Source organism: Mus caroli, unplaced genomic scaffold (assembly GCF_978045245.1).
Source record: "Mus caroli unplaced genomic scaffold, Mus_caroli_1 scaffold_3, whole genome shotgun sequence".
NCBI classification, from domain to species: Eukaryota; Metazoa; Chordata; class Mammalia; order Rodentia; family Muridae; genus Mus; species Mus caroli.
Genome location: NW_028227258.1, coordinates 104,496,501 through 104,632,356, shown reverse-complemented (window position 1 = coordinate 104,632,356; position 135,856 = coordinate 104,496,501). Strand labels below are relative to the sequence as shown.

General features: G+C 39.0%; 1 protein-coding gene and 1 pseudogene across 2 annotated transcripts; one reads left to right on the top strand and one right to left on the bottom strand.

Annotated features, from left to right (window-relative positions):
• Positions 1–39,821: 39,821 nt before the first annotated feature.
• On the top strand, positions 39,822–134,266 carry Rnf13 (ring finger protein 13). Of its 2 annotated transcripts, XM_029473720.2 has the most exons (11): positions 39,822–39,962; positions 50,643–50,786; positions 63,786–63,915; positions 64,956–65,036; positions 79,265–79,390; positions 97,011–97,098; positions 103,286–103,376; positions 106,970–107,075; positions 119,815–119,908; positions 132,397–132,477; positions 132,920–134,266. In XM_029473720.2, exons 3-11 carry the CDS (start codon positions 63,802–63,804, stop codon positions 133,282–133,284), a joined length of 1,146 nt encoding a protein of 381 aa, XP_029329580.1. In that variant the 5' UTR covers positions 39,822–39,962; positions 50,643–50,786; positions 63,786–63,801; the 3' UTR covers positions 133,285–134,266. The 2 variants fall into 2 exon arrangements, with proteins under 2 accessions (XP_029329580.1, XP_021009812.1); XM_021154153.3 differs by lacking the exon at positions 50,643–50,786.
• LOC147005637 (large ribosomal subunit protein uL16-like) lies at positions 109,609–110,232 on the bottom strand (annotated as a pseudogene).
• Positions 134,267–135,856: the final 1,590 nt, after the last annotated feature.

The following is a 135,856-nucleotide window of genomic DNA, read 5'->3' as shown; positions in this document are numbered from 1 at the left end:
TACACAATAGGTGCTTGGTACACGTTTATCTAGTGGTGGCTCATGCTTGTAACCTCAGCACTCAGAAGGCTGAAGAAGGAGGCTTGCCATGACTTGGAGTCCAGTCGGAGGTATAGAATGAGAACAACAACAACACAAATGAAAACAAACTCCCACACACTTATGTGGGAATTTATGAGTTCCAGCTGTAAGAAATTTGAGAGAGTAGGAAGTATAAATGGGGGGGGGGTGTTGAGTGCAAGACTCTCTCTCTCTCTCTCTCGTCACATGATTTTCAAATGTGTTTTGACACAGTGATAACCTTGCTTTCACTATTTTGATAGAGAGCATAATAATGCAGAATGCAGCTAATGCTTTGGTTCTCTGAATATGCCCCTCAGCAACAGTATTTGCTAACTGCTAAAAGTGACAAAAAGAAACCATCATCAGTTGTTGGGTGGCGCTTTCCAGAAGTTAGGCACTCTTTCAATGGCTGACTGCTATAAGACCATCAAGCTCACCCTGTTATCTTAAGGGTAAGTATGATTACATCTGGAATGAACTACAATCCAGAAATGGAGGGTATACCTACGATCCAGATCTTGAGTCTGGAAGATACAGGCTTCTGACCCAGATCTTGACGTGGAGATCTTGAGACCTAGAAGCCAAGAAAAGCTTAGGCCCAGACAAGGTAGTACACACCTTTAGTCTCAGGAGACTGAAGCAAGCAGATCTTTGAGTTCAAGGCCAACCTGGGACAAAGCAAGTTCAGGATTCAGGCATGGTGGTACTCACTGGATCACATTTCAGCTGGAGGCCTACATAAGGACATTGGAAGAAGAAGGAAGATCACTCTTCTTCAACTGCTTGCATTTACTTGACAGCACATCTGTTGGAACCTACTTCTTCAGGATTCCAGCTTATACAGAAGACAAGCTGAAACAGTGAGCCTCTTAGGACGGAGATACTGTTAGATTTTTGGACTTCCCGTCCATAGCTGCCCATTGTTGGGTTAGCGGAACTACAGAGACCTTCTCTAAGTTCTGTGACTCTAGAGAGCCCTGACTAATACAGTAGGTGACTGTGCAGAGGATCCTGGTGTACCAGGTTCTGGAGGGACTTTCCATTTACAGCCATGTTCAGCCCTTTCTTCTGTTTATTTCTCACCAGTTTTAGTTGTTTCTTAAGAGGACTACATCTGAAAGTGGCATGCATTTGTCCCTGGACGTTTAGGAGAGTCCTACCAGAGTCTCTATGTTACTAAGGAATCAGGGTCCCCACGGAAGATTGTAGTTTCATTAGTAATAGGACATAAGACCAGCCTATCAAAAGGAAGCTTGAGGACAATTTTATTAGAATTTAAGAGAAAAACCCGGAGGCAGGAGATTTGTCAGTCTTGGCAGCTGCCTAGGGGAGGGAGACAGAATCAGACAGAAAGACATGCCTTTTTGAGTTAGACAAGTTTAGCAAGTAGCCATAGCAGATAAGTCTCTACCTACTAAAAGGGGCAGAGAGGACTTTAGAGAAGGAGTGAGGGGAAATGTGTGGGAAACAGAAAGAAGAAAAGGAGAAGTGAGCTGTTTCTGAGTAATTCAGAAAAGCAGGCCAATGTAGGAAGCTGCCTGGCTTCAGCTCTGTAAGCAACTGCTGGAGGCGGGGGCTCCGGCAGAGAGAAATACTTTGTCCAGGGTGAAGGTGTAACTGTTTCTCCCATCACTTCATTGGTCTTAGGTGAATTCACCCTCCTGAGGGTTGGTCCCTTACTTAGCCAGGCAATTGACCTTTCCGCTTGGATCAGTTCCTAAGGAAGGAGACCACGGCAAGCCTCTACCCAAGAGGCAGAGCCGTTCTTCTGGGTGTGAAGTGCTAGCTTTTTCTTAATGGGCTCCCAGAGCTACTAGAACACGCTGAAATCCCCTTCTCAGGTTCTGTTTCCAGAGGATTCCGGTTAAGTTAGAGATCCTCAGGAAACTTACATGCTTCAACACAAAGCCCAACCCGAGCAATCTGTACCTTCCTGAATGGTGTGTTTATTTCACCAGAAAGCGTTTGTCACGCTGTTGTTGACTTGCCTTTTGGAAGCATGAGCAAGTCACATAAAGTTAAGGTAGCTGTTCCCTAGCCCACACAGCCTGCTTGTACTGTGAACTTTATTTCAACATCATTTGGTTGAACTATAACGAATCAGTGAGAATCCTTGCTTTCTGCACCGAAGGTAAATACCAGTTAGTGGTTGAAGCTGTAGCGTTCAGATTAGGAACTATGATCGAACTATCATCTTACTCCAATAGATAGCCACGTTCAAGGGAAGTTAGCTGTTGTGGCAAATACTATTTTTTTCTTTAAACCTATTTAGACCATATAGCTCCCAAATGAAAGACACAAAAACCTTTATACTTATAATGATCATAAAAACAGTAGAGCTGGGCAGATTTCAACCCTCTGTGCCATTTTGTCTACTTCCCTGTCAATAACTCTGAGATATCACTTCCTATGTTCCTCCTGGGCTGCTCCTACTCCACATGCCGGTCCTCATGACCATGAGCTCAGGATCCACCTATCTCACAGTGACTTCCTCCTCCTTCTTCCTCCCTTCTTTCCCTCATGGTCCCTACCTGAAAGCCCAATCCCAGGACCCAAAGTCCGGCATCTCTTTCTTGTCCACCTATAGGTTGTAGTCATCTTTATTAACCAATAATGGATAACTTGTGGGGCAAAGCTTCCACAACAAAGGCTGGTATATGTGAGGATTCGCTTGTCTTGGAGCAACCACATCTTAGAGTATAGAATTTATCATTTGAATACAAGCAGCACCAGACCAATTCCCTACAACTAGCGGGGGGGGGGGGGGGGGAGACACATACATATGAAAAAGGGAAAAGTAAGAGAGGGAGAGAGAAGAATCCTTTGGTTTCCACTACTTTGAATTTTTTGAGACTCTATATTTATGAGATAAACTGACCTCATTCTTTCTAAGCATGTACAAGTTAGTCATTGTGACTTAAAACCAACAGTCCATCTGTCAAGATTCAGTGTCTGGTGGAACAGGGATACCCATGATTTTAAGCCTGGTAACTGTGTTATTCTTAGAACGCTAGGCAAAATTTCCCAAAGAGATAGATAAATATTGGAAAACAGTAACGAAAATTATCCCTATTATAGAAGAATTGATTATAAAATTTAAAATCACAGCCAATCTTATGATGGTAAATTATTCATTTGATGATTGCATAGAAGTGAATAGTTTTTAGGATTCAGATGTAAGGACATAATAGAAGAAAATACTTCACTGGTAAAGAGAAAGAGCATATTAGAGATTGAGTTTAGGAGAAACATGTTAGGTCTATAGATAATAAAGATTGAAACAGAACTTGGAGGGTGGACTGGAATAACATGACTTAGACACAATGCCCAACTCATGAAACGAGCTAATTCTTTCTGAGTTAATCTACAAGTTAACATTAACTTAATAAAACTACCCACATGGTTTGTTTCTCTCTTTTTTTTTATAATCTGGGGAAGATTGTCTTAAAATTTACATAGAAAAATAAACAGAGGCTGGCAAGATTGCTCAGTGGGTAAAGGTATCTATCTCTTCCTAATCCTGTCAATCTGAGTTTGGTCCTTGAGACCCATAGAGTGGAGATAACAGTTTCTTAAAGGTTGTCATGGGCGGTGGCATGTGATCATCCCCCCTCTCTCCCCTCCCTCGGCCCAATACACACACACACACACACACACACACACACACACACACACACACACACTCACACACACACAATGTAAGTGCAATTGTTTAACAAAGAAAGATAGTCAAAGAAGGAGAAACAGAAAAATAGTGAACGGCACTCACCTATAAGACATTAGGCTATAACGCAAGGCTAATAAGTAAAACAATGTAGAATATGACTCAGAAAAAAATTCACTGCAAGAGTGAGAGAAATAGAATCTATTCTACTTTTAAAAAGAGAGTTAGTTTATATACAGGAAAAACAGGCAAAATGGAAGATGGCAGAAAGGGAGAAGGAAAAGAAGAAAAACATCATTAAGAAAGTCTGAGTGAGAATAAACAGATGTGCTAAACCAGTGAATTGTGTTTTTTTTTTATTTTTGAAGATTTATTTATTATTATATGTAAGTTGTGTTTAACATCCCTATGTATACAGGTGTGGTGGTATGAGTAAGAATGGCCCCCATAGACTCATATATTTGAATGTTTGGTCATCTTGAAGTGGTACTATTTGAGAGGGATTAGGAGATTTGGCTTGATAGAGAGCATGCGGCATTGTTGAAGGAAGTGTGGCACTGGGGGTGGGCTTTGGGATTTCAAATGCTCAAGAAAGTTTCAGTGTCTCTCTCTTCCTGCTGCCTGCAGATCTGTGTAAAATTCTCATTACTTCTCTAATACATGCTCGTCTGCATGCCACTATGATTCTTGCCATGATGACAACAGATTAGACTTCTGAAACTATAAACCAGCCCCAATTAAACACTTTCCTTTGTAAGAGTTGCAAGATCATGGTGTCTCTTTAAAGCAACTAAGAATATATATAATATCTGGTATATGGTATATAGTATACAGTATATAATATATGATATATGGCATGTAATACATGACATATGACATATGATGTAAATATATATTATATAACATATATGCAAACACATATATTCATACATGTGTATATATATCTCCAACCTTCTAACTTTTATAAGTGTGTATTTATGTGGGAGTGAGTATTAAAGCCAGAAAATACAAAGGAGCCCAAGAAAGGTGGATAATTGTATCCCTACAACATGACGTTGGAGGTGGAATCCTGGGAGTGGAAAGTTTTAACTGGAGATAAGGGGCAGGAAATATATGAAAGGGAAGCTAATAAAAAGTAAGATAAAAGGTGGGGGCTGCTGAGATGGCTCTGTGACTAAAGGTGCTTGTCTCACAAATCTGAGTTTAACCTGAGAACACACATAACAGTAGGAGGAGAGGCCTGACTCCACAGAGCTGTCTCTGGCTGCCACATGCTTGTTGAGGCATGTGCACTTACCCCTGCACATCATGTACATGTACATGTACACACAGGATAGTAATATAAACAAAGAAAGGAAACTAATAAATTAAAATAAAAACAAGGGTCTCGAGAGTGGCTCAGCAGGTAAAGTCACGTGCTGCCAAGCCTGATGGCCTGAGTTCCAGTCCTAGAACCCACTTGGTGGAAGGAGAGAAATCTCTCTTTCAAGTTGTCCCTGACTGCCAGATGTATTTGTCTGTCTGTCTGTCTGTCTGTCTATCTGTCTCTCTCTCTCTCTCTCTCTCTCTCACACACACACACACACACACACACACACACACACACACACACCATAAAAGTGCCTTGAAATGTAGTTACGCCTTATGGGTGAATAACTCTGCTCCCAGAAGCCATTAGGCTACTAGGCAAAAATTTCAGTGTTAGATGTGGGCAACTTGAGTTGTCAAAAAGGGGGGGCCTGTCACAAGAGTAGAAAGTCTGCTCTGAGGGTAACTGATCAGCTTTTGACAGAACTCTAGGCCTTTGCCACAGGACAGAATTGAAGACATCAGCCTGAGTCCTAGGCATTGGTATGGAAACTGTAGCTGTTGTTTTGCTAAATGGACAGACATTGTATGTCTGCCTTCTAACTATCTGTAGCATGCCCAAAGATTGGAGATGCTGTGACCTTTGGTTGGGGAAGCTTCTTTTTGTAGTTGATTACTGACCTTATTGGTCAGAGTAACAGGAATAAGTGAGTGTTGAACACTCAGCCCTGAAGCTCAGAACACTCAGTCTCTGTCAGCATCCCCCAAAGCAGTGATAAGAGGGAAAAGGGAATGGAAAGAATGTAAGCCTTGTAGGAAGGGCTGGGGGTTGTAAAATGCTGTGTTCTGGGCAGAATGTGGACACGATACTGGGGAATTCTTAGTCCCTGGCTTAACCTGCAAAAAAAATGGACTCTATCAGCTCACGAGAACGTGGCCCTTCTTGGGAATATGGACAGTTGACAATAGCAAGCAGATAGAACTTAGGAGGAGGAGCCATCCCTCCCAGAATCTCTATAGACAGTTAAATCTTTATTGGGGCGGGGGGGGGGGGAGGGGGGGGGAGGGGCGGGAGACAGTTTCTCCAGTGATGTAGCTGTTGGTAAGTTGCCCATGCTCATGGAAGTTGAAGGGGAACTTTTGGGAAGTGGAAGGGGATCAGGAAGAGTAAGAGGGGGTAATAGAGCATAATGGGGGTGACTATGATCAAATACATTATATATGTACAAAAAATAAGTGTCATGGCAAAATCAATGATTATGCATAAGTAGTATATGGTAATTAAAACTTTAAAATGGAAGATGAATGTTCATCATCTTCCGTTTGGTGTAAGTACGTGAGATGGCCATTTACTTTCTGTAGTTTGTTGTTGTGGTGGTTTCTTAAATCTTTTATTATAGTCATTTTATTAACTCCTCCCAGACCCACACTTACCTCCTCACCCCCTGCCAATTTCATGTAGTCTTTTTATTTATTTTTTAATAACTCATGGAGACCAGTTTGTGCTGTCCTGATGCTCATAGGTGTTGGCCATTCACTGAAACATAGTTGGCCACCAGAGGCCAGGCTCTGAAACAACAACAACAACAACAACAACAACAACCCCTTGCTCATCTTCCTTCAGAAACATCAACTGTCAACAGCTCCTCAACTAGACTTGGGGTTCTTGAACCTTTCCCTCCCTCCATGCTAGAATGTTGATTGTCATAAACTTGTGAAAGTTTTTCAAAATGTTTTTCAGATATCTCTTTTTATTTTTAATTATATATATGTACACACAAATTTGTGTGTGTGTGTGTGTGCATGGTACATGTATGTGCAAGTGCCTTTAGAGAATAGTAAAAGGCATGAGGTCCCCTAGATCTGAAAATATAGGTAATTGTTAAGTTGCTTACATGGGTGCCAGAAACTGAACTTGGATCTTCTATAAGGACTGAGGAACCATCTCTATCCCTTTAAATTTTTCTTAAATCTAGTATGTATTGTGTTTTATTCATACAGTAGAGGTATTTGGGGAGTTAAAAAATAGTTGACTGATTGGCAGTTCTTTACAATAACATTTACCTCACTAATATCTGCCTTGTTATTAAAAATGTCAGTGGTGAGATGTTGAGATGGATGGTGGCTCTGTTTTAATACGTAATTATGCTCAAACACTTTTATCATATGTTAATTGTTCAGTGCAATGTGTTTCATTATATTTTTCATGCATGCATATAATGTGCTTTGATCATATTCACCTCCTCTGTGCCCCTTTTGTGTCCTTTCTCCCTTGTGTCTTCCCCGCTCTGACTCATGAGGAGTCCTCCTTTTACCTTCATGTCCTTTCTTCCTAATAAATTCACCATAGGAGAGAAAATATGTGGTACTTGCTTTAATGAGTTTTGCTTTTTATATTAAACATGTTGATCACCTGCGCCATCATTTACTTACAGGTGATATAGTTTTGTCTTCCTTCCTTCCTTCCTTCCTTCCTTCCTTCCTTCCTTCCTTCCTTCCTTCCTTCCTTCCTTCTCCCTTCTCCCTTCTCTTCCTCCTTCTCCTCCTTCCTCTTTTAGAGACTGGGTTTCTCTGTGTAGTCCTGGCTCTCCTGGAACTCACTCTGTAGACCAGGTTTGCCTTAAACTCAAAGATTTCCCTGCCTCTGCTTCCCAAGTGCTGGTATTAAAGGTGTGCACCACCGTGTTTGGTAACTTTGTTTTTCTTTATATCTGAATTAAACTCCATTATGAATGTATGCATACCACAATTTCTTTGCCCACTTAGCACCTGATGGGCACCTAGGCTGGTTTCATGACTGAGCTATTGTGAACAGTCATAGTATTCAAGTTTCCTTAGCTAATATGGTCATCAGAAGTGGTCTATCAGGAGCATATCTAGGTTCTAGGGGCTGGAGAGATGGCTAAGATAAGCACACTTGCTCTTCTAGAGAATCTCACCTTCATTTCCCGCTCATGTCAGGTTCCCCACAACCATCTGTAACTCCAGCTTCAGGATCTGGTACTGCTGGCCTCTGCTGGTATCCATGCTTATATTTACATACCCACATGCAAGCACACACCTACACATATTTAAAAAAAAATAAAAATAAATCTTTATAAAAATAAAGAAAAAAATTTTGATACAGCTCCCGCTCAGCCCAACAGAGAGAAGAATAGTACTTTGTAATTTTCCACTAAGCATGTTTTCACAAAACGGTGATTTCAATTTTACTTCCCTTAACTTGCCTGTCAATGATAAAAGTAAAATATCAGCAATGTATTGGGACACACCTAATTGACATCAATAAAATTAGTTTTAAATTAATAAAATAAAACCAAGTTCCCTCAGTTTAAAATTCATGAGATTTATAGTTACACTTACCTATTAAAATATTTCTGTTAGCAAGTAAGAAGGCAAGCTTGTTTAGAGCACAAGTCTGTTCACTTGAGTTAGAAGCCATTGGTTCCCAGCATTCTGTGAATATGAATAGGTGGCATCCTTTTGTGTTGACTTTCATTTCTCAGTAGGCCTTGCTACATGGAAAAGCCTTCCCTATAAAATAATTGTCTGAAGGGACAGGTGGAACCTTAGGCCTGCGTTGCAGGGGTGTGTCTGCATGTGGGTGAATGGGTGTACATAGGCATGCAGAGGCCAGAAGTAAACATCAGGTGCATCTTCAGTTGCTCTCCCTCCCCCACAACCCCCGAACCTGGAGCTTATCAGTTCAGACTGGCTGATTTGCCCAGGACTAGGCTTACAGGCACACGCTGACCCACCCAGCTTTTCATATGGATTCAGTAATTGAACTCAGGTCCTTATGCTTGTGAAATAAAAACTTTAATGACTGGGCCATCTCTCCATTCTCTACCAATATTTATTTGAGTATTTATTAAAAATTTTATGTGTATGGGTGTCTTGTCTGCAGCTATGTCTGTGCCCCACATGCCTGCTGCTCTCAAAGTCTAGAAGAGGTCATAAAATCCCCTGAGATTGGAATTACAGACAGTTGCAAGCTGCCATGTGGATGCTAGAAATTGAACCTAGTTCCTTTGGCAGAGCAACCAGTACTTTTAAGTACTGGGACATCTCCCCAGCACCCTTATCCTGCTTTTTAAAATATGAAAGGGGATATAACTTCTTGTTAGTATTCTTTGTGTCTTCATATTATCTTTGATTCTTTATGGGTTAGTTTCTTTTATTTTTATTTTTTATTTTTGGATGGCAGAGGCACGTAGATCTCTGAGTTTGAGGTCTGTCTGTTCTACATAGTAAGTTCCAGAGTAGCCAGGGCTATGTATAGAGACCCTGTCTCAAAACAAGACAAAACAAAACAAAACAAATAAACAAAGAACCAACCAACCAACAAACAACCAAAACCAGAAACTTACTGTTATTTTAAGTGGAAAAACAGCCATGTGGGTATGGGAATTAACATTGTTCTAAATAGCTGGGCATGGTGGTGCATGCCTTTAATCCCAGCACTCGGAAGGCAGAGGCAGGCGGATTTCTGATTTCGAGGCCAGCCTGGTCTACAAAGTGAGCTCCAGGACAGCCAGGGCTATACAGAGAAACCCTGTCTCGAAAAACAAACAAACAAACAAACCAACAAACAAACAGAAAACCATTGTTCTAAATATAGTAAGCCTTTGCAAAAGGCATGCAATACACGATGGGATTTTTTTTTTCTCAAATTAAGAGCAAAGTGAAAAAAAAATCAAAATACAATTTCTTGAATTTGCTACTGGTCAAGGAGAGAATCAGGAGAGAGCCAATACATGAACACTTCCAGCCACAAAAGGAATGGATGTCTAAGAATAATTTCTTTGTGTCATATCTTTCTTTTCTTTTCTTTTTTCAAAGACAAAGAACATTTTTGAAAGGTTTACCATTGTTTCTGAATGACAATACCCACTGAGACATTGAAGTCCCATGCCCCTCTCCCCCCCCCCCCCCCCCCCGCTTCTTTGTTAACAGGACTGCTTGGTTAGCAGTTCTAGAAACCATTAATCAAATGCCATAAAGAAGATATACACTACAGGAGCCCAGGTGCAAAAAACAGGAGAGAAGATATGACTGGATTTGTCTAAACAAAACTTCACGGACAGCTTAGTTACAGGTAAACTTCCGTTGACCCTTTCAGGTTGTAACAAATGATAAAAGTTAACTCAGATAATTACTCCTAGCGTATATCCGTGTAGACATTCTCTGTTATAACCTCTTATTCAATCTATGATCTGTATGTGCAAACTTGTAGTGAGCTTTTTATCATGTGACCACTGGCTCAGAGAGTCTTACCAGTACTGAGAACAAAGGGCAGAGATAAGTCCCCCTCTCGTTTTATCCTAGAGAAGCACAGTTCCCTGCCATGGCTTTACCAAGTTTGCATCTCTTCTCACCACAAGGTGATACACCTGAAGATGCAACCTAAAGCCACCGAGCAGCTCAGACGGGCAGATCAGCCACAGAAACAGAGTAACCCAGGATAGCTAGCATGGCATAATTTCTTTTCTTTTCTTTTTATTGGATATTTTATGTATTTACATTTCTTCTTTTTTTTTTTTTTTTAGATATTTTCTTTATTTACATTTCAAATGCTATCCCGAAAGTAACCTATACCCTCCCCACACCCTGCTCCCCTACTCACCCACTCCCACTTCTTGGCCCTGGCATTCCCCTGTACCGAGGCATATAAAGTTTGCAATACCAAGGGGCCTCTCTTCCCAGTGATGGCTGACTAGGCCATCTTCTGATACATATGCAGCTAGAGACACGAGCTCTGGGGGGGTACTGGTTAGTTCATATTGTTGTTCAACCTATAGGGTTGCAGACCCCTTCAGCTTCTTGGGTACTTTCTCTAGCTCCTTCATTGGGGGGCCTGTGTTCCATCCTATAGATGACTGTGAGCATCCATCCTTAATCATCAGGGAAATGCAAATCAAAACAACCTTGAGATTCCACCTCACACCAGTCAGAATGGCTAAGATCAAAAATTCAGGTGACAGCAGAAGCTGGCGAGGATATGGAGAAAGAGGAGCACTCCTTCACTGCTGGTGGGATTGCAAGCTTGCACAACTGATAGAACCTAGTGGGGAAACCTCCACTCAATTCCTGATTCAGCAGGCACTCAACGAATCATGAAAAGGCCTTGATGTAATTACATGAGGTAGTTTAATGACGAGCTCCGGACCAAGATGCATCCCACACAGGAGATAACGGATGTCGGCCATGAGGCGCAAAAGCTAGGGGTTTTTATGGGGTAAGGGGCTTAGGGGTGTGGAATTCAGCATAGGGACACACTATTGGCTTATTCAAACATCAGCAGAAAAATTACATGTAGAGTGTCAGAGTTCTGTGAGTTGTTGACTCAGTTCAGATAGCCCTGTTATGTCTTCACGTTCTTCTTTATCTTTAAGGTCAAGATGTTCCCAGGAATGTTTTAACTACGGGGCATACCCGGGTTTGTTTTTCTTTTTTCTCAGCCCCAGGCAGCCTCTAGGCTCACAAACAACCAGCAATTTCTGAGTACTTTATATGACTTACAGGTCTTGAAATTTCATCTTTCTTTCATAACCACTCTGGAAGTCAGTCTGGAGGTTCCTCAGAAAATTGGACGTAATACTACTGGAAGATCCAGCAATACCTCTCCTGGGCATATACCCAGAAGATGCTCCAACTGGTACTAAGAACACATGCTCCACTATGTTCATAGCAGCCTTATTTATAATAGCCAGAAGCTGGAAAGAACCCAGATGTCCCTCAACAGAGGAATGGATATAGAAAATGTGCTACATTTACACAATGGAGTACTACTACACAGCTATTAAAAACAATGTATTTACATTTCACATGTTATCTCCTTTCCTGGTTTCCCCTTTGGAACCACCATATCCCATTCCCCCCACCCCTGCTTCTATGTGGGTGTTTCCCTTCCCACCCACCCACTCCCACCTCATAGCCCTGGCATTCCTGTACACTGGGGCATTGAGCCTTCACAGGACCAAGGGCCTCTCCTCCCATTAATAAGGCCATCCTCTGCTACATAGGCAGCTGGAGCCATGGGTCCCTCCATGTAAACACTTTGATTGATGGTGTAGTCTCTGGGAGCCCTGTGGGGGGTGTGGAGGGGTCTGGTTGATATAGTTGTTCTTCTTATGGGGTTGCAAACCCCTTCAGTTCTTTCAGTCCTTTCTCTAACTCCTCCATTGGGGTTTCTGTGCGCAGTCCAATGGTTGGCTGTGAGCATAGGCATCTGGATTTGTCAGGCTCTGTCATAGCCTCCCAGGAGGCAGCCATATCAGGCTCCTGTCAGCAAGCACAGGAGCTTGCTGACAGGAGCCTGATATTGTCATCTGCAATAGTGTCTGGGTTTGGTTTCTGTATATGGGATGGATCCCCAGGTTGGGCAGTCTCTTGATGACCTTTCCAAAGAAATACGGAAACAAAGTGTAGAACTGTGCCACAGCTTTCTTACCCAAAAAGTAAACAGAGCAACTGACCGAGGCTGTAAGTAGAACTAGTGAAAAAGCCCAGAAGATTATTATTGATGTTACGTTGGTTACTGAAGGCCATAGAAGCATTGAAAAACATGGAACAACTTCAGGGGCACTAGCCTCACACAAATAGATATAGAAGAAAGACAGTTTTGAAAATAAACATGGAAAAGACTTAAAGTAGACTTTGCCCACCTAAAATGTTTACTTGGCACTGAATGCAAACAGAGCAAATAAACACAAAGGGATACCATATGCAGAGTAGCAGCTAGAGAGGCAAGTTGGAGGTAAAAAGACAAAGTCAGGTGGAAGAGGTTAGAAGCAGCAATGATCAGCCAGTGGATGTGGATTTTCTATTCGTTCATCCTGGTCTCCATTTCTAACATACCTTGCAGCTTTAACTTGCTCGTTTAAACATGTGGTAAATGTAACCGAACCATTCCCTCTTTGTTTTTAGAAATAAATGAACCAGAGGCAGATTCATTAAATAAAAATTGCTAAGATTGGTAAGACTTTGCTATAATGCCTGGAGAGGTCACTCAGTGGTTAAGAGCACTGGGTGCTCCTGCAGAGGCCCCAGGCTTGGTTCTCAGAACCCAAATGAAGGTTCACACTGTCTGTAACTCCAGTTCAGGGGGTCTGACACCCTCTTCTGTCCTCCATGGGTACCAGGCACGCATATGGGGTTTTCCCATGTGAAGACAAAACACTCATACACATACAATAAAAGCAAGTAAATTGTTTTAAAATGTAGGAGATGATTAAGACAATAGAACATGACAGCAGAAGGGAAGAGATCACTTAAAGATGTTTAATTTTACTGAATAGGACAATGGTAAAAGATAGGATTTAATTTCCCAATTCTTTATTGATATGAAACATTCCAACTAATGCTATGATGCTGTGTACCCCAATTAGCCTACTGTTTGTTTTGTTTTGGCTGCCAATGAGCTGTATTTTATAACTGCTATTTTCTTCAATACTGCTTGTTTCCCTAATTGTATATTTCCTTTCTCTCCACTTCTTGTTATTTCCTGCATTAAGCAGAAACATATCTCAACTCTCAACTGCACAAATTGACTTCCTTGAAAGAGTGTGCATCTGGTGGTGAGCTCCATAGTCTGGAACTTCTCCCAGCTTCCACCCTGATTATAGTGGAGTCTTTTATTTCATGTTACATGGTACATCAGTGGACATCTCCCTCACTACACTTTGAGCCAGGAGCAGAATGAGAAAAAAGCCTGGATGGTACTGCCAGGTAAAAACATTGATTAGGTACAGCAATTGGAGCTCCGGATCTTTATAGGACTAGATTTCAAGCACTCGAAAATTCTGTTTAAACTTTATTTTATGTATATGAATGTTTCTGCCTGCATGCATGAATGTGCACCATGAGGAGGTGCTGAGGGAACTCAGAAGAGAGTTCTGACCCTGTGTAGTCAGGATAGTCTTGAGCCACTACCTCAGTGCTGGAAATCAATCCCAGGTCCTCTGCAGGAGCAACAAATACTGTCAACTGCTGAGCCATCTTACTAGCCCCAGCGTTCTTTTAACCCTGAGTAGTCCATGTCTTTCAAACAGATTTCCTTGTTATGCTGAAATTTATTAGCATTGGCTTCTATGGCTGACAACCTAAAACAAATGACTGAAAAAACTCAATTTTCCAAATCTTGGCTTCTGTCAATTGTCACAGGGCTTTCTGTGATGGTCTTATATACCACTGGGCTCGTCCCTAAAAATCAAATGCTTTTCTTCATCTATTGAAACAATTTTACAGCTTTCTAACTTAATACCCTTTATATTGTTATCTTATAATATTGGAATAAACTGATCATTTTTTTCTTTTAAAGTTTTGGTGTTTATTTTGATATTATTATTGATTTTTTTTCTTTTTCAGTCTTTACTTGGTGTGTATGTGTGTTCATTCAAAATGAAGCTGGTCATTAATTTTTCTTACTAGCATGTTATGTTTTGATATAAAATTATATTTTCCTCCAAATACCTCTCACTATAGCATATGCATTAAAGCCGCCAATTCTCAGATACTACATCCTGTTTGCTTTATGATGTAATATGCTGGATATTGGGGGAAATTTCACTTATACTCAAAAGGAATATCTTCAAATGTCTCTATGTGCTTCTCATATTGCCAAAGAGTCTATGCTTTTATTAATATTTTGGCTGTTATATTAACTGAAATTGATAAAATTTTGTAATCATTGCTGCTCTGCCAACTTTTTTGTAGCCAGAATCTAGCCAATCCTAGAGAATGTTTCATGTGCATTTTAGAAAAATGTATGTTCAGGTGATTGTTGTGTGACATGCTTCATATAGATTTGTTAGGTCTATTTGGTCTCAAGAGCTGTGTTCAGCCTGTGGCCCATGAATAATTGAACATGGTCTAATACAACATTATAAGCTTAATTAAAAGTTATTTCTTTTTTACAGAACTAGTCATTAATAATAAATAATTAGTTATTAACCATATATAATATAATCATATACAATATGATGATAATTAATAATGAATAAATTTAATTACTTTACATCACAACCACAGGTTCCCCTCCCTCCTCTCCTCCTGGTTCTCCGCTCTCTCCCCAGCCAACTCTTCCTCCCTTTTCAGAAAAGGGGAGGCCTACCATGGGTATCAGCCAGCCTTGGCATATCAAGTTGCAATAAGACCAGGTGCATCTTCTTCTATTGAGGCTAGACAGGCAGCCCAGTAGGGGAAAGGATCCAAAGGCAGGCAACAGAGTCAGAGACAGGCTCTGTTTCTGCTGTTAGGGGTCCCACAAAAAGACTAAGCTGGACATCCGTTACGTATGTGCAGAGGTCCTAGGTCATTTCCATGCATGATCCGGGCTGATGGTTTACTCTCTGTGGGCCCCTATGGCCCAGGTTAGTTGATTCTATAGGGTTTCTTGTGATGCCATTGACTCCTTCAATCCTTCCTCCCCCTCTTTCGAAGGATTTCTCAACCTCTACCTAATGTGAGTCTCTGCATCTGTTTACATCAGTTGGTGGATGAAGCCTCTCTGATGATGGTAATGCTGGGTCCTCTCTGCAAGTAGAGCAGAATATCATTAGCAGTGTCGGGGTGGGCTTCCTCTCATGGCATGGGTCTCAAGCTGGACCAGTCATTGGTTGGTCACTCCTACAATTTCTGGTCCATCATTACCCCTGCACATGTTGTAGGCAGGACAAATTGAAGGTGACAGGTTCTGTGGCTGGGTTGGTGTCAGCTAGGGTCACCCTCATAGATTTCTGAGAGTTTCTATTTCCCTAGATTTCTAGCTCATCTCATAGCCCCACTTCCCAATTCCAGTTGTCTCTCCCAGTGCTCTCCCTTCATCCTTCCCCCAACCTGATCCCTCCTGTCCCCCTGCCCACCTCTATCACACCCCATCCACAATGTCTATTCTATTTCCCCTTCTCAGTGAGATTTACCATTCCCTTGAGCCTTCCTTTATACTTAGCTTCTTTGGGTCTGTGGATTATATTGTGGTTATTATTATTTTATGGCTAATACCCAGTTAAAAGTGAGTACATACCATGTTTGTCTTTTTGGTTCTGGGTTATCTCACTCAGGGTGATCTTTTATAATTCCATCCATTTGCCTGCAAATTTCATGATGTCATTGATTTTAATAGCTGAGTTAAACTCCATTGTGTAAACTTACCACATTTTCATTCATTACTCATTCTTTGGTTGAGGAACATTTAGGTTGTTTCCAATTTTTTGCTATTAAGAATAAAGCTGCTATGAACATAGTTGAGCAATTGTTCTTGTGGTATGATGGAACATACTTTGGGTATATGCCCAGGAGTTATATAGCTCCATTTCTCAAGCCTTAGCTTCTGTCAGTTGTCAGAGGAGTTTCTGTGATGGTCTTATATATCCACCAAGAGTGATATAGCTGGGTCTTGAAGTAGATCCACTCCTAATTTTCTGAGAAACCACCAAAATGATTTCCAAAGTGGTTGTAGAAGTTTACAATCCCACTAGCAATGGAGGAGTGTTTCCCAGGCTCCACATCCTCACTAGCACGAACTGTTGTTTGAGATTTTGATCTTAGCCATTCTGATGGGTATAATATAGAATCTCAGAGTTATTTTGATTTACATTTCTCTAATGACTCTGGATGTTGAACATTTCTTTAAGTACTTTTCAGCCATAATAGATTCCTAAGTTGAGAATTCTCTGTTTAAATCTGTAGCCCACTTTTAAATTTGGCTATTTGGATCTTTGGGGCCTAGTTTCTTGAGTTTTTAAAATATTTGGATATCAGCCCCCTGTTGGATATAGGCTTGGTGAAGCTTTTTCCCATTCTGTAGGCTCCCATTGTCCTTTTGATGGTGTAAGGCCCTTTGCCTTACAGAAGCTTTTCAGTTATATGAGGTCCCATTTATTAATTGTTGATCTTAGTGCCTGAGCTATTGGTGTTTTTTGTTGTTGTTTTGGGTTTTTTTTTCCCCAGGAATTTTTCTTTTCTGTCAATTCGCTCAAGTCTCTATCCCATTTTTTTCTTCTATCAGGTTTAGTGTATCTGGTTTTATGTTGTGGTCTTTATGCCACTTTGACTTGAGTTTTGTACAGGGCAGTAGATATGGATCTAATTACATTCTTCTACATGTAGAAATCCAGTTAGGCCAGCACCATTTGTTGAAGATGCTTTCTTTTTTTTTTTTTCACTATATAATTTTGGCTTCTTTTTTAGAAATCAGGTGTCCATACATGTGTGGATTTAGTTCTGGGTCTTTAGTTCTATTCCATTGATCAACATGTATGCTTTTACAACAATTCCATGTGGTTTTTATTTTTATTGCTCTGTACTACAGCTTGAGATCAGGGATGGTGATACCTCCAGAAGTTCTTTTATTGTACAGGATTGTTTTATATGTGCTGGGTTTATTGTGTTTTCATATGAAATTGAGTATTGTTCTCAAGGTCTGTAAGAATTATGTTGGATTTTGATGGGAATTGCACTGAATCTGTAGATTGCTTTTGGTAAGATGACCACGTTTACTATGTTAATCCTATAAATCCATGAGCATGGGGCATCTGTCTATCTTCAGATATCTTCTACAATTTTTTTCAGAGACTTCAAGTTTTTGTCATACAAGTCTTTCACTTTATTGGTTAGTGTTGTCTCGAGGTATTTTACATTGTTTGCAGCTATTGTGAAGGGTGTTGCTTCCCTGATTTTTTTCCCCTCAGTCAATTTATCATTTGTATATTGGAGGGCTACTGATATTTTTGAGGTAATCTTGTATCCAGCCACTTCACTGAATGTGCTTATAAACTGTAGGAGTTCCCTGGTAGGAAAATTTACTTATTTATTCTACAATATCATCTGCTAATAGTGATACTTTGACTCTTTCCTTTCCAATTTGTAACCCTTTGCTCTCCTTTAGTTGTCTTATTGCTAAAGCTAAAACTATATATTCAAGTACTGAATAGATAGAGACAGGATGGGCAGCCTTGCCTTGTTCCTGATTTTAATGGAATTTCTTTAAGTTTCTCTCCGTTTAATTTGATGTTGGCTATAGGCTTGCTATATGTTGCTTTTATTATGTTTAGGTATGTGCCTTGTATCCCTGATATCTCCAGAACTTTTATCATGAAAAGGTGTTGGATTCTGTCAAAGGTCTTTTCAATATCTAATGAGATGATCATGTGGTTTCTCTTCTTTCAATTTTTTAAAGACTTATTTATTATTATATATAAGTACATTGTAGCAGTCTTCAGAGCCACCAGAAGAGGGTATCAGATCTTGTTATGGATAGTTATGAGCCACCATGTGGTTGCTGGGATTTGAACTCAGGACCTTTGGAAGAATAGTCAGTGCTCTTACCTGCTGAGCCATATCACCAGTCCTCAATTTTTTTTTTTAATATAGTGGTTTATGTTGATAGATTTTGTATGTTGATCCATCCCTGTATCTTTGGGATGAAGCCTGTTTGATAATGGTGGATGATTTTTTGATATGTTCTTGGTTTGAGAACATTTTTGTCCATGATGTGAGCATCAATGGAAAATTGATCTGAAATTCTCCTTCTTTGTGGAGTCTTGTGTGGTTTAGGTATCAGGGTGACTGTGGCCTCATAAAATGAAGTAGACAATGTTCCTTCTGTTTCCTATTTGTGGAATAATTTGAGGAGTGTTGGATAGCTCTTCTTTGACAGTCTGCTATAATTCTTTGTTAAAACCATCTTGCCCTGTGATCCCTTTGATTGGGAGACTTTTAATGACTGCTTCTATTTTGTTAGGGGTTAAAGGTCTATTTAAATTGTTTATATGATCCTGATTTAACTTTGGTAAGTGGTATTTATCAAGTGAATTGTCCATGTCTTTTAGATTTTCCAATTTTGTGGAGTACAGGGGTTTGAAGTAAGATCTAATAATTTTTTGGATTTCCTTGGTGTCTGTTTTTATGTACCCCTTCCCATTTCTGATTCTGGATACTGTCTCTCTGTCTGGTTAGAGGTTTGTCTATGTTATTGAATTTCTCAAAGAACCAACTCTTTGTTTCATTGATTCTTTCTGTTTCTATTTAACTGATTTCAGCCCTGAGTTTGATTTTTATTCCAAGGTCTAATCATGTTGGGTGTGTTTGCTTCTTTTTGTTCTAGAGTATTCATGTGTGCTGCTAAGTCACTAGTAAGAGATCTCATTAATGTGTTTATGAAGGTACCTGGTGCTATGAACTTTACTCTTAACACTGCTTTCATTGTCTCATAAGTTTGAGCATGTTGTGCATTCATTTTCATTGAATTCTAGAAAGTCTTTAATTGCTTTCTTTATTTCTTCTTTGACCCAGTGGTCATTCAGTAGAGAGTTGTTCAGTTTCCACGAGTTTGTAGGTTTTCTGTTATTGAAGTCCAGATTTAATTCATGATGGCTTGATGAGATAGAGGGGGTGTATTTAAATCTATTGATATTGCTTTGTGACTGAGTATGTGGTCAATTTTTGAGAATGTTTTGTGAAGTTCTGAGAAGGTATATACTTTTTTTTCTTGGTTTTCTTTCTTTTTCTATATATTTTTTATTAGATAATTTATTTATTTACATTTCAAATGTTATCCCCTTTCCTGGTTTCCCCTCCAAAAATCTGCTATTCCCCACTCCCCTTGCTCCCAAATCCAGCCACACCCATTCCTGGCCCTGGCATTCCCCTATACTGGGGCATAGAACCTTCATAGGACCTAGGGCCTCTTCTCCCATTGATGACCAACTAGGCCATCCTCTGCTACATATGCAGCTAGAGCCACAAGTCCCACCATGTGTTTTCTTTGATTGGTGGTTTATTCCCAAGGAGCTCTTGGGGTACTGGTTAGTTTAAATTGTTCTTTAAATTTTAAATAGTTCTTTTTCCTATGGGGCTGCAGACCCCTTCAGCTCCTGGATACTTTATCTAGCTCCTTCATTAGGGACACTGCTCCATCCAATGGATGAATGTGAGCATCCACTTCTGTATGTGCCAGGCACTGGCAGAGCCTCTCAAGAGACAAGTATAGCAGGCACCTGTTAGCATCTGCCATAGTGTCTGAGCTTGGTGGTTGTTTATGAGATGGATCCCCAAGTGGGGAAGTCTCTGGATGGTTGATCCTTCAGTCTCTGCTCTGAACTTTGTCTTTGTAACTCCTTTCATGGGTATTTTGTTCCCCCTTCTAAAAAGGATTCTGAGCTTCTGGGCTAATATCCACTTATCAGTGAGTGCATATCATGTGTGTTCTTTTGTGATTGGGTTACCTCACTTAGAATGATATCCTACAGATCCATCCATTTGTCTAAGAATTTCATAAATTAATTGTTTTTAATAGCCGTGTAGTCCTCCATTGTGTAAATGAGCCATATTTTCTGTGTCAATTCCTCTGTTGAGGGACATCTGGGTTGTTTCCTCCTTCTGGCTATTATAAATAAGGCTGCTATGAACATAGTGGAGCATGTGTCCTTATTACAAGTTGGAGCATCTTCTGGGTTTATGCCCAGGAGTGGTATTGCTGGATCTTCCGGTAGTACTATGTCCAATTTTCTGAGGAACCACCAAACTGATTTTCAGAGTGGTTGTACCAGCTGGCAGTACCAGGAGCAATGGAGAATTGTTTCTCTTTCTCCACATCCTCACCAGCATCTGCTGTCATCTGAATTTTTTATCATAGCCATTCTGACTGATGAAATCTCAAGGTTGTTTTGATTTGCACTTCTCTGATGATTAAGGTTGTTGAACATTTTTTTCAGGTGCTCCTCAGCCTTTTGCTATACTTCAGTTGAGAATTCATTGTTTAGCTCTCTACCCCATTTTTAATAGGGTTATATGGTTTTCTGGAGTCCAACTTCTTGAGTTCTTTATATATATTGGATGTTACCCCCCTATCAGATTTAGGATTGGTAAAGATCATTCCCAATCGGTTGGTTGCTGTTTTGTCTTATTGACACTGTCCTTTGCCTTATAGAAGCTTTGCAATTTCATGAGGTCCCATTTGTTGATTCTTGATCTTAGAGCACAAGCCATTGCTTTTCGGTTCAGGAATCTTTCCCCTGTGCCCATATCTTCAAGGCTCTTCCCCACTTCCTCCTCTATAAATTTCAGTGTCTCTGGTTTTGTGTGAGTTCTTTGATCCACTCAGACCTGAGCTTTGTATGAGGAGATAAGAATGGATCAATTTGCATTTTTCTACATGATAACTGCCACTTGAGCCAGCACCATTTGTTGAAAATGCTGTCTTTTTTTTTTTTCTACTGGATGGTTTTAGCACCTTTGTCAAAGATCAAGTGACCATAGGTGTGTGGATTCATTTCTGGGTCTTCAATTCTATTCCATTGATCTACCTGCCTGTCACTGTACCAATACCATGCAGTGTTTATACAATTGCTCTTTACTACACCTTGAAGTCTGGGATGGTGATTCCACCAGAGGTTCTTTTATTGTTGAGAATAGTTTTTGCTATTCTAGGTTTTTTGTTATTCCAGATGAATTTGCAAATTGCCCTTTCTAACTCTGTGAAGAATTGAGTTGTAATTTTGATGAGGATTGCATTGAATCTGTAGATTGCTTTTGGCAAGTTAGCCATTTTTGACTATATTAATCCTGCTAATCCATGAGCATGGGAGATCTTTCCATCTTCTGAGATCTTCTTCAATTTCTTTCTTCAGAGACTTGAAGTTCTTATCATACAGATCTTTCACTTCCTTAGGTAGAGTCACACCAAAGAATTTTATATTATTTGTGACTATTGTGAAGGGTGTTGTTTCCCTAATTTCTTTCTCAGCTTGTTTATCCTCTGTGTGGAGAAACGCCACTGATTTGTTTGAGTTAATTTTATATCCAGCTACTTCACTAAAGGTTTTTCTTTTCTTTTTTTTTTCAGGTTTAGGGGTTCTTTGGTGGAATTTTTGGTGTCACTTCATATCATCTGCAAATAGTGATATTTTGAGTTCTTCCTTTCCAATTTGCAGGTCTTTGATCTCCTTTTTTTGTCTAATTGCTCTGGCTAGGACTTCAAGTACTATATTGAATAGGTAGGGACAGAGTGGGCAGCCTTGTCTAGTCTCTGATTTTAGTGGGATTGTTTCAAGTTTCTCTCCATTTACTTTGATGTTGGCTACTGGTTTGTTGTAGATTGCTTTTATTATGTTTAGGTATGGGCCTTAAATTCCTGATCTTTCCAAGACTTTTATCATGATTTGCTTTTGGATTTTGTTGAATGCTTTCTCAGCATCTAATGAGATAATCTTGTGGTTTTTGTCTTTGAATTTGTTTATATAGTAGATTACGTTGATGGATTTCCATATATTGAAAGATCCTTGCATCTCTGGGATGAAGCCTACTTGATCGTGATGGATGATCATTTTGATGTGTTCTTGGATTCAGTTTTCGAGAATTTTGAGTTTTTTTTTTTTTTTGCATCGATATTCATAATGGAAATTGGTCTGAAGTTCTCTTTCTTTGTTGGGGGTTTGTGTGGTTTAGGTATCAGAGTAATTGGGCTTCGTTGAATGAATTGGGTACAGTACCTTCTGTTTCTATTTTGTGGAATAGCTTGAGGTGTATTAGAATTAGGACTTCTTTTAAGGTCTGATAGAACTCTGCACTAAACCCATCAGGTCCTGGGCTTTTTTTAGTTAGAAGACTATTAATGACTGTTTCTATTTCTTTAGGGGATATGGGACTGTTTAGATCATTAATCTGATTCTGATTTAATTTTGCTACCTGGTATCTGTCTAGAATATTGTCCATTTCATCCAGGTTTTCCAGTTTTGTTGAGTATAGGCTTTTGTAGTAGGATCTGATGGTCTTTTGGATTTCCTCAGATTCTGTTTTTATATCTCCCTTTCCATTTCTAATTTTGATAATTAGGATACAATTCCTGTGCCCTCTAGTGAGTCTGGCTAAGGGTTTATCTATCTTGTTGATTTTCTCAAAGAACCAGCTCCTGTTTTGGTTGATTCTTTGTATAGTTCTTCAGCCCTGGGTTTGATTATTTGTTGCTTTCTACTCCTCTTGGGTCTATTTGCTTCATTTTGTTCTAGACCTTTCAGGTGTTCTGTCAAGCTGCTAGTGTGTGCTCTCTCCAGCTTCTTTTTGGAGGCACTCAGAGCTATGAGTTTTCCTCTTAGAAATGTTTTCATTGTGTCCCATAAGGTTGGGTATGTTGTGGCTCCATTTTCAATAAACTCTAAAAAGTCTTTAATTTCTTTCTTTATTCCTTCCTTGACCAAGTTATCATGAGTAGAGTATTGTTCAGTCTCCATGTGAATTTTGACTTTCTATTATTTATGTTGTTATTGAAGATCAGCCTTAGTCTGTGGTGATCTGATAGGATTCATGGGATTATTTCAATATTTTTGTATCTGTTGAGGCTTGTTTTGTGACTGATTATATGGTCAATTTTGGAGAAGGTACCATGAGGTGCTGAGAAGAAGGTATATCCTTTTGTTTTAGGATAAAATGTTCTGTAGATATCTGTTAAATCCATTTGTTTCATAACTTTTGTTAGTTTCAATGTGTCTCTGTTTAGTTTCCGTTTCTAGGATCTGTCCATTTATGAGAGTGGGGTGTTGAAGTCTCCTGCTATTATTGTGTGAGATGCAATGTGTGCTTTGAGTTTTAGCAAAGTTTCTTTAATGAATGGCCCTTGTATTTCAAGCATAGATGTTCAGAATTGAGAGTTCATCTTGGTAAATTTTACCTTTGATGAGTAAGAAGTGTTCCCCCATATCGTTTTGGATAACTTTAGGTTGGAAGTCGATTTTATTCAATATTAGAATGGCTATTCCAGCTTGTTTCTTGGAACTATTTGCTTGGAAAATTTTTTCCAGCCTTTTACTCTAAGGTCTTTCTTTGTCCCTGAGGTGGGTTTCCTGTATGCAGCAAAATGTTGGGTCCTAGCCGGGAAGTGGTGGCACATGTCTTTAATCCCAGCCCTTGGGAGGCAGAGGCAGGCAGATTTCTGAGTTCAAGGCCAGCTTGATCTACAAAAGGAGTTACATGACAGCCAGGGCTATACAGAGAAACCCTTTCTCAAAAAAAAAAAAAAAAAAAAGTTGGGTCCTGTTTATGTAACCAGTCTGTTAGTCTATGTCTTTTTATTGGGAGAATTGAGTCCATTGATATTAAGAGATAGTAAGGAAAAGTTATTGTTGCTCCCTGTTATTTTTATTGTTAGAGATGGAATTCTGTTCATGTGGCTATCTTCTTTAGGTGTGTTGAAAGATTACTTTTTTGCTTTTTCTAGAGCGTAGTTTTCCTGTTCATGTTGGAGTTTTCCCTTTATTATCCTTTGAAGAGATGGATTCATGGAAAGATATTGTATAAATTTGGTTTTGTCATGTAATACCTTGGTTTCTCCATCTATGGTAATTGAGATTTTTTTGCTGGGTATAGTAGCCTGGGCTGGCATTGTGTTGTCTTAGGGTTTGTATGACATCTGCCCAGAATCTTCTGGCTTTCATAGTCTCTGGGGAGAAGTCTGGTATAATTCTGATAGGTCTGACTTTATATGTTACTTCACCTTTTTCCATTACTGCTTTTAATATACTTTCTTTGTTTTGTGCATTTGGTGTTTTGATTATTATGTGACTAGACAAATTTCTTTTCTGGTCCAAACTATTTGGAGTTCTGTAGGCTTCTTGTATGTTCATGGGCATCTCTTTCTTTAGATTAGGGAAGTTTTCTTCTATAATTTTGTTGAAGATATTTACTGGCCTTTTAATTTGGGAATCTTCCCTCTCTTCTATACCTATTATCTTTAGTCTTGGTCTTCTCATTGTGTCCTGGATTTCCTGGATGTTTTGGGTTAGGAGCTTTTTGCTTTTTGCATTTTCTTTGACTGCTGTGTAAATGTTTTCTAAGGAATCTTCTGCACCTGAGATTCTCTCTTATATCTCCTGTATTCTGTTGGTGGTGCTTGCATCTATGACTCCTGTTCTCTTTTTGTCTAACTCCACGGTTGTCTAACTCCATGGTTTTCTAACTCCACAGTTGTCTCGTTTTGTGATTTCTTTATTTTTTTTCTCTTTCTAATTTTACATCTTGGATAATTTTGTTCATTTCCTTTAAGTATTTGATTGTAATTTCCTGTAACTCTTTAAGGGATTTTTGTGTTTTCTCTTTAAGGGCTTCTACCCGTTTACCTGTGTTCTTCTGTATTTCTTTAAGGGAGTTATTTATGTCCTCCTTAATAGTCCTCCATCATCATCATGAGAAGTGACTTTGGATCCATATCTTGCTTTTCTTGTGTGATGGTGTATTCAGGACTTGCTATGGTGGGAGAGTTGGGTTCTGATGATGCCAAGTATCCTTGATTTCTGTGGCTTCTGTTTTGTTTTTTTTTTTTTTCCTCCCCCTCCCACTTCTTGGCCCTGGTGTTCCCCTATACTGAGGCATATAAAGTTTGCACGACCAATGGGCCTCTCTTTCCTCTGATGGCCGACTAAGCCATCTTCTGATACATATGCAGCTAAAGAGATGAGCTCTGGGGGGTATTGGTTAGTTCATATTGTTGTTCCACCTATAGGGTTGCAGGCCACTTTAGCTCCTTGGGTACTTTTTCTAGCTCCTGCATTGGGGGCTCTGTGATCCATCCAATAGCTAACTGTGAGCATTCACTTCTGTGTTTGGTAGGCCCCGGCATAGTCTTACAAGAGACAGCTATATCAGGGTCCTTTCAGCAAAATCTTGCTAGTGTATGCAATGGTGTCAGTGTTTGGAGGCTGATTAGGGGGTGGATTCCCGGATATGGCAATCTCTAGATGGTCCCTCCTTTAATTTCAGCTCCAAACTTTGTGTCTGTAACTCCTTCCATGGGTGTTTTGTTCCCAATTCTAAGAAGGGCAAAGTGTCCACACTTTGGTCTTCATTCTTCTTGAGTTTCATGAGTTTCACAAATTGTATCTTATATCTTGGGTATTCTAAGTATTTGGGCTAATATCCACTTATCAGTGAGTACATATCATGTGAGTTCTTTTGTGATTGGGTTACCTCACTCAGGATGATGCCCTCCACGTCCATCCATTTGCCTAGGAATTTCATAAATTCATCCTTTTTAATAGCTGAGTAGAACTCCATTGTGTAAATGTACCATATTTTCTGTATCCATTCCTCTGTTGAGGGGCATCTGGGTTCTTTCCAGCTACTGGCTACTATAAATAAGGCTGCTATGAACATAGTGGAGCATGTGTCCTTCTTACCAGTTGGAACATCTTCGGGATATATGCCCAGGAGAGGTATTGCTGGACCCTCCGGTAGTACTATGTCCAATTTTCTGAGGAACCGCCAGACTGATTTCCAGAGTGGTTGTACAAGCTTGCAATCCCACCAACAATGGAGGAGTGTTCCTCTTTCTCCACATCCTCGCCAGCATCTGCTGTCACCTGAACTTTGGATCTTAGCCATTCTGACTGGTGTGAGGTGGAATCTCAGGGTTGTTTTGATTTGCATTTCTCTGATGATTAAGGATGTTGAACATTTTTTCAGGTGCTTCTCAGCCATTCGGTATTCCTCAGGTGAGAATTCTTTGTTTAGCTCTGAGCCCCAGTTTTAATGGGTTCTTTGATTTTCTGGATTCCACATTCTTGAGTTCTTTATATATATTGGATATTAGTCCCCTATCTGAATTAGGATAGGTAAAGATCCTTTCCCAATCTGTTGGTGGTCTTTTTGTCTGATTGACAGTGTCTTTTGCCTTATAGAAGATTTGCAATTTCATGAGGTCCCATTTGTTGATTTTCGATCTTACAGCACAAGCCATTGCAGTTCTATTCAGGAATTTTTCCCCTGTGCCCATATCTTCGAGGCTTTCCCCCACCTTCTCCTCTATAAGTTTCACTGTCTCTGGTTTTATGTGGAGTTCCTTGATCCACTTAGATTTGACCTTAGTACAAGGAGATAGGAACGGATCAATTCGCAATCTTCTACATGATAACCACCAGTTGTGCCAGCACCATTTGTTGAAAATGCTGTCTTTTTTCCACTGGATAGTTTTAGCTCCCTTGTCAAAGATCAAGTGACCATAGGTGTGTGGGTTCATTTCTGGGTCTTCAATTCTATTCCATTGGTCTACTTGTCTGTCGCTATACTAGTACCATGCAGTTTTTATCACAATTGCTCTGTAGTATAGCTTTAGGTCAGGCATGGTGATTCCACCAGAGGTTCTTTTATCCTTGAGAAGAGTTTTTGCTATCCTAGGTTTTTTGTTATTCCAGATGAATTTGCAGATTGCCCTTTCTAATTCGTTGAAGAATTGGGTTGGAATTTTGATGGGGATTGCATTGAATCTGTAGATTGCTTTTGGCCAGATAACCATTTTTACTATATTGATCCTGCCAATCCATTAGCATGGGAGATCTTTCCATCTTCTGAGATCTTCTTTAATTTCTCTCTTCAGAGACTTGAAGTTCTTATCGTACAGATCTTTCACTTCCTTAGTTAGAGTCATGCTAACTAAGGTATTTTATATATTTGTGACTATTGAGCAGGGTATTGTTTCCCTAATTTCTTTCTCAGCCTGTTTATTCTTTGTGTAGAGAAAGGCCATTGACTTTTTTGAGTTAATTTTATATCCAGCTACTTCACTGAAGCTGTTTATCAGGTTTAGGAGTTCTCTGGTGGAATTTTTAGGGTCACTTATATATACTATCATATCATCTGCAAAAAGTGATATTTTGACTTCTTCCTTTCCAATTTGTATCTCCTTGATCTCCTTTTGTTGTGGAATTGCTCTGGCTAGGACTTCAAGTACAATGTTGAATAGGTAGGGAGAAAGTGGGCAGCCTTTTCTAGTCCCTGATTTTAGTGGGAATGCTTCCAGCTTCTCTCCTTTTACTTTGATGTTGGCTACTGGTTTGCTGCAGATTGCTTTTATCATGTTTAGGTATGGACCTTGGATTCCTGATCTTTCTAAGACTTTTATCATGAATGGGTGTTGGATTTCGTCAAATGCTTTCTCTGCATCTAACGAGATGATCATGAGGTTTTTGTCTTTGAGTTTGTTTATATAGTGGATTACATTGATGGATTTCTGTATATTAAACCATCCATGCATCCCTGGAATGAAGCCTACTTGGTCAGGATGGATGATTGTTTTGATGTGTTCTTGGATTCGGTTAGCAAGAACTTTATTGAGGATTTTTGCATCAATATTCATAAGGGATATTGGTCTAAAGTTCTCTATCCTTGTTGGGTCTTTCTGTGGTTTAGGTATCAGAGTAACTATGGCTTCATAGAATGAATTGGGTAGAGTACCTTCTGCTTCTATTTTGTGGAATAGTTTGTGCAGAACTGGAATTAGATCTTCTTTGAAGGTCTGATAGAACTGTGCACTAAACCCATCTGGTCCTGGGCTTTTTTTGGCTGGGAGACTATTAATGACTGCTTCTATTTCTTTAGGGGATATAGGACTGTTTAGATCATTAACGTGATCCCGATTTAACTTTAATACCTGGTATCTGTCTAGAAATTTGTCCATTTCATCCAGGTTTTCCAGTTTTGTTGAGTATAGCCTTTTTGAAGGATCTGATGGTGTTTTGTATTTCTTCAGGATCTGTTGTTATGTCTCCCTTTTCATTTCTGATTTTGTTAATTAGGATGCTTTCCCTGTGCCCTCTAGTGAGTCTGGCTAAGGGTTTATCTATTTCGTTGATTTTCTCAAAGAATCAGCTCCTCGATTGGTTGATTCTTTGAATTGTTCTTCTTTTTTCCACTTGGTTGATTTCGCCCCTGAGTTTGATTATTTCTTGCCGTCTACTCCTCTTGGGTGAATTTGCTTCCTTTTGTTCTAGAGCTTTTAGATGTGTTGTCAAGCTGCTTGGTGTGCTCTCTCTAGTTTCTTTTTGGAGGCACTCAGAGCTATGAGTTTTCCTCTTAGAAATGCTTTCATTGTGTCCCATAAAGTTGGGTATGTTGTGGCTTCATTTTCATTAAACTCTAAAATGTCTTTAATTTCTTTCTTTATTCCTTTCTTGACCAAGGTATCATTGAGAAGAGTGTTGTTCAGTTTCCATGTGAATGTTGGATTCTACTTTCTATTATTTATGTTGTTTTTGAAGATCAGCCTTACTCCATGGTGATCTGATAGGATGCATGGGACAATTTCAATATTTTTGTATCTGTTGAGGCCTATTTTGTGACCAAGTATATGGTCAATTTTGGAGTAGGTACCATGAGGTGCTTTGAAGAAAGTATATCCTTTTGTTTTAGGATAAAATGTCCGGTAGATATCTGTTAAATCCATTTTTTTTCATAACTTCTGTTAGTTTCACTGTGTCCCTGTTTAGTTTCTGTTTCCATGATCTGTCCATTGATGGAAGTGGTGTGTTGAAGTCTCCCACTATTACTGTGTGAGGTGGTGCAATGTGTGCTTTGAGCTTTACTAAAGTTTCTTTAATGAATGCGGCTGCCCTTGCTTTTGGAGCATAGATATTCAGAATTGAGAGTTCCTCTTGGAGGATTTTACCTTTGATGAGTATGAAGTGTCCCTCCTTGGGTTTTTTTTTTTTTTTTTTTTTTTTTGATAACTTTGGGTTTGAAGTCGATTTTATTCGATATTAGAATGGCTACTCCAGCTTGTTTCTTCAGATCATTTGCTTGCAAAATTGTTTTCCAGCCTTTCATTCTGAGGTAGTGTCTTTCTTTTATCCCTGAGATGGGTTTCCTGTAAGCAGCAAAATGTTGGGTCCTGTTTGTGTAGCCAGTCTGTTAGTCTATGTCTTTTTATTGGGGAACTGAGTCCATTGATATTAAGAGATACTAAGGAAATGTAATTGTGGCTTCCTATTATTTTTGTTGTTAGAGTTGGCATTCTCTTCTTGTGGCTGTCTTCTTTTAGTTTTGTTGAAGGATTACCTTCTTGCTTTTTCTAGGACATGGTTTCTGTCCTTGTATTTGTTTTTTTTCTGTTATTATCCTTTGAAGGGCTGGATTTGTGGAAAGATAATGTGTGAATTTGGTTTTGTCGTGGAATACTTTGGTTTCTCCATCTATAGTATTTGAGAGTTTGGCTGGGTATAGTAGCCTGGGCTGGCATTTGTGTTCTCTTAGTGTCTGTATAACATCTGTCCAGGATCTTCTGGCCTTCATAGTCTCTGGTGAAAAGTTTGGTGTAATTCTGATAGGCCTGTCTTTATATGTTACTTGACCCTTTTCCCTTACTGCTTTTAATATTCTATCTTTATTTAGTGCATTTGCTGTTCTGATTATTATGTATCAGGAGGAATTTCTTTTCTGTCCAGTCTATTTGGAGTTCTGTAGACTTCTTGTATGTTCATGGGCATCTCTTTCTTTAGGTTTGGGAAGTTTTCTTCTATAATTTTGTTGAAGATATTTGCTGGCCCTTTAAGTTGAAAATCTTCCTTCTCATCTACTCCTATTATCCGTAGTTTTGGTCTTCTCATTGTGTCCTGGATTTCCTGGATATTTTGAGTTAGGATCTTTTTGCATTTTGTATTTTCTTTGATTGTTGTGCCGATGTTCTCTATGGAATCTTCTGCACCTGAGATTCTCTCTTCCATCTCTTGTATTCTGTTGCTGATGCTCGCATCTATGGTCCCAGATATCTTTCCTAGGGTTTCTATCTCCAGCATTGCCTCACTTTGGGTTTTCTTTATTGTGTCTCCTCCCTTTTTAGGTCTAGTATTGTTTTGTTCATTTTCATCACCTGTTTGGATGTGTTTTCCTGTTTTTCTTTAAGGACTTGTAACTCTTTAGCAGTGTTCTCCTGTATTTCTTTAAGTGTGTTATTAAAGTCCTTCTTGATGTTCTCTACCATCATCATGAGATAGGCTTTTAAATCCGGGTCTAGCTTTTTGGGTGTGTTTGGGTGCCTGGGAGTGGGGGAGGAGGGAGTGCTGCATTCTGATGATGGTGAGTGGTCTTGGTTTCTGTTAGTAAGATTCTTACATTTGCCTTTTGCCATCTGGTAATCTCTGGAGTTAGTTGTTATAGTTGTCTATGGTTAGAGATTGTTCCTCTTGTGACTCTGTTAGCCTGTATCAGCAGACCTGGGAGACTAGCTCTCTCCTCTGAGTTTCAGTGGTCAGAGCACTCTCTGCAGGCAAGCTCTCCTCTTACAGGGAAGGTGCACAGATATCTGGCGTTCGGACCTCCCTCCTGGCAGAAGATGAAGGCCTGAAACAAGACCTGTCCCAGAAGCTGTGTTGCTTCAGCCTGTCACAGAAGCTGTTAGCTTCTGTAGTCTGCACTCTCACCTACACAGACTAGTCTGGGAGGGATTCTGGAACCAAGTTGTCTCCCCCAGGTGTATCAGCAAAGCCCTCCCGGCAGAGCAGACACCTCTCCTCTGGCAGGGAAGGTGCCCAGATATCTGGAGCCCAAAACGGGGTCTGTCTCAGAAGCTGTCCTCTAGGGACCTTGGGTGTGTCCGCTGACTCTGCAGCCAGGTGACCAAGTGCTTGCGCTGATCAGAAGGTACTCGTGACCCTGGTCAGGCCGGGTTTCCTGCTTCCCTAATGCTGTCTCAGGTCCTGAGCGATTGGATTGGAACAGAAGTTGTGTTCCACTCACTGGTGGTCCTAAGATCGCGTGGAGAGTCCTCTAGGGGACCTTGGGGGTGTCTGCCAACTCTGTGCCCAAGGTGACCCGGTGTTGGCCATGGCTTCTGTTTTTATTGCCTCCTGCCATCTGATTATCTCAAGTGCTCCCTGCCCTCAATATATTTGATTGGAGCCTGTCCTTCTTACATTCCCGGTTGAGTCAGAATTCCTGAGAGTCCAGCTTTCTCTGTTATCCTGTGATTCTAGGATCTTCTGATCCTGAGATTCTGGGTGTGTCAGAGTTCTTAACTGTCAAGCTTCCTCTGAGACCCTGAGATCCTGGTGTAACCAAGCTCCTGGTATTCTGGGAACCTGGGATCCTAAGATCCTGGGCGTGTTAGAGCACCTGGAAGTGGTACCTCCTCTGGGGACTGTGGTGCTGTCCACTGAGTTAGAAACCAAGGTCGACCAGTGCCAACTGGAAGCAACTCAAGCTACTGGTCGGGCGGGACTCCTGTGTCCCTGCTCCTGCTGACCCCAGGCACTCCCAGTTGTATTGGATCAGATGTTTGTTCCACTCACCAGTGATCCTAAGATCCTGGGCTGCTAGGGCGCCTGGGGGATGGAGAGTCCTCTGGCGACTGTGGGATGACTTACTGAGTTTGTGCCCAAGGTGGCCTGGAGCTGGCATTGACCACAAGTCTTTTTTGGTTTTTAAGACAGGGTTTCTCTGTTTAGCTCTGGCTGTCCTGGAACTCACTCTGTAGACCAGGCTGGCCTAGAACTCAAAAATCTGCCTGCCTCTGGCTCCCAAGTGCTGGAATTAAAGGCATACACCACCACTGCCCGGCGAAGGTATATTCTTTTGTGTTTGGGTGAAATATTCTGTAGATATCTGTTAGGTCCACTTGAGTCATACAATCTGTTAGCTCCATTATTTCTTAGATTAGTTTCTGTCTGAATGGCCTATCCAATGGTGAGAGTGTGGTGCTGAAGTTTCCCACTATTAATATATGGGGTTTGATGTGTGATTTAAACTTTACTATTGTTTCTTTTACAAATGTGGGTGCCCTTACACATGGGGCTTAGATATTCAGAATTGATATGTAATGTTGGTGGATTTTTTTCTTTTGGTAAATATGAAGTATCTTTCCCCACCTCTTTTGATTAATTTTGGTAGAAAGTCTTATTTTTTTAGATATTATAATAGCTATATCAGGTTGCCTCTTGGATGGATCCATTTGCTTGGAAATTTTTTTTACTCTGAGATAATGTCTATCATTGGTGTTGATGTTTGTTTCTTGTATGCAGTAGGATGGATCCTGTTTTTGCATTCATTCTCTTAGCCTGTGTCTTTCTATTGGGGCATTGAATCCACTGATGTTGAAAGATATTAGTGAACAATGATTTTTAATTCCTGTTATTTTGATAGTAGTGGTCAAAGTGTGTGTGTGTGTGTGTGTGTGTGTGTGTGTGTGTGTGTGTTTATTTCCTATGTTTTCTTAGGTGGAGTTAACCTCCTTGGGTTGGAATTTTTCCTTCTTTTATTTTGGGTAGGCCTGGATTTGAGGATACATTTTGTTTAAATTTGGTTTTGTTGTGTAGTATCTTGTTTTCTCCATCTATGGTGACTGAAAGTTTTCCTGGGTATAGTAGTCTCGGCTGATGTCTATGTTTTCTTAAAGTCTGTAAGACATCTCCCTAGCCCCTTCTAAAAGCTTTAGATTCTCTGTTGAAATGTTTGCAGCAATTCTAATAAGTCTGCCTTTATATGTCCCTTGGCCATTTTTTCTTGCAGCTTTTATTATTCTTTCTTTTGTACATTTAGTGTTTTGGTTATTATATGGTGGGGAAGGGATTTTCTTTTCTAGTCCAATATTTGGTGTTCTAGAAGCTTCTTGTATGTTTATGATGTAATATCCTTCTTTATGCTAGGAAAACTTTCTTCTATGATTTTGTTGAAAATATTTTCTGGGCCCTGAAGGTGGGAATCTTCTCCTTCTTATATTCATATCATTCTTAGGTTTGGTATTTTCATAGTGTCATGTTTTCTGGATATTTTGTGTCAGGCACTTTATAGATTTGACATTTTCTTTGGCTAATATATCAATTTCTTCTATGTTATCTTCTATGACTGAGATACTTTCTTCTATCTCTTGTATCTTGTGGTGATGCTTACACCTGTAGTTCCTGTTCTCTTTTCTAGGTTTTCCATCTTCAAGATTCCCTCAGATTGTGTTTTCTTTACTGCTTCTATTTCTATTTTCAGGTCTTGAACTGTTTTATTCATTTTCTTTACCTCTTTGATTGTATTTTCATGTATTTATTTATGAAATTTATGAATTTTCTTTTTAAAGGCCTCTATTATCTTCATAAGCTTGGATTTAAGGTCATTTTCTTGTACTTAAGCTGTGTTGGAATATGTAGGGTTTGCTGTATTAGGATTGCCAGACTCTGGTAGTACCATTTGCCATAGCTGTTGTTGATTTTGTTTTTATGCTGGCCTCTAGCTATCTGAGTTTATCTTTGTTAAATGGGTGTTTACATCCTCCCTCTTTGTTTTCTGTTTCTTCTCTGATCTTCTGGCCTGAGTGGCCTGGGATTATGGTGACTAGTGAGTCTTCATGTCCAGTATGCTGTCTCCACTGGGAATTTTGTAGCCTGTGTGATCTCTGGGGTTTGTGGTGCCAATGTTGCCTCTTGGGTACCTAGAACTGGCATAGCCTCCAGGAAAGCAAAGGTTTGTGGGCCATAATATGGAACCTAGGATAGGGTTCTGTTTATAGCTGTTGTGTGTACTTTAAGGGGAGTTGGTAGGCATAAGGTATAGAGAGTGGTCTTACCTGGTGTTCCTGGTGCTATGTGACCTCTGGGAAATAAGGTCAAGTAGCGGGCAAGAAAATGGAGCCCAGGGTCTGGGGTGCAGTTTATAGCTATTGGTTGTGCTTTAAGGACAGTTGGCATGCATAGGGCAGAAAGCAGGATCTTACCTGGGGTCCAGGGTGCTGGGGTGGGCTTCGTGCTAAAATCTATTTCTTTGTTTTTTTTGTGTGTGTGTGATTTCATTGTGTGATTCTCAAGTGTGAACCACAAGTTGTAGAAGACAATAATGGTGTCACAGTGTCAAAATGCTAGACACCCATGAAAGTGAAATTCAAATCTACTCTCTCCTCCCAATCTGTTGTTGAAAATGGGAATTGAAGTCTACCATTGCATCACTATTTTTTTTACCTGCAGGTAAATTAATTATTTCTTTGACATGTTTCTAGTTTAATGTTGGGTGCATAAATTTAGAGTTGTTATTTCACATTAATTAACTTTTTGCCTTTTAAATAAATGATATGTCTATTGTGCGTTCTTCTGTTTCTACTTGCATGCACTGTCTTTTTGTTTCTTAGCATGCAGCATCTAAAGAGTTAACCAGAGCCTGATATAATCTGGGCTGAGTTTTACCTCATGATGCAGCCACATTTTCTTCCTTTCTTTCTTTTTTTCCCAATTTTTATTAGGTATTTTCTTCATTTACATTTCAAATGCTATCCCGAAAGTCCCCTATACCTTCCCCCCCTTGCTCCCCTACCCACCCACTCCCACTTCTTGGCCCTGGTGTTCCCCTTTACTGGGGCTGCCAAATTTTCTTGTGGGAGATGGCCCTTCTTAGCCAGATTAGTTTATAGAGGCTTTGCATAGGGCTGCTTTGGCTAAAAGATTTGTTGCAGCCTTGGTATTGGGGATCACAGCCTTAATAGGTGTGATTTCTAGTTTTGCCGTATCCACTACATCCTTAGTTAAAGAAATTCAGACAGCACATCATGTGGGTCAGTTATCCAAAAAATGCATCAGTGGCATTCATGATTCAGGAGAATGGTAACAGGGGACTTCAGGATAGGCTTAATGCTTTAGAGGAAGCATCCCTATTTATGGGAAATCAAATTCAAAATATTAAGATCAGGCTCTCAGTGCAATGCCATTCATTGGTCCATTAGATTTGTGTAACCCCCTTGGAATATAATACCTCTGAACATAGCTGGGCTAAAATTCAGTCTCGTTTAAAGGGGCTTTGGAGCAAATCTATTTTGGCCTTGGATATGGATTCCTTACATCATAAGATCATAGATATTAATACTTCTAGCATGGGATCCACTTCTATTGAGGAAGTGTCTTCAGCCTTTGCCTCTGCTGTGCATGAGTTCACTTCTTCCTCTTCCTAGATGACTGTGCTGATAGATGGCAGAATTACAGTAGGTGTATTTTGCCTGGTTTTGTTTTTCCTTCCAGGCTGCATCAAGCAAGTAACCACTTAGTAATCACATTCACCATAGATGTTCTCACCCTTAAGTTAAAACAGAAAGGGGAGATGCTGAACCTTGGCGGGGACAGAGTAACATGGTTCCTGCCCTGGGACAGCCCCACCCCTCACCTTGCCATGTGAGCCTCCACACATGTTGATGGCTGCTGTGGGCTTGTCTTGTTTGTATAATAATGTACATATTTCACATTCCTCTGAGAAATGTCCTCACTGTTAACATTAATGACTCCATGAAAGCTTCAGGCCAGCCCTTAAGGCTATGGAAAAGATGTCTAGATTGAGTTCAAAATATACAATTTCTCAACTATCCAAAACATTCACATAATTCATAATACAAATTATGAGGGGTTTCATGAATCTAAAGGAACAAAGGAATACCATGAGCCAGCTTGTCAGGATACAAAGGCAGGCAGAGTCAGAGTTCAAGGTCAGCCTAGAACATTGAATGCTTAAGTCCACGTGTGGTAGAAAGGGTAATTTCAGGGCAGGGTCCCACCCAACTAGTTTATCTATCTTCTGTGTTTAACAAAGGCAGACAGATCCCTGAATTCTTTTGCAATGTTAAGGAAAAAAACGTATGATGTATGCTTGATGCCCCTTAAGAATCGAAGGGCTGGGGCCACAGATGGCAATTCATAAGATAATCAAAAGGAATCCTAGAATAAATAACTGACTTGATATGTAAATTAAAAAACTGGGATTTTGGTCTGCATGAGATGAATTAGCAAAAAGTGATAGAAGTTCTTTAGAATTTTTTTTCTCTATCGAGAGCTGAGCAGTCTGGAGATCTCTGGAGAGCAACAGAGCTCTTCAGAAATTTTTCTTAACAGGATTCCTGACTCGGTTGGAAGATCCAATAATTTTTATAGCAGCTTTTCTGAATTTGGTTAAAAAAACCCATGAGCTAACCAGATAGCATTTAGAATTTTTACAAGCAGAGAGAGCTGTCTCAACCAGAGAGTTTTTAGGAATGCAAGAAAAAGCTGTCCAGACACACATACACACACACACACATACACACACACACACACACAGTGGGGGGGGGGAGTCAGAGACACAGACACAGACATAGACACAGACACAGAGGGAGACAGAGAGACACAGACACAGACACACATACAGACACACACACACACACACACAGATTGAGAGAGAGAGATTGAGAGAGGGAGCAAGAGAAAGAGAGAGAGACACACACACACACACACACACACAGAGAGAGAGAGAGAGAGAGAGAGAGAGAGAGAGAGAGAGAGAGATACAGACACAGACACACATACAGACACACACACACACACAGATTGAGAGAGAGAGATTGAGAGAGGGAGCAAGAGAAAGAGAGAGAGAGACACACACACACACACACAGAGACACAGAGAGAGAGAGAGAGAGAGAGAGAGAGAGAGAGAGAGATACAGAGAGAAACAGAGAGACAAAGAGAGATTGAGATAGAGAGAAATCTGGAAATCCAGCCAGCTTGGATTCTTTACATTGCTCCCAGGCACCCTTCTCTCAGAATTCCTCGCCATGCCAGGCTGGTCTTTGGCATCTCTCTCTTCATATATATATATATATATATATATATATATATATATATATATACATATGAATGAAAATCAGAGGGTTATTGGATGGCTATATTTGGTTCTCAGCTTGACCACATATGGAGTTAACTAATTAGAACCCCAAATGGAGGGCACACTTGTGAAGAGCTTTGGCTTAATTTGAAGTCCCAAGATCCATTTCTAATCCAGAACTTTGAGGTAGGAAGACACGCCTTTAATCAAGATCTTTATAGTTGGGAAAATACATCTCTAATCCAGATCTTTTGAGGTGGGAAGACCCTCCTCTTACCTGGGCCACACCTTCTGCTGGAAGCCTAGGAAGGATAGGGGAGAAGGAAGCTTTTGCCCTTTGCTTGCTTGCTCTCACCTTGCTTGTGAGTCCATTCCTACACTGGCATTAGAGCCTACTTAGGGATCCCAGTGTGTACAGTTGAGCCTATTGGATTCTTGGACTTTCTATTCATAGGCAGCCGTTATTGGTTTAGCTAGACAGCAGCCTTTACATCATTCTAATAAATCCCACATATATTGATATATTCATATATATTCATTCTATAAGTTCTGTCACTTTAGAGAACCCTGGCTAATAAACCCTTGAAACCAAAGGCCCAACTAAACATTCTCTTTTATAAGTTGCCTTGGTTATGACATACTGTCACAGTAAATAAGACAGTCTTATGTTTCCTAGGCTGGCTTTGAAGTTGCTATAAAGCTAAAGAGGCCCTGTAACTTCAGATCCTCCGGAGTGCTGGAATTTTAGGCCTATCCCATCACATCCAGATGATTGGATTTTAGGAGGGAATAATTGGTGTTTTTTTCCTTATCACCATATACTCTATTAAATTTTCATACTCTCGAAAAAAACATAATTGAAAATATTATTTTCCACTCTATCTTCTAATTTGCCTTCATTTAATACAAGGTATATATATATATATATATATATATATATATATATATATCATTAGTCTACCCAAGTGCAACACAAATACATTACCTTGCTTATTTCTGAGAGAACTATATATTTACCATGGTTTACAGAGCAGACTGAATACAGAAGCAAAATGTTCTCTTTTTAAGAGTCTCTATTTAAGGAATTAGCAACTGGTTTTATTTTTTGTCCTTAAAAAAAGCTTTTATATCATGGAAGAAATCTGATTTAATATAGAAAACCATTTTGAGAGAATTTAATTAAAAATGCGTCAAGAGATATAGCACCTCTCTGTATAGTAGTTACTCTAGCCTTCATAACAATCTCGACCTTCATGACTTTGTCAAAGCATAGTTATGTAGTTGTGAATGTCTTCTTCCCAATACATGAAAAATACATTAACTATACAATTGTGGGCTATGCAGCTGAAAATGTTTTTGATGGTCTTTATTTTTCTAATTTGATTCTTTGTTGTTCCCTCTCTTTTCTGTAACCCAGAGTCTAGTGCTAACTGTGAACTCAATCTTCAATCCCTTACATTTGTTTTCTTAAATTGCTTGAGTGGTATTTAGAGTAGATTCTAGTTTAAAAGGCACAAGAAAAAAGAATAGGAAATCTTTCTATTTTTGTTCCCCACCTACTTAGGGCTCCTGAAGCAAACGAGGCTATAAATAACTCACATTCCTGTAATAACTCCCCCCACAACCAAAATCCAAACATGTTAATTAAATATTTGATGCCAGTATGGGCCTCAAAGATGCCTTATTAGGACCAGTTCGATTAGGACATGTCAGAATCTTTGCATCAAACGGGATTAAAACCAAAAGGCAGTAGTTTAGGAGCTGTTAATGTTGATGGCCCAATGGGTCATTTCAATCCAAGAACTCTGCTTTTTCAGACTAGGGGGTGAAAAAGTATGAGGAGAACTCAAGGGATGAGATTTTCGTTCCTCAAAAGGTGACATGGTTTTTGAAAGACTGTTTTGAGGACTGAATCGCGTGGTTGGACTTTGGCTAGTCAAGCAGTGAGCTGATCAGCCCGGCTCCCTGCCAGGCCTCGTGGTTCGTGCCTAGACCTCGGGCGGCTAGCTCTAACCCGACCTGGATTCCAGCGCAAGGCGTCACCCGGCGTTCCCCGCCCTCATAGGCCCTCTCCCGGGAGGGTGCAAGACACTTCGCGGCTCTTCGGCCTCGGATCGCTGCGGGCCACTCAGACACACAGCCTCCGCTAGGGCCTCGCTCTGCAAGCCAATCATCTGCGGACCAGGCTGGGGCAGTCCAGGGTGGCTTCTCCACCACACCCAGGGCTTCCAAAAGCCGTCCCTCCCTCATCTTCCCGGTTCCTAATAGGGATGATGGATCACGCGGTTCAGAACGACACTCAAAAACTGGGCAGTTCTCCCAACCCAGCAGAGGCAGGCTGGGCGACTCCGCGAAAGGGGCGGGGCCGTGACGGACAACATCACAGCCCAATAATATATCTTTACCTCTGAGTGTGGGCCAATGAGGCGTGGGAGGCGGGACTTCCGCTTGCCCGCTGTTGTGGTCCCTTCTCCGACTTGCTTGGGTAGGGGCTCAGTGCGGATACTCAGTCATGAAGTCCGGGTAGCGACTTCTCTTGGGTGGCCGTGAGCCTAGGTTCCGGGGCCGGACTTCAGGTAAGAACCAGCGTGCCTCCGCAGCGGTAGGCGGGGGTTGTCCGGCCTGGCCGGGAGAACACACCCACTCCGGCCTGGGTGCGGTAGCCGGCTGTGGGGACCGTCGGGCTCCTCTGCTACGTGCAGTGACAGCACAGGCCCGTGCGGGAGATGATTCCTTAGCATCCCATCTTGCGGGCTGGTAGATCTGAAGTTGTCGGGCTATGGATTTTGCTTCCCACGGTCCCTTCCAGAGGTCCCCGTGGCCTGGAAAGATACTTGGAAGACTTCTCTGGTCCAGGACTTGCCTCTTAAGTCCTCGGCGAAAATACTCTCGGGCTGTTTTGTCTTTAAAAAGAAGAAGAAGAAAATGTCATCGCTCGCTTCCTTCCTTTTCTCACCCACTCCCCTTTCCTTCCGTAAAAGCTCAGCCTACAGGCTTGGACGTGACCTTGCTAGGGCCACATACTGCCTTTTTTTTTTTTTTCCCTACCCAATGCTGGAAGTCCGAACTTTTTTGCAAGGACGCTTATTGAATTGATCTGTCCCTGGGAGGGAAACAACTTTGGTAGCCTCTGCTGCATGTTCTCTGTTTGCTTACGGTCAATTGCCCTATTTTCTTCTAATCTGGCAGTAGTTAATTTCCATAACTCCCATTTTAATCCTCAATTTCAGCACCGTGGGCAGCTGCTATAGGCTGATGTCTGCCCCAAACCTGCCTGGATGATACTCTTTTTCTACCAGTGATGCAGCAGTTCCAGTGGAAACTGCATTCCTTTCAGCAGTGCTGAGAAGAAAGCTGCACTTTCTGATACAATACAGTAAAGTGACCGTGCCTCCCAAGAGCCAGTAGAGACAGGCTATTTAAAGATTTAGGGAAGAACTTTTGAGAGTTTAATTGGCCACAGGGTCATTATTTATTTATTTGAGACATGGTCCTTACATGTAGCCCAGACTGATCTCAAACTTCCATTCTTTTGCCTCGGCTTACTCAGTACTGGAATTACTAGCCATCAAGCCTTGTTTAAAGACAGTTTTTAATGGGTCAAAAAGAATTCATTTCAGAGGACTGTGGTCGTTAAATAGGAGTTGAGTGTGGAGGACCGCAGGGGTTCATTAATAGACTTTTTTCTTCTTTTTATAATCTATGGCCATAGAGTTAATTTCAGGTACAGGTTTTTTTTTTTTTTTAATGCTGGTCAAGAGGAAGATATAAAGTGTATTATTGTAGATTCAGGCAAAAAGCAAAGCAAAGCAAAACAAAAAACTGTTTCCAAAGAGTTTCAAATTTGGGAATCAGACTAGACTTACCCTCCAGTGTTGGGTGACATCAGTAAATATGGAAAGGGCTAGTGAGATGTTTGGTGAGTAGTAGAGCTGGCCCTGCAGTTCTAATGGTCTGGATTAGATTTCCAGAACCCACATAGAGGAAGAAGGGGAGAACTGACTCCACAAAGCTGTCCTCGGCTCTCCATATGAACCTTGTGGTATATGTCTTACCTCCCGAGTCATACACATACAATAAGTGAGAAAGTTAAAAAAAAATGAAAAAAAGGGTGACGTTGTGAAGATTAAATGAAATAAAATATGTCTGTATCATAGTTATGCTTCCTTGAATTGATTATATAGACTACAGTCTTTGTATAGGGAATGTTAGTTGTCTTAGTCATATGTGTATGTTTTCCTCTGCCTTACCTGAAGTCAAAATGGTGTCTTGATGTGCAGTGGAAGTAATGTGTATAAAGTCCGTGCTTAGGGAAGTGGGATATGGGAAGGTTTGGGGCTAACTACTCATTTATCCTTGTTATTTCTGTAAGGATTTTAGAGGAGCCTAGCTTCTTGCTAGCTTGCAGCTTACTTCCTTTGATGTTTCTGCATCTGAGGCTAACAGAGTTTATATCAGCTTTCGAGCACTAAGTTCAGCAAAGTGAGGGTAGAGTAGGTGTTTGCCTCTTGGGATAGGTTTATAGAGTTGAGCAAGATACTTTATGTTTTGTATTTTTTATTAAGACTGTGTATTAACTAGCTTGATAAAATCATATGATATACTTATGTCATGTTAGCATTAACTAAAAGTAGTTGGCTTTTAAAATAAAACATGACTTTGGACATTTTGAAATTAGGAACTAATAATGTATAGCTGAAAGTAAAATGTGTAAGTCAAAGTAGTGATTTCCACTGTTTGACTTGTTATTACTGTGTCGCGCTGCATACTGTGGTTTCCTGTGGCGTAAAAAAGGGAAGGCAGTTAGAAACCACTGTTAGGTTTCTCAGAAGAAACAGGGTTAATAGACATGTGAATTCACTTTAATAAAACACGTTGGCGAATAATGGTTCTAAAATCATATATTCTGTAGATAATTATTGAACACATAAAACAGAGAACTAAGATTTTTATGAAGATGTTGCACTGTACAAAAATTGATTAGAGAAGAATGAAAGTATGTGATTGCTTTTGTCAAAATGGGTCAGTAGGTTTCTGATTACTTTGTATGATCAAATTCAATTCTCAAATTCATTAATATGGCAGATAATAGTACAATTATGACTTAAAATTTATTTTTTTGTATGTATATACACATATACTCACAGTGCATATGTTGAGGACAGCTTGTGGGAGTTGCTTCTCTCCTATGATGTGGGATCCAGGGATCAAACTTAAGTCTTCATGTTTGGTAGTGAATGTCTTTACCCTCTGAGCCATCTTACTGGCCAGATAGATTTTTAACAAAAAATTATTATTATTATTATTATTATTATTATTATTATTATATTAGGTGGGGGAACTCTCATTATGTAGACATGGCTTGCCATTTGATTAGCAACAAACCAGAGTAAGAGACTCTGTCTCAAGGAAATAAAATAAAGTGTCGACTTGTAGACTAATAAAGGGTACCCTATATCTCTCTTTGGCCTTTTCAAGTCTATGCACGTGTCTAGTCTACATACATATATTACACATATCATAAGACCTCCCTCTGCCCCATAAAATACTATCGGGTATTTTGAGTTTTTATTGGCTGTTGACTTTGGGAAGTTTGCTTATTTCTTTACATTGAGGATGTGGCTATTTGCATGATTGTTAGTAAATGGAGGAGGTTGGGAGACAACAGTCCCTACCAGGACGTGATCAGAGCAAAAGTCTAGAGGAAGGGAAGTCAGAGAACATTTGCCAAGGTTGTATGTTTAAGGAACAGGCTGATGAAGATAAATGGTACTGACTGTGGAGGTCCTTAAATGCCAGGTTAAGAATTTTGCATGTGATTTTCAGTTGAGACAAATCCCTCATTTATGAACATTAGTTTGGGATCAGAGGTCCAGTAGAGAAGTAGAAGCCTGGAGGTGGGAGTTCCATAGAATGGAGACAAATGTCAAGATTTTAATGAAGGGTAGGCTTGAAACAGCTAAAATAGCATTGGTAATTCACATGGCCGGGGGCATGTCAGTTCTGGTGAGGGGTATTGATGCTATTAATGTAAATAAGGGATATTGCTATGAACAAATTTTAGTGTACTGATATTTAGGAAGAAACTAAATGGTGGAACTTGAGAAGGTATTCAGTGTGTATAAAGCTAAAATGGATACGGTTAGCTTTATCTTCCATGAACAGAGGAGTGACACGATGCTCACACCATGGGTAATTGGTTGGAACTGCCATTCCCATTTGGGTCACTGCACTGACTCAACTCCTGATTTCCTCAGGACTGAGCATTCCCCATGTAGTGAGAATGCACTGATTGTTTTCCCTGTATCCTATTTTGTGTTTGGGGGTGGGGGGTGGGGGGTGGGGCAACAGGAGGGAAAAGAGTGGGAAGGAAAAGTTGTGTAAACATACAAGGCTCCTCCCATTTCTTAAGAACAGTAAATTGGAGACTAGAGATTCTCACATCAAGAATGCTGAAAGATGTATTGACTTTTGTTTTCTGAAAAGCGGTTAAACACGTAGGTGTTCAGTGACATTTCTACATTAAATATTATATCTTTGTTAACTTGAATTGATTATGGCAAAACCTTTGTTCAGAGATGGGATGAGACTTTGGGGGATGTCAAAGAGGGTGCACAGCTGGAAAGAGTGTACTGTTTCTACCCAAGATTGCACGGAAAGAACTTCAAAGGGTAAGAAGGCTACCTGGGATAGTGGGCAGAATGAAGATCTGATGACATCCTATTGCTCTCCATTTTCTGGCTTCAGTTTTCCCTTTCTGTGAAATGATGATGGCAACAGTATTGATTTGGAGTTGTTTTGAAAATTAGTTAATGTATGAAAACTGGTAGTCAGTTAGAGAGATGTTTGTGCTATCATTATAACCTTAGCTAATGGCACTTGTGGAAGACAGAAGCATCAATCTCTAAAAGCCTTCTTTACCATCAAAAAGATCTCGGACTAAGTTATAGGTGGATCTATAGATTTCTTTCTTTAACAGATTTTCTAGGGCTTATGTGCAATTGCTTGATTTTCAGTTATGCAGTGAAGTTTGCCACTGAATTATATTTAGTTTTCTGCTGTCCTGTTAGGCCTGAGTAACTGGCCAGTCAAACAAAAATGTGCTTATTGGTGAGCATGGTGAGAGAGCAGAAGGTTTCCATGTATGCTATCTCAGTAAAAGACAGTACTTGAATTCTGATGCTTGCATTTCTTTTCTTCTTTATTTCCCTCCAGAATTTTTCACTTAACAAATATTTACTCAGTACCTGCTTTGTCCTGTAATGCTCTAGGCACTAAGTGATCATCACTTAACTGAAGGGACAGAAACGCTGGTCCTTCCAAAGCTGATTTTTTTTGTGGGAGAAATGGGTACCTTTTTAATAATGGTAATTAGATAGTTTTGTACTGCATGTTCAAATTATACTGCATAGATAATAACAATGCCAGGCCCCAGTTGGTTGAGTAGAACACTTGAAGGAGGGATCCTTATGTCTCTTTCCTCCTCCCTCCCTGTACAGTGGCTTACCCTTTGAACAGTGCCAAATGTAATGCATGTGTTGAATGTTAAGTTGTCCTGCCTCCAAATTTACTTTTTTAAAAATCTCCTTTTAGACAAAACACTTAAAGTCAGAAAGCTCTTAATGTACAGCAAATGTAGGTGTGCATTAAAAGCTTACAGTAGGCAGGAAGAGGCTGTGCCAAGGCGGGGACCAGGTTTGGAAGGAAATTTGTACTGCAGTAAGAATTAAGGACCATGTGTTCACTAGATGAACAGAGAGAGGGGGCTGTGAATAGTATTTCTTGCTGATGCAGGAGACCAGTGGAAATAAGGTTATTGGAGACAAAAACATCAACATTAAGGGAATTTGGGTCTTATTGTTCACTAACAATAACAATTTCTTATCTCTCAAGTTAATTTTCTCATTGGTGATGCAATTGGAATTTTTCAGTGTAAAGATCAGCTTTTGAGATGTCTTACAAAAATGTTGCATTAATATTTGCTTTAGTAGCATAGATAAAATAGAGCTGATTATAAACTTTTATTAAGTACAAAACAAGCTAGATAACTACTTTTGGTTAACAAAATAGTTTGAAGACTAGATTTCTACAAAATCAATATCATGCTTTGATGCTATTTACTAATGTACCTTTTAAAAACACAGTAAAATGTAGTTACTATATAATTGCCAGCTCTTTCATACAGAGGAAGATGAGCTGTAGTACTTTAGTACTAGGTCATAGTAATTATTCACCCTTTTATGTTTTATGTTTATTCAATGGTCACTTGCGTCATTTCCTCATATGAGATGCTAGACATGTAGAATCAGAACATGTCAGTCCGTAATTTGAAGAAGTGTAAAGAAAAGGGGTCCTTAGCATAATGAGGTTCGTTTGGCTAGCTCGTGGTGGTACACACAAAGAGCAGCATGAAAGGCTGGGGTGGACAGAGTTCCTGGATGGAGAGGAGAGGTGAACATGGGGACAGCAAGGGGCTGTCCTCCTTAACGGGAGGACAAGTGGATGTGGCGCTCCTGTGCTGAATCCCAAGCTAGTTAATTGGGATTGACTGTCTTTTGACGTCCGTGTGATCTGCTAAGGAATTTTACACAGAAAGTAAAATGATCAGGCACTTTGCTTTCCCCCCAGGATATATTAATTATATATAATAGTAGTTTCACTATGATATTTCATTCCGGTTTATTAAGTGTTTCTAGCATATTCATTTTCTAATATTCTCTTGCTCCCCTCCCACTCTTACTTGTTGAGATAGTTTTATATGTAATTTTGCCATCTTCTTACAATGTGAGACTAGAAAAAGACATTAATGCTGTTTCAATGATGATCACAGAACTTTAAGAAATCAGTCTTTTAACTGCAAAGTCTAAGAAACATGGTTAATGTCATGTATATTTTATTTATTTATTTATTTTTTAGGGTGCTGATAATCATGAAACATTACATATTTAATATTTAATTTACATATTAAAATATGTAAATATGTACCCATATTTGTGTTATCAAAAGAAAAGGAAATTTTGGGATAATTTTGTTCACTAATATATGAGGACTTTTGACTGGGTAAAAGAATTTGATCTAGGAAAATTTCTAGGGAAGTTAGAAATGTGTTGATGTTTTGTTACTTAAATGTTGTTTAAGTTCAGTGTATATTTACTTCAAGTTTGTAGAAGGAGTGAATTCTACCGGGAAAGAATTTTGTTGAGGTAATGAGAGATGAATATTTCTTAGTGAAGCACTAAGAGAAAGCAAGTATTGAACCTCAGCTTTTCTTACATAACACACCTCATTAATGTTAAAGATTATCTGGTTACTGTTCTTGTAATTTCCATGTTTGGCCTTTAGAAAGAAAGCACTATATACTAATAAATTATAAATGCTAATTGATTTTTTTGAAAAATGATATTCACCTAGCAAAATTAACCTTGTAGGAATTGGGAAGGTGGCTTAGTGAGTAAGAGCACTTGCCCTGGAACATTTGGACCTGAGTCCAAATTTGTAGCATCCATGTAGAGAGCTGAGCAAGGCTGTGAATACCTAGTGGAGACTGCGAGCTTGCTGGCTGGCCATTCTAGTTGAAGAGGCAAACTCTTAGTTCAGTGAGAGAGTCATAGGGTGATAGATGAACACATTCCATATCCTCAGCTGGCATCCACAAATGTGTGCCCATGTTACATACTAGCACTAAAATGCATGTACCACACAGGTACAACATGTCCCCCGCCCCCCACGCCGTATACCGAAAAGATCTAACCATTTAAAGCATAGCCATCCAGTGGCATTTTGTATATTTTTAATGTTGCACATCAACACATTTGTTTAGTTTTGAAACATTTTTACCACTTCAAAATAAAAATCGTAAACCATTAGCAGTTCTGTCTCCTGATTTCCTAATATCCTTAGCTATACTGACCTCTAATTGTTTTCTTTCTATGTATTTACTTATTCTGGGTAATTTATATGGAATCAAATGTTATATGATTGATTATGCCTGGCTTCCTTTACTTAGTGACTTTGTAATCACATGTACCAGCACTTTCTACTGCTGTATAATTTTCCTTTACAAACAAAACCAATTTATTTAGTCTTTGGTGAATATTTGGATTGTTTCAACTCGTTACCTGCTGTGTTTAGTGCTTCTGTTGAATGAGGGTTTGTTTGAGTACTAGTTTTCCTTTCTTTAGGTTTATCCCAAGAGTGACATTGCTTATGGTAAGCCCGTGTCTAGGTGTTTGAGCACTTACTTTGCTCTTTTCCGTATTGTCTAAAACATTCTTATATTTACTTTGGCAATGTGTGTTGCTAATTTCTTCATATTCTTGTAGCATTTCGCTCCATGTCTCAGCACTGGGTGCTAGTTGTGTACCACCATGACCAACCTTCTAAGTGTTGGCTATCTGAACTTAGAGCCTCATATTTGTGTGGCAAGTGCTTTATCTACTGATCTTTCTTCAGTGTCCTGTTTTCTATCAATCAGTCAATCAGTCAATCAATCAGTCACTCAGTCAGTCTGTCTGTCTATCTATCTATAGTTACCTTTATGAGTATGCAGTAGTAACTACTTGCATTTTGTTTTGCTTTTTGAAACAAGGGCTCATTAGGCCCAGAACTAGTTGTGTAGACCAGGTTGGCCTTGAACTAGTAGAGAGCTGTCAGCTACCCAAGGGTTGGAATTAAAGGTATGTGCCACTGTGCCCACCCTTCTCCTGTTTTGTGTTGATCTGACATGAATGAACTAGAACATCCTTTCATACACTTGCTTGCCATGTGCAATTTTCTTGAAGTATTATGTTAATTCTTTGTCTTTTACAATTTGTCCTTTTGATATTGAGTTTTCTAAAAAAGTGGTTTATAGGGCTGAACAGTGGTGGCATACATCTGTCATCCTAGTACATTGGAGGCAGAGGCAGGTGGATCTCTGAGATCAAGACCAGCTTGGTCTACAAAGTGAGTTCCAGGTCATCCAGGGCTACACAGAAACCCTGTCTCAAAAAACCAAACCAAACCAAACCAAGCCAAACCAAGCTAAACCAACCCAACCCATAAGCTCAAACAAACAAACAAACAAACAAACAAACAGAAAATCCAAAATGATTTATTTTGTTTCTATTTTTGTGTATCTGTATGTACACGTTGCTTGTGTGGGTGCCCTTGGAGGCTAGATGAGGGTGTTAGATCCTTTTGAACTGGAGTTACAGGTTGTGTTGAGCAGTCTGAGCTGGATGCTCTAAACCTGGAACTGAACTCGTCTTCTGAAAGAGCAACAAATAGTCTTAATGATTGAGCTATCTGTCCAGCTCCTTTCTGTACTTTGGATATGAGATCTTTATCACATATATGATGTACAAATTTTCTTTTGTCCATTTGTGTGGGGCCTCTATTTTAATATTGTTCTTCGACACATAAAAGTTTTCGATTCTGAGGAAATCCAATCTATATCTTTTTACTCTTGCTTTTGGTGCTGTTTCTAAGAAGTTGTTACTAACATGGAAACTTCTTATGTCTCTCTATCTCTCTTTGTCTCTGTCTCTCTGTCTCTCTCCCTTCATCACCCCCCCCCCGCCCCGCCCCCCAGAGACTCAGCATATAGTCCTAGTTGGCCTGGAGCTTGCTGTGTAGACCAGACTGACCTAGAACTCAAGAGAGTTCACCTGCCTCTGCCTCCTAACTTCTGAGACTATAGTTGTCCCATGGTACCTGGCCTTTTTTTTTTTTTTCCTTTTGAAATCAAACTTAAATACGCAGCATAAGCTATATGAATTTGGGATGTTTTCTACATCCTCCTGAGTGCTGAAATTTACCGGTGTGCACGGCCATAGAACCTGCACTTCCCGAGTTTTCTCTTATGTTCTGTTGTTGTTTTGGTGTGGTGTCAGTTTAGGTCAGAGGTTCACTGTCTTGTATGTGGAGATCCTTTTGTGCCAGTCCTCCTAGCTGAAGATGGTGTTCTCTGGGCTCTGCATCTTTTAAACAGGCTGTTTGCCTCTCTGTAGGTCCATGGGCATAGATGCAGATGTGAGGCTCTGCTGCTTTACTCTGTGTACCCGCTTGCAGAAGCACCATTCAGTTGTGATGATTGTAGCTCTGTGCAAAGGACATCTTGAAATCCAGAAAACAGCAGGGCTAGAAAAAAAGATACTATCCCAAGGCACACTTTTCTAACCTGCTTCTCACCAAGCTCCTCCTCCTCCAATTTCCATCACCTCTCAATATGGCAGCACCAGCTGTGACCAACCTTTCACAAGGCAGAGTACCCATCATGTCATCACAGGGAGCTGCCAAGCTAGCTGCACACCTTCCACACATGAGCCTGCAAGGGACATTTCTTACTCAAATTCACATTTTGTACCTGGCTCCCCCACATGCACATGTCCATCTCATAGTACAAACTGCATTTAGTCAGCACCAGGAGTCTCTATACTGTTGTATAGTCTGCCTCATCCTCTGAGCCTCAAGCCAGACTCTTAGTTGTGAACCCCACGGTAGTACAATAGAACTCTCTCCCTCAAGCAAGGCTTTCAAACGAATTCCTTTTACTTGATGATCCTGTGATAGATGGCAGTATAGCCAAACCTGAGTTGCCTTCATGTTAGATTATTGTTCTGCTATCTCTGTTCAGCTTCTTGATGCTTGGGATCACACTTTGTTGACCTCACTGTTACAGGTACTTCATTACACCATTATCTTTATCTTGATTTATTTTTAAAAGACAAAGTCTATTTATTACATAGCCCTGGCTATCTTGGAACTCCCTATGTAGACCAGGGTGGCCTTGAACTCACAGAGATCAACCTGCCTCTGTCTTCTGAGTGCTGGGATTAAAGACAGCACCATCATGCTGGGCCATAAATCTTTATTATTTAATTGCACAATTTACTTCACAAGAAATAATTTAATCCCCTCCGAATACTGAGTAGACTAGTGAACTACAAGCTTTGTTGCTTGCTCATTTAAAATGTTTTCTATATTGTATGAAGATACTATACAAATAGAACCCTTAAATAGGTGGTTGGGGCAGGCTAATTAGAGTTTGTATGTAGTTTAGTCTCTAGAATATGCCATATAAATTAATATGCTTTAGAAATTTTTTACTTTGAACTATGGAAATAGGTATGAAGAATAAACCAAAAATGATATAAGGACCCACCACCCAGAGTTAAGATGTATTTGCAGATTATTTTATTGTTTCATAATATTTAAGAATTATTTTATATGCATGTGTGTGTGACAGAGTGTACATGTGTACCACATGTGTGCAGGTGCCTTCAGAGGACAGAAGAGGGAAGCTGAAGAGGGTTGTGAGCCACTTGACAAGGATGCTGGGGTCCAAACCTGGATCCTCTGCACAATCAACAACTGCTTTTAACTGCTGAGCCATCTCTTCAGCCCCCATAGTATCCACTGTATGTATACTTATGGATATTTTTAATATATGCACAGACATTTTTTACTTAAAAATATTTTTGAGACAATACTGTTGCCTATGTTGGTCTTGAATTCCATTGAGTAGCTGGGACTACTGTTCAAAACACCACACCTGCCTCTAATGGAAACATAAAAGCAGGATTTGTTTTTGGTGGTGCCGGGGATTCAGTGCTTCTTTGAGGCAGGTAGGCAGGTGCTTTCCTACTACGCCTGGAATAAGACAGCTTTAATGTAAACGTCTTAAAACCTTACAAAAAGCAGTTAACCGGTAGTAGCATATAGAGGTTTCATTAAATTAGCATAAAGAGAAGTGGGATGTGCATTTGTTTTTGCAAATGTTAAGCACCTAATGTTTGTTAGGCACTGTTTACATATTTGTAAAATAAATATGACCTTGAGAAGTACATATTCTTTCAGCAAATAAGGGCACTAAACAATAAAAATAAGAATTAAAAATTATGATTGGAAGCAATGAGTATTTAAGAAGCAGGAGATTAAAGGGGTCCATCACGGTAGATATGTAAAGTGACTGTAAAGACTTGCCAGGGTGAGGCTAGCATCCAAAAACAAGGTCAAGAGCATAGCTGGGGGAACACTGTAAAGCAGCAGGTTTTAGGGCTGGGGCAGGGGCCAGCCACTTAGAACACTCTTAGTGGCTCACTAAGTGGGTTCTCAGCACCCACATCCTGTGGCTGGTACCTCCCTGTAACTCTAGCTGCATGGGAATCTGATGCCTTTGGCCTCTGGACACCTGCACTCATGTGCACCTCTCCCCACATACATGTAATTAAAGTTCATTTTAAAGAAGAAACAGGTTGTAACAGTGACAATGATATAACTTGATCAGGAGTGTGGCAGTCTGCCATCATTAACACAGTATGAAAGAGTTCGTGTGATATTGTTGTTTCCCATCTAAGGACTGCACAAACAGTAAAGAATGAGGCATGAAGGTGGGGTTACAAGTGAGCTCATTAGTCCATTTTTCAGTCAGTTGATATTAGTGCTTATAGGGAAGTAGTGCCCTAAAATAGGGAAGCTGAGTGAGAGTACAATCTACTTTCTCCTATGTTCTATTTTAAAGGTTGCATAGAGGGAAAACCTTCATGTCAGATCCTTAATACAGAACTTAGCATAAAATTAAGTTTTCTTTCAATGTCATAGTGGTAGCATTGACATTTGGGTGAAAAGTCATAAAAATAAAACATTCTGAATTAGGAGATGGATACTTTGAAGTACACTGTGTATATTTTGATAACCCAGAAAACCAGAATTTTCTACTATGTTTCCCTAGTGCTCAAGATTTCAGTGTCCATGAAAACGTTTCATTGTCAATTGTTCCTTTCGAGTTTTCTGTGTGGCTCATTGCTGGGATTGACAACCTGCGATACAGCTGACAATAGTGGCATTGAGAGAACTATGAAGTCTGTTTTTGTTAGCATCTCTGCCCCTACATTTTTGTCTTGTCGACTTTGACCTATACATTGTCTTTTGATTTGTAAGAAAGTTATGAACAATCACATGGAATACACTTTTAAATCTGGATCAAGAAAGTGTTTTCCAAATATGTGTTGGACTCATAACTTATATTGTTATTTAATATAAAAAATTTTAAAAAGTGTTCAAGGACTAAACATAGAAGTAATATAAGAAAGAAATCAGGGAAAAGGTTTGCATTACTGGATTTCTTACATAGGACACTGAAAGCACAGATAAGAAAATAAAACGTAGGTGCATTGGAGTCCATGAAAATTAAAAGTGCTTGTACATTAAATGACTTTTCTACTTTCTTTCTTTCTTTCTGGTTTTATTTTTTTCTTAAATTTTTTATTATTTAAATGCATTTTATAATCAAACATTAATAACACTGAGTATTTTAAGAATCAAATAATACATAAAAATTGTTCAACTTTTATATTCATTTCCTTTCATACCCTAAAAATATCATTAATGAATATTTAACTATCTATAACTGAGGATCCTATATCTAATGTTGAATACTAAATTGTTTCAAAACATACAAAATATTCTTTGGGAGTTAAGCATAGTAAAACAGCATCAAATATTAAAAATGAATCATTAAGAAATATATTCAAAAGCCATTATATGATACCACCTGACATAGTGAGAGAGTATTTAAAACACATTATATATCTGTGTACATCGTGTAACAATCAGTTTGCTTAAAAAAGATTATCAGTGTTTCTAGGAGAGAAATTATTTTATCAGTAAGTATATTTTTAAATTTTCAAAATAGCAAAAACTCTTTGAAAATAAACATTAAGAAAATGCTAATTTCAAGCACAGTGAGAAAAATCAGTAATATTTTCATGATGTTTGTAGAACATGATTTTAATATTTTCAACTGTTAATATTCAACAAACAGAATAATTATTTTGTTATATTTTGTTGTTCTGTCACCCTTTTCATTTCTGATTTTATTAATTTGGATACTGTCTCTGGGTCCTCTGGTTGGTGTGGCTAAAGGTTTATCTATCTTGTTGATTTTTCTCAAAGAACCAGCTCCTGGTTTTGCTGATTCTTTGTATAGTTAATTTTGTTTCTATTTGGTTGATTTCAGACCTGGTTTGATTACTTCCTGCTTTCTACTCCTTTTGGGTGTATTTGCTGCTTTTTGTTTTAGAGCTTTCAGGTGTGCCGTCAAACTGCTAGTGTAAGCTCTCTTCAGTTTCCTTTTGGAGGCGCTTGGAGCTATGAGTTTTCCTCTTACCACTGCTTTCATTGTGTCCCATAAGTTTTGGTATGATGTGTCTTCATTTTCATTAAATTCTAAAAAGCCTTTAATTTTTTTCTTTATTTCTTCCTTGATCACATTATCATTGAGCAGAGCATTGTTCAGTTTCCATTTGTGTGTGTATTTTCTGTTGTTTTTGTTGGTATTTAAGACCACCCTTAGTCTGTGGTGGTCTGATAAGGTGCATGGAATTATTTCAAACTTCTTGTATCTGTTAAGGCCTGTTTTGTGGCCAATTATATGGTCAATTTTGGAGAAGATACCGTGAGGTGCTGAGAAGAAGGTATATACTTTTGCTTTAGGATGAAATGTTCTATAAATATCTGTTAGATCCACTTGGTTCATAACTTCTGTTAGTTTCACTGTTTAGTTTCTCTGTTTCATTCCTGTTTCCATGATCTGTCCATTGCTGTGAGTAGGGTGCTGAAGTCTCCTACTATTATTGTGTAGGGTGCGATGTGTGCTTTGAGCTTTAGTAAAGTTTCTTTTATAAATGTGGGTGCACTTGCATTTGGAGCACAGATGTTCAGAATTGAGAGTTCATCTTGGTAGATTTTCCTTTTGACCAGTATGAAGTGTCCTTCCTTATCTTTTTGATAACTTTTTGTTGTAAATTGATTTTATTCGATATTAGAATGGCTACTCCAGCTTGTTTCTTGGGACTATTTGCTTGGAAAATTGTTTTCCAACCTTTTATTCTGAGGTAGTGTCTGCCTTTGTCCCTGAGGTGTGTTTCCTGTATACAGCAAAATGCTGGGTCCTGTTTATGTAACCAGTCTGTTAGTCTGTGTCTTTTGGGGGGAATTGAGTCCATTGATGTTAAGGGAAATTAAGGAAAAGTGACTCTTGCTTCTTGTTATTTTTGTTGTTAGAGGTGGAATCATGTTTGTGTGGCTATCTTCTTTAGGTTTGTTGAAAGATTACTTTCTTGCTTTTTCTAGGGTGTAGTTTCCCTCCATGTATTGGTGTTTTCCATTTGTTATCCTTTCTAGGGCTGGATTTATGGAAAGATATTGTGTAAATTTGGTTTTGTCATGGAATATCTTGGTTTCTCCATCTATGGCCATTGAGAGTTTTGCTGGGTATAGTAGCCTGGGCTGGCATTTGTGTTCTCTTAGGGTCTGTATGAGACTTGCCCAGTATCTTCTAGCTTTCATAGTCTCTGGTGAGAAGTCTGGTGTAATTCTGATAGGCTTGCCTTTATATGTTACTTGACCTTTTTCCCTTGCTGCTTTTAATATTCTTTCTTTGTTTAATGCATTTGGTGTTTTGAGTATTATGTGACAGGAGGAATTTCTTTTCTGGTCCAGCCTATTTGTATGCTTCTTGTATGTTCATGGGCATCTCTTTCTTTAGGTTAGGGAAGTTTTCTTCTAATAGTTTTGTTGAAGATATTTACTGGCCCTTTAAGTGGGGAATCTTCCCTCTCTTCTATACCTATTATCCTTAGGTTTGGTCTTCTCATTGTGTGCTGGATTTCCTGGATGTTTGGGGTTAGGAGGTTTTGTCTTTTTTTCTTTTCTTTTCTTTTTTTTTCTTTTCTTTTTTTTCTTTTTTTTTCCTTTTTTTAGATATTTTCTTCGTTTACATTTCAAATGCTATCCCAAAGGTCCCCTATACCCTCCCCCGCCCTGCACCCCTACCCACTCACTCCCACTTCTTGGCTCTGGTGTTCCCCTGTACTGGGGCATATAAAGTTTGCTAGACCAAGGGGCCTCTTTTCCTAATGATGGCCGACTAGGCCATCTTCTGCTACATATGCAGCTAGAGGCACGAGCTCTGGGGGTACTGGTTAGTTCATATTGTTGTTCCTCCTATAGGGTTGCAGACCCCTTCAGCTCTTGGGTACTTTCTCTAGCTCCTACATTGGGGGGCTCTGTGTTCTATCTTATAGATGACTGTGAGCATCCACTTCTGTATTTGCCAGGCATTGGCAAAGCCTCAGAGGAGACAGCTATATCAGGGTCCTTTCAGCAAAATCTTGCTGGCGTATGCAGTAGTGTCTGTGTTTGGTGGCTGATTATGGGATGGACCCCCGGGTGCAGTCTCTGGATGGTCCATCCTTTCATCTTAGCTCCAAACTTTGTCTCTGCAACTCCTTCCATTGATATTTTATTCCCTATTCTAGGGAACTTTTTGCATTTTTTTTTGACTGCTGTGTCAATGTTTCCTATGGTATCTTCTGCACCTGAGATTCTCTCTTTTATTTCCTGTATTCTGTTGGTGATGCTTGCATCTATGACTCCTGATCTCTTTCCTAGGTTTTCTAACTCCACAGTTGTCTCCTTTTGTGATTTCTTTATTGTTTCTATTTCCAATTTTAGATCTTGGATGATTTTGTTCATTTCCTTCACCTCTTTGATTGTGTTTTCCTGAAATTCTTTAAGGGAGTTTTGTGTTTCCTCTTTAAGGGCTTCTAGTTGTTTACCTGTGTTCTCCTGTATTTCTTTAAGGGAGTTGTTTATGATCTTCTTAAAGTCCTCTATCAGCATCATGAGAAGTGATTTTAGATCCAAATTTTGCTTTTCCAGTGTGATGGTCTATCCAGGACTTGCTATGGTGGGAGAATTGGGTTCTGATGATGCCACATAACCATGGTTTCTGTTGCTTATGTTCTTGTGCTTGCCTCCTGCCATCTGATTATCTCTAGTGCTACCTACCCTTGATATATCTGACTGGGGCCTGTCCTTCCTGTGATCCTGGTTGTGTCAGAACCCCTCAGAGTTCAGCTGCCTCTATGATCCTGTGATACTGAGATCCTGGGAGTGTCAAAGCTTCTCAGAGTCAAGCTGATTCTGGGACCCTGAGATCCTGGTGTGACCAAGCCCTTGGGATCCTGGGAACCTCGGATCCTGTGGGTCCTGGGCATGTTAGAGCACCTGGGAGTGGATCTTCCTCTGGGTGTTGTGGGACTGGCTGCAGAGTTTGCACCCACGGTCTGCTCAGGGCACCGGCTCAGACCAGAAGGAACCTGTGCCACTGGTTGTGGGAAGTTCCTGGGTACCTGGGTCCCATTGATCCCAGTTACTCCTGGTGTTGGGGCAGATGTTGTATCCTCTTCACCTCTGATCCCATGATCCTGGGAGTGTTAGAGTGCTTGGGAGTGGAGCTTCCTCTGGGTGTTGTGGGACTGGCTCTGATCAACTTTTCTACTTCTTATGTAGTGAAAACAAAATGCACCACATGGGAGGAAACATATTTTTCAGTCATATCCAAGGCAAGGTTTAATATTCAAAGTGTGTCTGCACCCCTATAGCTCAACAACAACAAAACAGTTTGATTAAAAGTGAGATGAGTGGATATTTTTCCAGAGAAGATGATCAGATAGATACGAAGTACAAGAAGTGGTGTCATTATTTCTAATTAGTAGAGAATACAAATTAGAACCCAAGTTCTGTGCTCTTTGTGGTGGCTGTGTTAAAAGTAGCAAGTAACAGGTATTGATAATAATGGGGGAGACATAGGAACCCTTGTGCATTACTGGTGGGACTCATGTGTTTCAGTGTGTGAGAAAAAATGGTTCAATACTCAAAAAAATCAGAGGTAACTTCTGATCCTGAAGTTCTACTGCTGACATGTCCCCAGTAGAGTCGAGAGACTGAACGCAGAAAGAAAACACTGTGACCTCAGCACATGATTGCATTGCTTTAGTAGCATGCACAGCAAAGGGCAGCCTCCCTCCCATGGGAGTGGAGGGGTCTGCAGAGAGAAACAGCTGGCTGGGACCCTTTGCAGGGGCGGGGAGGGACTTTGAAATGAGGGGCCCGATGCAGCTGTGGGAGCTCTGTGCTACTCTGTGGTCTGTCCTTTCTGGAATTGTTTGCTTCAGGAAGGACAGACGATGATGGGAGACATGCTGTCTCAGCAAACATTCTGTCTGGGCTGACCAGTAACTGTCGAACAAAGCCAGCTGTAATCTTCATAGGAATTCTTATTTTATAACCAAGGGAGTCTATCATACCCCACCTCCCAAAAAACTGGAAGAAGGAGCACAAATGAATGTTTTTTGACAAGTCAAGAAGTGGAAGCAATTTAATATTTATTGATGGATGAGTACGTAAATACATGTAGCTTGTATAAGCCACAGGATACCATTCAGGCAGACAAGCAAGCAGATTTGAGGCTTCTACAGCACAGAGCAATGTTTAGGGCATGCTAGTGAACTGAGCCGCTCACAAAAGACATGCTGAACAATTCCACTTATGTGCTACCCTAAACTAAGACAAGAAGTAGAATAAAGTGTAGCTAAGGGCTGCAGGTTTCATTTTGTTAGGATAAAAAGGTTCTAGAAAGCATAGTGGTGATTGCTGCTTGACAGTAAAAATATAGTTAGTTACTAAAGTCTGTTTAAGATGATAAGTTTAATATATTGCATACCACATCAAAATGAGACTTGATGGCCTTCTGGGAGATCTCTGTATCACCCACCAGTGAGTTCACTATAGATGTTCTTTCACTGAGACTCTTCACTTTTTTGTTTTGTCAAGTAGACAGTTAAAGCTAACCATCATAGCTACACTGTCCTTGATGCCTCTGAACTGTCTTTTTATTGTTGGTTTGATGAAAATGTGTTGTAGTCAGTATTTCTCATTATTTTTAAATATTTTATTCTCTTTATTTAAAATTAAAGTTTTTTTCGAGATGACATCTTGATATATATATATATATATATATATATACATATATGTGTGTGTATCTATCTATCTATCTATCTATATATCATCCTTGAGATATATCTTGATCTTGTAGCAATCTTCCTGCCTTTGACTCCTTAGTGCTGGATTATAGCCATGAGCATTATGCTCGGATGATTTCTTTATTTTTAACAATCTTGTGCTGCTTCCTCATTCTGTCACCTTGTACTGCATTTGTTTAATTTTCTACTAAATTTTATAGAAATTACAGCTTTTAAAGAAGACATGTACCTTGTCATGTCTTCTAACACAACTATCTATCTATCTCTCACATTTCATCTAATTCCCATAAGGTTTTGAAGCCTGGCAAACACAGAAGTAGATGCTCACAGTCAGCTATTGGATGGAACACAGGGCCCCCAATGGAGAAGCTAGAGAAAGACCCAAGGAGCTGAAGGGGTCTGAACCCCTATAGGTGGAACAACAATTTGAACTAACTAGTACCCCCTGGAGCTCGTGTCTCTAGCTGCGTATGTAGCAGAAGATGGCCTAGTTGGCCATCATTGGGAAGAGAGGCCCCTTGGTCTTGCAAACTTTATATGCCTCAGTACAGGGGAATGCCAGGGCCAAGAAGTGGGAGTGGGTGGGTAGGGGAGTGGGGGTGGGGGAGGGTATAGGGGACCTTTGGGATAGCATTTGAAATGTAAATGAAGTAAATACCTAATAAAAATTTGGAGGAAAAAAAAAAAGAAAGAAGACTGTAGATTAGAATCAAGATTTTTTTGCAAGGATATTTCCTAGGTAAGATATAGTATAAACTGGACAGAAATTATGAGAATTGGAAAACTGTATTGTACCAGGAAGCCGATTTCAGATAAAATCACTATTAATGTTTATTAGAATTCTTTCAAAGAAGGGTGAAGGTTAGTTTGTGATTACAAATGATACTGAGGACTCAAAAGCTGGCTCAGTGTTTCCGAGCCCTGCATGTGCTTCCAGAGGGGTTTTTGTCCCTATGCCTGTTTATGTGCTGAATTATAGCTACGGATTTGCATATGTTGAACAAACCTTTATGGCATATATCATTTTAACGTGCCCTTGAATTTGATTTGTTAGATTTTTCCATGTATGGGTGTATGTGTTGTGTGTATGGTTTGTTATGTGTATGGGTGTGTTTGTGAGTTTCCGTGTATGGGTGTATATGCTATGTGTATGGGTGTATGTGTTGTGTGTATGGGTTGTTGTCGCGTCCGCTGTTGACCAGCAAGAACAACACGACCACCAGTCCTTCTAACAGCAGTTTATTCAGTCCTGTTTCTTCTTGTTTATATCCCCCCCCCCCCACATACCTGCGCAGCTCTCAAGATGTTTGTGGTTTATATGAGGAAGTCAGGTACAAGTCATAGGACTTAGCTGCAGTCCCTGGCGCCTTTGGGACTGCCGCCACACCCGCTCCCCACAGGTTGTTATGTGTATGGGTGTAGTGTTGTTTGTGAGTTTCCTGTGGAGTCTAGAGATTGACATTTACGTCTTCTTCTATTGCTGGCTGCCTTACTTATTTGCTTTTGTGCGGCAGGTGTTCATTGATTGGCTAGTCAGGCTGACAAGTGAGCCCTAGAATCTGCCTGTCTCCCCTTCCCTCACTGTTGGAGTTTCAGATATGTACTACCGCATGGGCATTATGTCGGTGGCATTATACTCCACTCTATAGGAGTGTACATACTGGAAGCACAGTATACCAATGTAAGCATATATGGTTATGGAGAACTCTCCTATGATCCAGATGGTGAAGCTTTCATCCTCAGCACAGACTAGACTTGGATTAGAACCAGCCAGGTCCGATGTGGAAAATCTTGGTGTTTGAAAGGAACAGTTTCCATTAACAGTCCCTGATTAGTCTCCAGGTTTCCTTGAAGATCATGATCAGTCTTAAGAAATATATAGCACAGGCGAGCAAACACTTTTTTTTTTTTAATGTCAAGTTATTTTATTTTTTCTTCCTATAAGACTGGGGTAGGGACTGTGGGTGTAAGGTGGGTGTTGAGGTTCAGGCTGGTCTCCAATTCTTAGCTTAAACCATCCTTTCACATGAGCTTTCTAAGAAGCTGGGGCTACAGACTTGTATCATTGTACCTTGCTTATAAAAGGTTTTTATAGCAAATGTAGAGTCATTTCACATAAACGCTTTTCTCCAGTGAAGAATTGTATTTACCTGGATGTTGCTTAGTAACATGATTGGTAATTTGCATTTATCTTTACACAGTAGGTTAAGTGCTAGGAAGAGCCATCAAAGAATTTAAGCCTGTTAATGGTTCCTTTTAGAAGGCTTCCTGGTTAAGCAAAGCTAATTTAAACTAAAATGTAAAAACGTTTGTGCTTTCTCAAGAATGTGTTAATCATGAAAGTCTTGGTGTTACCACGATGAAACACCATGACCCAAAACAACTTGGGAAGGATAGGTTTTTTGTTTTTGTTTTTTGGCTTATACTTACACATCACCATTCATCATTAGAGGAAGTCATGGTGGGAACTCAAACAGGGCAGGATCCTGGAGTCAGGAGCTGCTGCAGAGGCCATGGAGGGAGCTGCATCCTGGCCTGCTTTCTTATAGACCCCAGGACCGCAGCCCAGGAATGGCATTACCCATGATGTGCTGAGCCCTCTCACATTAATCACTAATTTAAAAAATTGCCTAGAGGCTTGCCCACTGCCCAATCTCGTGATCTTAGGGAGGCATTATCTCAGTTGAGGTTCCCTCTTCTTAGACGACATTACCTGTGCCAAAGTGCTAAAACTAGGAAGGACAATGAACCTTCTTTATGTGCTTACACATACACAAAGTTAAAACTTGCATCAGATTCATAGATTTTTCTCCAAATTCTTTTTTTTCAATGAAACAACCTCTCAGCACTTATTGTCACCTGGTAATAACATAAGAGTCATCAAAATAAGGTGAAGGCAATTACTGTTTCAGAACTACCCTCTCGGTATTGCCTTCTTAGCTCATTGGTCATTTCTACTTTGAAACACTATCCCTGTTCAGCTTGGTTCAAGCTAGTTGTCATGGCTTTGTTTTAGGAGTCCCTTCTGCATCATCTAACTTGAGGTTCATGTGCTCATCAGTGGCAGCAGTCTGCCCGCATACTCCCTTGTTCGCACAGCCACAGCTGTGTCTGAGATGTGGTTTGCAAACGTCTCAAGAGGAGGCTGATAGGCTGTACCCTTCCCTTCTGGACCCTTGGCCCTGGACATTGCACACCATGGTGGAACTCAGGCCATAGGAATGTGCATGCCACCTCAGAAAACAACTTGTGGAGATCCAAGTTCTTTTTTAGAAGGTAGAATATTTCTTAATGCCTGAATAACACACCAGATATTTTACCTTAAAACCTAATTTCAGCCAAGTTATACATTTACATTTTTATTGTAGCAAAATCAGTCTAAAGCTTACTTCAAACATACAGTAAAGTGATTTTAATATATTTATAAAATTATGCAACTAACGTCAAAATGTAGTTTAGAACATTCTCTTATCTTTCCTTTTCCTGTGAGCAGTCACTCTATGTCCTCACCTGTCCCTCTTTTGTTCACTGACCCTTCATGTCAGCTACCAGTCAACTTTAACACGTTGTCATTGCTGATACTAACAGCTTTGTAAAATGGTGTTTCAAAAACTATTTACAGGTGTTTTGCTTTCAGTGTGTGAGTTAGATTGAGACTTTCAGTCTGTATCATTCTCCACCAAGAACACTCACTACCATACCCTCAATATCATTAAAGGCGATTCTTTATAACTTGGTGGTATTTAATCAAACAGTTCATTATAAAATCTCTTGTCTTTGTAAACTTTATTCTCATTTATTCATGAAAATGTATACTATACAATTGATTGAGTCTTGCCAACAAAAATCTTACTGTGTAATGATAGATTGGATAGTAACTTAGAGATCTGAGTGATTTGGGAGAATCAGATACTCAGCTGTGTTTTTTTCTTATTTTTACAATGAAGGAGATGGCTTATGAAGGGAAAGATAACAGAGGACTGGGGGTTTGCCTTAACTTCACTTGGGTCCAAGAGTGCAAGGGACAGAAGGGATTATTTCTAGATATAGGTAGGGAAAATAAAGTTATAAAATAAAATTAATATAAAATTATAGGAGATAAAGGCAAAAATTAAGTGTCCCTTACCAAAAGAACTTGGGATAGGAAGTGTTTCAATGCTTTTAAAGTATTTCTGTACACGGTTGCATGTTCGTAATCCAAAAAAAAAATCACAAATCTGAAATGCTACAAAACCTGAATTTTTTTTTTTTTATTTCTAGATCAGAGACAGTCAACAAGATTTGTTTTTTTATTTCTTTAATTAAGTATAACATACAAAAGTGTCTTCCACTATTAACCCCACCACTTGGGAGGCAGAGGTACAAGGATCACTGTGCATTCAAGGCCAGCCTGATCTACAAACTAAGTTGTATAGGTCAGTTATTGTTGTGAGACCCTGCCTCAAAAAAGGGTGGAAAAAAGGGAAGAAAAGCACATATGTGGGCATGGGGGCACACAGACAGGTAGTCTTTATGAGTTCAAAGGCAGCCTGGCTGCCGGGTCTACATAGGAAATCTAGGCTAGCCAGGGCCACACAATGAGGCCTCCCTCAAATTACATGAATTTATATTTAACAAACATATGTGAACTTTTTTTTAAAAAGATTTATTTATTTATTTATTTATTATATGTAAGTACACTGTCGTTGTCTTCAGACACTCCAGAAGAGGGTGTCAGATCATTATGGATAGTTGTGAGCCACCATGTGGTTGCTGGGATTTGAACTCCAGACCTTCGGAAGAGCTAAGAGCTGTCGGGTGCTCTTACCCACTGAGCCATCTCACCAGCCCCATATGTGAACTTTTATATGGAACTAAAGATGAGATTTCTAGAAGTGTGAGAAAAAAAATCAATTTTAAAAAAGCAAGGTTTTCTGTTTTCTTAGAATTTACCATATTTTGATTGTAATTTTGTTTCTTCAAAAATTGAATTGATAAACAAGTTGTGATGTAACCATGCACTGTGAGAAAACATTTGTTCTGTGCTTAAAATGAGGAACATAGAACCGCTGTGAATGTGCTAAAAACTAACCTTTATCCCCTGCACTGTCAGAGTGAACATACTTGTGTGCTTGCTTGCCAGGCAGAGGCTCTCCCTCTGAACTGCATCTCTAGTCCTGTGTGGACTCAGTGTCCTAGTCTCTGAAAGGTCTGCTGATTTGAAATACCTTTTTTGTTTTGTTTTACAATTTTTTTTTTTTTTTTGAGACAAGGTCTCTCTTTCTCTCTGTGTAACTCTTGTCTTATAGCTCACTATGTAGACCTTAGCTGGTTTTGAAGTCACAGGGATTAGCTTGTCTCTGTCTCCTGAGTACTAGGATTAAAGGCATGCACTACAATGCCTGGCTTTCAAATATGTCTTAATTTTAGTATTAGCACATCTGTCATTTTAAAAGGTTATTTTTGTATGTTACGAATCAATGTGAGAAATGACTTATTCTTGGAGAGAAAGCCCCCAACCTTTACAATTCTTTTTTCCTCGTCTCCTAGGTGATTCCTTTACAAGATGCTGCTCTCCATTGGGATGCTCATGCTGTCCGCCACACAGGTCTACACCATCTTGACTGTGCAGCTCTTTGCATTCCTAAACCTGCTGCCTGTAGAAGCAGACATTTTAGCAGTGAGTACAGTGTAATGTATTCAGGTCTGAAAACATCCCCTAAAGCTGTAAAGAAAAAAAAGCCACGAATGTGTGTTCTTATTATTTTAATAATTAAATACTTTATTTATTTACATCCCAAATGTTTCCCTCTCTACTGGTCCTCCCTTGCAGGGTTCTTCCTCTCATTCCTCTTTCTCTTCACCTCTGAGATGGTGCCTCCCCTCTCCCCGCAAGCTCCCATAACCTCTCATCCTGGGGCATCAAGTCTCTACATGATGTCATCTTATAATGTATTTATAACCATGCCAAACCACACAGTTTTACTTGAAAATTGGGTATGTCTTATTCTCTTTTGATTGCTTAATATCAGTATATACTTCATGTGCATTAAATATCTGATAATGGCGGATTTTTGAGAAATCCTGCAAATTTCATTTTTTTAAATCAGACCCTTAAAACTTGGAGAAAATAAAATGGAACTTTTTTTTTTTTAAATAATGCATCGGAGTTTTTTTTTTTTTAATTAGTTATTCTATTTATTTACATTTCAAATGTTTTCCCCCTTCTAGGTTTCCCCTCTGCAAACCCCTTAAACCATCCCCTTCCCCCCTGCTTCTATGAATTGAGGCATTGAGCCTCTACAGGACCAAAGGCCTCCCATCCCACTGATGCCAGATGAGGCAGCCCTCTGATACATATGCAGTTGGAGCCATGGGACCCTCCATGTGTGCTCTTTGGTTGGTGGTTTAGTAATGGAACTCTTTTGCTGGAAACTATACATCTGGAAAGTTCCTTGCTAGGGAGTTATCTGTACCTGGAGAACAGTAGATGTGTAATGTTTATTTGTGTTTGATAATACATGAAGTTAGAATCAAATTTAAATGGTTTATATAAATTATATTTATTCTTACTATTTTAACTGACGCTCCTTTTCTATTTTGTGATAAGCTGCAGTAGTAAATATGAATTATAGAAATGATAATTTATATGACATAGTAAACTCTTAAATGTAATATATAAGTTGATTTTAACTCAATTCTTTTAAATTTTATGTTTAGTATAATTTTGAAAATGCATCTCAGACATTTGAGGACCTTCCAGCAAGATTTGGTTATAGACTACCAGCTGAAGGCTTAAAGGTGAGGAGATTTAATAAGGTGTTTTTAATGGTCATTTAGTAAATGAAAACATTTCTTAGTACTTATTCTCATAAAACCTGAAGTGTAGTCATTTGAGAAGGTGAAGTTACTCACTGTGGGCATGGTGATGCATTCCTGTAATCTTAGCACTCAGGAGGATAGCAGCAAGACTGTGCATTTGTGGCAGGCTTGAGATTAGACTGGGCTTGGGTGAGACCCTAGCTTTAAAAAGTAGGAAGAAAGGTGGGCGTGGTGGTGCACGCCTTTAATCCCAGCACTCGGGAGGCAGAGGCAGGCGAATTTCTGAGTTCGAGGCCAGCCTGGTCTACAAAGTGAGTTCCAGGACAGCCAGGGCTATACAGAGAAACCCTGTCTCAAAAAACCAAAAAAAAAAAAAAAAAGCTAAGTAGGAAATGCAGCTATTGGGTCCCCAAACCACATCAGAATACTCTTGAAGTTTTAGCTCAGAATATTCCTTTTTTAAAATTAGATATTTATTTATTTACATTTCAATTGTTATCCCCTTCCTCATTTCCCCCCTGCAAACCTCCTATCCCATCCTTCCTCTCCAGCTCAGAATATTCTGCTGCTGCAGCTACTTAAGGGATATTATTCATTAAACTGCACATGTGGTCATTTCCAAGTATAGTACCTGGTTTTTTGTTGACTGACAGCCTGTAGGCCATATAAATATTTTTTAGTGGATATTTTCTTTATTTACATTTCAAATGTTATCCCCTTTCCCGGTTTCCCTCCCTCTCAGAAACACCCTATCACATCCTCCCTGCTTCTATGAGGGTGCTCCTCCACCCACCCACCCACTTCCACCTCCCCGCCATATAAATATTAACCACATATTTTGGTGAAATTCTTACCAGGTAGGAAAGGTAGAGAATATTGTATAATATTTTTGTTGCTACTTTTTATCTGCTTTGAGAAGTTGATACTTATCATGGAGGGAGAGGTTTCAGAACATTTGTGGTGCCGGGAATGGCAGACACCTACCACACTAATTACCATGCAGTTTGATTTTCCTACTTCCCCAATGTCTTATAGAAATTTCCACAGCAGCACCTATAAAACTAGTTTGTCTCTTGAGTGCTACATAATATTTTATGTTATAAGTGATCATAGCTATTTCCTATTATAAGGTATTCTGGTTTCTTTTCCTCTTTTTCTTTAGTTATTACAGTGACATGTCTATATAAATGGCTAAATATATAAATATAACCTGCTGAATCTGTTCAGTGTCACCTGTATGTGTATGATTTCAGGGCTGACACGTGGTATTGCATAACCAATTCCTGGGACAACTCTTTCTCCTGTTCTATTATCCTGTAGTTCTTTGCCTAGTGTGAGGCCTGTTGAGACAGACATGCCCACTTCTATGCTAGCATGACTATGGTGTTGTACTTCAGGTTTTGATTAGGTAGCCATATTGTTGAGGTATCATGGTTGAAGCATCTCTCTCATTTCTAGTAGGCACAATCTCACAGCAGGTTTCTTGGCCCTCAGTACTACAATCCTTCTGCCTGGGTTTCTATTGTTTGAAGCAGAACGGTGAACCAGATCCTGCTACACTGTCAGGTTGGGAAGTAGATGTTAACTTAGCAATAATATATGCTAATTATCAAATCCTTTAACGATAAATTACCCCAAATTTCACACTTGAAGGAATTACAATGAGTGTCTTTGGAACTATGTGTTAACATTGTATAAACTGTTCTTTCCTTTTTTTTTTCATATCACAGTGAACTTAAAGTATATTGGTTTAGAAACTTTTATTAATAAGATTTTATGTTCTTAAAATATTATAAAACAAATTCATTTCTAATTCTTTTAAATTTTTTCATAAATGTTTTTTATTATTTTTTGCTTATTTTATGTGTATAGGAATTTTGCCTGCATGTATGTCTGTGCCACTCTGTGTGCCTTGGTGTCCAAGGAGATCAGAAGAGGGAATGAAATTCACTGTAATTGGAATTAGAGTTGTGAGCTGCCATCTAAGTGCTGGGAACTAAACATAGGTCCTCTGGAAGAGCAGTCAGTGCTCTTGACCTCCCATCTATGTCCCTAGCCCCAGAAATAGCATTTTAATAATATAAAGTTGGCTAACTTATAGTGATTAGTTTTAGCATCTCAATGTATTCTTTGAAAAATTTTAGATCATTGATAGACTTTAAAGATATCTTACCAATTTTTATTAAAATATAATGAGTTAGTAAGCTCTATAATCAAAATAAGTTGCTGGGGAGAATTGTGGTAGAGAGTACTAGGGTAGATGTAAACTTGAGACACTACAACTATAGTAATGAGTTTTTGGGAGATTCTTTTAATCTTTTGATCCAGTAAGATTTAATCGTTAATTACTATATACCCTCTGATGTTTAGAAAGTATGAATGTCAGGCTTATAGGTAGGCCTATGGTTTGGAATATTTAGTATATTTTACCCTTTGTTCTAAGAGAAGAGAACATTGTTTAGTAGCAACATTTGTCTCAAATGTATTGAAACAATTGTGATGGGTTTGCTGGAGACTTAATTCAATTTTCTAATGATGGGTTAATGTTTAGAACAGTATAAAAGGTGGTAGTTTTTGTCTGTTCTATTTTGTCATAGCATTCAGATCAGTTGACCCTAGTCTGGTTTTTGTCTGCTAACAGTGACCATATCATACAGTATTTGTTTTCTGTAACTACCTTCACTGTTAGAATTACTGCATTCTACTGGTTGTGCCATTGTTTGGACTTCATTGTATTTGCATTTGTTTATTATTTTAAAATATTTACTTTTGTTTTATGTTTATCAGTGTTGTTTTTGCATGGATGTATATACACTCATGACCTGAGCTTGGTCTCTCAGATCCATAGAGTGGAAGGACAGAACCAACTCTCAGAAGCTGTCATTTGACCTCCAAACATGTGCCAAATTATGTATGTTCATGTGACATTGACTTCTTCATCCTTCCACCTACACCTCTCAAATGCTGGGATTGCAGATGTTTACTCAGCTGCATGCTCAGCTTATGCTCAGCTTCCCTGCCGCCTCCTTCCTTCCTCCTCCTCTCTTTGTGTTACTCTGTCTCTGTGTCTCTGTGTCTGTCTGTCTACCTGTCTGTCTCTCTCTGGGCAAGGGTCTCCTTGTTTAGCCTAGGCTGGCCTCCAGTGTTGTATGTACTCCAGGCTTGCCTCAGACTCATATGGATCCTCTTGCCTCAGCCTCTCAAGTGTGGGAATTGATTACAGACTTGTAATACCATGCATAGCTTAATATGATATTTATGTTCAGGTTTTTTGACTCTTTCAGTTAAAAACTGGTAGCTTAAGCTATGTTAGAAATGTCTGGTTAGTTTTTAGTAATGTATACTACCCTGTGACCCAACTTTTGAGAGTCTGTGACTCTACTTCTATAAATATATTTTTTATATATACATACATGTGATCATTGAAAAACTTGACTATGTTTATCTTATTTTATTTTTTGCCTTTTGGATTTTAAACTCTTCTTTTATTAAATTTACTTTTCACTTACATAATACATCTTGACTGCAGTCTCTCCCCCACCCCAATTTACTCCTCCTAGACACTGCCCTCAAGCTCCCCTCTCTCCCACATCCACTCCTTCACAGTTTTCCTTCAGAAAAGAGTAGGCCTCCCAGGGATACCAAGAAAACATGGCATAACAAGTTACAATAAAACTAGACACAAACCATATCAAGGCTGGGCAAGGTGACTCAGTAGGAGAAAAAAGGTCCTAAGAGCAGAGACAAGAAAGAGTCAGGGACAGCCCCACTCCCACTGTTAGGAATCCTACAGAAATATCAAGCTAACAACCATAACCCATATGCAGAGGACCTAGTGCAGATCTGTGCAAGCACAGTGCTTCCCAGGTCAGTCTGTGAGCCCCAATGGGCCCCGCTTAGTTGATTCTGTAGGCTATGTTCTCATGATGTCCAAGACCACTCTGGCCCCTACAGTTCTTCCTCCCACTCTTTCGTGGGGTTCTCTGAGCTTAGCTAAAAGTACGCAAATATTCACCAATAATGGAATAAGTTGTGATATATGTCACATTTGAATACTAACTAGAAATAACAATATATATGTTTAGCAGTAGGGTGAATCTCAAAAGTATTGTTCAGAAAATAGTCTACAAAAGCATTTCTATTCTGTATGCTTTTGTTTGTGTCAAACATAAAATTAGGTAAAAACAAATATAAGCTGTTGGAAGTCTATAGGGTGTCATTCCCTAATAGGAACACTGACTTGTAGGGAGCATCTGAAGTGCTGTTAATGTTTAATTTTCTGATACAGTATGGGTAATTCAACACGCTGAAAGACATTTATACATTTTGTTTTATGAATATCATAATCCTAAAAGCTTTTATCACTGTGAATGTACCGTAACTGTGTTGTATTATGCATTTAATTGTATGTTTGATGGTCTTGAGACTTCAGTTATCACGCACTCTTGTTTTCCGCACCCTCATTTACTCATCAGAAGATTAAAATAACAAAGAGAAAATGGGCATCGGGTCCCTCAGTTTTGTAGTTCCTTGGGCTTCCTTCATGTTAAGGTGCTTTGTAAAGCACTCCTTTTAGAAGCCAGTTGTGAGAAGATCCTCAGAGCAGAGGAAGCAGTTATTTTAGTGAGGAGAGATTGGACTGGAGAGTGATACCAAGCATGGGTTCTGGCTGAAGGTAACATCTTCTGGGCCACTCTTATTTCAGGGGCCAGAGAGTTCTGCCAAGTTGGAAGATGACTCTGCTTTCTGATAGGCTTTGTTCATGAAACAGGCTAGTGTGCACTTAATTTTAAGTGACTCATATTTGAGGCTAGTAATAGAAAGCTATTTTAGCAAGTTATGCTCTTTAGTATATTCCATAGGAATGATAATAATTTAGGACACGTCAATCAACTTAAGCAAAAAGATTATTTTAAGGACTTTTAGTGTACATGCTTTTTTTTTTTTTTTTTTTTTTTTCGTATAAAGGAAAACATTTAATTGGGGCTATCTTACAGTTTCACCAGTTTAGTCCGTTATCATCATGGGAGGAAGCATGGAGGTGTGTAGACAGACATGGGGCTGGAGAAAGAGCTGAGAGGTCTACATCTTGTTCTGAAGGCAACAGGAAAAGACAGTGAGCCACTAGGCCTGGCTTGATCATCCTCACAACCCAGCTCAGTGATATACTTCCTCCAACAAGGCCACACCCACTCTAAATACTGCCACTCCCTATGAGCCTATGGGGACTACTTTTATTCAAAGCTCCCTTGCTCCGCTCTCAGCTTTTCAAAGATGGGAGCAGACAATGTCCAGGTAGATGCTCTGCCTAACCGTGTGTGCTTCTACCGGAGGCTGAGGGCAGTGAAGGTGTGTCTGTTACCATGCTAAGTACACTCCAGCAGCTAAAGGAAGCTCCTTCCACCACCACCCACCATAGTTTTCAAATACATAATAATGCTTTGGGTCTCTGGCTGTGCATGAACTATGCTCAGCTCTCCAGGACTTAGTCCCATCACTCTTTACTTAATAGTAGTGTTTGTAGAGGTAATTATCCCTAAACAAAACAATAAATACACTAGAGATTTCAGTGTAAGCCCTCGGAGTCCCTGTACAAATACAAGGAAGCTTCAGGTCTTTGCCAGTCATGGTTGGTACAGTCTTGACCCACAGGAGGCAGAAACAGGAATTGCACAAGGTCAAAGGCTGCCTGAACTGTACAGTGAGAGCCAGCATCACACAAAACCAAACGACGTAAAACCCTCCAGTGAGGGATTTCAATTGTGTGTCGCCTGCTTGAGGTGACTTTTTAAACAAATGACAGACATTTGCAGATGAAGAGGAGAACTTAAACAGGGAAACTTTTCATGAAACTTATCGATATTCTCTTTTGCTATAGAAAGTTCAAGACAAGAGACTAGGCGATATGCCACCCAGGCTTCCATGGCATGTTCCAGATGCAAGATTGCCTTATTGCTTGGGCTCAGCTTTGCACATAGGACTTCTCCTAAGATTTTCACTTTGTCCTTTTTGTAGTCTACAGTTTCTGACACTTGGCATGACCTTTCTCTCTTCCTTTCTTTTTTTTCTTTTTTTTTTGATTTTTAATATTTTTATTACATATTTTCCTCAATTACATTTCCAATGCTATCCCAAAAGTCCCCCATAGCACCCCCCCACTTCCCTACCCACCCATTCCCATTCTTTTGGCCCTGGCATTCCCCTATATTGGGGCATATAAAGTTTGCAAGTCCAATGGGCCTCTCTTTCCATTGATGGCCGACTAGGCCATCTTTCGATACATATGCAGCTAGAGACAAGAGCTCCGGGGTTCTGGTTAGTACATCATGTTGTTCCAACAATAGGGTTGCAGATCCCTTTAGCTCCTTGGGTACTTTCTCTAGCTTCTCCATTGGGAGCCCTGTGATACATCCAATAGCTGACTGTGAACATCCACTCCTGTGTTTGCTAGGCCCCGGCATCATCTCACAAGAGACAGCTATATTTGGGTCCTTTCAGCAAAATCTTGCTAGTGTATGCAATGGTGTCAGCGTTTAGAAGCTGATTATGGGATGGATCCCTGGATACGGCAGTCTCTAGATGGTCCATCCTTTCATCACAGCTCCAAACTTTGTCTCTGTAACTCCTTCCATGGGTGTTTTGTTCCCAATTCTAAGAAGGGGCACAGTGTCCACACTTTGGTCTTCATTCGTCTTGAGTTTCATTCGTTTAGCAAATTGTATCTTATATCTTGGGTATCCTAAGTTTTGGGCTAATATCCACTAATCAGTGAATACATATTGTGTGAGTTCCTTTGTGATTGTGTTACCTCACTCAAGATGATGCCCTCCAGGTCCATCCATTTGGCTAGGAATTTCATAAATTCATTCTTCTTAATAGCTGAGTAGTACTCCATTGTGTAAATGTACCATAATTTCTGTATCCATTCCTCTGTTGAGGGACATCTGGGTTCTTTCCAGCTTCTGGCTATTATAAATAGGGCTGCTATGAACATAGTGGAGCATGTGTCCTTTTTACCGGTTGGGACATCTTCTGGATATATGCCCAGGAGAGGTATTGCTGGATCCTCCGGTAGTACTATGTCCAATTTTCTGAGGAACCGCCAGACTGATTTCCAGAGTGGTTGTACAAGCTTGCAATCCCACCAACAATGGAGGAGTGTTCCTCTTTCTCCACATCCTCGCCAGCATCTGCTGTCACCTGAATTTTTGATCTTAGCCATTCTGACTGGTGTGAGGTGGAATCTCAGGGTTGTTTTGATTTGCATTTCCCTGATGATTAAGGATGTTGAACATTTTTTTAGGTGTTTCTCTGCCATTCGGTATTCCTCAGGTGAGAATTCTTTGTTCAGTTCTGAGCCCCATTTTTTAATGGGGTTATTTGACTTTCTGGAGTCCACCTTCTTGAGTTCTTTATATATATTGGATATTAGTCCCTTATCTGATTTAGGATAGGTGAGGATCCTTTCCCAATCTGTTGGTGGTTTTTTTGTCTTATTGATGGTGTCTTTAGCCTTGCAGAAGCTTTGTAGTTTCATGAGGTCCCACTTATCAATTCTCGATCTTACAGCACAAGCCATTACTGTTCTATTCAGGAATTTTTCCCCTGTGCCCATATCTTCAAGGCTTTTCCCCACTTTCTCCTCAATAAGTTTCAGTGTCTCTGGTTTTATGTGAAGTTCCTTGATCCACTTAGACTTGACCTTAGTACAAGGAGATAGGAATGGATCGATTCGCATTCTTCTACATGTTAACAACCAGTTGTGCCAGCACCATTTGTTGAAAATGCTGTCTTTCTTCCACTGGATGTTTTTAGCTCCCTTGTCGAAGATCAAGTGACCGTAGGTGTGTGGGTTCATTTCTGGGTCTTCAATTCTATTCCATTGGTCTATTTGTCTGTCACTATACCAGTACCATGCAGTTTTTATCACAATTGCTCTGTAGTAGAGCTTTAGGTCCGGCATGGTGATTCCACCAGAGGTTCTTTTATCCTTGAGAAGAGTTTTTGCTATCCTAGGTTTTTTGTTATCCAGATGAATTTGCAGATTGCACTTTCTAATTCGTTGAAGAATAGATTTGGAATTTTGATGGGGATTGCATTGAATCTGTAGATTGCTTTTGGCAAGATAGCCATTTTTACAATGTTGATCCTGCCAATCCATGAGCATGGGAGATCTTTCCATCTTCTGAGATCTTCTATAATTTCTTTCTTCAGAGACTTGAAGTTTTTATTATACAGATCTTTCACTTCCTTAGTTAGAGTCACGCCAAGATATTTTATATTATTTGTGACTATTGAGAAGGGTGTTGTTTCCCTAATTTCTTTCTCAGCCTGTTTATTCTTTGTGTAGAGAAAGGCCATTGATTTGTTTGAGTTAATTTTATATCCAGCTACTTCACCGAAGCTGTTTATCAGGCTTAGGAGTTCTCTGGTGGAATTTTTAGGGTCACTTATATATACTATCATATCATCTGCAAAAAGTGATATTTTGACTTCATCTTTTCCAATTTGTATCCCTTTGATCTCCTTTTGTTGTCGAATTGCTCTGGCTAGGACTTCCAGTACAATGTTGAATAGGTATGGAGAAAGTGGACAGCCTTGTCTAGTCCCTGATTTTAGAGGGATTGCTTCAAGCTTCTCACCATTTACTTTGATGTTGGCTACTGGTTTGCTGTAGATTGCTTTTATCATGTTTAGGTATGGGCCTTGAATTCCTGATCTTTCCAAGACTTTTATCATGAATGGGTGTTGGATCTTGTCAAATGCTTTTTCCGCATCTAAGGAGATGACCATGTGGTTTTTGTCTTTGAGTTTGTTTATATACTGGATTACGTTGATGGATTTCCGTATATTGAACCATCCCTGCATCCCTGGGATGAAACCTCCTACTTGGTCAGGATGGATGATTGTTTTGATGTGTTCTTGGATTCGGTTAGCAAGAACTTTATTGAGGATTTTTGCATCAATATTCATAAGGGATATTGGTCTGAAGTTCTCTATCTTTGTTGGGTCTTTTTGTGGTTTAGGTATCAGAGTAATTGTGGCTTCATAGAATGAGTTGGGTAGAGTGCCTTCTGTTTCTATTTTGTGGAATAGTTTGTGAAGAACTGGGATTAGATCTTCTTTGAAGGTCTGATAGAACTCTGCACTAAACCCATCTGGTCCTGGGCTTTTTTTAGTTGGGAGACTATTAATGACTGCTTCTATTTCTTTGGGGGATATAGGGCTGTTTAGATCATTGACCTGATCTTGATTCAACTTTGGTACCTGGTATCTGTCTAGGAACTTCTCCATTTCATCCAGGTTCTCCAGTTTTGTTGAGTATAGCCTTTGGTAGAAGGATCTGATGGTGTTTTGGATGTCTTCAGGATCTGTTGTTATGTCTCCTTTTTCATTTCTGATTTTGTTAATTAGGATGCTTTCCCTGTGCCCTCTAGTGAGTCTGGCTAAGGGTTTATCTATCTTGTTGATTTTCTCAAAGAACCAGCTCCTTGATTGGTTGATTCTTTGAATAGTTCTTCTTGTTTCCACTTGGTTGATTTCGCCCCTGAGTTTGATTATTTCCTGCCGTCTACTCCTCTTGGGTGAATTTGCTTCCTTTTGTTCTAGTGCTTTTAGGTGTGTTGTCAAGCTGCTAATGTGTGCTCTCTCTAGTTTCCTTTTGGAGGCACTCAGAGCTATGAGTTTTCCTCTTAGAAATGCTTTCATTGCGTCCCATAAGTTTGGGTATGTTGTGCCTTCATTTTCATTGAACTCTAAAAAGTCCTTAATTTCTTTCTTTATTCCTTCTTTGACCAAGGTATCATTGAGAAGAGTGTTGTTCAGTTTCCACGTGAAGGTTGGTTTTCTATTATTTATTTTGTTATTGAAGATCAGCCTTAATCCATGGTGATCTGATAGGATGCATGGGACAATTTCAATATTTTTGTATCTGTTGAGGCCTGTTTTGTGACCAATTATGTGGTCAATTTTGGAGAAGGTACCATGAGGTGCTGAGAAGAAGGTATATCCTTTTGTTTTAGGATAGAATGTTCTGTAGATATCTGCCAGATCCATTTGATTCATAATTTCTCTTAGTTTCTCTGTGTCCCTGCTTAGTTTCTGTTTCCATGATCTGTCCATTGGTGAAAGTGGTGTGTTGAAGTCTCCCACTATTATTGTATGAGGTGCAATGTGTGCTTTGAGCTTTACTAAAGTTTCTTTAATGAATGTGGCTGCCTTTGTATTTGGAGCATAGATATTCAGGATTGATAGTTCCTCTTGGAGGATTTTACCTTTGATGAGTATGAAGTGTCCCTCCCTGTCTTTTTTAATGACTTTGGGTTGGAAGTCAATCTTATCAGATATTAGAATGGCTACTCCAGCTTGTTTCTTCATGCCATTTGCTTGGAAAATTGTTTTCCAGCCTTTCATTCTGAGGTAGTGTCTATCCTTTTCTCTGAGATGAGTTTCCTGTAAGCAGCAAAATGTTGGGTCTTGTTTGTGTAGCCAGTTTGTTAGTCTATGTCTTTTTATCGGGGAGTTGAGTCCATTGATATTAAGAGATATTAAGGAAAAGTAATTGTTGTTTCCTGTTATTTTTGTTGTTAAAGTTGGCATTTTGTTCTTGTGGCTGTCTTCTTTTAGGTTTGTTGAGGGATTACCTTCTTGTTGTTTCTAGGGCGTGGTTCCTGTCCTTGTATTGTTTTTTTTCTTTTATTATCCTTTGAAGGGCTGGATTCGTGGAGAGATAATGTGTGAATTTGGTTTTGTCGTGGAATACTTTGGTTTCTCCATCTATGTTAATTGAGAGTTTGGCTGGGTGTACTAGCCTGGGCTGGAGTTTGTGTTCTTTTAGTGTCTGTATAACATCCGTCCAGGATCTTCTGGCTTTCATAGTCTCTGGTGAAAAATCTGGTGTAATTCTGATAGGCTTGCCTTTATATGTTACTTGGCCTTTTTCTCTTACTGCTTTTAGTATTCTATCTTTATTTAGAGCATTTGTTGTTCTGATTATTATGTGTCGGGTGGTATTTCTTTTCTGGTCCAGTCTATTTGGAGTTCTGTAGGCTTCTTGTATGTTCATGGGCATCTCTTTCTTTAGATTTGGGAAGTTTTCTTCGATAATTTTGTTGAAGATGTTTGCTGGTCCTTTGAGTTGAAAATCTTCATTCTCATCCACTCCTATTATCCGTGGTTTGGTCTTCTCATTGTGTCCTGTATTTCTTGGATGTTTTGAGTTAGGATCTTTTTGCATTTTACATTTTCCTTGATTGTTGTGCCGATGTTCTCTATGGAATCTTCTGCACCTGAGATTCTCTCTTCCATCTCTTGTATTCTGTTGCTGATGCTGGTATCTATGGTTCCAGATTTCTTTCCTAGGGTTTCTATCTCCAGTGTTGCCTCATTTTGGGTTTTCTTTATTGTGTCTACTTCCCTTTTTAGGTCTAGTATGGTTTTGTTCATTTCCATCATCTGTTTGGATGTGTTTTCCTGTTTTTCTGTAAGGACTTCTCCCTGTTTGATTATGTTATCCTGTTTTTCTTTAAGGATTTGTAACTCTGTAGCAGTGTTCTCCTGCAATTCTTTAAGGGATTTTTGTGCTTCCTCTTTAATGTCTTCTACCTGTTTAGCAGTGTTCTCCTGTATTTCTTTAAGTGTGTTATTAAAGTCCTTCTTGAAGTCCTCTACCATCATCAGGAGATATGCTTTTAGATCGGTGTCTAGCTTTTCCGGTGTGTTGGGGTGCCCTGGACTGGGCGAAGTGGGGGTGCTGGGTTCTGATGATGGTGAGTGGTCTTGGTTTCTGTTAGTAAGATTATTACGTTTACCTTTCGCCATCTGGTAATCTCTGGGGTTAGTTGTTATTGTTGTCACTGTTTAAAGATTGGAGCAGAAGCTGTGTTCCACTCACCAGCAGTCTCAAAATCCTGCGCAGGGGTCGTGGGTAGCTGGCAGGTGTCAGGCAACCCTGTGCTCCAGCAACCCCGGCGCTGATCCGGCCGGAAGTGGCCTGTGGCCCTACTCAGGCCGGTTTCTGCTTCCCTAACTAATGCAGTCTCAGGTCCCGCGCGCAATTGGATTGGAGCAGAAGCTGTGCTCCACTCACCAGAAGTCTTAAGATCCTGTGGCGGGTGTTGTGGGTAGCTGGCGAGTGTCAGCGGACCCTGCGCCCCAGCTGCCCCGGTGCTTTTCTCTGTACATGCTTTTAAGATTTATATATTTCTTGTGTTAAAAATAGTGCATGATTCATATGTATAAAAGGTGTATAAGCAAAAATTCTCCTCTATTTCCACTCCCCTATTTTGCTGGTACTGTTCAACCTCCTGCGTAGCTGGGATCCAAGCGTGTGCTAGAGCTCCTGGTTCCATCGTCTTCTCTTGAGTTCTACGCCTTCTTCGTATGTGCTGAGTTTAACTGTTGTTATGAGTTAAAAAGGATTTACAGCACCATGATTTGGCATTACAGTGTTTGCAGAGAGGCATGCAAAAGATTTGGGGATTCAGATGGAGGGTCTAAGCATATATGAAGCATATAGCCACTCTGAAAATGGCCACAGTATTGTTTCTGGGACGTTCAAATCCAGTGTTCTTTGGAGTCAAGAGAGAAATTCTATGGGTAAATGAAGAACTAGTACTTATACTTTTCATTACTGAAGCAGGTGCAAGCACTGTTTTTTACCATAAGCCAAGCAAAGCTTTTTTTAAAAAAGAAATCCTTAAATCCTATGAGTTGCTTCAAGGGGCTAGTTCTAACACCATGCAGAACTTTGAAGATATTATGCCATAGCTCTCTTTGCTTATTTCTTTCTAAAAAGTTTCATAATTTTAGGTGTTTATTGGTTCACTATGTCAAGATCACTTGGTTTTTGTATTTCAGCCTGTTAATATGACTTTTTAAATTAATACATTTTCTGATATTAGACCATTGTACATTTTTGGGAAAGCAATTTGCAGCTTTAAGATTTTTTTAAAATTTATTTTGCTAAAACCTTTGCAATTTTATATGTAAGTACACTATAGCTGTCTTCAGACACCAGAAGAGGGTTTCGGATCCCATTACAGATGGTTGTGAGCCTCGGTGTGGTTTTTGGGATTTGAACTCAGGACCTCCAGAAGAGCAGTCAGTGCTCTTAACCTCTGAGCCAGCTCTCCAGCCCCGCAATTTTAATTTAAAATTTTTTAATTTAAGAAATTAAAAATTTTTTATTTAAGTTAATATGTAAGTTGATGGATTTCATGTTGACATTTTCATACATCTGTGGTATTATAGTCTGTTCTTCTTGGTCTCCATCTCTACTGCTTTCTTCTTGCCTGTCATCTTCCTATCTCCCAAGTAGTCCTTCCTTCTACTAGGGCTGTGTCGTACATATTGCATTACTCTCTCTTCCCCCTATTCCCCATCCCATTAAATATTTTCTCTACTCCTCATGGTTCCCTTAAACGTGTGTGTGTGTGTGTGTGTGTGTGTGCGCGCGCGCGCGCACACACACACACACACACACACACAGAGTATCTTTCTCTCTCTCTCCCTTCTTTTCCTCCCTCCTAGATTCCACATATGAGAAAAAGCATAGACTATTTCTGAGTCTGGCTTATTTTGCTTAATATAATGTACCTGAAAATGTCAGGATTTTACTTTCCTTTATAGCTGAAGACATTCCATTGCTATCACTTCATTTTTAACTAATGCATTACTTTTCTTTCTCTCATCTGTATAGTGTGATTTTAAAAATATTCACCTCATTTATGAGCTTGATTTCTGTTTTTTAACTATTAAAGCCAACGTAAAAATTAATATATTTGTACATGTCTATATACTCAGAAGAGTACTAACATAGAAAAATATACAGCATATTTCATTTATAATGTCATGTGTGCCCTTTCGTGTTTGACAATGTAAAAAGTAAAGGCTAACTTAAAATTTTTTCTTGGTTTAGAAATGTTGTTAGGAAACAGCACCAACATACTAGGAGTGGCTATCTTTGGTGTAACTGACTTATGTGTAATCCTAAAAACATTCTGAAAGGCTGAACCTTTTTAAAACAAAACCCATGAAATGGTTAAATAGGCAAATCCTACTTTAAAAGTCCTGGGGTTGTAACAACGGTACCTACAGAAAGACACTAGAATAGCGTAAGCATTGAAACTAATGCCAGCCATCTGAAGAGGTAAGTTAACTGACTTATCGAGTGAAACAGAAATAACTTGTTACTAATTCCTTTTCAGGGTTTTCTGATTAACTCAAAACCAGAGAATGCGTGTGAACCCATAGTGCCTCCACCACTGAAAGACAATTCTTCCGGCACGTTCATCGTGCTGATTAGAAGACTGGATTGTAATTTTGATATAAAGGTAACTTTTTTGATATTATTAATGTGTTTAGTAATTTAAATTCTCCATCTATCAAGAAAGATATGTCAGTGCATTAAATTATTCAGATTAAAATAAGAATGAGGCCAGCTCAAGGAAATAGAAGAGAAGGGTGGGAAAAAATTTTACTTGAATTTCATTTGTTTCAAAATGAACTTTAAGTATTTAGTGGCTAGTCGGAAATGAGAAAAGGAAGTTATCATAAGTTTTGGGAGGCTTAGTTTTAGCAAGACTGAATACAGATTGCTACTATTGGTGCTAAGAATTCAGGTTGGTTGGTTTTGGTTTGTTTTTTCTTTCTTGTTTTTTTTTTTTTTTTCTTTTTGTTTTTCCATCTAGAGCTGTGATTTAATATAAGAATGGTGACTTCACTTCATCCTTCAATTATATACCTAAGCTTTTATGTTATGGATAAAATGATTAACTCTTTCCTTTATCAACTCGGACATGAAGATTTCTTTTGTAAAACACTTATTCTGTCGCTGTACTGGGCTTTGTCTCCCTACAGCTGGGGGAGGCTGACATTTTAGATAGTAAAGATAGAACTCACCTTGCTTTTGCATTATTACCATTTAAAAACAATAACAACAACCACAACATAGACTCTTTCTGTAGCTTCGACTGTCCTGAAACTCTCTGTAGACCAGGTAGGCTTAAGAGGGATTCATCTGCCTCTGCCTCTCCAATGCTGGTCTTAAAGTCATGGACCAGTAAGGCTGGCTGTCACTATTATTAAAAGGAAGATTTTTTTTTTTTAGGCCAGTTATGTCAGCTAAAGTTAATTTGAACAAAGCAAGACACAAATGATTTGTGAGTCAAAGACTTTCTAGAATCACAATCGATTGTGAGAATTCTACTCAGCACCACAATCAGTCAGCAGTGATAAAGAAATAGAAGTAATGCATAGAATGTGACTTAATTGGCTACAGTTGGTCAATCAACTGGTCATTTGAGGATAGCTTAGTTAGCCTCTGTGGATTCTGCCATCCTCAAAGCTCAGTCCTGTGACAGAATTCTGCATGGTTTTGTCTACTGGATCCAGTTGGGAGCTTAGAGCAAACACTGACCATTAATTTCATGTAAGGCCCTGTTACCAGTGAGGCTCTGAGGTGTGGTCTCTGTTGTGGGGTAACTGGCAGAAGAACCATGTGAGTCTATGTGACATGAAATCTCAGTGTTATTTACTAGATACATTCAAAGTTCCCTGACTTACAGAGTAGAAACAATGTATTGTTTTCACACATTTTACATACTTTGATCATACTTGGTCTGTTCAATAAGAAAAGCCATTCTAAACTTCCACTCTCAACTTTCATGACATGGAAGAAATAAGACTTCTATAAATCCTCATTAAAAGGATAAAATAATAATTGTAAAGGGACCTGAAAGTGTAGAGAATTTTGTATAGCATAAATATCATTGCTAAAGTATATTAGTTCCAAATTTAAACTCTCAGTCCCCTAAATAAGAATAACTTAGTGTGCAAGTCAGTTGGGGTTGCTATCCTCAGGCTCATCTATGAAGCTTTAACTTAAGCCACTTCAATGTTTGACCCAGAACTAAACTTGGTACAAATTGTCCCAGCTAAAATAAAATACAACAGAATATTTTTTCCTATAAAAAAGTAAAACTAAACCAATGATATTGACTCAAGTTTATTAATTTGTAACTGTAATTTCTGACTTAGCATAGTCTTCAGTAAAAAAGAAGCTAGGATGTTTTGTTGTTTTATATAACTTTTCTTATTAGATGGAGATTGGAGACAGTTAACTTAGAAATTGAGGGAACTACTGTCATTGCCTATTCATTTCTAAGGATGGTTTGGGCAGGCAGGCATATTAGCTTACTATTTATTTCCTATACTGTATCATGTCCTCACCATGAGTGTGAGTGTGTGTAACAGATACCCTGCCTTCCACCTCCCATCTTTAACTCTGTGCTGCAGCCATGCTCCATGTGGGTATGTTGACAGCATTCTTGTGTCTTCCGTCATTTCCCCAGTCCAGCATGAGCACTATCATCCATTTACCCGGTTATTTATATCTTACTAAAGGTGCCACTTCCTCCGGAAGCTTCACTCTTCTTTATCCTCCCCAGCTTGCTAGTAGAGGCTCATTAGATCAAGCCATGCCGCAATGTGCATAATACATCCGTGAAGGAGAGATGCAAGAGAGGTGGCTTTGTAGTCAGAGAGTGTATGGCTCTTGTAGAGAACTGAGTTTAATTCACAGCACCCACATTAGGAAACTTCTAAATGCCTGTAACTCTTGCTTCTAGGAATCTCATGCATGTAGCCTCTGAGGGGACCAGCACTGATGTACACATATGCCAACACACACACACACATAGTTAATAAAATTAAATCTAAAAGTATACTTGTGGAAAACTTGTAGAAATGTTTAAATTAAGCCATTTTCATTTTAGGAGGGAAGATGTTAACATCATTTTTCCCCGTTAGATTTCACCATATAAACGGATAAAATTTTTAGTTGGCTGTACATGTTTTTTAACTATTATTTTTTCTTCAAAGATATGCTCAGTGACTCCGGTGGGTTCGTTGACTTTTACCTTCTTCATACTTCTGTTAGATACGGAGGCATCAGTTTAGGGGAACGTGGTTCTAATCAAGGACTGAAAATACATTTCATACATTTGAACCCCAAATGCCTAGCCAGACCTTGAATGTAGGATCCAGTCATCAGGTGTCAGCTGTTGGTATTACATATTTTTTCCCATTTTAGATATAACAATAAAAAGATAGCAAAAATGATCGTTTAAAGAAATTTATTGGTAAATGACATTTATTTAGTGACTCAGTATCAGTTGTAAAATTCTGCTATGGATTAAAAAGGTCAGTTTAGTTACATTCGTATGTGATGTAGAAAACGCAGGCGATTCCCAATAGTAATACTTATTGACCACCTAGCAAGGAAATTTAAGGAAGGGTATATAATTTTACCTCAAAGAGAATTTCTGATAAATAAGTATCAGCGTTTGATTAGAAATCACTGTTTTCCATCTTCCAGATGGATTATTACATACAGCTTTATGTTACATATAGAATCTGATTATTTATAATGTAGATACAGAATCTTCTTTTCAATTTTACATAATATCTTTCTAGTAGTCAGTAGTGGTCCATTTATGTCTATTTGTAATTTTGTATGAATGCCCTGGCTTAAGCAAATGGTAGAAAACTAACTTACTTGTATAGTCTCCAAACACAGGACACTCAGATGCTCTGCTCTGCCATAATGAATAATGTTTAGACAAGAGAAAGACAACTGATGCCACCAAATTATCAATATCTTGTAAAAGCAACTTATAGGAATGGGTCCAAGATTCCTTGGGGGACAGCTTGTAGGAGTCAGCTCTCATCTGCCACCACGGAGTTCCAGGTTTACCTCAGGCATGGCAGCAAGCATCTCCTTGCTGAATCTTTTGTTTTAAAGATAAGGTCTTAATATGTAGCCATGCTGACATGACATTTGCCATGTAGTTCAGGTTGGTCTTGAACTTGCAGTGATCCTCCCGCCTTCATCTTTTATCTTGTGCTTGAAAATCTTGAGAAAGGAAACATTGTTTCTTCAGGCCAGGGAAAACCACAGAAAAGCATTTTCTACTTCTTTTTTGAGACAGAGTCTCATTATGTCTGCCTGCCTCTGCCTTTTGAGTGCTGGTCCTGTGTACCACCATGGCTGGCACATTTGTACTTCTTTTTGTGAAGAAAGAATATTCTTCTTGTCCAGTAACAACACTTTCCTCCTCTTGCTTGATGCTAGTTTATGGTTTGTTTTTGTTTTTAAAATTTGGCTCTTTAGCATTATAGCTAATATTTTATGTAGTTTTGGGTATTACATTTTAAATGTAGGGCCTAGGACAGCAGAACAGTGAGTGGCCATTGAAGGACACTTGTACTGGCGATGGATCACTGGGTGGCACTGAGGATCAACATTCTGACTGTAACTGCTCTGTCACTGTTGTTTGTCAAGGACAATGTGAATCCTTGTCACTCCCGACAGTCTTAGTGGGCAGATAGCAAACACAGATTTCTTTTGGTCATGTTAACGAACTTCTGTGTTCAGCGATAAGCTTGCTGCAACGCCACCTCTGCTGTCTCAGCCTGAGAAATATTGAGATTGGTTGGACTAGGAATCCTGTCACCACACAAAAAGTACTATAAGTATAAATTTACATAGATACTTAATTTTAGTATGCATTTAATATACATAAGAACCAAGAATGCCATTTGTACACTTGGAATCCTAGCATTGGATGCTTAGGCAGCCTTTTCAATAGTCATTAATTTGAGCTGCTAAGAAATTACTGAATTCTAAATGTCAGGTTGTGAAAGGGCTCTCTCTCTCTCTCTCTCTCTCTCTCTCTCTGTGTATGTGTCTCACTAAAAGATACTGATTTAGGGTAGCTTTTTCTTTGAATCAATGAAAGAGGCCTGCGCACTTGCAAATTTAAAAATGTTTTTCATTTTTCATTTTAGTGTCAATTTTATCTCCCAATATTTAAAACTTCCTTGACCTTTGTGTCACATTCTGACTTTAAAGTATGGTTGGGACAGCATAAGATTTTCACTTTTTAAACTTCTAAGTATCCCAGCTTCTCTTTTGGCTTTCTCACAATGAATAAATAACTTTAAATACAACAAAGAAGCTTCCACAGTCCAAAATATGTCCTAAAGAAACAAATCTCCTTCAGTGCTAAGCCTGCAAAAGCATGCAGAGCGGGGATCTATGACTTAGCTGAAGGTCAAGTCTGAAAGCCTGACCTCAAGTCAGGGTCTGTGCTCCTGTGCCTTCACTGTAAGGGTCTCAACACCCTAGCACTAAAATATATGCTTCTGACAGCCTGCCTTGGGATTTCTGGGCATTTTTATTTTGTTTTATTTTAAAAGAGAGTAGCTTTTCTTAGGTTTAGTTCTTCCTTTCTCTACTACAGAAAAGAATATGAGGGCAGAAAGACAGTACTGAGCAGTTTGCCAGTGTGAGGACTGAGGCAAGGGGGCGCTAACATTTGACACTTACTGAAGAGAGAAGGCCTGCTTGTTCGTCATACTCGTGACTAACTGGAGAAGTTCTAGTCATGTTCAGTGCCCTTTACTTGGCAACACTTGGAAACTTCAATATTACATGAGGGACAGTTTTGTCTACAATGACTGAAGAAAACTTCTATGGCTCTGGGAGAATAAAGCCACAGATAAAAGTAAAGTTTATTTTCCTGATATGTGTCTTGTAGGGTAAGAGTTGAATAAATAGATATCTTTGTTACAATTTAAGCAGCTCTATTATAGATGTTCTCCTAGAATTGAAATATATACAAATAATCAGGATTATTCATTTTTCATGAAATGTAAAGTCTCACATTCATAATATTCCAAGCCAGGGGAACAATTCAAAGCTTTTAGGCTAGGCATTTATTCATATATAATTCAGTCTCAAGCTTTTTATTTCTAGTAACTTGGGCATGGGTGGCAAGCAAAACCTGAGGTTACAGCAGACCAGGTGCAGACTTAGAGATGTGCCTGCCTCTGCCTCCTGAGTGCTGGGATTAAAGGTGTGTGACACTGTACTTGACCTTTGTCTGGACATTTTAGATTTAATGTTTACTTTGATCAAGCCATCCATTTCTTCTACTTATCTTTAAGACCTGAAATTCTCTTTTACATGTCTTTTAATTTCAGTTAGTGAGTTTTATCTCTGAGCCTTTTGCTTGGTGAGTTACAAATGAATGGAGATAGAGTAGGAGGAATGGTTGAAGAGGGTGAGGAAGAACTAGGGGGACCCTGGGTCTGCTCTGTGACCCTGAGTCCTAAGGGAATCTGTTTTTAAGTATTTGCTTGCTAATTATATCCATGTCACTTGAGTTTGTTTCCACTGGCTAACTTTTCTCCAGGCTCTGTTTTCTACCTCTTTGTGTCAAGTGATTTTGTTACGTTTTATGTAAAGGTTTTGCTGCCTTAAAAAACAACCTGTAATTTGTTTTGATTGGTTATTTGTAGGTGAGCTTGCTCCTTTTAGAATTTAAATGTATTAATCAGTGGTAACCTTTATCTTTAATTACCTTTAATTCCTGTTTTCTGTTGATAAAGGTTTGTTCTTCCTAGTGTGTCCTTTGAGTGTTATTTTCAAAGAAGGTTTTTCTTTCTGGTCAGAACTTGAACTTTTCCTGACTACCTCGAGTTCTGGAAGTTGGTCAGTTTATATTTTTTCCCTGGGTACATCTGGGATGGATTATGTATATGGGCTCATGGAGTTTTGTTTTAAGCATGTATATTTTATGTTCAGCTAAAGATATAAGGGAATGCCATGCATATTTCTGAAGTCGTTTCTTTGCATTCTGCTGTGTACTATGTAAACTATATACTCTAGTTTATAAATTCAAACTTAAGCCAACACAGCCTCTATTAATTCACATCTTTGTATTCATAACTTAGAATCTACTATGCTCTATATTGCTTTGATCCAACAGACTGATACAACAGAAAGGCAGGGCATATAAAAGTAATATTGCCCTATAATTAACTATGTTAAAATAGCAGTGATCTAAACTTAAGGCTTAAATCTATGTGACCCTGGATAGGCCTTCTTTCCATTCCCTGGACATTTCCTTAGAGTTTCAAACTGTTAACTTTGTTTACCATAAAGGCCTTTTACCTTCCTGCATTTCTGTGGTCTAAAATCTTACTTATCAATTGTAATGTTTTCAGGTGCTGCTCAGGAACCAATCTGATCTCATTTAGAGTCCTTAGCCATTTTTTGAAGATAGAGACTTCAAAGCCACTAAAATTAATAATAATAATAATAATAATAATAATAATACTCACCCCCCCAATCCCACAATGTTAAAACAAATCACTAACCCCCAGTGGAGCTGCAGCTATTCCTAGGAGCCCCTGCAGTCCGGTTTTTGGTCTTACTTACTTCTGATTTTCTGTTTTCCTTAATTCCAACTTTCCTTTATACTGGTTGGCCCTATAATTCTTTTTTGCATGGAGGCTCCCAATCCTGATTTGACTTGAGTCAGGGACCCTATGAGGAAATCCTCACACTGCTGAGGGTGGCAGCGTTGGTCTTTGCTCCACCTGCCTGTCCCTGATCTTTACAGTGCTAGTTGTTAAGCCTGTCTGCCTGTCTGAGGTAGTCTCCTGTTTTTGATATTTTTCGCCCCATCATTTGTTAAAATATAAGAAATTATTCTTTATGTAACATATGTCAGTGTCTTGGTTTGTGTTTTACTGCTGTGAACACAAACCATTACCAAGGCAACTCTTATAAGGGTGACATTTAATTGGAGCTGGCTTACAGCTCAGAGGTTCAGTTCACTATCATCAAGGCAGGAGCATGGCAGTGTCCAGGCAGATGATGGGCCTGGAGGAACTGAGAGTTCTACATCTTGTTCCAAAGGCATCGAGTAGAAGACTGGCTTGGCTTCTAGGCAGCTAGGATGAGTGTATTAAAGCCCATGCTCACAGTGACACACCTACTCCAACAAGGCCACACCGCCTAGTAGTGCCACTCCCTGGACCAAGAATATACAAACCATCACAGAGAACAGTTTTTAAATTTGAAGTGTTGGCTTGAATTCAAATAAAAAATTTACAAATTTGTTCAGTTTAATACAGTAATTGTTCTCCTTTTAAAATATTTTTCTACCTCTGTTATGCTTTACTTATTTTTGCAGGTTTATGATGTAGATGTGTATACATATTTGCTTATTTATCTCATGTCAGAGTAACCACAAACTATATTTAACTATTGCATAGACATCAGAGGATATTGGAAACGATAGGAAATATAAAAATGTGGTTATGTGTTCTTTGAAGTTTGTTTTGAAAAATATATCCAGTTTTATTCAAAATACTGAGTTAATAAATGAATTTATTTACTGGAAATGTTTAAATGTTTGCCTCTAGTTTTTTTTTCTCCTTTTATTTTTTAAAATTTTTAATTAGATATTTTCTTTATTTACATTTCAAATCCCCTTTCCTAGTTTTCCCTCTGAAAATCCCCTATCCCCTCCCCCCCCCTCCCCCTCCCCCTGCTCCCTAACCCACCCACTCCTATTCCTGGTCCTGGCATTCCCATATACTGGGGCATAGAACCTTCACAGGACCAAGGGCCTCTTCTCCCATTGATGACCAACTAGGCCATCCTCTGCTTCATATATAGCTAGAGCCACAAGTTCTACCATGTGTTTTCTTTGATTGGTGGTATAGTTTCAAGGAGCTCTGGGGGGTACTGGTTAGTTCATATTGATGTTTCCCCTATGGGACTTCAGTCCCCTTTAGCTCCCTGGGTACTTTCTCTGGCTCCTTCATTGGGGACCTTGTGTTCTGTCTAATGGATGACTGTGAGCATCCACTTCCGTATTTGCCGGGCACTGGCAGAGCCTCGCAGGAGATAGCTATATCAGGCTCCTGTCAGCAGGCTCTTGTTGGCATCTGCCTAGTGACTGGGTTTGGTGGTTGTTTATGGGGTGGATCCCTGAGTGGGGCAGTCTCTGGATGGTTCTTCCATCCGTCTCAGCTCCAAACTTTGTCTCTGTAACTCCCTACATGGGTATTTTGTTCCCCATTCTAAGGAGGAACGATCCACACTTTTGGTCTTCCTTCTTCTTGAGTTTCATGAGTTTTGCAAATTGTATCTTGGGTATTCTAAGTTTCTGGGCTACTATCCACTTATCAGTGAGTACATATCATGTGAGTTCTTTTGAGATTGGGTTACCTCACTCAGGATGATATCCTCCAGATCTATCCATTTGCCTAAGAATTTCATAAATTTATTATTTTTAATAGCTGAGTAGTACTCCATTGTGTAAATGTACCACATTTTCTGTATCCATTCCTCTGTTGAGGGACATCTGGGTTCTTTCCAGCTTCTGGCTATTATGAATAAGGCTGCTATGAATATAGTGGCACATATGTCGTTATTACAAGTTGGAACATCTTCTGGGTATCTGCCCAGGAGAGGAATTGCTGGATCCTTTGGTAGTACTATGTCCAATTTTCTGAGGAACCACCAAACTGATTTCCAGAGTGGTTGTACCAGCTTGTTTGCTTCTAGTTTGATTGGTGTGATCTCTTTACCCAGTAAACCTTGCTACCTCTCAAGCTTGCTGTTCTGAATGGTCTTCAAGCAGGTCTTCAACCTGCTTCTCCTTTCTTTTCTCTCCTTACCCTCTGACTCTCAGCAGTAATAAAAACTAATTGCCATAAGAACACATTTCCTATGTGCCAGGGCTGGGTAGGTACTGTTTTAAGAGTTTTGCATATATTAACTTGTTAATTCTTCAGAACAACATTCTCAGATAGGCATTAATTTTATGGAAGTTACTTACCTAAATAGCTATATCTTGTCTAAGAGCAGCACTCAAGGCCGAGTCATCTAGTTTTGAGATTCTGCTGCTCCAGTTTTCTGCCTTCCAGGGACACCCTTCTCTTCAACTCTTTCTGTTTATAATTTGCTTTTGATTATGTCTTTTAGTATGCTGTTGGCTTCTTGTTGCTCTCTTTTCTGCAAGAAAAAATCTCTTCTATGTCTTTCTATGATTAAATCAAAATTTCCCTATTGTAGACATTTAATTCAAGTTCCATAAAATGTGCTGCATGAATATTTCATGCTGTAACATTTTCTTCTTTTAAGTTTCTACTTTACCGCAGTATTTTAACACATTTCTTCTAGGCACGTGCTGTTTATTTAATAAAGTTTTTTTTTCCTATAGGTTCCTAATATTAATGTACCCAAGTCAGTTTCAGTTTGCTTTCCAGCCTTGGTAAGATGCTAAGTGCTGGTAGTGATCCTGGCTTAGTCCTGATCCATCAGCACATCCCACTGTGCTGCTTAGCTTTCCTATAGTGTTACCTTAAGGAACCTCTCTGAGATAAGCAGTCTGTGAAGAGAAAATGCACCTTTTAGTCGTAGTTTCCAAGGATTCTATCTATGATTCCTTGGCTCTGTTGCTTCTGGGTGGGAGCATGTGGCAGAAAATGTGCTTGCTAAACGGGATGGAAAAGAGCCCAAGGGATAGACTAGTATTCGACAATCCTCCCAAAGGCAAGCCCCCACTAACCTAAAAGATCCTGTTAAGATCTTCCTCTTAAAGTTTCCATCACCTTTTAATAGTGCCAAGCTTAGGACTGAGAATTTAAGAATATGAGTCTTTAGGATATTCTAGATCCAAACCACAGCCTTAAACTTCTCTCTAACCTAGTAAAATACTGTTCCTTGTCAGCTCTGCCCATATGTGACAGCCTGTAGGGCCGATCTTGCCTTGCTTCTAAAATGTAGAAAAGAATGTCCAATTGTAGGGCCTTTGGAGATAATAATACAAATGTCTAGCAAGGAGAGCTTCCTTTGTTCTTACCACTTTTGTTCTGGAACGTAGCTATCTACGTCATATCAATAGCTTCCCAAGTCCTACAGCCCATGAGTCCTTCATTCATGGTCATTTTTAGAACACAATCACTTCTTTCTTCTTATAAGGTGTTTATATTATTTTAGTGTTGCTATTACCAATTTATTCAAACTGAAAAAGATAAACTGTTGTTTTGTTTCCAGGATTTCTTTTGTAACTTGTCTCATCGATGACATTATCATTAGAGTGTGCTATCTTCTGATACTGCTTATTTATAATAATAGTTCCTTATTTCCTTGAAACTCTTTGTTAGATGCCACCTGGTCTACATAATACAGTTGCATCAAATTTGTTGACTAGATTTAAAATATTCAGTATATTCACTGCAATTTGAACTAATAGCTCTGACCAGTCCTTTAAAAGGTAGCTTGGTAATATAGTTCATTAGGCTTTGCAATCATTTGTTATTTGTGATGGCTGTTTTGGATTTCGGTTTTTATTCACTGTGATTTTTATTCATGAATCTTTTCATTCTCTGCTTCCATCTGACACCATATGTTTGAGGCTGCATTTTATGACTGTAAAACCATGCACATAATTACTAAATGATTTAGGTTTTATTTCGTTTCATGTGTTCTTAAAGACACCAGCTGCTGCTTAGTTGAGGATGTAATGTAATTTGACTGACACTTGAGATTTGTAGTTTCTAAATGTGAATGTATTTTCCTTGTTTGTTTTCAAAGGCACTTTGGTACATATGTTAATGTGTTGCTTGATTTCTCTTCACTTCTTCAATTTAAAAATCAATAAAAAATTGTTTGGGAGGGGAGATTGTTAAAAAACATTTTTTAATCTATCTATCTACATTTTTTATTTTAGCTTTTATTTTGTTAGCTGAAGCAGCTTTTGATAGTCATATACTTTTGCATCTTATTTGTGAACACAGTTGCCTGCTAGATATGTGAAATAAATATTTATCTTCAGTTGTTTAGTAAGGTCTTAAAAACTTGGTGGCTGCTTTAGTTACCTATATACCTAACATGCTGCGGTTAATCCATCCATACATGTTGATGTGCTAATAACCCGAGAGTGAGAGTTTGGAGAGATGCACTGAAAAATAAGTTAAAAGTTTTCGTTTTCCAGCCCCGGCTCCCAGAATGATGTCTCTGAGACTAATTATTATTAAATGACTAGGCATTGGCTCATTCCCTGACTAGCTGGTAACTTATTTAACACATTCAAATGATTGTCTCTCTACTACTTGGTTGTTACCTCTCCTTCAGTCCTGGCCCGCTTCTTCCTTTGCATCTCCTCAGCATCTAGCTCTATTCTTGCTCTAATCTCTCTCTGCCCCTCCTTTTAGTCTGTCACTATTTCCCAAAATCCTCTTTTTTTCCTGCCAGTATCCCACCTCCTATTTCCTGCTCATTGGCCATCAGCTTTTTTATTAACAGATGATGCTTATAAGATGTTCTCTCTACAGAGATAGCTCAGCAGGTAATATTACTTGCTGTGTAAGCCTGGCAACCTGAGTTCAATCCCCTAAGCCATGTAAAGGTGGAAGAGAACTAATCCTGAAAGTTGTCCTCTGACCCTGACACTCACACGGTGGTGCACTGTGCACTCATGTTCCCATACACAGCCCTAGCACCACCAGGAACAAGAACAATAACAACGAGTACAGTCCAAAATAATTTTGGAGTGAAAAAGCATCTTAAAAACAAACAATGCTTTGACTTTTCTCACCAGAAAATGTTATAGGTAGAGATCTAAAGATGTAAAGAGCCTTGGATAAACTGCTTTGTAATTGGGATGGTACATGTATGCAAAAGTTTAACATGTGGCATGGTTTAAAATTAGTATAATATTAGTACTTATGTAAATAGAGTGATGAAAGTACTTGAAGCAGGGAATGGCTGGTGTGGGAAGAGATGATGTATAGAAAACATGAGGCGTCCAGAAGATAGAGCCAGCTGGAGATAGCATAAGAAGCAAGATAGCACTTAGCCTCATTGTCTGTTTAGGAAGACTGAGGCGCTGGTAAGGACAACAGTGCATCTTTGATCTCTATTGTGCATGGCATACAGTGCCTTATTTGCTCTTTATTGTGGTTTCCATGGTGACTTTGTCAGCCCTAACATGCTATGTCTTTGCTCTCAGAGAAGTAAAGTTAGCTTTAAAAAACTCTTTATATCAGCAGGAATTGGCTTTTGATATTGACTCAAAGTTTATTTCTCTTAAATTGTGTCTATGGTAAAAGGTGCTTTTTTGACTGAAAAGCAGTGCTTCTTGGTTACTTGGCTAGCTTTTGGAAGAAGAATTAAATTGGCTATTGAAGTGTCAGAAAAGCTAACAATAACACCAACAAAGCTATTGAATAAAAGTTTTTAAGTAGTAACTAGTGGTGTTTGAAGAAAGTCTCCTGTAGTGGTAACAGAGTGAGTGAGTGACTACTCAATGCACGTGAGGGCTGCAAGCGTGCAGCATTCTTCTCTAGGTGTCCACGCTTGCACATGGTGCTTTCTCAGATTCAGTTAGTAATAAGCTTACATGTTAATAAAATCCACCTTAAAATAATAAATGTAAGATTTTAATTATTGACATCTTCTTTGCATGAGTACAGAATATGCTAGTTTGTTACCCAGTAGGTTTCTTGTCATTGTTCCTAACGCTAAGTAGTTAGAGTTCTTCACGCTAAGGGTGCTGTGTCAGTGAACTGTTTCTTTTAACTAGTTCTTCAGAAAATTGTTCTTGTCCAGTTTTGCCAAGCATGTGACCCTGTAATCTAAACAAATACTTTATTTGCTTAATTCATTCAGTGACATTTGATTAGCGATGTTCTACTCTGTCAGGCTATTTTATAGACGATGGGGGCATGAATGTGGACAAAATATTCCTGTCTTAAGACACTCATATCTCATAGACTCAATTTTTAAAAAATAGGATCATTAAAATTATTGGATTTATTTTGATTTCCTTTGGTGGTAGTTTTAGAGAAATCACAGGTAATGTAAAGAGAATTTGCTGTGTGAAGCTGATTTGCCATGAATCCATAGCCTCATTCTCTTTAGCTCTTTTGTTAGGTTTAGAGAATGGATAATTAAACATTGCTTTTATTCTTGAGGATGCAACCCTAGGCTTTCCTTGACTCTTTGGAACTTGGTGTAGGTATTATTTCTAACATTTTGGCAAGTTTCACTTCAGTACTGCTAACCAAAATAAAACCAATATTAGATCTAGGAATTCTTTTTGAAAATTAATTAGTGTGCTTATAAAAAGTATCATTATAAAGTAATACATTTCATGAGTTTCTTGACATTAAATATTTAGTATATAATAATGTTTATAGTTTTAAAATATAATTTGTTTTAAAACATTCAAAATTTAGAAAATATATGTAAAGATATTTATGCTTTATTTATTTACTTAATAGCATGGTTGGTCACTTTTCAACTCTTTTGTGTTGGAAACTTGCAACACAACTAGCTACGACCTCATGATCCTCAGTTACTATTTTAGAATCTTTCAAAACAATTAAATAGCTCTCTGCAATTAGAGGAAAGAAATTCTGCCTGTAGACTATTTCTAATTTTTATGAAAGGAATTTAATGTAACATTGTTGAGCCAGTTAATCTAAGTTTTATACACACACACACACACACATATAATTATTATTATACATTACATCTGATCTCTCCCTTCACTCCTATGTGAGTTTTTTTCTTTGTTTCTTTATATAGTGGATTTCATTGACTGATTTTTATATGTTGTTCTATTCCTGCATCTCTGAGATAAAGTCTATTTGACGATGGTGGGTGATGTTTTTGAAGTGTTCTTGGATTTGGTTTGCAAGTATTTTGTTGAGTATTTTTGTGTCAATGTTCATAAGGGAAATTGGTCTGTAATCTCTTTCTTTGCTGAATCTTTGTGTGGTTTAAGTATCGGAGTGACAATGGCCACATAAAATTAATTTGGCAATGTTCCTTGTGGTTCTCTTTTGTGGAATAATTTCAGGAGTATGGGCATTAGCTTTTCTTTGAAGTCTGGTAGAATTCTTAGCTAAAACTGTATGGGGCTTGGCTTTCTGTTGTTGTTCTTAAGAGAACTTTAATGACTGCTTCTATTTTCTTAGGGGCTATACTATTTAAGTTGTTTATCTGATCTTGGTTTAACTTGGTAAAAGATATTTATTGAGAAAATTCTTCTTTTTTTTTAATTTTTCCAATTTTGTGGAGTACACGTTTTAAAAATATGACCTGATGATTCTTTGGCTTCCTTGATGTCTATTGTTATGTTTCCCTTTTCATTTCTGATTTTCTTAATTTAGATATTCTTTCTTTGTGTTTTAGTTGGTTTGGATAAGGGTTTGTCTGTCTTGTTGATTTTCTCTAACAACCAACTCTGTGTTTCAATGACTTTTTTCGTGTGTTCTCTTTGTTTTTAATTTATTGATTTCAGCCCTCTGTTCCCTTATTTCCTGCCATATACCCCTCTTGGACGTGCTTGCTTCATTTAGTTCTAGAGCTTTCAGGTTTGCTGATATGTTGCTAGTATGAGATCCCTCCAATTTCTTTATGAAGGCACTTGGTGCTATGAACTTTCCTCTTAGCACTGTTTTCATTGTGCCATAAGTTTGGGTATTTTGTGCATTCATTTTCATTGAATTATAGGAAGTCTTTAATTTCTTTATTTCTACCTTGACCCAGTGGTCATTTAGTACAAAGTTGTTCAGTTTCCATGAGTATATAACCTTTCTGTTGTTTTTCTTTTTGTTGAAATCCAGCTTTGATTCATAGTGGTCTGATAGGATGAGGGGGTTATTTCAATGTCCTTGTATCTGTTGAGATTTGCTTTGTGACCAGTTATATGGCCAATTTGGAGAATGTTTTATAAGGTACTGAGAAGAAAGTATATTTGTTTGTGTTTGGGTGAAATGTTCTGTGGGTATGTCATAGTTCCACTATTTCTCTGTTTAGTCTTTGTCTGAATGACCTGTCCATTGGTGAGAGTGGGCTACTGAAGTCCACTATCAATGTGTGAGGGTCACTGTTAGGACTTAAACTTTGGTAGTGTTCCCTTTATAAACATGGGTGCCCTTGCACTTGGGGCACAGGTGTTAAGAATTGAAAGATCATCTTGGTGATCTTTCCTTTGAGTATGAAGTGTCCTTCTCTGTCTCTTGATTAATTTTTGTTTGAAGTCTATTTTGTTAGATAGTAGAGTGACCACACCAGCTTGCTTCTTCATTTGCTTTGCTTGGAAAATCTTTTCCAACCCTTTACTCTGCAGTAATGTCTATCTTTGAACCTGAGGTTTGTTTCTTATATGCAGTAGAAGGATGGTTTCTGGTTTTGCATCCATTTTGTTAGCCTGTGTCTTTTTATTGGAGAATTGAATCCATATAGACATCATGACAATGCTTGTTAATTCCTAATTTTGTTGTTGGTGGTGATGGTGGTTTGGTGTGTGTGTGTGTGTGTGTGTGTTGTGGAGTGGGGATTTAAGGGATTTATTAATTTCACCAATTTTTTGGTTTATCCTTAACGATTTCTTAAAGGTATTTATTCATTTTTTCTTTAAGAACGAACCCCTGTGATCTTCATAAAGTTGGTTTTAATGTCCTTTTCTGGTTTCATCTGTGTTAATATATTGCCCTGGCTATTGTCGATTATGTTCTTAATGCTGGTGTCTAGGCATCTGGGTTTGGGGCAATTATAGGCCTAGGTGCTGGGTGCTGATTTTTTAGTTTGTCTTTGTTGGATGGCTGATTTGTTTGTTTTGTTTTGTTTCCCCTACCTTGGTTTCTGTTTCCTCTCTGGTCTTCTGGCTGGAGTAGTCTGTGCTTTAGTAGAGGGTCTCCACCCAAATTGGGGCTGGACTTCTGGGGTGGCCTCTGGTGGAGCAGGGTATTCCAGCCTGAGTTGGGGACTGGAGTCCTGGTGTCCACAAGCTGGGGGGTTTTCCAGAGTAGTTGCAAGTCAGGATAAGGAGTGGAGATGCAGAGTGTGGGCTGGAGGTGGGCTAGGTAGGCACTGAGGAGGTGGAGGCTGTCTGTGAGCAAGCAGCCTGCTGGGGTTCAGTGTAGACTGGAGGACCAGGGGGCTTCTGCTGGAGCTGTTGGCCTGGGTTCTGGTTGTTGGCTTGGCCTCTGGTAGAACAGCAGGCTTCCTCTGGAATTGTGGGCTGGGTATGGTGATGAGAGGGGGGCAGCATTTATGGTAAGGTGGGTGGGCACTGAAGGAGTGTTGGTGGTCTGTGGGTGGGGCTTTTCTGGAGTTCTGGCTATGACTTCTGGTGGAACAGGGGCTTCCACTAGAGTTGTAGGCTGGAATCCTAAGTTGCTTTTATATGCCACATTTGTATGTGTGAAATATGGTTTTAAGCATTTAGAAATATATGTATGAGGACATTTATGATACTGAGGATTGAAAAAGAAAGTAGAGCTGCTTACACAGATGGCTTTGAAAATTAGTCCCTGCCCCCAACTGTGAAGACTGATCTCAAGCACCAGTGTAAATTAAGTATTGGGTAGTGTTGCAGCCTTCCTATAATCTCTTCATTCAGGACAAGGACTTGGGAGAGGGGACAGAACAGAAAATCCCCAGGGCAAGGTGGCTACCTATATTAGTCAGATCTGTGAGCTCTGGGTTTAAGAAGAGACCTTGCTTCAGTACATAAAATAGAGTGTGATCAAGGAAGACAACTAACTTCTGCTCTCCAGATGTACTCACACACACAGAGATACACTTCTCCCTCTCTCCCTTTCCCCCTCCCCCTCCTCCCCACTCTGTGTGTGTGTGTGTGTGTGTGTGTGTGTGTGTGTGTGTGTGTAAGTAAGTAAGTAAAACATGCATATACAGGTATTTACAGAGGAAATAAGTCACCAGAGTTTATACCGCTAGTAAGTATTAAGAAGGATTTGAAAGCCTGGTGACTTATGATTCCTCAGCCTGATCATGGCAAGTTTCTGTTTTGGCAATAAATTTCTTTATTCTTTTGAATCCTTTTAACACTTGTGCCACATCCCTGGCCTTTATTTTCTTGAATTCTCTCAAAGCTCAGAATGAAATGAGAAAGCATCTAAAGACCTCCTAGGTGTTCTCCTATAGACATCAACATCTTTCAAGAACATCTTTGCTTTATTCCCACAGATGCACATGATGTGCTTCTAGGCAACTAGCGTAGGCTTGTTGTGATCATCTTCCTCATAATATAACTGTTTTCTTATCTGCAGGTTTTAAATGCACAGAGAGCAGGATACAAAGCAGCCATAGTTCACAATGTAGACTCTGATGACCTGATTAGCATGGGATCCAACGACAGTAAGTACAGGTATCACTTCTCTTGTCTCCTGATTGACAGATTATTTGAAATGAAAGTTAACAGAATTTCTTTATTCATTTTCTGTTTATATAGTGATGTTTCTTCAGTATCAGATAATTCTTAGGTCTTGTGGTAATCTTAATTCCTAACCAAGGTTGAATTGACTTGTCTTTTTTCTGAACAGTTAAGGGTTTTTTTGTTGTTTCGTTTTTTGTTTGTTTGTTTATCTGTAGATATTTTCTTTTGACAAGAAACCAAAAGCCATAAATAGTAATGTAGTTACTTGTTATGAATACCATGGAAGGCCTGTAAGATGGTTTAGTGAGCAAAGGCATTGCAAAGGCATTGTGGTAGGTCTAATGACCAAGTTTAGTCTCCTTTAACCACACAGTGAAAGGACAAGAATCCATTCTTGAAAGTTGTTCTCTGCCCACCACATGCATGCAGGGGACAGATACACACACACACACACACACACACACACACACACACAGAGTAACACACACGTACAATGAATAAAAATGTAGTTAAGGAATGCTGTAGATTCATTTTTGTAATTTATTTAGATACACACATTAAAGTTTAAGATGCATAAGTGCTCTTGACTACAGAGTCATCTCTCCAGCCCCTTCACCTTTTTTGGGGGGATTGGGGAGTTCCCACTGAACCTGGAATGAACTGATTAGGGAGTTTGCTGCCAAGCAAGTCCTTGGGATCCTCCTGTCTGTCTTCCACTGCAGGAATTACAGGGCTTTTAATAAAAGCTTTAGATACCCAAACTCAGATCCTTATAAATAGAGCAAACATTTTATCCATTTAACCATTTCTCTGGCCCCTGAGTGGATGGATAGGTGGATATTGTTTTGCTTGCTTTTCCTTCCTTCCTTCCTTCCTTCCTTCCTTCCTTCCTTCCTTCCTTCCTTCCTTCCTTCCTTCTCTCCTTTCCTCCCTTTTTCCTTTCCCCATCCTTCTTTTCCTCCTTCTTTTTATTTCTATTTTTTTAATTTTTGTTTTCGAGATAGAGTTTCTCTGTATGTTTCTAGCTGTCCTGGAACTCACTGTGTAGACCAGGTTGGCCTAGAACTCACAGAGATCTGCCTACCTCTGTCCTCCAAGTATTGCAATTAAAAGTGTATGTATGCCACAATGCCCAGCCTCACATATGCTTTCTTATCAGGTGGCCTTTTATATCCCATGGATACACTCATAGTTTTTATTTGAAATAAGAATATTTTCTATTTCCAAATATTACTTCCAATGGGGAAACTGAGCCACCTTTAATGAGCCAACCAGCCTTTTTCAGTGATTTTATTTGTTTTTGATTTTAGATAGGGTACGATGCAGCACAGGGAACTTGCAGAGATCTGTACCAGCCTGTCCTTGTCTTCAGTGCCATGATTCAGTGGAGTTTTTTAGGCTGTATCCTTCACTCAATTTAGTTTCCACAACTCAGGATTTTTTTTTGTATTGATATATATATATTTTTAATTTTATTTTATTTTAATTAGGTATTTTCTTCATTTACATTTCCAATGCTACCCCAAAAGTCCCCCATACCCAATTTTTTTTGAGAAAATTATGTATGTGTTCTGTATTTACATCATTTCTGTCCCCCTCTCTTGTCTCTCTAACATCTCTTGTGTTCCCCTCATTCAGATTCATGATTTTTTTTCTCCTTTAATTGCTATTGTTTTACACACTGTTGAGTTTGTTTACTGTTGTTTGTATGTTCACGTGGTTAGGGCTTACTGCTTGGGATTAGATAACCTATCAGGGGCTTATCTTGGAGACAGCTTATTCTTTCTCTCTTAGATGCCATTGACTGCCTGTAGCTTTTCATGTAGAGGTGGAGCCTTGTGCAATGTTTCTCAGCAATGTTTGCATGTTAACTGGTTGTTATTGTGCTGGTCTTGTTTGGGCAACCATATTGTTGAGATTTCATGGGTACAGTTTTCCTGTCTATATAGAAGATACTATCTCGCAGCAGGCATCCTGGTCCTGTATTTTAGAATCTTTCTGCTCCTCCTTACTTGATTTCCGGGAACTAAGTAAAGCCGTTGTGTTGTGGATATATCAGTTGAGGTCGGGCATTCCATTGACACTTCTGCTCTGTAATTTGACCAGTTGTGGATGTCTATAGTAGCTTCCATCTGTTGCAGACAGAGGCTTCTTTGATGAGGGGTGAAAGCTGCACTACCTGTGAGTTTAAGGATAAGCATTTAGAATGCAGTTAGAAATTATGGTAATTTAGGAAAGTGGCAGGTATAGGTTCTCCACTAGAGTCCATGACTTCCCCAGACATGGGTCATTGGCTAGGTCTACAGTACCATGCATGAATTCCATGCTACTGAGCAGCCTTTAAGTCCAATTAGACAGCTGTTGGTTATCCCTGGTTGAATGTGTCATTGTTGTGGCATTGAGGATGCCTTCGTGGACAAGAGTTAGTGGGGCTCCTAGACTTTATAGGTGAAGAAGGTTGTTTATTGCTCTTCTCCTTCCCTCTTGGCAGCTTGCATAGTATCTTTTGATACTATATTTAAGCTCTGGGAGGCAACTAAGGACAATGGAAATCACCTGTATTGTTTGGGGGAGTCTCTTAGACCACCCTAAGCAACACCTTGAGGTGGGATTTTGACATCTGGCACTGGGGATTTTGTTAGACTATGGCTTGGGGAGACCATTGTTGTTATGTGTGATATAATTCCATTAAAAATTACACGTGTGTGTGTGTGTGTATTTCTATGTGTATGTGTATTGTGCATATATTTTTGAATAAGCATGTGTTTCATTATGGTATTTTGAAACCTCCATAATGTTATTTGACTCTCTTTCCTTTTTCTTTCTCTGTAGTACCTTCCCTTTCCGTCCCCAGTTAAAATCTACCCCCATTTTTCTCATTCCCCCTTTATGGTGTCTAAACTTTAATAAAATCTCTGTAATTGCAATTGTTTATTGACCACATTCATGGTTATAAGATCTTTTATTTACTTTTAGTTATACACCAGTATGTCTCTTACTAGCGAATTTTCAATGATTTACATATACAAAGGTAGAGCAAAGAGTTTTCTTGGAACAAAAGGTGACATGAAGTTATGGGCTGAGATGGTATACTGGAATGTATTTAGGACTCTAAACAACCCCATCTTCAATAAATAGCAGATATTTTATTTATTAACAGATCAATCTTATACCCTAAGGAAAGTGTTTTGCTATTGTCTTTTCTTACCTCTAATATGATAAGGCAAAATTATATTTAAAATCTAATGTGCTTCTTTATTTATATTGAATGATTTCACAGTCAGGACTGTGATGATTATGGAGTCTGCAAAAACAGCCTCTAATTAATAAGTTCTAGCATCTCAGAGCAGCCTGACAACCAGTCATGGGCACCACCATACTTCAGAGAGAAGTCGGGTTATGCATCAAATAAGATGATGCTGTTCTCATGAAACCTATAACATGTATACATGACTTACGCATCATCTTGATCATTTATTAGTTCTCAGTGGCAAAGCATTTTAAACATTTTCTTTTTTTTTTGGAATACATAGTGCACCCTTGTGGCTAGCGCACCAGAACTGCTCTTGATAAATATCTACTTAGGTCTCTTGCCCATTTCAAAATCAGGATATTTAGACTCCTTTGCTAGTGAGATTTTGGATTTCCTTATATTGTCAGACCTTTAGCTTACAAGTAATTTCTGTCATTCTATAGACTGTCTCTTTAAGTCTGATTATTCCCTTTGTTGTGCAAAAGGTACTGTAGATTTAATTGTATTCTTTCACCCTTTTAAAATACTTTATTTTAATTTTTTAAAAATCTCAGTTGATATGCTCTAACTCAGTCACATTGGTGGTCTGTATATATTACTGGCAAAATAAAAGAAGGCATCCTTTGGCCAGAATTCTAATTCAAACTCAAGCATCTTATTAAAATGAGGACTAGTCTGTATCATTCTTGATATCATGGTTAAGAAAATATTATCTCTAATAATTATAAGTCAATAGCCTCAAGTCAAGTCTTTCCACTTTATCATAGTATCTTCGTGGAAGAATACAATTTCTTACGAAGGGAATATGCCTCTCCCAAACCAAGAAAACAAAATGCCCTCCCCCATACCACCAAACTGAAACCAAATAAAAGCAGACACAAAATCTGTAGAGTTTAGTTATATGTTGATCTGAATATGAGGCTCTCCTGGAGTGGTAGAAATACCCACTGATAACTGATTTTCCCTCTTCCTGCAGGCAGAAGGCATTCAATTTTTAACCTTTCCTCTAGTGGCTAGATTTCCATCCATCCATCCATCCATCCATCCATCCATCCATCTATCCATCCTTCCATCCATTAAAAAAATGACAAGATAAAATAAAACAAAAACTATCACATCAAAGTTGAATAAGACAAATGGACAGAAGGAAAAGCGCCCAAGAGAAGGCGCAAGAATCAGAGAGTCATTCAATCAGACACCCAGGAATCCCATAGAAACACTGAACTAGAAGCTGTAATTGTGGAGTACATTCACCAGACACGACTGCGCAGACATGGGTTTAAAGCGATAGAAAGCCTTTATTATTTAGTATTATTATTTATTGTTCAACATCTCAGTATAGTCCTGAACCTTTCTCCAGGTGAGCTATTAACCCACGCCCAGGGTTGACATACTTCAGCTAACAAGAACAAGTAGCCAGAAGCAGAATTATAAAAACCAAAGAGCAAGGTTAGTCCATGCAGAGACTTTCCCCTAACTATGGACTTTGATAGATTAGGTCTTTGGTTTGGTTTTGGCAGGTGGTGCTGTCTACGTGCTGAGTTTTACAGCCTAAAGGGTACTTTGCTCATGGAGTCAGTTGTGCTAAGGTCTTGGGGTCGACTAAGGTCCCTCAAGTCCTTCCAGATCCTCTCCGCTTCCCTTCCCACCTAACTTTAACACACATACACACACACACACACACACACACACACACACACACATGAGAAAGAGAGAGAGAGACAGACAGAGACAGAGACAGACAGAGACAGAGACAGACAGGCACTTGGTACGGACCCATGCAGGCCCTATGCATGCTGCTTCAGTCTCTGTGAGTTCGTATGAGCTAAAGCAACATGGGTTCGTAAGGCAAAACCCATGTTGCTTTAGAGGGCCTTGTTTGTCCTCCATATCCCCTCTGACTCTTTTACTCTTCCCATCTCCTCATACGATATCCTACCTGCAAGATACTCTAGGCAATGGTGCCACAAAACTTGTGAAAATAGACAACCAATCACTGATTTGACTTAAGCTTTACTCCAGAGATGGAACTCATACTAGACACTGTTTAGGTGACCAAAACCTGAGATTAGATAGCCCAGGGACCTAAAATAAAACCAAAAAAAAAAAAAAAACTGGTCTCAAAATAAAAGAAAAAATAGTAATAAAATGACTCCTAGTGACATTCTGCTATGTTTATAGATCAGCGCCTTGCTCAGCCATCATCAGAGGAGCTTCCTCCTGCAGCAGATGGGAACAGATACAGAGACCCACAGCTACTATGCAGACGTTGAAAGACTTTGGAACACATCCTTAAATAAGCTGTCCCCATCAAATTCTTCCCACCAAAAGATTGTTTTTATTTGGGTTTCTGATTATTTTATTTCCACACCTGAATAGTGGGTAATTTTTTTTAAAATTCTTTTTTGGTGGCATTTTATTTTTGTTTTAAATACGTATGTCAGGGTCAAGTTTCTTTGGGCCTCTAGGAGGAACTTGACCTCCCTAGCTCCTTGTCTTATGCCGGGTAATCTGTCACCATTTCCCTTGAGAGGCAGAAATGTGGTGTTGCCCGTTAAACTTCCCTGAGTGGAGACATCTTACACTGGTGGCTTGTTTCTGTCCTTGAAATGGGTATATAAAATACATTTTCCTCTGTACTTAGGAATCAAGTTATGTGTGGGAAGGAAGGCTAAAATTTTGCCCTTTTCTTTGTTCTTTAATAGTTAAAGTGTTTTTTTTTTTCTGTAGAAGAGTTAAGTCAAAGGAAAATATTAGAGATTAAAAACTGTCTCTACCTTGTAAGACTGTTGAGAGAACTAAATGAACATGTGCATGGAAATTTGAGTGTAATTGTGTCTAGTTGCATCTGCTGCTCTAAGAGAGACCCTTAAGTATTGCCTTGTTACAAATAAGTTTGCTGTTCTTTTACGCAGTTGATACATTAAAGAAAATTGACATTCCGTCTGTCTTTATTGGTGAATCATCAGCTAATTCCCTGAAAGATGAATTCACATATGAAAAAGGGTAAGTATTGGATATCAAAAACACTATGTAACTTCAGACTGTTCCTTATTGTAGAATAGAATTATATAATTGTAGTTACGTTGACATTTGTTTATTTATTTATTTAGAGACAAGGTCCCACTATGTTGCCCTGACTGCCCTGGAAAAGATTGTTTTATAATATGCTCATAGATTGTGCTAAATTATCGCTTTTTTTTGTTTGTTTGTTTTGTTTTGTTTTTTTTTTCAAAACATGGTTTCTCTGTGTAGCCCTGGCTGTCCTGGAACTCACTTTGTAGACCAGGCTGGCCTCGAACTCAGAAATCCGCCTGCCTCTGCCTCCCAAGTGCTGGGATTAAAGGCGCGCGCCACCACGCCTGGCTAAATTATCGCTTCTTAATACAAGCTATTGTAAAAACTTGTTTTTACTTGATTTGTATTTTGTATTAAATGCAAATTCGATTATGTATTAAAATTGTGTTCATGCTCCAGAATGTTGCTAATGTTGGCATCAGTGCTGCTAAAAAGATAGACATTCCATTTTGCAGTTTCTTTTTAAGTTTCTGATGAGAGATTTTACTGTTTGCAATCACTGGCAGACTCTCCTATTTTTTTTTGCATTTGCTATCAAGAACTTATTTGCAAAAATGAAAGCTTATTTTATATGGTGATATTAATCTGTGACTGCCAAAACTATGGTTGACAATTTTTCAATTACACATATGAACAGCTTTACCTTTTCTTTCTAATTGTTCTCCTTCAAGTTGCTCTCTGTCTTCCAAATGCATTGGTGACACCTTTAATGCCTCACTAACTAGTAGGGGTAGTGGGTATTTGCCTTACTCGTTAATGAGATAATTTGTTTCAAAATAGGTTTCTGGGTTGTAATCATTTTAAGAAAGTATCAGTTATACTTTAATTTTTGATGCTACTATCTAGTTACTTAGACACTGTTAAGAATAATAGCATATTGGGGGGACTGGAGAAATGGCTCAGAGATTAAGAGGGTATACTAATCTTGTCAAAGATATGAGTTCAATTCCCAGCATGCACATCAGTATCCAATAGGTGAGTTGATCACAGGTTGTTTCCTTAAGTGTATGGATAGAAGACACTGTTGTGTGGTACTAAAGGCTCTGTAATTGGCAGATGTGGGTTGTTAGGAGATATAAGTCAAGGTTCTGTGTGTCAACAGGGGTTGGGGAATTAAAATGTTGTTGTTTTGATATGTAGACTTTGATGTTGGGTTTGAAATTAGCTGAAAACACACAAAGGGAGGATAACCAGAATAGATGAAGTATAAGCTTCTACTGAAAGATATTAAACAGCTCTATTGGTTAAAGTGAGTTATGGAGCAGTCTGGCTTATAGACCCAGCACTGTTAGTTTATAGTATGTCAGTGAGGGTGTGGTTGTGACATACCAGCAGATCAGTGTCTCATATAAGTGGTACCATTATTGTAGCGCAGAGGGTTTGTGCCCCAAACTGGAAAATTATTTTCGAGATGGTCTTTTGCTAAAAAAGATGATCAAATAGGTTGGTCCAAGCCTGATGCTGCTGCTTTTTTTTTTTTTTTAACCAATGCTATTATCATTTAAATATTTTATTCAAAGCTACAAAATGCATATAAAATAATTGATCATCCTCTATTTGCTGAAAAGTGATACTTGTATTCTAGCAATCCTAGTAAGTTTTGGAGGGTATTTACAATATTTGGGAGGAATCCCTGATACTGTTTATATCTGTTGCAGTTTAGTTGAATTACTTAGATGCAAATTTGACAAATGATAGCAGTAAAAACAGCTTGGGAGTAAAAATATTCATTTTTTCATTAGTACTGTGAAACCCTAAAGACTTTTAAGCAATTTTTTTAATACTTAAAAATTATTACTTTACCTTTAACTGAATATGTGGTAACAAATCACCTAGCAGTGAGCAGCAGGAGACCATGGCTAACCCTGTCTGGTCTCGTACTCCAGTCCTCCCAGTGGAGAGAACACTGCTCAGTCTTGCATACCTCTGCTTAGACTAAGGAGTTGTAAAGCAATCTTTTCATACCATGTAAAGTGTGGCCATTCATGAAATACAGTGAACTTAACTGATCATCGTTTTCCTCTATAGGATATAACCAACAGTATGGTTATATCTCGGAGGAGAAGAAATGTGTCCCATCTCCACAACATACATATTTCTGTAATGCTTTCAGCCAAACAGTGGAGAACATGAAAATGTAGAAAAAATTACTCTTTGGAATTCCTTGATGAGATTTTTTTCATTCTACATCTCATAGACAAATGCAGGGATCCAGGGGCTGTGTCTATTGTACCAGCTACAATGGGTGAAGTTCACTGGGGGGGGGCAGTATAATCTGTGTCACTATTTACTCTAGAGCAGGGCTTGTCAACCCTTGGGTTGCACATACCAGATAGTTTGGATATCAGCTATTTACATTATGATTTACAGCAAAATTACAGTTACAAGGTAACAGTGAAATAATTTCATGGTTGGGATCATTACAGTACCAGGAGCTATATTAAAGGGTCACAGAATTAAGAAGGTTGAGAACCATCTAGAGTAGCTGTAAAAAAGATGCACTTATTTTTACTTTATATTCATAAGTGTTTGCCTACATATATGTATGTGCACCATGTACATATCCGGTGCCCATGGAGGTTCTCTGTAGTTGGAGTTAGAGGTGACTGTGAGTCACCCAGTATAGATGCTAGAGATTGAACCCTGTTCCTCTGCAAGAGCAGCAAGTGGCCTTAAGCATTGGGCTGTCCTCTCTCCAGCCTCAGACTGGAAGAGTTTTATTGTGATGGGAATAATGAATGAGGTCGAGGTTTTATTACATGCTACTAGAGGGGCTACTGTTTTTTGTTGTTTGTTTGCTTTTAAGGTTTATTATTTTTATTTTCTCTGTATTTTTCTTGCACATATATATGTTCTTCATGTGTGTGTCTGGTGCCTGTAGAAGTCATAAGGATGTATTGGATCCTTGTAACTGGAGTTATGGGTGGTTGTGAACCATCATTTCGGGGCTGGGAATTAAAATCAGGTCCTCTGCAACAGTAGCAAGAACTCTTAACACTGAACCATCTCTGAGCCATCCCTATGATTGTTTTTGATGCTGATGTTACATGTAAAATACAACTTTTGCATAGTTCATTACATTCAGTATATAATATTCCTCCATGGGTTGTTCTGAACAATATGCAAAATAGACTTAAAAATGTAAAATGCATTCCCTAAATTGAGGGTTCTCAACTTTTCTAATGCTGCCACCCTTTTAACTACAGTTTCTCATGTGGTGACTCCCAACCATAAAATTATTTTCATTGCTACTTCATAACTGTAATTTTGCTACTCTTATGAATCATAATGTAAATGTATGTATTTTCAGGTGGTCTTGGGTGACCCTTGTGAAAAGGCCAGTCAACCCCTAAAGGGGTCACGACCCATAGGTTGCGAACCACTGCCTTAAATTATGTAAATCATGTCTTAGAAAATGAGTGTGCAGAGTATATTTGAGTTTAATGGCCATGTCATTAATTTTTTGTTTTAATGTAAGTTGATAATTATTAACTCTCAATTATTAATTTTCTTCCCTCTAGGGGCCACATTATCTTAGTTCCAGAACTGAGTCTTCCTTTGGAGTACTATCTGATCCCCTTCCTCATCATAGTGGGCATCTGCCTCATCTTAATAGTCATTTTCATGGTAAGTCCGCTGACTTCTAATAATGATAAAGGTACTATGGGTAGATCTAAAAAAGTAAGTAAGAGAAGCCATGTAAGGCAGGTTGAAAATGTGTTTTTATATAAAGTTCTAGAAAAGGCAAATATAATGTGGAAGAAAAATACACTGAAAGGACACTTATTGTGCATGGGAACTGGAGATGGGTAAAGGATTGCTGAAAAGGTAGGAGGGGCCTTTCCCAGCTGAGAACCCTTTTCTCTGTATCGAGCAAGCTGTAACACAGTCATGAATATGGCAGCCATGTCATGTCACTCATCTTCCTTCATCCAACTCCTCTGTTGTTTCCGTCCTTGATAACATTCCCTAAACCTCGGAGGACATATCTAGATGTCCCTTTTAGGGCCAGACACTCAAAAGGCCACGTGTTGTTGGAATTTTGAACATCCCTGCAAAATTGCCTCCCACTAAAACAAGAAGCTTCTTTGGCCAGAGCTGACAGGAACACTAGCCAGTGGCATCCGTACAAAAGGTTAGAAGGGGATTTGATAGGTGTAGCGTATCTCCTTAGCAAAACAAACGCTTAGCTTCCCCACTAAGGTCTATGATATCCATAGCCACAAGATTTTTCTTTCTTTGTATGCATGTGTGTGTGTGTATGTATGTATGTATGGTATATATGTGTGGTACATGTATGTGAGTATGTGGATGCTTGCTCTCATATATGCAAATGTGGAGCCCAGAGGAAGATGTTAAGTATCTTTATCTACTCTCTACCTTGCCTTGAGACAGGGTCTTGCACTAAACTAAAGGCTCACTGTTTCAGATAGTCTAGATGGCCAGTGAGCTTTCAAAAGCTGCTTTTGTCTGTGCACTAATGCTGGAGTTATAGGCACACGGAGCCGTGTTTGCAGCTGACAGGTTCTCATGCTTGAACAGCAAATGCTCTGAGCAGCTGAGCTATCTACTCAGTCCTTAGATACCAGCTTTACAGGTCTACAGTCCTAGACATGATTTTCCTCCTGTGGAATAGGCCCCAAATCCAGTGAGTAAGTATTAGGTTACCCCCATAGTAGTATCAGTCACACCAGTGAGCATATCTTGCTTGCCTGCTCTGTATAATGTGCAAGGTGTACTAAGTGTATCTTACTGAATAAACAGTTGATGACAACTCTCCCCAGCAGCCTGCATAATACCTATAAAGCAGGTAGGAAGTGCTCACTTCAGTTTTAGCTTAATTTCTCTATGTAATATCTATGACCAGAGTGTATGGCCACGTCAGCAATGAGGTCTTACTAACCATGTATCCATGATAGGCAATCAACAGCAGTGGAAATAGCCTGGATTACTTTGGAGACCTCAAGGATATCCAGCTAATGACTCATAGGATGGTAGCTCATACTGGCACTGGGATTTGTACATAATCAGTCATATGGCTTCTGAGAGTGGCTTGTTTTCACTGTGGAGAGTACCTCCATTCAAACTTTGAAAGCATTTTCATGTTTTTATGCATGTATATATTGTTTGTTGAACTTAACTTGTCTTTGTAACGCCTTCACTCTTTTCTCATGCCTCTCCCCCTGCATTGATCCTTAGACCCCTTTATTTCAAGTCTTGTGTATATGTGTATATTCATGATTTTGTATATCTATATAAGATCTAGGAACCAGAAGTGACATGTATTTGTCTGTGATTATCTTACTTTATTTGATATAATTATGTGCAGCTATATAATTTTCTGAAAATGCTGTAACTTTTATTGGCTACAAAAGGTGGTGTGTATGTTACATTTTTCTTAGCCATTTCTCAGTTGTTAGATACCTACATTGGTTTTATACTTCAGCTACTATAAATACTGCTGCATTTAACATTGATGTATGTGTTTCTCTATGACATATATGACATGTCAACTTAAAGTCTTGAGTAAGTTCTCAGGACTACTATAGATGGATCGTGTGGAAGATAAGTGTTAGGCTCTTTTGGAAACCTCCATATTAATTTCCATAATGGCTAGATAGTTTACATTCCCACTAGCAGTGTGTGAGACCTGCCAGTGTTTGTGATTATTGGTTTTTTAATGACTGACATTATGACTGTGGTAAGATGGAGTCCCAATATAGTTTTGACTTGAATTTCTGTGATGGTTTGTGAAGTTGAACACTTTAAAATGGTATTAGTCATTTGTATTAACTGCCTTGAGAACTGTATTTTCATTTTTTAACCTATTTATTGATTGGGTTGTTTGATTTCTTGTATAGTTTTTGAACTTTTAATAATCTAGGTATAAATTCTCTGTGATATGTACAGCTAGGAAAGATGTTTCAATCATTGTGTAGGCTAGGCTATTTTTTCCCACAGAAGTAGCTGTTTACTGTATACAGCCTTTTGATTTCATGAGATTCTGTCAGTTGTTGGCTTTATTTTTTGAGTGGCTTAAGTACCATTGAGAAATTCTTTGCCTTAGCTGGAATCTTGAAGTGTTTTGCCTCCTTCCTCCCATGTGTGTATTGTGTATGTGTGTAACTGCATGTGGAGGCCAGAGGACAGTCTTGGATGTCTATTTTTTCTTTTTTTTTTTTAGACTGAACATGATTTGGTAGTGTATAAGAGAGCACCATGGAAGCCCTGAGGAATGCAGAGCTCTCCACTTGTTCAGGGGACCATGGTTGGGGATATATTTGACCCCACAGCCATCAGGAATGAGCCACTGGTATTAAACCTGGGGAAGCCCCCCTTCTTTGAAATGTGGATCTTCTGATAACCAGGGAACTTGAGCCTCAATCACATGTTCCTTATTCTGCAGCTTGGTGCAAGTGATGGTAGCCACTGTGAACCTGGTCACTGTGAACCCAGGTTCCTGTGACCTGTGGCTTCCTGAAGGTGCCACACATAACCTGTCTGGAGCCTATCAGCTCCAGCACTGGACAACATCCTGTTGGTTTGGATGACATGGCAAGGATGAGCCTCACTTGGATGTGAAAGCCATCCTTGCCACATTCTTTCCCATGTATTTGTTGCTATTGGTACCAGCGACATCTGGTGCTTCAGAAGAGAGCTATTCATATTCATCTGACATGATGTGGCCACAAAGTGGGAAGTCATCAACTTTTGCCTTCCTCCATCCCAAGTCAAAGATCTGGATCAGAGACACCCCTGTGGCCCATGATGACCCTGGGATCATCAGTGGCACATCAGAAGAAAAGCTTTTAGGTTTTTGTTGTTTTGTTTTGTTTTTTTGAGGGTTTTTTTTTTATTTTTGCTTGTTTTTCTTTTGTTGTTGTTGTTTTGGGGGGTGCACTTGGGGGAGGATTTTTACTGGCTTAGAATTCACCTGGTAGGCCCTGTGAGCCGCACGACTCTACTGACCCCAGCTCCCCAGAACAGATTATGAGTGTGTGCCATCACAACCAGGTTCTTTTATGTGGGTTCTGGGGCTCAAACTCAGGGGTTTGTGCTTGTACTTTATTGACTAAGCCAGCAGTTCTCAACCCATGGGCCACAATCTTTTGGGGGTTGCATATCAGATATGTATATAATGATTCATAACAGTAGCAATGAAATAATTCTATGGTTGCAGGTCACCACAACATGAGGAACTGTGTTAAAAAGTTGCAGCACTAGGAAGGTTGAGAATTAAGCTATCTACCTAGCCCTACCTTTTCTTCTGAGTTTCAAGTTTTACATTTGGTCCACTTAAAGCTGATTTTTGTGCAGAATGAAATAAGAGATCCGGCTTCAGTCTCCTGTATGTGGATAGCCTATATTTGTTGCACCATTTGTTAAAGAGGCATCTTTTCTCTAGTATTGTTTTAAAAACATTTGTCAAAACTCATGTGGTGGAGTTGTGTGGGTTTATATTTGGGTCCTCTGCTCCATTCGGCTATTTGCCTGGTTTTGTAGCGGTGTCATATTGTGTTTGTGGCAATAGCTTTGTAGTATAGCTTCAAATCAGGTATGATGGTAATAAAATGTCTCCAGCATCATTTATTTTGCTCAGGATTTCTTTGGCTTTCATTTTGTGTTTCCATATGAAATTTTAAGTCTATGCTTTCTTTTTCTGTGAATAAGAATGGTCTTAGAATTTTGGTAAGATTGCATTGGGTCTATAGAGTACTTTAAGTGCTGCATGTTAATATTTTTGTGTGGTGCACACACACATGCATCCCCTGAGCCTTTAGTTCTTATGTCTGCTCCTATCCTGTGGACTCAGGCTGGTTGTTGAGTGTATCCCAGCAGTCTGGGATATGGCCATGCCCAGCTATCTATCCTTACAATAGTTCAGTGTACCATTTGTTCAACTGTGTCTTTGTTGCTTACATTCTCTCTTCTGGCTGCTCAAGTATATACTATTGGTGCTTTCCACTGTGTGTTCTTCTTCTTTCTTGAAATTTTCAAATATTTCTATTTAGCTTCTTAAATGTAGATTTCTGACCCTGTTTATAGCATTATGATTTTTTATCCATATTTTCAACTTTCTGATTTCTCTTCTCTTGCTGATTTTCTCCTCCAGTTTCTGAAATGATTAATCTGCATGTTTATGTTGTATTTCAGGTTACTAAACAATTCTACTACTAAACTTTTAGAATTTTCTTTAAGCATTTAATTCAGGGGCTGAAAATTTAGGATATTTTAATGGACTCATGATGCCGCAATATTCTTTATGCATGTGTTATAATTTGTATGTTTAGATATCTAGTTTTATTTAGCGATATTTTACTTGAAGGCAACATCCCCATTACTAGTCAGCATAGAAAACAAACAGCATCAAACGTTATAAGATCTAGAAATATACTAAAATAGATTAGACCTCAGCCCACTTAATCACCTATGATCATAAAATAGTAATGGGAAGACTAATTCTGAATATGCTGTGAAGAATTGTTTTAGATAATTATAAAAATGATAAGTGAATGAAATGAAGAAAACAGGGAAAAGGAAAAATTAAGGAGAAACAAGATTAAAAAGAAAAAACAATTTTCTGAGGAACTGCCAAACAAATTTTCAGAGTGGTTGTACCAGCTTGCAATCCCACCAGCAATGGAGGAATGTTCCTCTTTCTCCATATCCTTGCCAGCATCTGCTGTCACCTGAATTTTTGATCTTAGCCATTCTGACTGGTGTGAGGTGGAATCTCAGGGTTGTTTTGATTTGCATTTCCCTGATGATTAAGGATGTTGAACATTTTTTCAGGTACTTCTCAGCCATTCGGTATTCCTCAGGTGAGAATTCTTTGTCTAGCTCTGTACCCCATTTTTAATAGGGTTATTTGGTTTTCTGGAGTCCAGCTTCTTGAGTTCTTTGTATATATTGGAAATTAGTCCCCTGTCAGATTTAGGATTAGTAAAGATCCTTTCCCAATCTGTTGGGTGACCCTTTTGTCTTATTGACAGTGTCTTTTGCCTTACAGAAGCTTTGCAGTTTTATGAGGTCCCATTTGTTGATTCTCGATCTTACAGCACAATCCATTGTTGTTCTGTTCAGGAATTTTTCCCCTGTGCCCATATCTTCAAGGCTTTTCCCCACTTTCTCCTCTATAAGTTTCAGTGTCTCTGGTTTTATGTGGAGTTCTTTGATCCACTTAGACTTGAGCTTTGTACAAGGAGATAAGAATGGATCAATTTGCATTCTTCTCCATGATAACCGCCAGTTGAGCCAGCACAATTTGTTGAAAATGCTGTCTTTTTTTTACTAGATGGTTTTAGCTCCATTGTCAAAGATCAAGTGACCATAGGTGTGTGGGTTCATTTCTGGGTCTTCAATTCTATTCCATTGATCTACCTGTCTTGTCGAACTTTGTTCCTCCTTAGAATGGGGAACAAAATACCCATGAAAGGAGTTACAGAGACAAAGTTCAGAGCTGAGATGGAAGGAAGGACCATCCAGAGACTTTCCTACCCAGGGGTCCATCCCATAAACAACCACCAAATCCAGACACTATTGCATATGCCAGCAAGATTTTGCTGACAGGACTCTGATATAGCTATCTCTTATGAGGTTATGCCAGTGCCCCTTATCTATTGGCTGGAACACAGGGCCCCCAATGAAGGAGCTAGAGAAAGTACCCAAGGACCTGAAGGGGTCTGAAGCCCTATAGGAGGAACGTTATGAACTAACCAGTATCCCCAGAGCTCATGTTTCTAGCTGCATATGTAGCAGAGGATGGCCTAGTCAGCCATCAATGGGAGGAGAGGCCCTTGGTCTTGCAAAGATTATATGCCCCAGTACAGGGGAATGCCAGGCCCAGGAAGCAGGAGTGGGTAGGTTGGGGAGCAGGGCAGGAGGAAGGTATAGGGGACTTTTGGAGAGGAAACTAGGAAAGGGGATAGCATTTGAAATGTAAATGAATATCTAATTTTTTAAAAAAGGAAAAAACAATTGGAAAATAACATAATACAAGGGAGTTGAAGAAAGCATGACATCACATACAACTCAAGATCACAGATTTCACAATCAAGACAGAGTTGGAAACCAAAGTTAGATAAAAGAAATCAAATATAAAAGCCTGGGTGAGCATGACGGCGCAGGGAGTAAGGGTTGTTACAACACCTGGCAATCTGAGCTTGATCCCTGGAACCCACATGGTAAAAGGAGAACCAACTCTTGCATGTGTGGCTTCCACGTGAGCACTGTAGCATGAGTGTGGGAAAAAAGCACACACACTAAACAAGACATAACAGATACATGTGAGTTTAAAAAAAGGTAAAATGGCATTAAAATTATAGCACGGGGGGGGGGGGCTAGAGGGGGAATCATGGTGGGAAAGGCAAGACAGAAAAGAAAAACATCGAACAGTGAAAAGGCATGCAACTAGAAGAATGTATGAATGGGAATATTATTTTAAAAAATCAAAACTTGCTGCTAAATCTGATGTGAAAAGGGAAAAAAGTAAAAATAAAAACAGGCTAGAGCAATGGCGTGGTCGGCATAGTGCATTCAGACAAGCACAATGACCAGGCTTCGTCTCCAGCATAGGCAGCAGAAGCTCCCAGCACTGGGGTAGATGAAGATGACATCATCTCTGCGGCCCATCTGGCCATATGCATGAGCTCCAGTTTCACTGTGAGACTCTGGACTCAAACAAACAAACAAAAATCCAAACCAAACTAAGAACCAAACGGCAACAAGAAACAAAGCCCCAAACAATAAGGTCGATTATTGTATCACACACACACACACACACACACACACACACACACACACACACACACACACAGAGAGAGAGAGAGAGAGAGAGAGAGAGAGAGAGAGAGAGAGAGAGAGAGAGAGAGAGAAAGAGAGAGAGAATGCAAATAAAAATAGGGAGCATAGCGGACCAGTGGGGAATGGAGTACTGGAGTCCTTCCTAGTTATAGATGCATGTTGTGTTTGTTGTTAGGCGCCATTTGTAGCATGTTCTTCTACTATCCCACTTTAATGTTCCTGGGTGGGCTGTGCTATCAGCCACCAGCCCAGGTTCTCTAGGATCCGTGGATGAAAGACACACACACACACACACACACACACACACACACACACACACACGGTCTTTTTTTTTTTTTTTTTTTTTAATGGTTTTTCGAGACAGGGTTTCTCTGTGTAGCCCTGGCTGTCCTAGAACCCACTCTGTAGACCAGGCTGGCCTCGAACTTAGAAATTCACCTGCCTCTGCCTCCCACGTGCTGGGATTAAAGGTGCGCGCCACCACGCCCAGCACACTAGTTCATTTTTAACCTGCCTTACTGGCTCAATAGCTAGGCTCTTCTAAGCCTCCCATGGCTAACATGCCCATACTTTTAATCCTAACTCAACCCTTCTAAATCTCCCCCAGCTTAGTTGCTGGTTACCGGATGTGAAGCCCATTGGTCTTGCTGGCAAGACGCTTTCGGGCTGCCCTTCCACCTACATTCTGGAAGACTTCTCTGCCGCTCTGAGTCTGTTCCATCTCTTTCCCTGCAGTATCTTGCTTCTTCTCCTCTCTCCTAGTCTGTGGGCAAAAGTATCTCCACTAATATAATTTCCTTTGTGTACCATAGACCTCTACTGGTCATAGTTAGCTTAGCAGTCTCTGAGCTTGGCGACTTTTCTCACTCTTTGGGACTCCTAAGGTTATATTCAAGAGGGTGGCTAATGCTCTAGCAGGGGGCATCTCAAATGTGTCAGATGCATAAGCAGCAGCCACAGCTTTGAGATGTGTGCAGAGGAAGAACCTGCATTCTTATGTTCACGATGTATGTACTACTCCCCATGCTGGGGGCTGTACTTCCGAGTTCTTGGGTTCTGTGGCAATGGCTACCAGATAGGTGAGTGCAGAGCTGGAGCCCACACTCAAGAGCTATCAGACTGTGTGCTTATTTCCATTGAGAAACCTGCTCCAGCCACCAAAGGTGGGCTCATTCACTGAACCCCCTGAGCCAACCCTCCTGTAGCCTACAGTGTCAGCTTGTCAGCATCTGTCCCTCCTGCTTTTTAAGTGTCCCAGGGCTGAACCTTGTGAAATGATAGCTGCCTGGCTTGTTGTCTGTTCTCAAGCCTCCCGGTCTAGCTCAGTTTTAAATACAGATTCACTGTCAAGAACTCACCCCCTACTCATAGGGTGATAAAATGGGGTTCCTCTCGATTACCTCACTGGTTGCCAGAGGTATCATTTTTACCTAAGGCAGAGATTGCACTGGAGGTGGCGAGGGCCTTAAGCCCTGGGGAGTTAGGACAAATCTCCTCTCCCCAGAGTCACTCTTCTCTCTGTCTCTGTCTCTCTCTGTCTCTCTCTCTCCCTCCCTCCCTCCCTCCCTCCCTACCCCCCTCCCTCCCTCCCTCCCTCCCTCTCCCTCTCCCTCTCTCTCTCTCCCTCCCTCCCTCCCTCCCTCTCTCCCTCTCCCTCTCCCTCTCTCTCTCTCTCTCTCTCTCTCTCTCTCTCTCTCTCTCTCTCTCTCTCTCTCTCTCTTTTGCTTCCTCCTCACTCCCTCACCCCCCTCTCTTCACACACACACCCCGAAGGCCACAGCTACAGTTGTTTGGTGCAGCTTACCTTTTCTCAGTCTCACCCATCTCTTCCTTCCATTGTCTTGCTGGTTCCCTCACTGCCATTCCAAGTTTCTAAGGCTGACTTCTGCTTTCTGCCTCTGTAGTCAAACTACTCTTTCTTCTCCTGATATCTCCTTAACCAGTCATGTGCAGGCAGATTACAGTCCTCCATTTTTCCTTGGAGGCCTCAACTTCTTACTAATTATGTTTTTTAAGAAATTATTTTCAGCATAGTAATACAGTGGTTTCTGTAGTTCATATACTTCACTACCAGTTTTAAGAAAATTTCTGTCATATGTAGAGTGAGTTCTCTTTATCCTTGGCCTTGCATTGTTGTTAGATGTTTATGTGATTTGTCCTTCCAAGAAGTAGACTTAAGTTCTGCATCCATAATAAACCAGACTCACACTGCTTTGGGATCTATATATTCTCAGTGAGCAAAATACATACAAATTCTCCTTTTCTCTCCTTGTTTGATTGCTTGTTTGTTGTTGAGGGAGGGCTTCTCTGTGTAAAGCTCCAGTTGTTCTGGAACTCACTTTGTAGACCAGGCTGTCTTTGAATACATAGACATCTGCCTTCTTTTGCCTCTTCAAATGCTGGGATTAAAGGCATGTACTACCATACCTGCCTACAAAAAAAAAAATCTTTCTTCTTTGTTCTTAAATTAACTTGTATTACCCTTATTTACATTGTTGTCCCTTAGGGGATTTAGGTCAAGCCTTTTTTTTTTTAAGATTTTTATTTATTTTATATTTTTTATTTTTGAGATTATAATTTGGTTACATTTCTTCCTTACCTTTCCTCCCTTCAAACTCTCCTATATACCCTTCCTACTTTCCTTCAAATTCATGTCCTCTTTCTTTAAACTAATTGTTATTCATGCATATGAGTATGCATGTATACAATACATATGTATATATATATATATATATATATATACACACACACACACACACATATATACATATTCCTAAATATTACCTGTTCATATAGTGCTTCTTATATGTATGTTTTCAGGCTGACCACTTGGTATTAGACAACCTGTCAGTGTGCTCTTCCCATCTCTCCCATTTCCAGCTTTCCTCGGTGCTTGTAATTCTTCCTGTAGCCGCATGGGCTTTTTGCCATTCAGTTTGGTGTATTTATTGTAGCCGTCTTTGTTCAGCTCACATTTGGGCAGGTGTCTTGGTGACATTTTACTGGTGCACCTTCTGGTATTACTAGGAGATACAACCTCACAACAAACTTCCTAATTCTTTAACTCTTGAGAATCTTTTTGCCCCCTCTTCTGCAGTGTTCCCCAAGACATAGGTGAAGGGAGTGTTTGTAGATAAATCCACTGAAACTAGGCTGTACAACTTATTTGAAGTGTCATCCTTATTGTAAGACATTTCTTTTGTTTTTTTTTTCCTTCTAGGTGAAGGGGACTCAGTTGTAGCTTTTTTCTGTTCTTTTGCCGTATTAAGAGAGAATAATAATATCCCCATAGTACATTTGCAGGAGTAAATAGGCACACTTGCCTATGTCAGTTGTGGCTGGTGTTCAGCCCACAGTATCTCAAAGCTGCTTTCAGATATTTGAGTACTTAAGGTTGTCTAATGCTGTGGTCCAGTGAAAAGCTTGCTCTTTCTCCAGTGAGTTAGAGTTTCAACTTCATTCATAATTTATGGTGTTTTCTGGGTTGCTGAGATTCTAGGTGGTAAAGAGGCTTCACTAGAAACCTGTTACCCACTGGAAGTTGTTTTGTGGTTCATGGATTACTTTATTGAAGTTTTACATTTCTGACATATTTTTTCTGTAATTTTCATATATATTTCTAATTCAGTTGTACTGTGGTCAGAAAACCTGTTATGAGTATTTAGGTGATCCTTTTGTAATCATGTTTTATAAATGCTGTTCACACATGTGCACCATTCAGGTACATGTCCTTCCATTTAAGTTTGTGGATTTGTCTAACTTTAAAAATATAATTCACATAACATAAAATTGACATATTTAAAACATACAATTTAATGATTTCAGTATATTCACAGAATTGTACAGCTTTGATTAGAGTTGCCTGTTGTTTTGCATTCTTGGGTTTTCTAAAACAATGCTAAGCAATAGAACACTATTATTTTTAATTTTCTGGTAGCCAAATTCAGCAAAGTTACAAGAGGTTAATTTAAATACTGTGTTTTTTAAGTTTAAAAAATTTTGAACCTTCAAAGCACATATATAGTGTGGTTTTATCTTTCAGTATTTCATCTTGCAGGCTGCTGTCTGTCTGTCTATTCTGAGAGTAACCCTCACTTGGAGGGCTATGCTTGAGTGCTTGTCTGTGGCACACAGTGAGAGTCCATGCACTGCTTCAATGGATTTAAACTGGTGTTTACTTAGATAGAAGTCCCGGAGGCTTTGGATTCATGTATTGCTCCCATAGTTTTTAGCATATTCTTGCTAAATATTCTCTTTGCTCTTGTTTTACTGGGTATATAGCTTTTACTTTAATATGTTCACATGCTCCCCACCCCCTTTAAATAAACCTTAAGGTAGCTTCAGTTTAACTGTATCTTGTAAACAGCATGGAGCTGGATTGTTTTAATTACACACGTCCTTAAAAACTGATGGACTTACTCCATTGACAGCAGCTATCGCCGTGTTTGGATTCATAGCTGCATATTTTCCAGCTTTCTTTTATGTAAATTTGGATTCCATAATTTTTGCTTTTGGTTTAAAAGCTTGTATTTCTGGATTTTTTTTTTCTTTTTAGAGTCAAGGATTGATGAAAGAATCTTGTATAAATAAGTCAACCATTCTACTACTGAATTATATTCCTAGCCTCAATAAAACCTGGTTATTTTTGATGTCTTAGTTGTTTTTTTTAAACATTTAAAATATTAAGGTATGGTTGACATAAAATAAATCACACATTTAAGTTCTACATCATAATAAATGTTAGCACTTATATAATTAATATATATGTATTTAAACACAGCTATACTAATTTCAATATTATAATCAAGATGAGATGTCCATCACCCACCACAAAATGTTTTCTGTTCCTTATTAGTCCCTATGACTCGCATGCCTAGATAACCACAAACTTGATTTTTACTCACAGTGGTTTGTTATACTAATGGAATTCAGAGCTGTGCTCTTTATGTCATCTCCCAGTATATGTTTGGAGATTTATGTAAACTATTGAGTATATTGATTGTTTATTCTTTTTTTTTTCTGAGTTGTATTTTATATATGGACACCAAAAGAGGGCATTGGATCCTCTTCTGAACTGGAGTCACAGGTGGCTGTAAGCCTTGATGTGGGTGCTGGAAACTGAACCTGGGTCCTCTGCAAGAGTTGCAAGTGCTCTCTCTTAATGACTGGGCTGCCAAGCCTGGTGACCTGAGTCTGGCTTCTGGGACTCAGATGGTAGAAAGGGAGAACACATTTCTCTAAGATATCCTCTGACTTCACATGCTCACTGTGGCACATGTGTGTATGCACATATACATACAGAACAGATACATAAATAAGGATTGTAGAAATTTTAAGAAGTTAAAATGTATTTAATAATAAATTCAAATTATAATAGATAAATTAACAAATCACCATGAGCTTAATGGTTTAATCAATAGTGTTGTCATTAGGATTGAAATAAATTAAATTGGTTTTACAGCAGCTATCCAGAAACTTAAAAGAGATTATTTTTATTTCAATGTCAATTTTTATTAGTATATTTAATATCTGACCAGTCTTTTTTCTTTCTTTCCATCTATAGATCACAAAATTTGTTCAGGACAGACATAGAAACAGAAGAAACAGACTTCGTAAAGATCAACTTAAAAAGCTTCCTGTACATAAATTTAAAAAGGGTAAGTGAATATTGTTGTGTCCTAAATATTAACATTTAGTGTTTCAGAATACATGATTGCCATATTTACTTAATACCACGTTCTGAGTCTCTACTATATACCATTCTTAACACTCACTCACTAACATTCATAATGAATATTTGGGAAAGATGTTTTATGTACTGGTAGCCTGGTAAAGGCAGGAAGGAGGTATGGGATTGGTATAAATCTTAATAATGAAAACGGGGAGAGATATACACTGCCACCACCATGTGCCAGTAACTCTGTACACTATCAGAGAAAAGAATACTTTCTTTCACTAAGGCAGTCTGCCCTCGTTGACATTCCTCCTATGTTCTCAAATGCTGTGATATATGCTGCTGTATTGCTCTTAAAACCATAGGTAGCTATTACGTGTTTGCAGTTTGCATGTCATGTAATTTTCATACTAATATGAAATGGGTACCATTGGTATCTTTCCATTATATGCAAGGAAATAGAGGTTTACAGAGGTTTGCACTGTATTGACAGAGCTGGGAAGGAGTCTGGAATTTATACTATAGCCAGTGTTCTGTGCTAAGTGAGCTTCAGATGTAGGTGTATACTTGTTAATCATTATGGCTAGTACATCTCAGTCTACATTAAAAAAAATAAAAATAAAATATTCTGCTTAAAGACTGTTTAAAGAAGGTAAAATAGAGAAGACATTAAAACAGAGTTCTAGAGGCTGGAGAGATGGCTTGGTGGTTAAGAGCACTGGCCACTCTGCCAAGAGAACTGGGATTTAATTCCTCAGACCCACATCCATCTGTGAATGGTATATCCCAGGAAAATCCAGTACCCATTTGTTGCATCAGGCATGCAAATGATGTTGCCCATATAAATAAAATAAATAAGACAGTGAATGAATAATGAAAAAGCAAAGCTTTATTTTCCATATAGCTAAATGTTTTATTACCATTTATAATTTTATCTTGTTATAAATATAACAATAGAAACTGGGAAAACATTGAATTTCATTTTTTAAAAGGACATAGATGCTATAAAACTGCAGAACATGTGAGGTGAGTTATTTAAAGTTGTTTATAGATCAGACCCAGTATGACAGTCTGCTTCTAGAGATCACTTTTAAAAGTTCCATGGTTTTGAATATGACCCCATCTTTTAGTTAAAAAAAGTTTTCTCATACAATATATTCTGATCATGCTTTCCCTCCTCCAGTGTCTGCCAGGCCCCTCACTGCCTCAGTGAACCAACTCCATGTCCTTTCTTTAAGCAAAACCAAAACAAAAAAGCCCTGGATAAATACACACACATGGGCACACACATGCACATACACACACTCAAAACTCCACAAAACACACACACACACACACACACACACACACACAAAATGCTCAAACAAAGCAATATGAGTCAAAAAATATACAAAAAATAGCATTGAGCTTGCTTTGTGTTGCAAACTACTCCTGAGCATGAGGCCTGTCCTTAAATATGGTTAATATACCTAGTGAGATTCCATTGGAGAAAACTCATTTTTCCTTTACAAGTAAGTATTAATTGTAGATAGCTTCTTGGTGAGAGGTAAGAGCCTCCATCCCCATCCCCTAGTGCCAGGACCTAGCTTAAAAACATCTTTTTTTTTTTTCTGAAACAAAATATTAATTTAGAAGTTGGTATTGAGGGCTGACAAGATAGCTCAGCAGGGAAAGGTGCTTGCTGCCAAGTCTGATGAACCGAGTTTAATCCCCAGTGTCTATGTGGTGGAAGGAGAGAATTAACTCTATGTGTGTGCACACTTACACACATACACACACAAAGCATGCACACATACGCACACACAATGTAATAAAAAGATGGAAAAACAAAAGATGTTGAAACTACCCTGAGTTAAAATGGTTTAAGCATCTTTTCCTCTAAGATGAGTAGCCATTGTAGGATTTTTGAAGAGAAATAGCACCTAAATTAAACAGTAAAAAGTCTATCCCTCACCTTTTTTCTTTCTCTGAGCATTCTTTAATGTTAGCTCTTGGGGGACAGAGACCAGTGGATCTATATGAGTTCAAGGCCCATCTGGTCTATACAGTGATTTCCAGGCTAATGGTAGACAGCAAGATCCTGTCTCAAAACAAAACAAAACACCCTATAAAACAAAAATCTAATTTTAAAAAGCGGTTGGTTGTACCCGTAATAGTCATGCCACAGTTGTACCAGTATGTTCAGCTTGCCTGGTGTGTTGTTAGTACAGCACACAGCATCCATATTTGAGCAGGACTGTCAGCAACAATTCTTCCTCAGAAGTCTGTATACTCTGATACTATAGTGAAAATGGAGTGAACTTTCAGCTTGGTCTTAGCCTCATTTCTCTGTGTGCTACAGCCAAAGTGTGTGTCATCTTTAGAAATAGGATCTTATTGTCCAACCCTGATGTGCAGCCAACAGTAGTGGGAATAACCTTATGGTTTGTAGGTTATCAGGGGATTGATTCCTCTGCCAACAAGTAATAGGAAGGCAACCTACTCCTGGGACTTAAGATTTTTACTTAGCAACCTTATGGCTCTTGGGAGTATCCTTTTCTACCTATGTACAGTGACTTCAGTCAAACACTTAAAGTGATAGTTTTACCATCCTTTCAGATACCTTTCCAAATCTGTAAGACACCAAAGGGTTAGTATTTACAGAAGGTGGGCAAAATCTCTGTAGGCCAGCTGCTGTGTTGCTATTAAATGCTATTAAAAAAAAAAGCATTCACAAAGTCCATTGAAAAGATCCTATAACTTGTATCAATTGTGTTTTATACAGATGCATAGATGGGGGCACTGATCCATCCAATTCTGTATAGCTCAGTCATTTTCCATGAGCCATTTGGTCTCCTTATCTTGGTGTTTTGCTTCATCTGCTATAAAGCCTCTGTGCAACCCCCTAAATACCCAGCAGTGTTGGTGAGGCTGGCTTGTGCTGCTTAGCCTGGATCAGGCCCAAGGGGAAGCAAGAGCAAATCTCCTGTGCCTCACACTGGAGTTGGCTCCCCAGGTTTGATAAGCCCAGGGTAACCTGTGGCCCTTTCATTTTCATTGACACAATTAGTTGCTGAAAGCCCCAGTCTGGGTAAACAAGCTCTAACCACAATGGTTTTTTTGTTTGTTTGTTTGTTTGTTTTTGGTAACAGGGAGAAATAGATACAGAATATTATAGTGTGTGTGGGGGGGGGGGGAGGGTACAAATAACTGTATATCCCTAGGACAAGCTTAATATTTTTCATTTGCACTATTTTTTATCACTTTATATTTTTTCTGAACTGTTCTGCCCTCCAGAAACTCACAAATAGAATTTGTTTTTCTGTTCATCTTTTGCTCAGGCACTCCAGAGACAGGTTTTACTACACTGATCTTCCAAATGGCCCAGATAGGACCTTTTATTTTGCTTTTCTTAGCTCCTCTGCACTGCTTTATAACTTTATAAATTTCATTTGCATGCTGGCCTGCCAATAAGATCTACCAGAGCCCCTCCTACTTTATAAGGATTATATTCTGCCATGAAGCCCAGCAAATCCACTAAAGCCCTATTCTAGTCCCAAGGTCATTGCTAAAAGGAGGGGAAAAAATCTTTTTTTTTTCTTTTCTACATTCATTTTATATTTGTTTGTGGGGCAAGTACAGCTTTCACAGGACACATGTAAAGGTCAGAGGACAACTTACAAGAACCAATTCTCTCCTTCCACCATGTGAGCTTTCAGATCACACTTAGGTCAAGGGGCTTGGTGACAAGTGCCTATATCTGCTGAGCTATGACACTGGCTCCCAACAACTTCTTTTTCTTCTTCCTTTTAAACAGGTAATACATTTTGTGTTTTTCCCCAGTGTATGTATATGTACTCTATGAATGCTTGGTGTTCACTGAGGTCAGAAGAAACCATCAGATTTCCTGGAACTGGAGTTCTATAGACTGTTGTAAATTCCGATGTGGGCGCTAGGAGTCAAACCAGGGCCTTTAAACAGCAGCCAATACTTTCAACCCCAGGCCGGCAACTTCTGTCATGTGAAAGAGTCCTAACATGCACCACTCCATCAGTTCTTGCTGCCCAGTTTGCTCAGTAACAGCTGTCCTTTCCCTATTGCCTTCCTGTCCCTGGGATTCATAGAGCCCTCAGCCATCAATAGCATGTGCTCCTAATTACTCGTATGGGCCAGTCCGTCAGAAACTGATCTCCTCTGTATTATCTCAGATTATCCAATCTTTGTCTCAAGGGTGGTTATAATACTGTGTCTCCACTTCCATGGCACTCATATTGATCCCTTCTGCGCCCATGCCACACAGCATCATAAACCGACTGTCAGGGGGCACTGGTATTCAGTCTTGCCCAGTTTAAGCAGGTCAGATGTATTTGGTGATTAACTTCAACAAGAGCTCCTTGGCAGAGATCTAATTTGTGTTCTTTTCTTTGCATCCTGCCAACTCTGGGAAACAGAAGGCCAACACCTTGATCTCTTTTTCTCCTTTTTTCCACCTTTCCTGCCAAATCAGAGGATAATACTTACTGACTTTTTCCCGTTGTAGATCGTCTAGTACTCTGACATTTTCCTTCTTGGCAGATAGCTGAATCTTAGTTACATTTTTTTTTCTTATGGCCCACAGCAACCCATGCTGATAAACTGGATATGATCTCATCTGGGCTTTTATGGACTGCAACATAGTCCTCAGTTCATCAGCTGTCTGGGGATGGAGGTGGGCCTGTGTTCATCAAGGAGGCATGGCCTCTCATACTACACAGAAGATGGCCACTCTAAGTGGCCCACTCTCAGGTGGCTTGGCCTTGGTTTTCTATCGTATCTCTCCTTCTTGGTAACATGTAATTGTCACAGTAGCAAGGAGTCACAGCAGTCTCATATCAGATAGGGGAAATGGCTATATCAAGATTACCCCCACATATGCTCCACCCACAGACTGATCACCCGAAGTTACATTTTAGCATTCATCCCATAGGCCACACTTCTCCCCAACTCATCCATCAGCCCCTATTCACATGCCAATTAGGTTGTGCAGCTTTTCCTGGGAAGACATGAATAAACATTTATGCATGGATTACAGATCAAATAAATAACTACCTTACTCTAGTGTAGTGGACCAGTGAATTCACTAGGGTTACTTTCAGGAGTATGGGTGACTCAAAGGTAGTCCCATTACTATATAGTGCATGCCAGCATGGGTGACAACGACTCAGAAAAGCTGCATCTCTGAAGTGCTACACATAGCTAGCAGATAGCTCCACTAACAGGGTCTCATCTCCTGTGCTTGCTTGCTGTCTCATAGATACTCTTTGAGAAGGGCCATGTGAGTTCCTATGAATTTCGAGGTCTTGTGAGCTTCTGGGATATTCTGAATCCCAGTCCTCCCTGCATGAATTTTATAGTTCAGAGGAAACAGCTACAGAGCACTGTTTCTAAAACCCCAGATGAATAATTCAAGAATGAACTGACATAGATCTATACGTGTCTTAGTTAGGTTTTTGTTACTGTGAGACAATACCATGACAAAAGCAACTTACAGTTCTAGAGGGAGAGTCTGAGGGAAGGGGGCAGTATGCTAGGAAGAACTGGCATAGCGGCTGGAGCAGGCAGCTGAGAGCGTGGGCCTGCTTAGGACAAATCATCTGTGAAAAAGTATTTTTAGAATAGTTTGGTGAAATTTGAATTTGCTTTGAGTGATATTAATAAATTTAGATGCTAAGAAATTGTCATTCATTTTTGTTAGGCATGATAATAGTGTTGTGATTATGTTTTTAAAGCTCTTACTTGCTATGTATATATAGTAATAATTAATAAAATGATATGTCTCAGTATTGGCTTTTAATTTTTTTCAAGAAAACATTGGAAGTAGATCTAACCAAGATTTTTTAAAATACTGAAATTGTTGAGCCTGATAATTGAAGATTAAGTTGTATAGTGGCATATTTTATATATGTATATTTTAAATTTCCTCCAATTTGCAAATATGTTAAGGAAAACAATGGGATACTCACATGTGTCTACATCTAAGTAGATCCAGAAGTCAGTGAGGAATGTTGTTGTATCTTCCCTCCATCAATCTCTTTACTTCAGGAATTACAGAGCACTAGAACTCCCATAGCATCACAAATCATTTTATTTTGTTTCTGGTTCCTTAATTCTCTTGTCTCTAGAGTTCAGCATTACTCGTGCTTTGTATTAAGACAACAGTCATAGGAATGGAGGCATAAGCAGCAGTCAGTATTCTTTTTTTTAAAGATTTATTTATTTTATGTATATGAGTACATTGTAGCTATCTTCAGACACACCAGAAGAGGGCATCCAATCCCATTACAGATGGTTGTGAGCCATCATGTGGTTGCTGGGAATTGAACTCAGTACCTCTGGAAGAGCAGTCAGTGCCCTTAATCTCTGAGCCATCTCTCCAGCCCTGCTGAGCAGTCAGTATTCTTTAGTTGGCCAGTATTTCCCCCAGAATGCTGTAATAGAAAGAATGAATCACAGGACCTCATTCTACCACTTGGATCTGACCATGAGAACCTACTTAACTTCCCTGATAATATCTGTGCTGTGCATTTTGCTTAGTTATGAGGAAAAGCAATGCAAAACTGTCTTTTCAAATATGGGATTTCTGTGACCTGAAAGTAAACAAGACTAGTACTGTACTGCCATGATAGGTATAAAATCTTTGAAATCCTGTAGGTCAGGTGAGCTTCAGGATATCTTAACTTCTGCAGAAAAAGAAACCCAAACTTGTGATCTAACAGTCTCTATTGTGTCCTGCAGGGTGGTTATTCTTTTCAGCTACCAAGATTAATTTTTTTCCCAATTACATTTGTAAATGAATGTGTGTCTATCAACTATTATAGACACATTAGAAAATGAGGAGAAGTATGGCCCAATCAATTTCCAGGACAAGTATAAGTTTATATATAACTTCATGAAAGTGAGTCCCTGCCATAGTACCTTATTCTGTAGAGTGGGGAGTGGTCCACTGAGAGGACCGCCCTGTCTAACACACGTGCTTAGAGTATACCTAGGCTTTGAATAAAGTAGTTAAACTCCTGAAAGTGTGGACCAGCTCATCGTATTTAGGTATCTTACTAACTTTGGACTAAAACAAAAGTCTGTATTGCTTATATGGCTAATTTTCTCCTAGTCTCTCTGTTCTTATTTCAGGTTACCTCTTAGTAATGTCAAATAAAACACTTTTAAATGTCCATCAAAAACTTTAACTTTTTATTTTATACATTACCTTTTATTTCACCCTAGGCTGTTAGCAGTGTTTGCTCATAAAATTTCAGATGACGGGGATTGCATCCTTTCTCTTCATTCTTGTTACTGCAAGCCAACCTTGTGGGTTGGTCCTACAGTCTCTGTGCTCACCTGTACATCTCAGGCCCATTTCCTTTCAGTTCTTTGATGATAGGTTTGTAACAACATGCTTCAGTCCACTGCTTCCTCTACTTTGAAAGGTTTCTGTTACCCTCTGCCATTCACCATTTTATCATAGAGCAGTCATCTTGGTATTTAGAGCTTTTCATGATCTAGTTCAGTTATAGTCATTTAACTTTATCTTCCACTTCTATTTATTACATAACTCTGCATGACTTTGATGTGTTTATTTGAAAATGCTTTATTATTTTTACTGTTCCAATAATGTCTTCTCCTTTTTAAAATTCAGTTTACACTTAAGGCCTTATTTGAATTCCTCTTTAAGAACTCTTTAAAACCCATCATAATAAAGTCTTCACACTTGGGTATCTGGATTGTCAGTAGACACAATATCTAGTATTGCTACTGGAAAGTATTTTGTTATGTCTTACTGTCTTAAGAGTTGGATGACACATTCAATGTGAAAAATGTGAGGCCAGTCTCTTTCTGTCGGGTCTGTCTACCACTTCCCAATAGTGCCATGCTGGCGAACAAATCTTTAAAACAAAGGCTTTTGGGGAACATTCAGGATCCAGATGATAGCACATCCTTAGCTATAATGTTTCTACAGGGTTGTTAGTGTATTCTTATCAATTTCGTACCACTGGACTCTTTAGAAGGAGATTTGTTTGATTTTTTTTATAGTTACTTGACTTAAACTGAGATTTAACTAAACTCTAGGATAATCTAGCTAGCAAGCATAAATCATTTAGAAGCATCATTTATCCAAGAGCCTTAAGATGTATTGAAGTTGAACAGGTTTTTAACTTTCTTTATATTGCAAAGAAAGTAAAGGAAATATTCGAGTAGAACACCAATATTTCAGGATGTGTGCAATTAAATAGGCTTTATTTTTATGTGTGCATGTGTTTTGCCTGCATGCAACTATGTGTACCTTATGTATGTAGAAACGAGGAGAGGGTATCAGATCACCTGGTGTTGGAGTTATAAACCATTGTGACCACCATATTGTGCTGCAATTTGAACCCTGGTAACCTCTCTAGTCCGGCATATATACAAATTTAGATGCCTTGAAATGAGCTCTGGAAAGTATTTTGCATCCTAAACTCCTAATTAGGAAATTTTCTAAATTCCTAATTTCCAGATGTCTGTTTAAAATACTTCTGGACTAGGGAGGTAGCTCAGTGGGTAAAAGACTTAACAAGCAAGGGTGACGACCTGTGTTTGAATATGCACCACCCCCACCCCTACCCCCAAAAGCCATTAATGAATAGTTTTAATCCTGGTACTCCTCTGGCAAGATAAGAGGTGGAGACTGGAGAATTCCCAGAGGTTCACAGGTCAGCTAGCCTGGTGTATGCAGCAGGGTACAAGCGATCCTGTCTCAAATAAGGTAGATAATAAGTACCAACACTCAAGGTTTTTCTCATACATACATACATACATACATACATACATACATACATACATATGCACATACACACTAACAAAAATATACAGACTAAAAGAATTCTAGGTACTATAATCAAAAGGTAAGGAGACAATAAAACAATGACTAAGACAACAGAGACCTTGAAGTATAGAACATGCTGGAAGTCTGGGTTCCCCTGTAGGGTTAGATTTTTTAATACCTACTTTAATAAGGGTTTTTAATGCTCGAACCTCCCTTCTAGCCCACCAGCCACCAGAGGTAGTGGAAAACAATGGTTAATAGGGCAAAAGGGGGATGTGGACCTATTTAGAAATAGTTCTTGTTTTGGGCAATTCCAATCTTCCTTGTCAGGATATCAGCAGTTCAGTTCACACAAATCAGCAGTGGGAGTTGGATCCACTAGCAAACACTATTCACGGATCAGCAATAGTTTGATCCAGAAGAAACCCCGAGGCTCTCAACCGCCCTGAGTCAGTGGACATGGCAAAAGGCAGCTGGAATATCATGAGGATTTCTTAGGTATATTTCTCTCTACGAAGTCATGACAAATGCTGTTGAGCAAAGAAGGCACGGCAAACCAATGCCACAGCATTGTTAGCAAAGCCCAATGAAGACCAGCAAAGAGTAGCAAAGGGAACCAATGACATATAGCTCTGTCCCTTTCCAAACATCACATGCACCCACTCTAACAAAACTATGCCCCTTTTCCAGGCAGCTTCCAGAAAAACACCATGTGTCTGTTTTCAGCAAAACATCCTCTCATAAGACAGCTTCTAAAAAAGCATCACATGACACAACTGAGTCTCCAAAGACACCAGAAATTTCCACTTCATTCTCCCATATGTTGTGTGAGATCTTATACAGTTTCTTAACCTTCCCATTATACATTATATTTAATGTGTAAATGTGACCAAGAGTACCTATGTTGTGGGGGGTGGGTGTTATAAATGAATGTATGAAAATGCTAAGTGGGCTTGGTGTCTTCTATCTATAGTCTGAGCACCTTGGAGGTGGAAATAGGAGGACGAGGAATTGAAGGATAGCTGTGGACACACAGCAATTTGGAGGCTACCCTGACTAAATGAGACCCATTCTCAAGTACACATGCACATATCCACAACGGGGGAAAAACAAAAAAGAAAAATGCTTAACAGAGCCATGTAACAAGACTCAAAAAATGGTAGACAGTAAAAATTACTAACACAAAACAACTCCTTAAGTAAGTCTTAAATAAAATGAAACTTTCTCTTATTTAAGTTACCAGGCTCCTAACCACTATAGCTGAAAAGTTATTTTCCAAGATAACATGCATAGAAGACTTTTTTTTAAATCAGAGATTAGAAAAGAGCAACATATCATTTTATAGTAATTACTCTAAAATATGGATTTTTTAAAAATAATTTTTACTACTATAACCTAGTTACTAATTAATGTTTTAGTTTTCATAATTACTTTTGCCATTATTTGCTTAATACTGACAAAACGTCTGTCCATCCTTCTCATTGTCTCCCCCATCCTCAGTTTTAAACCACATTTTGACAAGCAATGAGGCATGAGTCAAAGTACAGCCAGATTTTCCATGTTTCTAATGCATTCAACCCATTCAATTAAAAATCTTATATTCAGTCAGCAGATGCTAAATATTTAAGTTGTGTAACTTCCCCAAGTAGTTTCAGTGAACACTGCCATGAGCTCAGTGTAAAATAGCTTATGTGATGGCTATGGCCTTTGGTGTTCCCTATTGATTAAGCCAGGATATCTTCTAGTCTAGTTTTACCAGGATGAGATCTAGATGTGTGTGCCTTCAAACACAGCACTCTGCTTCTGCATTATCTCAATGGAGCACAGAAAACACCCTCAACACATACGCATCTTGAGAATTTTTGGTTTTGACTCTGAAAAACTGAAGCATAATTTATGTCTTATAAAAGGCTATATATCAAATAAATAAACGTATAAGATGGGACAAGACAGTGTGTTTCATTATTTCAGAACTAGTCCAGGACTACAAGGACTTTCTACAGAACATACAGGGTTTATTCTGGTCCACAATCACAAACTATATCTTTGAGTCTTATGTAAAGTAAATGCTGTAACAAAAAGTATAAGATCAATATGAAGTCATTACTTGAAACTATTCTCAGGACACAAAAACTCAATGACTGTAAAATAACAAATATACACATTTAAAGATGACCCAGATCACAACTACCTTTATTAGTTTCTTGGGTTATAAATTATGACAAACGCAATAGCTTAAAGCACTACAAATTTATGTCTTATAGTTCTATATAAGGACTCTTGTAGTCACCCTGAATTCATGTGAAAACCCCAAGCCATTCTCCCTACCTACTTTGATCCCTGTTAACCACATGGCTTCTAATAGGCAGGCATAGTACCAGGTAATGAGATTAAATGTTTGACATGTTATAACATCAGTTGTGATTTAATTGCTTAATGTATTCAAACTCTAATGTCAAAATTCAGGTTAGTGATTAATCTGTATAATTATAGGTTATCATAAATTTGTTAGGTCTCTTTAATATAAGACCTGTTTAACCATTCTGACCAAACTCCATATGAGATTCTACCATGTGTACACATGAATTTGTTAGAGTGTATTTGACAATACAGTAAGCAAAATCAAGGTACTAGTAAAATAAAAACACTAATTTTCTTTTCCACTTTCTATTTGGATTCCTCTTACACCGTTTAAGTGACTAGAGGATACTGAATGACTTGCTTGGATAAAACCATTCCTTCTTCTCTATCCAGACTATCTTCCCTGATAGCGGCTTTATCTCTAATACTTTCCAAAGTTGTTCTTCCCGTGTAGGTCAGGCAATGAAACTCTCTTTTATTTCCTAAAAGTTAGTTTTTTAAAGTAAGTTTTGGGACTGAACTAAAACAGTTATTGATGTAACAAAGTATTTTTAAATCTACCCCCCCAAAAGCAGCTGTATCTAAAAGAATACTGGTTTGCTTCCTTTAAAAATGTATCCTTGGAATCCTAGAAGAGTTACGAGTTAAGGAAAGCAGATAGTGTAAGGCAGTAAACAAGAGTGAGACACAGGAGTGAGGCCTTTACGAGTAAGTAGCCGTTTAGTAAATACCTATCCCCTGGTCATCTGTTTACATATCAACCTTATGACACCACAGAATGGGTACATGTTGGTTATTTGAAGCCACTTGCTTCATTTTAAATCCATTTTTATTTAACATGAGTATTTGAATGTTTTAATGTGCTTTTTCATGTGTTTGTGGTGAGGTAGGGATATAGTCAGCGGTTAAAGCTCCTACTTAGCAAACCTGCATTCAGTCCACCACCAGCCACAAAAATGCCTCAGACTTGGAGTTTAGTAAAATATTGATTTTAGTATAAAATATTTCAAAACTATCATTTGAATGCTTAAGTAAAGCACTAATGAAACTGTGACTCTTATGAAAGTCTTTGACAAACAATCAGTGTAAACAACTCTGACATCTATTTTTAATTGCCTGAGTTGAGTAAAAGGTTAATTACTTAAAACTTCAGGTCCCTGAACTTGAAGTAGCTCTTTGAGTCAGATAGAAGAACAAAGGTATCATTTAAAGACAATCAAAAAGCATCTACAATAGAAGTCGGTAAAGCTTCAGTGAATCTGTGGCATATTTTTATTTATAGTTCTCTGTTACAGGAGATGAGTACGATGTGTGTGCTATCTGTTTGGAGGAATATGAAGATGGAGATAAGCTAAGGATCCTTCCCTGTTCCCATGGTATGAGTACTCACACAGTGCTTTGAGCTTGTGTATAATTCCATTTTGAGTTCTGTATACAGGGAGAAGAGAGAGCAATGCAAAAATCAAGGATAGATGTGATTTATAAAAATGCACTAACTTCTCATATGCATATACAATGTGAACAGATCACTATACTAAATAAACACAGCAAGTAATTAACTGTAATAGTCTCTTCATACAATAGTGTTATGCATGCTTGACTCAAGAGAAATATCTATGGATCTTAGTTTTCATGTATCATTGTCATTCTTTTGTGTTGTGATAAAAAGAAAATATTGCATAAAATACCAAATTTCAGCACCTGTTAATACTGAGATCATATACTTCTTCATGAAGAGCATCTTATGCCCTGCTGTATTTGAAAGTAAGTGCTTTGAACAGAATTGTTGTACTGAAGATGTATATTTTGCTTCAACAGCTTATCATTGCAAGTGTGTAGATCCCTGGCTAACTAAAACCAAAAAGACCTGTCCAGTCTGCAAACAAAAGGTTGTTCCTTCCCAAGGTGACTCGGACTCTGACACAGACAGCAGTCAGGAAGAAAACCAAGTGTCAGAGCACACCCCTTTACTTCCACCCTCAGCTTCTGCCAGGACCCAGTCATTTGGGTCTCTGTCAGAATCCCACTCACATCACAACATGACAGAGTCTTCAGACTACGAGGACGACGACAATGAAGAGACCGACAGCAGTGACGCAGACGACGAAATTACCGACCACAGTGTTGTGGTCCAGCTGCAGCCGAACGGTGAGCAGGATTACAACATAGCAAATACTGTGTGACTTTCCGGTGGTTGGTTGATTGCCCTTATGATGTTTATTTGCGCATATGATTTGATTTTTTGCTCCTTTTAGAAGTTTCTGTAGAAATAACTTATTTTTTAGTTTTCTAGTGTAATCAAGTTCCTGAAACAGGCTATTTGATCTCTGATACTTATCTCCAATAGTATACAGCCACTTCACTAACAAGTAACAGACTGGTGCTGTAACTTAGGCATCAAATTAGCTCTCTGGGGATGACAAAATGTAGCCAGGACACTTTAAAAATCCTCAGTATAGCTTGAAATGAAGACCTAGATCACAGTCTGCAAATGTTGTCTTACACATGAAGTCTGATATGGTCATCTAGCATGAGCTAAAACAACTCTCACTTTCATAAAAGTTGCCTAGTGTGGTTGGGTTGGTACATGTCTCTTCTGATAGTCCCTCTATGTCATGATTAATGAGTGGCAACAGGCAGTTTAGGATTTTTCTTCATAATACCACAGAGAAACTTATGTCTTCTTCCTTTCTATTCCCAAGTAGTTTTTCCTCATAGGAAAGGTCTGGTGTAGACTTCAAATTCTTTAAGGTTTTCAAAACCACTATAGTGTTATGAGTTTGATTCCACGGGAATGTCTCTGGACCTTACTTCCCATATTTCAGTATCCTTTTGTGTTGTGATTTAAAAAAATGTTGCATAAAAATACCAAATTTCAGCAACTGTTATATTGAGATCACATACCTCTTCATTAAGAGCATCTTATGCTAATTAGCCCTGCTGAACCATGTGCAGAGGAAATTGTTCAAGTATTGGATTTGAAAATAAGTGCTTTTGTTTAATAGACCTAATGTATTGAGACAATGTATTATGAAAAGCAAAATTATATAACTCTGTAACTATGTAGAAAATATACTTAAATATAATCAGAATGCTAAGACTTTTTATATGGCCTTGTATGATGAGAGCTTCAATGTTAATAAATGTTTTCCACTTTAAAAGCCACCAAGTATTGTTCTGGTGAACTCTTACATTAACCATAGATGCAGGGTGCTATAAAGGAGGAGGATGGAGTCATTCACCGCCTTAGGATGGGATACAAGGTTTCTTACTGATTACTTACAAGCAGTCAGGCTTACCCACCAAAGTTAGCACTGTAGCCAAAATCATCTCCTAAGTAGTGTGAATTAGGGAATTTGGTTGTAAGTTGTAACACATTCTTTACAGTAGATGCATTTAGTGACATGGAAAATTGAATAAAATCATGTAGTAGAATAAGTATATCACGTATATGAGCATTTCATTATCTTTTTAAAATGCTGTATTTTAAGAGAAATATAACACTAGGAAAAGAAATTTTAATTTTGAATTGTTTCTTTTAAAAATTTATACTCAGTTTGTTTCTTTGTTGAGTTTTTTGTTTGTTTGCTTGCTTGCTTGTTTGGTTTGTCGCTTGGTTTGGTTCGGTTTATTGAGCCAAGGTTTCTCTATGTAGCCCTGGCTGTCCTGGAACTCATTCTGAAGACCATGCTGGCCTCAAACTCAAGAAATCCTCCCGTGTCTGCCTCCTGAGTGCTGGGATTAAAGACCTGCACTACCACTGCCAGCTCTTTCTTTTCTTCTCTTTTTAAAGATGATTTACCATAGTAATAAAGCAACATGGTACTGACACAAAAATATACATAGATGAACAGACCAAACTTAGGACCCAGATATAAAGCTATAAAATTATAGCCACCGGATTTTTAACAAAGATGTTACAAATACTCATTGGAGAAAGGGCAGCATCTTCAACAAATGGGGCTGAGAAAACTGGGTGTCCACATACAGAAGAATAAAACTTAAATCTTCTATCTCTTGCCTTGCACAAAAACCAATTCCAAATATATATAGAGAGGTTTGAGTACTTGTTAGATCTGCAAGTCTGAACTACTAAAGGATATAGATCTAGGAATAGGTAAGGATTTTCTGTATAGGACTCCAGATGTTCAGGAAATAAGGCCAACAAAGGAAAATGTTAAAAAGTGAAGAGGCAGCCTACAGAATGGAAGGAAAATCTTTGCCAAATACCTGATAGCATTTTGATGTATATATAAACAAAGAGCTTAAAATTAAAACAAAAATGGAAACAACCTGATAAAACAGTGATCTAGGGAACTAAACAGAGTTCTCAAAAGAAGAAACACAAATATGTAATAAATCCTTTAAGTGTTAAACATCTTCCTCAAACTCGAATGGCTACTGTCAAGAGCAAATGATTCCAAATGCTGGCAATGCTGTGGGGAAGGAAAACTTAATCACTGTGTGGGAATGTAAACTGAGGAAGCCACTATGGGGATCAGTGTCAGTGTCTCAGAAACCTGAAAACACAACGGTGATGTATGAGCCAGCTGGACACATACCCAAGGATTCCATACCTTGGACTTCCATGTTTATTGCAGCTCTATTCACAATATCCAGGAAATGGAACCAGCTTAAATGTCAATGAATGAAGAATGGATAATAAAAATGTGATATATATATATGGAAATTCTAACTACTGGTAAAGAATAAAATTACTAACATTTCAGGAAAAAGTGAAAGATGGATCTGGGA

Coding starts and splice junctions, on each gene's coding strand:
- Rnf13 (XM_021154153.3), top strand. CDS start 63,802: ATGCTGCTCTCCATTGGGATGCTCATGCTGTCCGCCACACAGGTCTAC. Junction 79,391..97,010: donor ATTGTAATTTTGATATAAAG/GTAACTTTTTTG, acceptor TCTTATCTGCAG/GTTTTAAATGCACAGAGAGC. Junction 119,909..132,396: donor TGTACATAAATTTAAAAAGG/GTAAGTGAATAT, acceptor TCTCTGTTACAG/GAGATGAGTACGATGTGTGT.